This window comes from Loxodonta africana, chromosome 3, assembly GCF_030014295.1.
Source record: "Loxodonta africana isolate mLoxAfr1 chromosome 3, mLoxAfr1.hap2, whole genome shotgun sequence".
NCBI classification, from domain to species: domain Eukaryota; kingdom Metazoa; phylum Chordata; class Mammalia; order Proboscidea; family Elephantidae; genus Loxodonta; species Loxodonta africana.
The window spans coordinates 196,325,996-196,438,335 of NC_087344.1; the positions used below are offsets into that span (position 1 = coordinate 196,325,996).

At 48.4% G+C, this 112,340-nt stretch overlaps 10 protein-coding genes across 20 annotated transcripts; 6 read left to right on the forward strand and 4 right to left on the reverse strand.

Annotated features, from left to right (window-relative positions):
* Window positions 1-27,414: 27,414 nt before the first annotated feature.
* UFC1 (ubiquitin-fold modifier conjugating enzyme 1) lies at window positions 27,415-31,055 on the forward strand. Its single transcript, XM_003415195.4, has 6 exons — window positions 27,415-27,652; window positions 29,315-29,382; window positions 29,619-29,682; window positions 29,979-30,055; window positions 30,304-30,394; window positions 30,603-31,055. Exons 1-6 carry the CDS (start codon window positions 27,530-27,532, stop codon window positions 30,681-30,683), a joined length of 504 nt encoding a protein of 167 aa, XP_003415243.1. The 5' UTR covers window positions 27,415-27,529; the 3' UTR covers window positions 30,684-31,055.
* A 675-nt stretch (window positions 31,056-31,730) lies between these two features.
* Window positions 31,731-37,574, forward strand: USP21 (ubiquitin specific peptidase 21). Of its 2 annotated transcripts, XM_023554195.2 has the most exons (13): window positions 31,731-31,874; window positions 32,696-33,316; window positions 34,123-34,182; window positions 34,363-34,483; window positions 34,709-34,820; window positions 35,012-35,167; window positions 35,648-35,712; window positions 35,968-36,071; window positions 36,256-36,342; window positions 36,612-36,690; window positions 36,924-37,031; window positions 37,117-37,231; window positions 37,444-37,574. In XM_023554195.2, the coding sequence occupies exons 2-13, from the start codon at window positions 32,717-32,719 to the stop codon at window positions 37,532-37,534; spliced, it is 1,698 nt and encodes a 565-aa protein (XP_023409963.1). In that variant the 5' UTR covers window positions 31,731-31,874; window positions 32,696-32,716; the 3' UTR covers window positions 37,535-37,574. The 2 variants fall into 2 exon arrangements, with proteins under 2 accessions (XP_023409963.1, XP_010593196.1); XM_010594894.3 differs by lacking the exon at window positions 31,731-31,874 and having other exon boundaries at window positions 31,914-33,316.
* Window positions 37,575-37,653: 79 nt separating this feature from the next.
* Window positions 37,654-47,951, reverse strand: B4GALT3 (beta-1,4-galactosyltransferase 3). 4 transcript variants are annotated; one of them, XM_064282853.1, is made up of 8 exons: window positions 47,601-47,951; window positions 47,224-47,449; window positions 46,589-46,884; window positions 45,782-46,017; window positions 44,981-45,171; window positions 44,728-44,850; window positions 43,496-43,600; window positions 43,195-43,335 (listed from the first exon to the last, which is right to left on the reverse strand). In XM_064282853.1, exons 3-8 carry the CDS (start codon window positions 46,848-46,850, stop codon window positions 43,311-43,313), a joined length of 942 nt encoding a protein of 313 aa, XP_064138923.1. In that variant the 5' UTR covers window positions 46,851-46,884; window positions 47,224-47,449; window positions 47,601-47,951; the 3' UTR covers window positions 43,195-43,310. The 4 variants fall into 4 exon arrangements, 3 of the variants coding, with proteins under 3 accessions (XP_064138922.1, XP_003415059.1, XP_064138923.1); XR_010321581.1 differs by lacking the exons at window positions 43,195-43,335; window positions 47,224-47,449; window positions 47,601-47,951 and adding exons at window positions 37,654-39,462; window positions 40,214-41,760 and having other exon boundaries at window positions 46,589-46,850; XM_064282852.1 differs by lacking the exons at window positions 43,195-43,335; window positions 47,224-47,449; window positions 47,601-47,951 and adding an exon at window positions 37,654-41,760 and having other exon boundaries at window positions 46,589-46,850.
* Window positions 38,784-42,579, forward strand: PPOX (protoporphyrinogen oxidase). The gene is made up of 13 exons (XM_064282851.1): window positions 38,784-38,896; window positions 39,061-39,155; window positions 39,308-39,442; window positions 39,576-39,691; window positions 39,873-40,005; window positions 40,293-40,437; window positions 40,545-40,735; window positions 41,219-41,274; window positions 41,455-41,578; window positions 41,652-41,762; window positions 41,854-42,003; window positions 42,137-42,179; window positions 42,264-42,579. The coding sequence occupies exons 2-13, from the start codon at window positions 39,069-39,071 to the stop codon at window positions 42,404-42,406; spliced, it is 1,434 nt and encodes a 477-aa protein (XP_064138921.1). The 5' UTR covers window positions 38,784-38,896; window positions 39,061-39,068; the 3' UTR covers window positions 42,407-42,579.
* Window positions 47,952-50,005: 2,054 nt separating the features above from the next.
* Window positions 50,006-65,042, reverse strand: ADAMTS4 (ADAM metallopeptidase with thrombospondin type 1 motif 4). The gene is made up of 9 exons (XM_003415197.4): window positions 61,854-65,042; window positions 60,355-60,678; window positions 60,026-60,158; window positions 59,303-59,473; window positions 58,096-58,382; window positions 57,804-57,990; window positions 57,377-57,552; window positions 56,287-56,462; window positions 50,006-55,790 (listed from the first exon to the last, which is right to left on the reverse strand). Exons 1-9 carry the CDS (start codon window positions 62,487-62,489, stop codon window positions 55,364-55,366), a joined length of 2,517 nt encoding a protein of 838 aa, XP_003415245.1. The 5' UTR covers window positions 62,490-65,042; the 3' UTR covers window positions 50,006-55,363.
* A 1,837-nt stretch (window positions 65,043-66,879) lies between these two features.
* On the forward strand, window positions 66,880-76,558 carry NDUFS2 (NADH:ubiquinone oxidoreductase core subunit S2). 2 transcript variants are annotated; one of them, XM_003415198.4, is made up of 14 exons: window positions 66,880-67,011; window positions 67,693-67,799; window positions 71,175-71,365; window positions 73,007-73,127; window positions 73,362-73,474; window positions 73,762-73,836; window positions 74,026-74,103; window positions 74,221-74,306; window positions 74,583-74,702; window positions 75,162-75,291; window positions 75,571-75,666; window positions 75,843-75,926; window positions 76,065-76,122; window positions 76,312-76,558. In XM_003415198.4, exons 1-14 carry the CDS (start codon window positions 66,917-66,919, stop codon window positions 76,347-76,349), a joined length of 1,392 nt encoding a protein of 463 aa, XP_003415246.1. In that variant the 5' UTR covers window positions 66,880-66,916; the 3' UTR covers window positions 76,350-76,558. The 2 variants fall into 2 exon arrangements, with proteins under 2 accessions (XP_003415246.1, XP_023409970.1); XM_023554202.2 differs by lacking the exon at window positions 67,693-67,799 and having other exon boundaries at window positions 66,902-67,011.
* A 597-nt stretch (window positions 76,559-77,155) lies between these two features.
* Window positions 77,156-80,790, forward strand: FCER1G (Fc epsilon receptor Ig). 2 transcript variants are annotated; one of them, XM_003415012.3, is made up of 5 exons: window positions 77,156-77,315; window positions 79,308-79,399; window positions 79,743-79,775; window positions 80,245-80,265; window positions 80,428-80,790. In XM_003415012.3, the coding sequence occupies exons 1-5, from the start codon at window positions 77,267-77,269 to the stop codon at window positions 80,488-80,490; spliced, it is 258 nt and encodes an 85-aa protein (XP_003415060.1). In that variant the 5' UTR covers window positions 77,156-77,266; the 3' UTR covers window positions 80,491-80,790. The 2 variants fall into 2 exon arrangements, with proteins under 2 accessions (XP_003415060.1, XP_023409973.1); XM_023554205.2 differs by having other exon boundaries at window positions 77,194-77,315; window positions 79,230-79,399.
* Window positions 80,771-86,154, reverse strand: APOA2 (apolipoprotein A2). Its single transcript, XM_003415013.3, has 3 exons — window positions 84,124-86,154; window positions 83,663-83,795; window positions 80,771-83,302 (listed from the first exon to the last, which is right to left on the reverse strand). Exons 1-3 carry the CDS (start codon window positions 84,173-84,175, stop codon window positions 83,185-83,187), a joined length of 303 nt encoding a protein of 100 aa, XP_003415061.1. The 5' UTR covers window positions 84,176-86,154; the 3' UTR covers window positions 80,771-83,184.
* Window positions 83,320-92,190, forward strand: TOMM40L (translocase of outer mitochondrial membrane 40 like). 5 transcript variants are annotated; one of them, XM_010594898.3, is made up of 10 exons: window positions 83,320-86,357; window positions 86,571-86,820; window positions 87,126-87,193; window positions 87,484-87,576; window positions 87,838-87,939; window positions 88,080-88,185; window positions 88,366-88,488; window positions 88,605-88,681; window positions 88,898-89,000; window positions 89,140-92,190. In XM_010594898.3, the coding sequence occupies exons 2-10, from the start codon at window positions 86,706-86,708 to the stop codon at window positions 89,277-89,279; spliced, it is 927 nt and encodes a 308-aa protein (XP_010593200.1). In that variant the 5' UTR covers window positions 83,320-86,357; window positions 86,571-86,705; the 3' UTR covers window positions 89,280-92,190. The 5 variants fall into 5 exon arrangements, with proteins under 5 accessions (XP_010593200.1, XP_064138925.1, XP_023409971.1 ...); XM_064282855.1 differs by having other exon boundaries at window positions 83,320-86,820; XM_023554203.2 differs by lacking the exon at window positions 88,366-88,488 and having other exon boundaries at window positions 83,320-86,820.
* On the reverse strand, window positions 89,958-94,876 carry NR1I3 (nuclear receptor subfamily 1 group I member 3). The gene is made up of 8 exons (XM_003415203.4): window positions 94,505-94,876; window positions 93,925-94,055; window positions 92,176-92,345; window positions 91,829-91,968; window positions 91,466-91,611; window positions 91,259-91,382; window positions 90,961-91,086; window positions 89,958-90,087 (listed from the first exon to the last, which is right to left on the reverse strand). Exons 1-8 carry the CDS (start codon window positions 94,609-94,611, stop codon window positions 89,958-89,960), a joined length of 1,074 nt encoding a protein of 357 aa, XP_003415251.1. The 5' UTR covers window positions 94,612-94,876.
* Between the last annotated feature and the right edge of the window lie 17,464 nt (window positions 94,877-112,340).

The following is a 112,340-nucleotide window of genomic DNA, read 5'->3' on the forward strand; positions in this document are numbered from 1 at the left end:
CATTGAGACACTCCTAGACCTAGGGGAACACTGATGACAAGGACCTTCCCCAAGAGTAAGAGAGAAAAAAAGCTTTCCCCTGGAGCTGACTCCCTGAATTCAGACTTCTAGCCTCCTAAACTGTGAATGAATAAACTTTTGTTTGCTAAAGCCATCTACTTGTGGTATTTCTCTTATAGCATCACTACATAACTAAGACACCTATGAGTAGACAAATTGATGGAGCAGAATAGAAGGTCCAGAGATAGACCCAAATACATATGGAAATTTTGTATTGATAAAAGTGTCATCTTGAGAGCAGGGCCAAGATGGTGGAGTAGTCAGGCACTTCCAGTGATCCCTCCTACAACAAAGACCAAAAAAAACAAGAGAAACGATTTTTTTTATGACAAGCTAGGAGACCCGAACATCAAAGGCAAACTTAGAAAACGGACTGAGTGGCAGGGGGAGGGAGAGACGGTTCAGAATCGGAGAGGAGTTGCCAGACCTGAATTGCTGGGAACCCTCAGGCACCATTCCCGGGAGTGAATGTGGCAGGCTGGTAGTAGCATTTAGCTGCAGTTTCCTCAGGAAGGAACAGCCAGTCACACAGTCTACTCACACCTCCAGAACCAGAGAAGAACAGTGCTCTCAGCAAAAGCTAAGTGCTTACATACATATTTACCATGCCCCCAGCCCCCAAACTGGCTTCAGTGGCTCTTGATTTCCCTGGGCTTGAGATAGGTCCCACTGAGTGCTCTGAGCCATTCTCCTGGCCTTGGAGAAGGAATAAATGCACAATTGGGGGAAAAGATAATCTGCCAGCTCCGCTAACCTGGGGAGATCAGGACAGAAGCGGCTCCTGTCCAGGCATAAATGGTACATGAACTTTGAATACCTTTCCCCCCCTGCATGGACCTTTATGGGCCTGTTTCAGGAGAATAGGCCCTTGTTGGAAGACTGCAACTGTTTCAGCTGTGTGGTGGAGAGGTGAGTGTTTGATGTTTGACACCACCTTTCCTAATAAACAGGGTCCTCGCCTACCCACATCAGGGGCCTAAGGACTGGTGGCTCCACACAGGTCACCTAGCCACCTACAACAGGGGTCCAAGGATAACTGGTACCTCCCAGTCCTTACAGCCAAAAGCATTGGGTGCCCGTGGTCCATCTGCAGAACCCACCCACCTTTGCGCTCTAGGGAACAGGGATGCACTTTCCTCACAGATGCTCACAGGACGGTTGTCAGCCCCTGCCTTGTTCAGAGCATGACCACCTGGTGCAACCAGATACCAGTACCTACATCAATCACCCCTTCCACTCTAAGACTGTAGGACAGAGCCTGTACCACACACTTGATGACCAACTACCTGGACACCTGAGCTGCATCCATACAAGAAAACTGAATGGGCTCCTAGGCTCATATACCTGATAACAGCTCTAGCCACCTGGTGACAGGACGTTAGAGTTTCAAAGGTGAAAATAATCAAGCTAGCTCGCTCAAGCAACCTATTTGGGCACATCAAAACAAAACAAAGCAAGAAGCTAGGATACAGTAAGCAAACATAAGATGAACTGATGCAATAACTTATAGATGGCCTGGAGACAACAGTCAATATCAAATCATATAATGAAGCAGACTATGATCGCTTCAGGAAGCTCTCAGAACGAAGAATCAAGGGATCTTCTGGATGAAGGTGCCTTTCTGGAATTACCAGATGCAGAATACAAAAGATTAATGTACGGAACTCTTGAAGACATCAGGAAGGAGAGCAGGCAATACACAGAACAAGCCAAAGAACATACAGATAAAGCAGTTGAAGAAATTAAAAAGGTTATTCAAGAACATAATGAAAAATTTAATAAGCTGCAAGAATCCATAGAGAGACAGCAATCAGAAATTCAGAGGATTAACAATAAAATTACAGAATTAGACAACTCAATAGAAAGAGGAGGAGAATTGAGCAAGTGGAAGTCAGAACTGGTGAGACTGAAGACAAAGCACTTGGCAATACTGATATATTTGAAGAAAAATCAGATAAAAGAATATTAAAAAATGAAGAAACCTTAAGAATCATGAGGGACTCTATCAAGAGAAATAACCAACAAGTGATTGGAGTACCAGAAGAGGAGGGATAACAGAAAACACAGAGAGAGTTGCTGAAGATTTGTTAGCAGAAAAGTTCCCTGATATCGTAAAAGATGAGAAGATATATATTCAAGATGCTCATCAAACTCCACATAAGGTAGATCTTAAAAGAAAACCATCAAGACATAATCAACTTGCCAAAACCAAAGATAAAGACAGAATTTTAAGAGCAGCTAGGAATAAACGAAAAATCACCTACAAAGGAGAGTCAATAAGGATAAGCTCGGACTACTCAGCAGAAACCCTGCAGGCAAGAAGGCAATGGGATGACTTATATAAAGCATTGAAGGAAAAAGATTGCCAGCCAAGAATCATATATCCAGCAAAACTGTCTCTCAAATATGAAGGCGAAATTAGGACATTTCCAGATAAACGGAAGTTTAGGGAATTCATAAAAACCAAACCAAAACTACAAGAAATATGAACGAGAGTTCTCTGGTTAGAAAATCAATAATATCAGATAACAACCCAAAACTAGAACACTGGACAGAGCAATCAGATGTCAACCCAGATAGGGAAATCACAAAAATAAATCAAGATAAAAAAAGAGCTCATACCAGTGAAACAGCCATGTCATTATATAAAAGGAGACAACATTAAAACAATAAAAAGGGACTAAGAAATGTAGTCATAGATCTTTCATATGGAGAGGAAGATAAGGTGATATGAAGAAATAAAAGTTAAGTTTAAACTTAGAAAGATAGGGGTAAATATTAAGGTAACCACAAAGGAGACTAACAACTCTACTCATCAAAATAAAACACAAGAAAAAAATAGACTCAGCAGAAACAAAATCAACAACAAGGAATAAGAGGAAAAGACAATAGATAAACTACTCAGCACAAATAATTAAATGGGGAAAAGAAACTGTCAACAACACATAAAAAAAGACATCAAAATGACAGCACTAAACTCATACCTATCCATAATTACGGTGAATGTAAATGAACCAAATGCATCAATGAAGAGACAGAGAGTGGCAGAATGGATTAAAAAAACACGATCCCATCTATATGCTGTCTAAAAGAAACCTTAGACTTAAACAGACACAAATAAACTAAAACTCGAAGGATGGAAAAAAATATATCAAGCAAACAACAATCAAAAAGGAGCAGGAATGCAATATTAATTTCTGACAAAATAGATTTTAAAGTTAAATCTACCACAAAGGTGTCATCTTAGTTCAGTGAAAAGAATATGGATTATTTAATAAATAGCATTGAGACCAGGGCTTTGAGCCAGTTTGTTTCAGTTAAAACTCCTGCGGAGAATTTGCATTTCCACCTCATCTACTGAATCAGAATCTACATTTTAACAAGATCTTCAGGTGATTCTTATGTGTAATACATTTTGAGAACCACTGCTCTACTTGCAGTTCTCAGAATTAGTCCCTAACCAGCAGCATTAGCATTGCCTAGGAACTTGTTAGAAATGGAATGAACTGGTTTGAAGGCCTGATTGAGATGACTGTGTAGACCTCTGGGAAAAACATGTTGGATCCCTATACCACATATCAAAACTAATGGGATGTAACTGAAGCTGTGCTTAGAGGAAAATGTATAGTCTTAAATGCATATATTAGAGGGAAAAAAAGCTGAAAATTTATGAGTTTTGCATCCATCTTAAAAACCTAGAACAGTAAATTAAATCCAAAGAAAGCAGAAAAAAGGAAAACTGGAACAAACGATAAAGCCATTTTCATTTTGTGGGTGGGGGGAGGTGGAGGGAAGAACCAGAGGAAAACGAGGCATAATTTTAAAAAGCAATCTAGACTGTTGTGAGGACACAACACCACAACAGACTGATCCAAAAACCAAATCAGTTGCTGTCAAGTCAGGTCTGACTCATGGAAACCTGTATGCTACAGAGTAGAATCGGTCCATAAGGTTTTCTGTAGTCTCTTCAGAAGCAGATCACCAGGACTTTATTCCTCGACGCTGCTGGATGGGTTCAAACTACAAATCTTTCAGTTAGTAGTCCAGTACTTAACAATTTGCACCACTCAGGCACTTTCGAAATACTGATAAGCTCTACTTAATACGTGAAAATTTCCCACACGATTAAAAATACTGTGAACAAAAGCAAATATAAATGACAAACTGGGAAAAAATATTTACAACTCATCACAAATGCCCAAGGCCTTTAATATTAAAAGCAAGTAAAAAGTTTGTACATATCAGTAAGAAAATACAAATAATAATATAAAAGGGGCAAAGGACATAAGAATTTACAGAAAAGGAAATACAAACACTCAGCATAAGAACAGATACCCTTATTCATAATAACAGAAATGGACATTAAAATTGTCTTGAGATAGCATTGCAATCACAGAATTGCCAAAAATAAAAAATAACTCTGTTGTCAACACTTTGATGACAAGATTTTAGAGAGTCTCATCTTATACATTGCTTATGGTAATATAAATTGGTAAGTCTTCATGGAGGTAAATCGGACAATATTTAATACAACAGTAGACCAACCTCTTGAGACAGCGGTTCTGTATCTAAGTACTACACGTGTACGAAACAATGAGTGGGCAAGACTACCATATTCACTGAAGCATTGTTTGTAGTAGAAAGAAATTCAACACAATCTAAATATTCATTAGACTCTAGTTGAATAAATTATGATAGATCCACACAATGAGATGTATCTACTAAACAAGAAGGATGAGGGGGAGAAGGAGAAGAATGAGGTAGTTCTATATACAATAATATGGAACAATCCCCAAGATAGTGAAAAAAGAAAGGTACAGAAATGTGTGCAGTATGATTGTGAAATAGTAGTAATAGTAGTACTCATGAAGACCAAGACCACAGCCTTCAGTATGGATTACACCTCGACATAAAGAAAAAAAAATCCTCACAACTGGTCCAACAAGCAACATCATGATAAACAGAGAAAAGATTGAAGTTGTCAAGGATTCACTTTACTTACATCCACAATCAATGCCCAAGGAAGAAGCAGCCAAAAAATGAAATGATATATTGCATTGGGCAAACCTGCTGCAAAAATTTCTTTAATGTGTTGAGAAGCAAAAATGTCACTTTGAGGACAAAGGTGCACCTAACACAAACCATGATATTTTCAGTCACCTCACATGAATGCAAAAGCTGGACAGTGAATAAGGAAAACCAAAGACTGATGCTTTTAAATTATGGTGTTTATGAAGAATATTGAATATACTGCCAGAAGAAGGAACAAGTCTGTCTTGGAAGAAGTACAGCCAGAATGCTCCTTGGAAGTAAGGGTGGCGAGACTTCATCTCATGTACTTTGAACATCTTATCAGGAGGGACTAGTCCCTGGAGAAGGACAGCATGCTTGGTAAGGTAGAGGGTCAGCGAAAACTAGATGGGTTGACACAGTGGCTGCAACAATGGGCTCAAACTTAGCAACGACTGTGAGGATGGCACAGGACCAGGCCGTGTTTCATTCTGTTGTACATAAGGTTGCAAAGAGTTGGAACTGAATCAACAGTGCCTAACAACAACAACTGTAGTATTGTCAGAACCTATCTAACTTCAGGGGAGATAATGACCAGGATCAGCCCAAAGCTGATTCCCATGAGGTGGAGGTAAGGCATATTTTCACTCCAAACATTTTACCAATTCTGACATGAGTCATTCCTCCCACACCACCATCTACTTCTCTTCTGGGTTTGATAATATGTTGCAGATGCCACAGAGAACTCATAGACCATACTTACAGTTAAGTGGTTTATTAAGGAAATTGTTAATGTCATTAGGTGCTGTTATGGATTTAATTCCATCCCCCCAAAATGTGTGTCAACTTGGCTGGGCCATGATTCCCAGTATTGTGTGATTGTCCACCATTTTTTCAGCTAATTTGATTTTCCTATGTGTTGTAAATCCTACCTCTATGATGTTAATGAGGCAGGATTAGAGGTAGTTATGTTAATAAGGCAGGACTCAATCTACAAGATTAGGTTGTGTCTTAAATTAATTTCTTTTGAGGTGTAAAAGACAGGAGTGAGCAGAGAGACATGGGGGACCTCATTTTACCAAGAAATAAGAGCCAGGAAAATAAGGCATCCTTTGGACCTGGGACCTCAGCACCAAGAATCTCCTTGACTGGGAATATTGATGACAAGGACCTTCCCTCAGACCCGACAGAGACAGAAAGCCTTCCCCTGGAGCTGGCACCCTGAATTCAGAGTTGTAGCCTTCTAGGCTGTGAGAAAGTAAATTTTTCTTTGTTAAAGCTTCCACTTGTGGTATTTCTGTTACAGCAGCACTAGATAACTAAGATAGGTGCCACTGCGTCCTTTCAAACTAATAGCGACCCTATGCACAACACAACAAAACACTGCGTGGTTCTGCACCATCCTCACAATTGTTGCTATGCTTGAGGCCATTGTTGCAGCCACTGTGTCAGTCCATCTTGTTGAGGGTCTTCTTGTCTTTCACTGACCATCTACCTTACCACACGTGATGTCCTCCTCCAGGGACTGGTCCCTCCTGATCACATGTCCAAAGTACATGAGACAAAGTCTCACCATACTGACTTCTAAGGAGTACTCTGGCTGTACTGCCTCCAAGACAGATTTGTTCATTCTTCTGGCAGTCCACGGTATATTCAATATTCTTCAGCAATACCATAATTTAAAGGCATCAATTCTTCTTTGGTCTTCCTTCTTCATTGTCCAGCTTTTCCACATATATGAGGAAATTGAAAATGCTACTTTTTTTTTTTTTTTTTTTTTTACTGTTTGGGTCATGTTCACCTTAGTCCTTAAAGTGACATCTTCGCTTCTCAAAACTTTAAAGAGGTCTTTTGCAGCATATTTGCCCAGTGCGATACAGTGGCCGCAACAAGGGGCTCAGGCATACTAACACTGATGAGGATGACGTGGGACCAGGCAATGTTTTGTTCTTTTGTACAATAGGGTCCCTATGAGTTGGAACTGACTGGACAGCATGCGGTGCGATGGATTGCTTTTGTGTGGCTTTTTTTTTTTTTTTAATTTGCTTAATGTGTTTTAGGTGAAAGTTTACAGATCAATTCAGTCTCATACAAAAAGCCATACATACCCCGCTGGGCAGTCCCAGCCCTCTCCCCTTGATGAAACAACACATTCCTCCTTTCCACCCTGTATTTGCCGTGTCCATTCAACCAGCTCCTGTACCCTTCTTCTCGTCTTGCCACCAGACAGGAGTTGTCTGCATAGTCTCATGTGTCTACTTGAGCCACGAAGTTCACTCCTCACCAGCATCATTGTCTATCTTATAGTCCAAGCCAATCCCTGTCTATAGAGTAAAAAACATAGTGTCTACTTGAGCCACGAAGTTCACTCCTCACCAGCATCATTGTCTATCTTATAGTCCAAGCCAATCCCTGTCTATAGAGTAAAAAACATAGTGTCTACTTGAGCCACGAAGTTCACTCCTCACCAGCATCATTGTCTATCTTATAGTCCAAGCCAATCCCTGTCTATAGAGTAGGTTTCGAGAATGTTTCCAATCTCGGGCCATCAAAGGGTCCGGGGACCATGACTGTCAGGGTCTCTCCGGTCTCAGTCAGACCATTAAGCCTGGTCTTTTTACAAGAATTTAAGATCTGCATCCCACTGTTCTCCTGCTCCATCAGGGATTCGCTGTTGTGCTCCCTGTCAGGGCAGTCATCGGTGATAGCCAGGCACCATCTAGTTCTCAGGTCTCAGGCTGATGAGTCTCTGGTTTATGTGGCCCTTTCTGTCTCTTGGGCTCATATTTACCTTGTGTCCTTGGTGTTCTTCATTCTCCTTTGCTCCAGGTGGGTTGAGGCCAATTTATGCATCTTAGATGCCACTTGCTAGCATTAAAGACCCCAGCCGCCTCTCACCAAAGTGGAATGCAGACCATTTTCTTAATACATTTTGTTATGCCAATTGACCTAGATGTCCCCTGAAACCATGCTACCCAGCCGCTCGTCCCTAATACTCTTGCCTTTGAAGCTTTTGGTTGTATTGAGGAACTGTCTTTGCTTTTGGTTTAGTCCAGGCGTACAGACTATCCCTGTGTTATGTGTTGCCCTTCCCTTCACCTAAAAAAATTTTCATCTACTATCTAGTTTAGTGAATATCCCTCTCCCTCCCTCCCCACTCTTGTAACAATCAAAGAATATTTTCTTCTGTGTTTAAACTTTATCTGGAGTTCTTATAATAGTGGTCTCATACAGTATTTGTCCTTTTGCAATTGACTAATTTCACTCAGCACAATGCCTTCCAGGTTCCTCCATGTTATGAAATGTCCCACAGATTCATCGTTGTTCTTAATCATTGTGTAGTATACCATTGTGTGAATATTCATCTGTTGATGGGTGAATGGGCACCTTGGTTGCTTCCAACTTTTTGCTGTTGTAAACAGTGCTGCAATGAACATGGATGTGCATACTGTTCATGTGAGGGCTCTTATTTCTTTAGGGTATATTCCGAGGAGTGGGATTGCTGGATCGTATGGTAGTTCTATTTCTAGCTTTTTAAGGAAGCACCAGATTGGTTTCCAAAGTGGCTGTACCATTTTACATTCCCACCAGCAGTATTTAAGTGTTTCAGTCTCTCCACAACCTCTCCAGCATTTATTATTTTGTGTTTCTTGGATTAATGCCGGCCTTGCTGGAAAAAAAAAAAAAAAAAATTTTTTTTTTTTTTTTTGTTGGAGTAAGACGGAATCTCATTGTAGTTTTGATTTGCATTTCTCTAATAGCTAATGATTGTGAGCATTTCCTCATGTATCTGTTAGCAGCCTGAATTTATTCTTTGGTAAAGTGCCTGTTCATATCCTTTGCCCATTTTTTAATTGGGTTATTTCTCTTTTTGTTGTTGAGTTTTTGCAGTATCATGTAGATTTTAGAGATCAGACGCTGATTGGAAATGTCATAACTAAAAACATTTTCCCAATGTGTAGGTAATCTTTCTACTCTTTTGGTGAAGTCTTTGGATGAGCATAGGTGTTTGACTTTTAGGAGCTCCCAGTTATCTAATTTATCTTCTAGTGTTTGTACAATGCTAGTAATGTTTTGCGTACTGTTTATGCCATGTATTAGGGCTGCTAGCATTGTCCCTATTTTTTTCTTTCATAATCTTTATCATTTTAGATTTTATATTTAGGTCTTTGATCCATTTTGAGTTGGTTTTTGTGCATGGTGTGAGGTATGGGTCTCGTTTCATTTTTTTGCAGATGGATATCCAATTATGCCAGCACCATTTATTGAAGAGACTGTCTTTTCCCCATTTAACAGACTTTGGGCCTTTGTCAAATATCAGCTGCTCATATGTGGATGGATTTATATCTGGATTCTCAATTCTGTTCCATTGGTCTATTTATCTGTTGTTGTACCAGTACCAGGCTGTTTTAACTACTGTGGCGGTGTAATATGTTGTAAAATCAGGTGGTGTGAGGCCTCCCACTTTGTTCTTCTTTTTCAGTAATGCTTTATTTATCTGGGTCCTCTTTCCCTTCCATATGAGGTTGGTGATTTGTTGCTCCATCTCGTTAAAAAATGTTACTGGTATTTGGATTGGGATTGCATTGTATCTGTAGATCGCTTTGGGTAGAACTGACATTTTTACAACATTGAGTCTTCCTATCCATGGGCAAGGTATGTTTTTCCGCTTATGTAGGTCTCTTTTGACTTCTTGCAGTAGTGTCTTATAATTTTCTTTGTATAGGTCTTTTACGTCTCTGGTTAGATTTATTCCTAAGTATTTTATCTTCTTAGGGCTATTGTAAATGGTATTGATTTGGTGATTTCCTCTTCGATGTTCTCTCTGTTGGCACAGAGGAATCCAACTGATTTATGTATGTTTACCTTGTGTCCTGATACTCTGCTAAACTCTATTAGTTTTAGTAGTTTTCTTGAGGATTCTTTAGGTTTTTCTGTGTGTAAGGTCATGTCATCTGCAAACAGAGATACCTTTACTTCTTCTTTGCCGATTTGAATGCCCTTTATTTCATTATCTAGCCTAATTGCTCTGGCTAGTACCTCCAGCACAATGTTGAATAAGAGTGGTGATAAAGGGTATCCTTGTCTGGTTTCCATTCTCAAGGGGAGTGCTTTCAGTTTCCTCTGTTTAGGATGATGTTGGCTGTTGGCTTTGTATAAACGCCCTTTATAACGTTTAGGAATTTTCCTTCTATTCCTGTTTTGCTGAGAGTTTTTATCATGAATGGGTGTTGGACTTTGTCAAATGCCTTTTCTGCATCAATTGATCAGATCATGAGGTTCTTGTCTTTTGTTTTATGTGATGGATTACATTGATTGTTTTTCTAATGTTGAACCATCCCTGCATACTTGGTCATGGTAAATTATTTTTTTGATATGTTGAATTCATTGGCTAGAATTTTTTTGAGGATTTTTGCATCTAAATTCATGAGGGATATAGGTCTATAATTTTTTTTTTGTGGTGTCTTTACCTGGTTTTGGTATCAGGGCTATGCCGGTTTCATAGAATGAGTTTGGGAGTATTCCATCCTTTTCTATGCTCTGAAATTGTGTGGCCTTTCTTGCCATGGTCTTGTAACTTCCACTCAGATGATTGTGTGGGACTGTAAAGATAGGGTAATTGTGGCCTACCAAAGGGATTGGTCAATTTTGCCATCCTGCCGGGCTTGAAATGAGCCACGCCAGAGGCAGGAAGGAAAAGATCCCACCACCAATAAGGAATAAGAGCCAACATTTCCTTCAGACCCAGAATTCCTTCCCTGAGAAACTCCTGGAACCAGCAAACTGAGAGACACACTGATCTGTAACCCTGAAGATGGCAAGAAATCGTGGCAGGAGAGACAGGCAGAAGACCATGCAGTGGGCTTCCTGGCCCATGGAGCGGGAAAGCTGAGTGCCTGGGGTGTCTCTGGGGACTTACTGGCAGGGGCTGAAAGAGCTTTATAACACTTGCCTTAGCAGGGCACAGGTCTAGGGCCAGAGAGAGGTGTGCCTACGAGAACAGCTGATAAGAGGCCAACCTGATGGAAGAACTGTATCCTGAGTGTTCCTGAATCTGAATTGTAACCTGTTACTTCTTAATAAACTCCATTATTGTGAGTATTGTCTGTGAGTTCTGTGTGACTACTGCAATGAATTATCACCCAGCAGAGAAGTAGAGAGTGCAGTGGAAGGGATGGTTGGTGTCAGAGTTGGTGAAGATGGCAGAGAGAGGAGGCGTGTGTGATGTCCACCTGACAGGAATCAGCCTTGGGCTGTTGATCTTGATTCTCTTTCCCCCTTCTGAAGTTAGAGAAGGTCAAGCCCCGCCCCCATGCCATTTTTACATGGCACCTTGTGATAGCAACAACAATACTCACTTCATCATTGTCCAGATTTCACATGCATATGATGGGATTGAAAATACCTTGGCTTGGGTCAGGTGCGCCTTAGTCCTCAAGGTGATATCTTTGCTTTTAAAAATTTTAAAGAGGACTTTTGCAGCAGATTTGCCCAATGCAATATGTCATTTGATTTCTTCATTGCCGCTCCCATGGGCATTGACTGTGGATCCAAGTGAAATGAAATCCTTGACAACTTCAATCTTTTCTCTGTTTATTATATTGCTTATTGGTCCATTTCTAAGGATTTTTGTTTTCTTTGTGTTGAGGTGTAATCCATACTGAAGGCTGTGGTCTTTGATCTTCATCAGTAAGTGCTTCAAGTCCTTTTCACTTTCAGCAAGCAAGAAAGGTAGAAGTTTTAATTCAGGGTGTCACAATAGCAGCCGTGGGATGGCCACTGTTCTGGGCTGTTCTGTTCTGCTGGCCACTGAAGCCCAGGTATCTGCTGAAGCATTTGTAAGAGCTTTGCAAGAAGAGTCACAGTTAAAAAAGAGATGTGTGGCTGTTGTGTGTGGCCATGACTGATGTATTTGAACAGCCACATCCACAAACTGGATGAGAAACTAAAAACACTCACCTGCAGGTTTATAAAAATGGGAGATTCAAGGTCAAGGGGAACAATCCTCTAGCCATTGCTCAAAGCCCTCCAACAACAGGACTGGAGATAGTTGGAGAGACTAAGCAGGTCTCTGGCTCTGAAAAGACCCTGTAACACCACTGCAAAGCAAGAGTTAAAACAAGAAAAAAGAAAAAAAGAGTAAAACACCCTTTAAGATAGCTTATGTTAAGCAGCCTTAAAGAGACCTTAGAGGCCCTCTCTAAAATTCTCTGGTAGCTTCCCCCACCAAGATAATAGAGCAGCAACATAGTCACAGCTGCAATTTTAAGGGGAAAACTAAAAGAGGAGGGACCACTTCCATGTTACCAGGCAACTGGGCTGATATGGTGGAGGTATGGCTCCAAAACGACTGAGGGCTCTGCCAGCTTTACCCAGATCTTCTGACTTTCAAAAAGAATTAAGACAGAGTATTTATTACACCTAGGTCCCTCTCTCACCAGGGAGTGCCAGAGGCCTTATGTTACAATTAAAGTTCAATGAGGAAATGAGAAAAATTTTATGTCTTGGGTGTTTAGATACTATTGCACAGGTGACTGTGATCCCTATAACACTTGGCACCAAAATGAGGAAAACTTTTTGGTCTGAAGTCACCATCATTGAGACCCTTGTCCAAGCCCGACTAAGGGTAAGTTCCTTCTGGGCCCCTATAGGCCTTTATTATATGTATTGATGATGCTGATGTATTAATGTACACCTCTGTAAACTTTTGCTTCCAAGCCTTGATGGGAATTGCTGCAGTTAACGCCATTAAAGTGAGGCACACAGAAACTCTAACATGGGCTGTGGCTAATAGCCTGGCCTTTCACACTGGCCACTGACAACCCTCAGACTGACATTTAAAGCAAGCCTCTGTGAGGATGAGACATCTGAACAACAACAAAAAAATCAGTTCTGCTCATGGTAAGCTTTTATTACTTGTGTGGATGGTCACCAGAAAGGCCCCTATGCTGAGAGAGGAAAGCAACCAGGGAGCAGCCCGCTCTTGCCAACCGACTGCAGAGGCTGCAGTATCCTCTGCTCCAGAGCAAGGAGATGTACAACTGACCACCTCCTGGATTTAAGAGAGAACAGCCCATGGAGGTTTGCACACTGTCCTAGACTGGGCCTACATGCGTGGACTGCTACTGTCATCAGAAAATGCCAAACAGCGTAGAAAAGTGGACCTGCCTGTGTGAGACCTGGCCAAAGCTAAAACTTACCCAGGGACAGATTCCTGAGCAAACAGGCCAGGGTGTTCTTGGCAGGTAAGTCATATTGGGACCTCTTATCCTATAAAGAGGCTTCCACTGGATCCTGAATGAACTTTACACACTCTATATCACCCCCAAGCCATAGGGGCAATTGATTGCTTCAATGGATAGGCTTAAATGATGGAAGTGGACAAGACAACCCCAGCCTGAACTATACATCTCAGGCAAGCAGTATGGGGTCTCAATGCAGCAGTACCCTACAAGATTGTTTCTCAGTTGCACCATATGTTAGATCAAACTGTCTAGTCTATAAAATGTATTTCTTCTGTATATGACTGTTCCTGACGATAGATCTGGGTTCCCACAGAGGTCACTGTCTCAAGACTAGGACAGACAGACTGGGTGGCTATACCCAGGCAACCTTCACCTCAAGTTCCACAGGAGATAGGGGATGGGAGGGGAGAATTGTTAATGTCTGTTTTTCTTCCCAGATTATCCTGGACCAACTGAATGTGTAACCTGGTATACTGAGGAGATCATGTGGTAAATGAATGTGGTTGACTCCACAACTTGTGGAAAACATCTTTTGAAGTATGAAAGCTGCCTGTGGGGAGTGCTCCAACTTTAAAAGGGAATTTCTGTCTGTGTGTTAAAAATGTAAATGGCATGGGACTAAATGGTTCGACTCTAAGAATGGTACTTTTAAGACTGAGTTTTATGTTACTCTGGACATGGAGAACTTGCAGAATACGACCAGGTGGTCCAACATACATTGACTGAGTATGCTAAGTCTGAATTAGCCTGGCCTGGCAATGGTAATACCTTGTTCAATTGTGCTGAAAAGCAGGGCTTTTGTATTACTTGTACTGAAATGTGAATTATTCATATGAAATGCCATGTGGGGAGAAATAAGTTCTTTTTACATAAATTATTCAAGACATATATGTAAGATTGGACAAATGCTGCCCTTCAATCAACTGTTAGCTTGGATTAAGCCACAAATGGGGTGGCTGGTTGGGATCTCTCCTCCAACCAGGCCTAATCAATCTGCTGGCAACAATCCTACTAGTAACCCTCATTAAATGTGCCTCAGATGATGCACAGATATAATGGCCATGCCCTAAACTACGAACATGAAGCTCAACGTCCAAAATGGGTGATGGGCATATCAGGACTTGGTATTACTTCACTTCTTTCTCCAGAACCCTGATGGGAACTGGGGGGGTGGGGGAGAGGGTGGACAGCTGGGGAAAGGGTCTGCTCCTATGCCTCCCATCCAGGCTGCCTGAGGCCTTGGGCCCAGAACATTCACTGATAAGGAGGCTGGGAGATTTGGGTCACTTCCTCTCTCCCAGTTCCTTCTCCTTATTAGAGAAAGCTTCTGCCTGTCCTGGGCACACAGTAACTTTCTCTGTATTTTGCACATGTTCCAGCACCATACTTCCCCTGGCCAACTGCACTTCTATATCTGTTCCAGGCAGGGAGGGAACGGGGTTGCTTGTAACTGTGGCATAAGAGGGGGAGCGTGCCAGATTGTAAGAGCCAGCCTTAAGGGGTGGACTAAAGGGGAAACAGGCTTTGTGAGGCCAAAAATTAGCATGCTTATGTGGTCTGCTAATTCACTACAGTTTGCTAAGTCATCCTTATGTAAGTCCCTGGCATGCAGCCAATATTGTTCACCGCCACTATAAAACCTCTGCTCTCCCACTGCAGGGTGCAGAGATCTGCTTTGGTCCTGTGGCTGCTCAGGACTCTGCATCTGTAAGTCTCCCTAATAAACCTCCTTTCCACCACACTGAAGTTGTTCACCTCTTCCTTTGGGCTCTCATGCCCTCCATTTTTGGACACAAATTTCACATTGCTGGTCCATGCCTGGACACTCCAGGCATTTGGTAGAACTAGGATTGCTAACCACAGAGCCAGAGCTGAGTGCCTTCAGACCAAGGCTTAGTGGCAGAGTGGGGTGCCTCTGGGTACTTATCAGCAGAGTTAAAAGAGCTTTGTAGTGCTTGCCCAAGTAGGGCAGAGGCCAGGCCAAGGGGCCAAGAGGCTAAGAGGACAGAGAGAGGTGTGCTGTGGGGACAGCTGAGAAGAGGCTGTACTGATCAAAGAACTATATTCTGAGTGTTTCTGAACCTGAACTGTGTGTAACCTGTTACTTCCCTAATAAACCTCATAACTGTGAGTATGGCCTGTAAGTTCTGTGTGATCATTGCAATGAATTATTGAACCCAGCAGAAGAGTAGAAAGTGTGGTGGAGAGGACAGATGGTGTCAAAATTGGTAAAAAGGTTGGCAAAAGGAGGTATGTCTGACCTCAGCCTCATAGGAATCAGCCTTGGGCAGTTGATCCTGATTCTCCTTACCCCTTGTGAAGTTAGAGGAAATCAGATGCCTCCACCACACCATTTTTACAGTTGGCATCAGACGTGGGATTTGTTGCAATGGCTCCAGACTCATGGAAGCATGGGACATTATAAGAGAAAAAACAAAGGAGCTTGAGAAGTGAAAATTTTGATTCTTAGATGGTTACCTATAATGGCTGAAAGGAAAGTTATGCTACAGCTGAGGGGAGAAAAACCACATCAGAGTGGCCTGCGGCAAAAACCAAGCAAGATAAGCAAGATGATTGATAGGGGGCCAAGATCTACTGGTTCCACCCAACCAGAGGCCTGAAGCCATATCCATATGAATGGGAAGATAGTTAAGGGATGGAGAATATGAAACTGGAATGTTTTTTTTAAAGGGTTGCATGTTTATTTCAATGTACTATGGATACTGAATGTTTCTTCTAGCTGGTGTTGTAAAACAGACCTAAATGTATGATTAAAAAAAAAAAAAAAAACCCATTGCCCATTGACTCACAGTGACCCTATAGGACAGAGTAGAACTTTCCCATAGGGTTTCCAAGGAGCAGCTGGCTGGTGCATTTGAACTGACAACCTTTTGGTTAGCAATCAAGCTCTTAAGCACTGCACCACCAAGGCTCCAGATATATGAGAGAAATGAATATAGGGTATTACAGATAACAGAGGGCATGTAACTCCACCTTCAGCCAACACTTGATTGTATATACTAAAATAGGAACTAGAATTTTCCTAGAAGAAACACAGGCTGTTGGTATGGATGCCATAGCCCTGTGTGTAGCGTATCAGGGCATTAGGTCAAAAACCTGAGCCCCACCTAGGAACTTTGCATTTAAAAAGATACAGGCCAGTCCAGAACTACTGAAAAAGAGAATATTTGTATTTGAAGGAAGGACCTGCAGAAAAAAAAAAAAAAAAGACTGTTTTGCTTTTTTAATTTCCAGCAAGCACTTTTCCTTTGGATGCCTCAAGGCAGGAAAAGTCAGTGACTGTCAGAAGAACCCCCTTCCAGAACTGGAAGTTAAAGGGAGCCAGCAAGTGGACAGCTTGTTATGCTCACTTGTGGTGACCACCTGGGTCCACTCAATGAGTGGAGGTGGGGGAGGTACAGTAATGAACAGATGGGCTAAGTTTGGACATGTTTAGTTGGCGCCTGTTGACCTAGTCCACAGAGGCTAAGGATGTGAGAGAGAAAGGGCTGACTAGTCTGAAGAGCAGGGAGTTGTGTGGACTCTTGAGCCTATGGGTGGTGCCCGTAGACCTAGTCCATGGAGGATAGGGATGAGAGAGAGAGAAGGGCCTGGCTGATCTGAAGTGCAGAGAGGTGTGTGGGAACTCCCAAGCCTATGGCTGGTACTCATTGTGACCTAGCTGGAATGGCTAGGGATGAGCTAACCAGAACCCAACTGAATGAAAAGAAAGATGTTTAACACTGGGAGCTAGTGTAAATTCCCGCAGTTTGATGGCTTGCTCTGGACTGGACTTTGCTTGCGGATGTAGATGCTCAAAGTTTCAACTGGAACAGATTCCTCAGATCGAGGGACATGCTTGTCCCCTCACAGTACTGATTTGATAGGGATGGGCAACTTAAATATTGGCTATCTAAAATGGGGCAGGGGAGATAAAGGCATGAAGCAGCTGGCTTACACGCTTCTGCGAGTATGCTTACACAAAATGAGGGGGACAAGGGAGGATCCCCACTGAATAGACTCCCTCTTTTCCTGATGGCCCTGGGCAAGAGAGGGTAGAAGAAGATGTTGATAGGATTATATGATTCAGTTGTGAGTGTTGACTGTTAACAGGGTTAATGGTGATTGTAAAAATTCTAACTGTAGAAGCAGCAACTGTGAAAGAGTGGACTAAGGAGGAGGCACTGCTGGACTGGAGTACAATGGCTGAACCTAAAATCCCTTAAAGGTTTTGCTATGCTGATACAGGATTGACACATTGGCTGCACAGAGGGCTCAAATATAGCAATGCTTGTGAGGATGGCGAAGGACTGGGCAGTGTTTTGTTCTGTTGTACACAGGGCCACTATGAGTCGGAACTGACTTGATGGCATCTAACAAAAACAACATGCTGATACCTCAAGAGAGGCTCAGAGCAAGGGAATAATCTTCTCTCAGTTAAATTTATCAGAGGCCAGAAAGGGTGAAGCTGAGATAACTCATGGGAAACCTGATCAGATCAGATGGACACCTGCAGCAGACCTGAGTGGCTGGTACCCAGAGTAACCTCACCCCGAGGACTCTTTTCCCTACTGAAGGACTAATTTTCAATGATTGTTTTGGACTGGTAGAATGATTGGGAGGGAGAAGTTAATCCCTCAAGCATGAAAGGGCCAATGGCTATAAGAGCCAGTCGGTGGTCTGTGGTGCAGTGAATTCCTTAATACGGCCGTTCTAGCCATAGTCTTTGTAACTCCCACCAAAAGACTAGGTGGGACTATGCAAATGAGGTTCTTGTGGTCCACCAAGGGAATTGGATAGCTTGCTAACTGTCATGGATTTAATTGTGTTCCCCCAAAACATCAACTTGACGAGGCCATGATTCCCAGTATTGTGTGACTTGTCCATCATTTTGCCATCTGATGTGATTTTCCTATGTGTTATAAATCCTGTCTGTATGATGTTGATGAGATGGGATTATTAACAGTTATGTTAATAAAGCAGGACTCAATCTACAAGTTTGGATTGGGTCTTGAGTTAATCTCTCATGAGATATAAAACAGATAAGTGAGCAGAGAGACACGGGGATCCCATACCACCAAGAAACCAGTGCCAGGAGCAGAGCACATCCTTTGGACCCAAGGGCCCTGCACCTGAGAAGCTCCTAGACCAGGGGAAGATTGATGTCAAGGACCTTCCTACAGAGCTGACAGAGAGAAAGCCTTCCCTTGGAGCTGACACTCTGAATTTGAACTTCTAGCCTACTAGACTGTGAGGGAATAAACTTCTGTTTGTTGAAACCATCCACTTGTGGTATTTGTTATAGAGCACTAGATAACTAAGACACTATTAATGTAAATAAGGTGCATGGCACCCTTCTGAGGGTGGCGCCATGCAAATAAGTTGTATGGAACCTTAATGAGAGGATTGGCCAGTTTTGTCATCCTGCCAGGATTAAAATGAGTCAGCCAAGAAGCAGGAAGGAGGATATCACCACCACCAAGAAGAAGAGCCAGGAATGGAGCTCTTCCTTTGGATCACTGCACTAAGAAGCTCCTGGAACCAGAAGATGGGGGGGGGGGACGTGGAGAGAGAGAGAGGTGTAACACTGAAGACAGTGAGAAGTAGCAGCAGAGAAACAGCAGCAGCAGAGGCAGGAGACTGGCAGGAGATGGCGCATTGGGCTTCCTGGCCCATGGAGCAAGAAAGCTGAGTATCTTCTGGCAGGTGGCTTGCTGGCAGAGTAGGATGCCTCGAGGCACTTGCTGAAATTAGGTTTGCCAGCCATGGTGCTAGAGCTGAGGGCCTTCTGGCTACGACTTACTGGCAGAGTGGGGTGCCTCTGGGCACTTATCAGCAGAACTAAAGGAACTTTGTAACACTTGCCCAAGCAGGTCAGAGGCTGGGCCAGAGGCTGAGGGACCAGAGAGAGATGTGCCTGTGGTCGTGACTGAAAAGAGGCTGTCCTGATCAAAGAACTGTATCCTGAGCATTTCTGAACTTCAGCTGTAACCTGTTACATCCTTAATAAAACCCGGTGACTCTATGGTCTGCGAGTTCTGTGTGGCCATTGCAATGAATTATCGCACCCAGCAGAGAAGTAGAGAGTGTCCTGGGAAGGACAGATGGTGGCAGAATTGGCAAAGAAAGGCTGGTGAGAGGAGGTATGTCTGACCTCCACCTCATAGGAATCAGCCTTGGGCTGTTGATCTTGATTCTCCTTCCGCCTTGTGAAGTTAGAGGAGGTCAGACACCTCCGCCATGCCATTTTTAGAGTACTAATCATTTAAAAAGTTTTTAAGGCGTGTATATGTGTATACATATTGGTAGATGTACAGAATGTATCTGGAAGCATACATAAAGTAACTGGGAGTGGGGTGGGGTACTATGCAGCCAAGAAATGGTATGTTTCACTGCGTACCCTCTTATACTCTTTGAATTTTGAGCAGGTGTGTGTATTCCTCATCCAAAAATAAATATTTTTGAACCACGTGTATATAAAATTTTGTGTTCTGATTTTATAATTTATTTTAGAAATAGTTTTGTTTCTATATAGCATGATGCATAAATTAATATAGCATTAATGGCTCCCAGGAGCTTTTATGTCCTTCTGTTATAAACAATCATCTGCATTTTTGCTATTATTAAAAAATACAATATTCCCTCATGCCTTCCTGCCTTTACACACAGTCTTCTGTTTAGACGCCATCCTTCCCCTTCTCCTTTACTGCATGCCCGATGTACTCATCCTAGGAGTTCCAGTTCAAATGTTATCAGCCTTTCTAGACTTTCTCAGCCTTACTTATTCAAACCAGTACTTTGTATACCTTTAAAATAGAAATTTCTTATTATATGGCATAAAAATGGCATGGCGGAGGAGTCTGACCCCCTCTAACTTCACAAGAGGGAAAGAGAATCATTATCTGCATCAACAGCCCAAAGCTGATACCTGTGAGGTGGAGATTAGACACACCTCCTCTCTCCAACCTTTTCACCAGTTCTGACACCAAATTGTACCTCCCATACTACTCTCTACTTCTCTGCTGGGTCCGATAATTCATTGCAATGGCAAACACAGAACTCACAGACCATAGTCCCAGTTATGGGATTTATTAGGGAAGCAACAGGTTACAATTCAAGTTCAGGGAGGCTCAGGATACAGTTCCTTCATCAGGATAGCCTCTTCTTAGTCGTGCTACAGGCCCGCCTCTCTCTGGCACTTGGCTCCTCAGCCCAGCCTTTGCCCTGCTTGGGCAAGTGTTACAAAGCTCTTTTAGCTCTGTCAGTAAGTGCCCGGAGGCACCCCACTCTGACAGTAAGCTTCGGCCCAAAGGTGTTCAGCTCCCTCTTTCCATGGGGCGGTGAGCTAGCCCTGCTGCCAAGTGCCTGGAGGAACCCCACTCTGCCAAGAAGCCTCCTGCCTGAAGGCTTTCTTGCTTTGTCGGTCAGCACATCCACTGTAATCGCCTTGCTCCATGGGCCAGGAAGCCTACTGTGCCATCTTGTGCAGGTCTCCTGGTTCCTGCCATCTCGTGCCACTATTGCTTTTGCTACTGCTGTCCTGCTGTCTCTCACTGTCTTTTCTGTTACATCTCCTCTTTCTGTCTCCTGGATATAGGAAGTTCCCAGCACAGGGCACCCCAGTCCAAAGGACATGCTCTGCTCCCATCTCTTTTTCTTGCAGGGAGTCAATTCCCGCCCCACCCCCACCCCCATCCTCCTCTAGAATGGCCCATTTTAAGCCTAGTGGTATGGTAAATCTGACCAATCCCCTGGGCCATACACCTTATTCACATGGTCCTACCCCACAAGGGTGCCATGCACCTTATTTGCACTATTGGAAAGCTATTGAATCCCCTTGGTGGACCACAAGAACCTCATTTGCATAGTCCCATCTAGTCATTTGGTGAAAGTTACAAAGACTATGGCAAAAGGGCCATATTAAGTAATTCACTGCACCACAGGCCACCCCCTGGCTTTTCTAACCATTGGCCCTTTCATACTTGAAGGATTAACTTACCCCTCCCAATCATTTTACCAGTCCAAAACAGTCATTAACAAATAGTCCTTCGGTAAGGCAGAGAGTCAGTCCTCAGGGTGAGGTTACTCCAGGTACCAGCCACTCAGGTCTGCTGCAGATGTCCATCTGATCTGGTCAAGTTCTCCAGAAGTTACCTCAGCTTCACCCTTTCTAGTGTCTGATAAAATTTAACTGATAAAAGATTATTCCTTTGCTCTGAGCCTCTCTTAAGGTATCATCATAGCAAAACCTTTAGGGGCCTTTAGGTTTGGCCACTGTACTCCAGACCAGCAGTGCCTCCTCCTTAGTCCACTCTTTCACAGTTACTGCTTTTACAATCACCATTAACCCTGTTAACAATCAACACTCACAACTGAATCATATAATCCTGTCAGGATCTTCCCCACCCTCTCTTCCCCAGACCCATCAGGGAAGGAGGGATCTATTCAGTGGGGATCCTCCCTTGTCCCCCTCATTCTGAGTGTAAGCACACCCGTGAAAGTATATAAGCCAGCCACTTCATGTCTTTGTCTTCCCCCATCCCCATTTTAGATAAAAATATTTAAATTGCCCATCCCTATCAAACCAGTACTCTGAGGAGACAAGCATGTTCCTTGATCTGAGGAAGCTTCTGTTGCAACTGGAAATTTGAGCATCTACATCTGCAAGCAAAGTCCAGTCCAGAGCAAGCCATCAAACTGTAGCAATTTACACCAGCTCCCAGTGTCAAACATCTTTCTCTTCATTCAGTCAGGCTTCATTCAGTCAAGCTCATCCCTAGCCATCCCAGCTAGGTCACGATGGATACCAGCCATAGGCCAGGAGTTCACACACACCTCTCTGAAAGTCAGACCAGCCAGTCCCTTCCTCTCACCCCTAGCCTCCATGTGCCAAGTCAATGGGCACCACCCACAGGCTCAAGAGCCCACACAACTCCCTGCATTTCAGACCAGTCAGCTCTTTCTCACATCCCTAGCCTCTGTCGCCTAGGTCAACAGGTGCCAATGGAACATGTCCAAACTCAGCTAGTCTCTTCATTGCTGTACTTTCCCCACTTCCACTCATCAAGTAGACCCAGGTAGCCACCACAAGTGAGCATAACAAGCTGTCTACTTACTGGCTCTCTTTAACTTCCAGTCCTGGAAGGAGGGTTCTTCTGATACCCACTGACTTTTCCTGCCTTGAAGCATCCAAAGGAAAACAGCTTGTTGGAAATTCAAAAAGAAAGTCCCCCCCACCCCCGCCCCGCCCCCATGCAGGTCCTTCCTTCAAATGCAAATCTCTTGCTTTCTCAGCAGCTCTGGTTTTTTTTTTTCTGGTTAGGTCTGCAGGTCTTTTCATAAGTATATTTCCAGAGTGGGGCTCAGGTTTTCGACCTAACCTCCCGATACTCTATACATAGGGCTGCTGCATTCAAACCAACAGCCTGTCTTTCTTTCAGGGAAATCCTCCTCGTTCCCCTTTTAGCATATCCAGTCAAGTATTGGCTGAGGGGGACATTACACACTGTTAACTATAATACCCAATATTCATTTCTATCATACATTTAGGTCTATTTTACAACACTAGGTAGAAGAAACATTCGATACCTATAGTACATTCAGGTAAACACATAATCTTTTTTAAAACATTCCAGTTTTATCTTCTCTTCTCCACCCTTGAGTATTTTCCCATTCATACGCATATGGCCTTGGGCCCCTGGCTGAGAGGAACTAGAAGGCCCTGCTACCCTATCAATCATCTTGCTTATCTGGCCTGGCTTTTGTCTCAAAGCATTCTGGAAGCAGCTTTTCTCTACTCAGCTGCAGCATAACATCTCTTACTTTCCTTTCAGCCATTGCAGGTAACAAAGACCAAAGTAAACTATCTAAGAATGGAAACTTTCACTTCCCATGCACCTTCATTCTTTCTCTTACAAAGTGCTATGCTTCCGTGAGTCTGGAGGCGTTGCAAGGAATCCTGCTCATGAAACGAACTGCAAAAGTGGTGGGGTAGCAGCATCTGACCTCCTCTAACTTCACCAGGAGGACAGAATATTAGCACCAACAATCTGAGGCTGATTCCTATGAGGCAGAGATCAGACAGACGCCTCTTCTCTCCAACCTTTTTACCAATTCTGACACCAACCATCCCTCCCACAGTACTCTCTACTTCTCTGCTGCATTCGATAATTTATTTCGATGGCCACAGAGGACTCACAGACCATACTTACAGTTGTGGGGTTTATTAGGGAAATAACAGGTTACAATTCAGGTTTAGGAACACTCAGGATATAGTTCTTTGATCAAGGCAGCTTGTTATCAGCCGTACCACAAGCAGACCTCTCTCTGACCTTCGGCCCCTCAGCCCCTTAGGCATCTTGGTCTGGCCCAGCCTCTGCCTTGCTCAGGTAAGTGTTACAAAGCTCTTTTAGCTCATCCAATAATTGCCCAGAGGCACCCCGCTCCATCAGGAAGCCTCCTGCCTGAAAACAGCTCTTTTGCTCCAAGAGTTGGCACACCCACTGTAACAGCTTGGCTCCGTGGGCCAGAAAGCCACGGCATTTTCTTACACTGGTCTCCTGGTTCTTGCCGTCTTGAACTGCTATTGCTTTTGCTACTGCCGTACCACTGTCTCTTGCTGTCTTTTGTGTTACGGCTCCTCTCTCTGTCTCCTGGGTCTAGGAGGTTCCCAGCACAGAGATCCCGAGTCCAAAGGACAAGCTCTGCTCTCGTCTGTTCTTCTTGATGATAGTCAGGTCTCCCTGCCCACCTCTGGGATGGCTCGTTTTAAGCCTATCAGGACGATAAAACTGACCAATACCCTCATTAGGATTCCATACACCTTATTTACATGGTCCCATCCCCACAAGTGTGCCATGCACCTTATTTGCATCACTAGCAAGCTGTCCAATCCCCTTGGTGGGTCACAAGCAACTCATTTGCACAGTCCCAACCAGTCATTTCGTGGGAGTTAAAAAGACTATGGCTAGAAGAGTATATTAAGTAATTCACTGCACCACAAGCCTCTTCCCAGCCATGCCCACAGTCAGGCCTCTCTCTGGATGTCACTCCCTTGGCCCCTCAGCCCAGCCTCTGCTCTGCTTGAGCAAGTGTTACAAAGGTCTTTAATTCTGCCATTAAGTGCCCAGAGGCACCCCACTTCTCCAGTAAGCCTCAGACTGAAAGCACTCAACTCTCTCCCTCCATGGTCAGCAAACCTTGCTCCACCAACAAGTGCCCAAAGTACCCCACTCCACCAGTAAGCCTCGGCCTGAAGGCGCTCAGCTCTCCTGCTCTGTGGGTCAGTAAACCTAGCTCTGCCAACAAGTGTCCAGAAGCACCCCACTCTGCCAGGAAGCCTCCTGGCTGAAGGCACTCAGCTCTCTTGCTCTGTGGATTGACACACCCACTGGAATGCCTTGTTCTGTGGACCTGGAAGCCCACTGCACCGTCTCATGCCAGTCTCCTGATTCTATTGGTACTGTTTCTCTGCAGCTGCTTCTCGCCATCTTGCACCATCTCTGGTGTTACAACCCTGTCTTTCTGTTTCCTAGGTCTAGGAGGTTCTCAGTGCAGGGACCCTGGGTCCAAAGGATGCACTTCGCTCCTGTCTCTTCTTCTTGGTGGTAGTGAGGTCCCCCCTTTCTGCCTCTGGGATGGCTCATTTTAAGTCTAGCGGGATGGCAAAACTGACCAATCCCTTAGTTAGGGTTCCGTACATTTTATTTGCATGGTCTCACCTCCACAAGGGTGCCATGCACCTTACTTGCATTATTAGCAAGCTGTCCAATCCCCTAGGTGGGCCACAAGCACCTCATATGTATAGTCCCATCCAGTCATTTGGTGGAAGTTATAAGACTATGGAGAGAAAGGCCATATAAATGCCAATCATAGCACCCCATATGGTAATTGTTTGCAATTAGTTTCTCCTCCTCAAACACTGTTTTTTCATCTAAATATCTATCTATTAGGGTCTAGTTGAATAAATTATGACAGAACCACTCAATGAGATGCATCTACTAAACACTTTTGTTAACTAAATCTTCTGGTCTAATAAAGTGATTTTCTAAAACAAAGAAAAAAACAACATATAGCTTTAAGAAGACAGGTTTCTTTGTGATTACCTTAAAAAAATGAGTCGGAATGATTACCTTACCCATCAAGATATTCATTTTTTTTTTTAATATTAATTGAGCACTTACTTTGTGCCAGGCACTGTATTAGGTTTTAGAAATACTTTGGTGAACATGACAGACACACAGGCCCTACCTTGATTGAGCTTCCAGCGTATAAAGACAATTAAGCAAGTAATTTGTAAAGTGTGATGAGCAGTTACCCTAACGAAGTACACTCAGGGAAGTATTCTGCAGAGCAACTCTGCATTTTATTACTTTTGTATTTGAGATTCCAAGTAAGATTTTGTTTGTAAACCTGGCTCCACTACTACAGAAATGTTTGAAAACTACTGCCATATAATGATCCGAATTCTATCTTGAAAGCCTATTATGTGAACAATGAAGGGACATTAAATACATAGTTACAACAACCCTATAAGCTTTATTATTCTTTTGTAGGTGAGAAGATGTGGTTCACAGAGCTAAAGTAACTCTTCAAAGCCTTATGACAAAGCACAAAACCTCATTCCAAATCTCTGCTCTCTCTACCATACCAGTGTTTGCACTCAGAAGGGAGTACATTTTTATTCCCCCTAGGAGATGTCTAGTGAGGTATTACAAAGCCTTACCTTTGCTTTATTGTGTCCAATATTTTTATGAAAGAGATATAGCATGCTAATAAAGGACAAAAACCACACCATCATCTCAATGGATGCATGAGAAAAGCATTTGGCAAAATCCAACATCCATTCATGATTAAAAAAAAAAAAACTATTAACAAACTAGTAATAGAAAGGAACTTCTTCAACCTGATAAAGGACATTTATGAAAAATCTGGAGCCCTGGTGGTGTAGTAGTTAAAGAGCTTTACTGTGACCAAAGGGTCAGCAGTTCAAATCCACCAGCCGCTCCTTGAAATCTCTATGGGGCAAGTCTATTCTGTTCCATACTCTGTCCTATAGGGTCACTATGACTCGGAATTGACTCAACAGCAATGGGTTTATTACTTTTTTTTTTTTTTGGTTATGAAAAACTTACAGCAAACATACCTAATGGACAAAGACTGAATGGTTTTCCCCCTAAAATCAGGAAAACCCAAGGGTATCTGCTCTCACCACTTTTACTCAACATTGTACTGAAGGGTTCAGTCAAGGCATTAGACGAGATATAGCATGCTTATCAAATTTGTAGACAGACTATAGAATTTGATGATTGGTAGAATGTATCCAAAATTACACCCACAGGCTGTAATAATTAACTGAATCAAGACATGTAAATTAGGGCCAAAATTAATGTCTTTAGGCTGAAAAATTAACTGGAAGATAAAATTCTGCGAAAGGATTACTGGGTACCTATTGTGTGCTATGCACTAGGGATTATGATGTTGCTGTTAGTTGCTCTCCTGTCAGTTCTGACTCACTGTGACAGGCATCCCTTCCTAGAAGTGTTGAGTCTAGGTTGAAGTCTAGGATTCAGTCAATGAATGGCTTTTCTAGGCTACACTGAGGTAAGTCTTCTTGTGATCTCTAAACTCCTGTGGCACTTATTAAGAATTCCCTAATTAGATTGTGTTCATTCTTCAGGGCAGGGACTGTATACTCTATTTTGATTCTCCATGGTTTCTAATAATTACCGGGAGTTTAGTATCCTTTCATTAGATTAATGAATTTGGCTCCTGCTACCTCAGCCGGACTATACGGAAGCTAAAGACGTTCTCTGAGGCGGAGACAGGCGAATCGCCAGTTTTAGAAAGATGGTGCCCGGAACAGTGCCCACAGCAGCCAGAAATTCTAACACGCCGAGTTTGTGAAGGTGTCCGAAAAGATTTTCTAGGATTACTCTTCTGAGCATGAGCGGAAGTCATGCTTTGAGCAATCTGCGGTGCTTTTAATGACAGGTGCCATATTCGGGACAGAGGAATCCCCTTCCACTCTGTTCTTCCCGTTGCATCCCCAAGCGGGGTGACAAATTTGTCTTCGCTACAAGAAAATAAAGCTCGCATTCAGAGAGGTCTTCCGGAAGCCCAACGCCCCACCTTCCCATAGTAAAGATGGCAGCATCCTGAGCGGAAGCTGCGGGCAACACCACTTCCGCGTTTCTCTAGCGCCCTGGCCCAAGATGGCGGACGAGGCCACTCGGCGTGTGGTGTCAGAGATCCCAGTACTGAAGACTAACGCCGGACCTCGAGATCGGGAGTTGTGGGTGCAGCGACTCAAGGAGGAGTATCAGTCCCTTATCCGGGTTAGTTGTATTTCTGTGGTCGACCTCGTCTTAAAGCAGTTGCGGGTAATCAACCAGGTGTTCTCAGGAATAGGTTCCGTGTGAAGCCGCTTCCGGTTTTTTAGTTAACCCAAATTCGTGGTTACGGGGCGATTTCGGGGCTGGGTGGGGGGGGCTAAAGGAGGATGGTGGGGAAGAGGCAGAAGAGACTCGGGTTAGGAGCATAGTGGATTAGACTTTCTGGCTGAAAGCAACAATTCTTTTAGGGACACGCCTCCCCGAACGGTGACGTGTCTCTCCGGCTCCAAATGTTTGCTCCCTTGGAAAGGTAGGGGATATGGTCGAAAGAACTCCCCGGGGCCCTGTGTCCCAGTCCGCATCTCCCTGCTCCTTCCCTCTTCCTGAGGAGCACACGTTAGGGCTGAAAATCCTATTAGGTGTTAGTTGCAGAGAATTGGGGAGCCCAGCTCACAGGATGAGCAGTCTTCTCTTAGAGAAGAAACCTTGTCTTCCTTGCAGTGATCTCGTCTACTCCAAAGGCTAGCAGCTCTCCTACCGCATGTATTCATTCACGTAGAAAACATTTATTGTGCACCTAGTGCCTAGGGAAGGGATACAAAATACAAAGCCCTATAAGATGGAGCCTGTTGAGACAATCATTGAAGTAGTTACAGTGTTTAAGTGAAAAAAATCAAAAGAGAGAGAAATGGCTAGGATGTTTCGGAACCATGGAGGAGAGATACCTAATCTAGCTTGGGTTTGGTTTGGGAAGGGTTTTAAACCGAGACTTAAAGGGTAAACATAAATTTGCCTGATAAAACATGAGGATAGGAGTACATGCAGGGCAGAAGGGATAGCATGAACAAAGGCATAGAGGATTGAAACGGTGTGATGTACATGAAGAAACAAATAGTTCAGAGTTTCTAGAGCATCACATGTGAAGCAGGGAGTGGTAGATGAGGCTGGAGATAGGTTTGAGCACTTGGATTTTATCTGGGAAGCACTGGGATGCCTTTAAACGATTTTAAACAGGAATAACATGGTCAGATTTGGGTTTAGATCAATCACAGTAACAGTAGAAAGAAAAACAGAATTGAGAGGGATAGGACTGAAGGTAGAAGACAAGTTAAAATACTGTCATTAGTCTGAGTGAAAAAGATGATCTAAACTAGGCAGTTGTGGTGAAGATAGAGAGGAGGTAGGTTTGAAGAATACTCAGAAGTTAATATCAACGGGACATTGTGAAAGACTGGTTGAATACAGTAAAGGAGAAGGAGGGTCAAGGATGATTCTGAGGTTCTTGGTTTGGGTAACTAAATGAAGATAACACTGCCGATGGTTCAAACCCACCAGCTGCTCTGCTTGAGAAAGATGTGGCAGTCTGCCTCTGTAAAGATTTACATCCTTGGAAACCCTATGGGGCAGTTCTACTCTGTCCTTTAGGGTCACTATGAGTCTGTATTGACGTGATGGCAACGGGTAAAGTGAGTGGAACCCAAACATTCTTTTCTGTGCTGCAGGCTAATCCCTATTCGCCAGTATGGCTTTGTCTTCACCTTTGGTCATGTGAGAAAAGTTGGGTAAACATACTAACAGAGAAAGTAATTGCACACTTTTTTTTTCAGGGAAGGGAGACTGCTCTTGGCCTCAGCTCCCCTCAAATACCTCATTCTCTCCTTTTAGTACGTGGAGAACAACAAGAATGCGGACAATGATTGGTTCCGACTGGAGTCCAACAAGGAAGGGACTCGGTAGGCAGACCCTCCTGGGAGGTCTGGGGGTGGGAGTCTTACCTGACTTGAGTAATTTGGTTTCCCAAATCCCACTGCCAGGGCTGTCCTGGCTTATCTCTCTCTGTACCCCCCAGCTCCAGAGCTCCCCAATCTCCATCCTACAATGAGTCTCCCAGGCCAGTGGCCTGAAGCAAGATATCATTTGAGTATAGGAAGAATGGACAAATTGGACTGCGGTCTGGTCTTTGTTACAGGTGGTTTGGAAAATGCTGGTACATCCATGACCTCCTCAAATACGAGTTTGACATCGAGTTTGACGTGAGTGTGAAGGAGTGGGAAATGTGACAGCTAACAGGAGGGAAGGAATTAGGTGATTGTCAACAAGCTAACCTCACTTGGAGAGAACAAAGAAAACATTTAAAATGGGAGGGAAACGCTGAGGTTTGAAGCAGGCATAGGTTATAGTTATCTCCATGTCCAGAATTCTGGTTTGTACATGCAGTTTGGAAAGTTTCCTGAACATTCCAGTTTCACCAAGAAATATGTATGTCTGATTAGATTAGTTCCTTTCTATCCTGATTCTCTGTTTCATTAAGACTTTATAAATCCTCTAGATTCCTATCACATATCCCACTACTGCTCCAGAAATTGCAGTCCCTGAACTGGATGGAAAGACAGCAAAGATGTACAGGTAGGATTGAATAGGAGATGGGAAAGGGTCAGAGAAGACCTTAGGGAAGAATTCTGGGAGGCAGAAGATTTTCCCAGAGTCAGCTGGCCTAGAGGGGCTGCAGGCCTCCCTCTGCCAAGCCTGGACAAAGTACTTAGCTGGCCTTGTTCTCAATTCTGATCACTAGTAGTCTTCCTGTATTCCTAAGAGACTGCTGTGCTTTATGGTAAACCTTACGTGTCAACACCTTCCCCATATCCCTCTCACAGGGGTGGCAAAATATGCCTGACTGATCACTTCAAGCCTTTGTGGGCCAGGAACGTACCCAAGTTTGGACTGGCCCATCTCATGGCTCTGGGGGTAAGTTTGGTGTATTTGGTATATGAGGTGGTGGGAGGAATGAGAGGCCCTGAGAGGTACAAGAAAAGTAGCTGAGAGTCAACAAGGAATAGCACTTTTGTCCTTTGGACATGTTCCCCCTAGAACCTCTCTCCAGGAAGGAGCTTCTTGATGGGACAAGAGGTGTTGACTGGATGCTAGTAATCACAGGATCTCCCTTGTATTGCAGCTGGGTCCATGGCTGGCAGTGGAAATCCCGGATCTGATTCAGAAGGGCGTGATCCAGCATAAAGAGAAATGCAACCAATGAAGGATCAAGTCACTGAGGCAGGACAAGAGGGACCTTTGATAGGCTAGGTTTCTGTTTTCCTGTGCATCAGTTTTCTCACTCATCCATCCAACTGCTTCCCCAGACCCGCTCCATTCCTAGTCATTACCAAGTAGTTGCAGCAGGCATTGCTGGGGAAAAAAACAAGAGAAGACAGTATTACTGCTGAGCTTCTAAGTTAGTCTGGACGGAGAAGGGAAAGACTTGGGCCTTGGAAAACCAAGAGGCAATTTAGAGGCCCTCCCCAGGTGGAGCAGTGTTAGATCCTGGAGAGATAGGGGGCAATTGAAAGTGTGGGCATAGCCTTTTTGGTTTCTGGGGACAACTCATTAATAAAAGCTGCTTCCTCTGGTGGCCTGTGGTTCTCATTGGTGTCTGTTAATAGGGTGATCAGGCTAAGCCTCAGAGGCACATATACAGCTATACTAGGTTGAGACGGAGGGAGAAGTCAAGGATCTCTGGTCAGCAGCTGGAGAATGAAGGGAACTCTGACTTGCTCTCCCTGCTGCTGAGATCCACCTTTGTCGTTTCCTGTGAGCTATGCTTCTCCCTATTGCTTTGGCTTGCAAGGAGCCTGAGAAAGGGTTTTGCAGAGCCAGCACTCCCCGCCCTCCAGGGATCTTCCCAGCCCTCTGTGGAGCGCTGGATGCCTCTCCATTGGTCTGCAGGCTGGACCCAGGCTCTGCAGTTTCCCATAAGCACATCCCTGCAGTCTCGGCAGGCTCTGTGCTGCAAGCTTAGGGGCCATACTACGATTGTCATATCTGCGTCCCTACGGGACATGAGATGGGGCGAGAAGACCCTATATCTCAGGGACTTTGGAGCAGAGGTTTAAACTGCAGGTTTGGGAACTGCTGCTCTTAACGTTGGCTGCGTTTCCATGGTATCGGCCGTGGAGCCAAGGGGGCGGGCTCACGCAAGCGCCAAGGAAGTCGGTGGGTGGGGTCTGAACGTGGGTGCGCAGGCACTTTGAAAGACGGTGAAGCCGCTGGCCCCGCGCCGGGCGGGACCAACAAAGATGGCGGCGGCGCCTGCGGCGGGAGCAATCTGGGCGGCAGCTGCGGCTAAAGCTGCAGCCGGGCCCGCGGGGGGGCTGCACGGGGGTAGGAGAGGGTGGCCCTGAGCTGGGGCCTGGCCCCGGCTGGCCTCCCCCGCCGCCTCACCGGGGGACAGGTACGGGCTGGGGCGTTATGGCGTGGGGGGCTGAAGGGAAGGCTGCTGCAGACCCGAGCGGACGCTATCCACAAAGGCAGAGGCGCGGTGGGGCCCAGCAGGGCCTCGGAGAACTGGGCTGGCGGGACAGCATCCCTGGACCGTGGGGAATACGCCGCCGGACCCCGTAGCCAATCAGCGCCCTCGGCCTTTCTGCCCTCGAGGGGGGCGGACCCGGCTAAATACCTGCTGGGGTGGGAGAGGTGCAGCAGATGTTAGGGGTCAAGGAGTTGGGCGTTCTCCATCCCCGACCACTACCCCCTCACCCCCGATACCGTGTCGGAACTCGGCAGTGGGGGAGGGAGTGGATGGCAAGTCCCTTGTTTAGTCGGCTTCCTTTGCAGCGGGGAGGGGCGGGTTTCTGAGGGTGGAATGCTTGCTGTCGTTTGGGCTGTTATCCTTGCATCCACACCCCCATTTGACTAGAGGTCCTAAGTGACCAGGGGCACACCCCACTTGACTAGGCAGGTATGGGGGCCCTTGTCGTGAGTTTATAAAGGCGGGAGATAGGGGCTATCACTGGTTTTTCAGAAAAGCTGTATTCTTCAGGGAGGGGGTGGGAAATAGAAAGGGTCAAAGTCGTGGGCTGCTATCATTCATTCATGTGTTTACTCAATAGATACTAAGTATTACTCTGGGTGAAACACTAACCTAGATACTGGGAATACACTGACTGATAAGATAGACATGGTTCCTGCACTCAGAGCCTGTAGAGGTTAGCATGGGAGCCTAGTTCCCACCTCCCTCCATACTCAAATGCTGACCATCTCTTCTCCTCCCAGGTCCAGCCTGTGGTGTCCACAATGCCCCAGGCCTCTGAGCACCGCCTGGGCCGAACCCGAGAGCCACCTGTTAATGTCCAGCCCCGGGTGGGATCCAAGCTACCACTTGCCCCCCGGGCCCGCAGCAAGGAGCACCGAAACCCAGCCCCTGGGCCAAACCCTATGTTACGACCTCTGCCTCCCCGGCCAGGTCCCCCTGAAGAACGGCTCAAGAAATTGGAGCTGGGACAGGGACGGACCTCAGGCCCTCGTCCCAGAGGCCCCCTTCGTGCAGATCATGGGGTTCCCCTGCCTGGCTCACCACCCTCAACTGTAGCTGTGCCTCTCCCATCCAGGACCAACCTAGCTCGTTCCAAGTCTGTGAGCAGTGGGGACTTGCGCCCAATGGGGATTGCATTGGGAGGGCACCGTGGTGCCGGAGAGCTGGGGGCTGCACTGAGCCGCTTGGCGCTCCGGCCTGAGCCACCTGCTTTGAGACGCAGCACCTCTCTCCGCCGCCTTGGAGGCTTTTCTGGGACTCCTGCCCTGCTCAGCATAAGGACGGAGCCCCCTACCTCTCGTGGCTCCTTCCACGTGGTATCTACCCGGTCCTCTGAGCCTTTCTACTCCAAAGACAAGATGGTGAGGACTTGTCAGCACCAGTGGTCTTCCATGCCCATGTTCCTTCATGCCCCCAGCTTTCTTGCCAGAATATGGCTTCCCTGACCTTCTTTTCTGCAGTTTCCTTTCTCAACCCATCATTGCAGCAGTTTGGACTTTCTCCTCTCCCTTACTTATCATTGAGCCTCATAGACCCATTTCTGGGTTGTCCATGACTTCTCAGCACGGTGTGCTGTTTGTTAATTCCCTAGGGAATTAACCCAACTATTTGGAATTCTTTCTTGAGTCCCTGGGCTCTTCCTTTCCCTTGCTGCACCCTCTCCCCTAGGACTCTGCGGAGGCCTAATTAATCTCTGGAGCTGAAGAGGGGCGGTCTCAGAACATCTGAGCTAGTGTGGTTGCCTGTTTCCTGAGCTAAGTGAGCTAGGCTGATCGAAGTTGGAGCCAGCAGGAACGGGTGCAGGAAGGGGCCACGGGGGCAGGAGGGGGCCTTGGGGGCAGCAAGGTGGGAGTTGGGAGCAGCTGGACAGCCATGCCAGTGCTTGGGGAATTGCCCCAGGAGCTGCAGCGCAGGCTAGCTGGGCAGAGGAGTAAGTGGGGAGCAGGTGGGACAGCCATGGCTGAGTCCGTGGTACACTCAGCTGTGATGGGCTTACTGCTCATGGCCAGTGAGGTAGGGAGACCAGAATATTAAGTGAGGGAAAGAGGGTAGAATTTGGGGGAGAAGCACGGAAAGGGTGGGGGAGGCAGTGGGCAGCATGTTGTGGAAAGGTTAAAGTGCCACGTAAGATATGTGGGAACCTGTTGACTGTACTCTGACCTTCCAGGCTCATCACACACTGCTTCTAGGATCCGGTCATGTCGGCCTCCGAAACCTGGGAAACACGGTGAGAGCCATTCTCCTCTTCTTCCTATCCAAAAGGAATGTGCAATGGTGCTGGGAGTAGGGAGCTTGTGGGGGGACCTGCTGACTTGGGGAAGGGATGTGGAAAGAGCACTGAAGCTTTTCTGATTCTCCTGGGGCACTGGTCTGGAGAGATAATGGCAGTGTCCCTACCGTTCCCCAGTGCTTCCTGAATGCCGTGCTCCAGTGTCTGAGCAGCACTCGGCCTCTGCGGGACTTCTGTCTGCGAAGGGACTTTCGGCAAGAGGTGCCTGGAGGGGGCCGAGCCCAAGAGCTCACGGAAGGTGGGACAGCCCACTCCTGCTCCCTCCTTTCAAGTCCCCTTTTTCCCTTTCCCCTGCAGGTTGATCTGTCAGTACTGGGGGCCCCCAACCCTTTAATCTGGCAGTTGTATCCATTTTTCCCAGTGCCTACTTTCCTAGAGGTTTCTTTCACCCTCTGAATCTCCTCTTGCTTGCCTCTTCTAGTCATTAACTTTAGTTTCCTTTCCCCCGTCCCCACCCCAACAGCCTTTGCAGATGTGATTGGTGCCCTGTGGCACCCTGACTCCTGCGAAGCTGTGAATCCTACTCGATTCCGAGCTGTTTTCCAGAAATATGTTCCCTCCTTCTCTGGATACAGGTGGGAGAGCTGGAGGGTATGGGATTTCTCTTCTGCCATTTCTGGGGGTTAGGGCCAAGGAGGGGTCTTGGCAGCATTGTTCTCAGCCTTGAGATGTCCTTCATCCAGGAAGTAGGGTTGATGTTTGGGCAGGGGATAGTGTCTCCGGACTAGAAGGGGCTCAGTTGTCCATATTCTCTGTCTGGCTGTAGCCAGCAGGATGCCCAAGAATTCTTGAAGCTCCTCATGGAGCGGCTGCATCTGGAAATCAACCGACGAGGCCGCCGGGCTCCCCCAATCCTGGCCAACAATCCAGCTCCCTCGCCACCCCGTCGAGGAGGGGCTCTGCTAGAAGAACCTGAGCTAAGGTACAGGTTGCTTCCCTTCTTCCTCTCCCCAGTGGTTTATTAGCAGCATTGATCTTGAGCTAGTCAAGATCGAGGATGCAGGGTCCAGGGAAATCCTTTAGCCTAGGAAATGGTTTGAGAAGCAGCTCAGAGGAGGAGAAGGGAGGCTGAGGGGCGTAGATTGAGGCAGAGGATGCTGTTAAGGATGCCACCGTATTGACGGAGGAGGGATAATTAATTTACAGCAAGGGACATAAAGGGCTTGAAGCCAGGTGGGGGAAGATAACATGTTCTTCCATGTCTGCATTTCTTCTCCTCTCGCCTTGGTTTTCCCCAGAAAGTTCTCTGAAGCATTACTCCTTTTGACTCTTCCTTGTAAATTAGGGAAGGAGCTGGGGTTGGCAGGGGTACAGAGCTCTGTGAATCATTTAAGTGGTGTTGGGAGCTCTCAGTGTTCCTGCTATCTCATAGCTGCTCCCCACTTCCCTTGATCTGTGTTAGTGATGATGACCGAGCCAACCTAATGTGGAAGCGTTACCTGGAGCGTGAGGACAGCAAGATTGTGGGTATGGAGCGGGGCAAAGCAATGGGGGACAATTAATGTGTGGGCCATGCAGACTTAGGAGAAAACATTGATACCATCCAGGGGTGTGGGAACAAGACTGGGTGATGAAAATGCAGAAATGGTATGAACAGTTCGTCAGGAGTGTTAGTAGCGGGAAAGGGAGGCTCAGGCCAAGGGCAGGAAGAGATGGGAATCCAAGAAAGCATCTCAGACAGCCAACAGTGACTTTTTCTCCTGTCCCTTTGCTTCTGTCTAGACCTGTTTGTGGGCCAGTTGAAAAGTTGCCTCAAGTGCCAGGCCTGTGGGTATCGCTCCACCACCTTCGAGGTTTTTTGTGACCTGTCCCTGCCCATCCCCAAGGTGGGATTCCAGAGGATTCCAGGGGTGGATGGGCCATGGGTTCTGTGACCCAGTCCTACCCACCCCCAAAGTATGGGAGGGAACCCTGAGGGTGACTGGAGCAGCATGGAAGCCCAGATGACTGAGAAGAGTTGGTGAAGGAAACTGCGGACTTCCTGATCCTTCCTTTCCCTTTTCACCCTAGAGAGGATTTGCTGGGGGCAAAGTGTCTTTGCGGGATTGTTTCAGCCTTTTCACCAAGGAGGAAGAGCTGGAGTCGGAGAATGCCCCAGTATGTAGGGGTTCACAAGGGATATAGTAAGGGTGGGAAACCTGGGACTCCGTGTGGGTAAAAGGGGTTGCATGATGCCTTGGTATGGGGAATAATACTTATGTGTCTGGGTTTGTGTTGAACTCTCAGAAATGTCCTAGTACTCCCGGGGCAAAGGGGAGTGGCCCAGAGGATACAGACATTAATGGGGAGCACAGAGGATTTGTGTGTCAGAAAAGGCAACTGCGGTGAGGAGGACATTAATCTAATGCTATTTGACATTTATTCAGGTGTGTGACCGATGCCGGCAGAAAACACGGAGTACCAAAAAGTTGACAGTACAAAGATTCCCCCGAATCCTCGTGCTCCATATCCTAATAATCAAATTTTTCTTTCTCCTAGGATACCTCCCATCTAGTCTCTGCCCTCTTTCTTCCTGTTTGCAGAGGCTGGCCACTTGAGAATCGAGTTTTCTTTAGGAAAAACCTGCCATCCCACCTTTCTCCACCAAGCTCCCAGTGTGTGGGGGGGAGGGGAGAGGATAGCATTCAGGACTATAGTCCCCATCAGAGGCTTCCCAAATGCTCCTTAACACAGCTTAGATCTGAATCGATTTTCTGCCTCCCGTGGCTCCATCAAGAAAAGTTCAGTAGGTGTAGACTTCCCGCTGCAGCGACTGAGCCTAGGGGATTTTGCCAGTGACAAAGCAGGTGAGTCTGGTGGGGAAGGTCCTAAGAAGCCCAAGGAGGGGGGCACAGCTCTGAGAGTAGAACCTGACCATCTCTAACTCCACAGGAAGCCCCATATACCAGCTATATGCCCTTTGCAACCATTCGGGCAGCGTCCACTACGGCCACTACACAGCCCTGTGCCGGTGCCAGACTGGTTGGCATGTCTACAATGACTCTCGGTGAGAACAGCCTCTTATTCAACTCCTGCCCCATTCCCACTGCAGCCCTGACTCCCTCCACTTCTGTGAAGCCCCAGGAGAGCAGGGTGTCTGGTAAAAGGAGAGGTCAGACCTCTCCTGATCTCTTCCTGGGTGTTCTGGGGCTGAGTCTTGTGGAAGGAGGGGATGCACAGAAATAATCAGAACCTCCTCCCCATCTCTCTTCTTCCTAGTGTCTCCCCTGTCAGTGAAAACCAGGTGGCATCCAGTGAGGGCTACGTGCTGTTCTACCAACTGATGCAGGAGCCACCCCGGTGCCTGTGACACTCCCTTTAAGCCCCAGCACCTGTGAATCCCTTGACACCCTTAAGCCCTAGACTCCCCATTTACCTCAGAGACGTCTATTTTTGTGTCTTTTTAATCGGGGAGGGGGGAGGGGGTGGTTGTAGCTCCCATATTTTTTTTATTAAAAAGATACCCTTCCACCTGGAGGCTCCCTTGCCTCCTAGCCCCGTGTACAGAACTCACCAGGCCCCTGCCCATGTACAGACCCCAGACCCTCTGCAGTCTCACTTTTTGTGAATAAATTTATTAAGAAAAGATGATGTCCTTATTTGTATTCATGCTTTGCGGGATAAAAAAAAAAAACCCGTTGCTGTCAATTTTGCGGGGTAGGTTGGGAATATAGAACCGGGCTGACCTGGAGTCCTGGCCCCCAGTTCCCTCTCTAAACAGATGAGGCGCTCTCGGCCATGTATGTGTTGGGGGGTGGGGGTGGTAATAAACATGTTGATACCCACGTGTGCCCAAGCAGTGAAGGTTTAGTTTGGGAGGAAAACAGGAAGGTAAACTTGAGACTCGGGAAGCTGCGGGGAGGCCTGGAACAAAAATGCAGGCACTGGACGACGGGTATTGCCCGCGATGGGGGGTGCCCCTTGAGAGCGAGGCACCCAAGGACCCCTGTTGACAAACACTGAGTACGTTGCCGGGTGGCCCTAGCTCCCGTAGGCCCGGCCTGTTGCTAACACCAAGGAGCTGTTTATGGAGCCGCCTCCCCAAGGACCGGCTCCAGTGTCCCTACCTCCTCTCTTTACAGCCAAAGCTCATGGGGCCCTCCCTCCAGGGTTCTCACCCTAGCTGGGCCTGGGAAGCTTGGACTGCGGAATGCCAACTGCAGGACTCGGCTTTCGTCGCTGTGGTCCGGGGCGTGGCCTTGCCGCTTACGGCCGCTCACTCCAACTGGGCACCGAACCGGTTAATTTCCGCTAACTCTACAAAGCTGACTTGTACAGCGGCCGCCGTTCTGCCGGGGGCAGAGTCGCTGCCAGTTCAGTGTTTTCATTGGTGGATGTGATCCGGGGCCTTCAAGGCCCCACCAATCCAGAAGCAGGAAAAATAGAGTTAGGAGCGTGCGCGAGAATAGCGTGGACGGAGAGTCGGAGAGGCCGAAAGGGTTGGGGGCGGGAGTAGTGGATTTGAAGCGATTGTTGGCCAAGGGAGGCGTGGGAAGGAGAGCGCCTCAGGACTTAGGAAGGCGGCCGCCCCCCTGGAGCTCTGCGAGCACAGATAGTGTGGGTGTGGCCCTAATCTGCCTCCCGGCGGAGCGCCGGCGGGGTGAGGTCTTGGGGCTGAGACCACTGCCTCCTCCTTTCCCCGCATTTTCCGGGCCTTCCAGACCTCTCTAGGGTGAGTCCTGGCCCCTGGGCAGGGGTCTCACTGTTCCGCCAGCCCTTCTGCGCGCGCTGCCTTAGTTTCCCCTAAAGCAGTGAGGGAGCGGGAGTGGAACGTGGAGCCGGCGAGGCTTCTTGGGAGCAGAGTCCCCCTGTCCATATCACCCCGTCTTTCCCCAGACTGCCCAATGGGCCGCACCGTGGTCGTGCTGGGCGGAGGCATCAGCGGCTTGGCTGCCAGTTACCACCTGAGCCGGGCCCCCGATCCCCCCAAAGTAAGTGTCCCACCCACGGGCACTCCTTTAAAGGGATTCCCGCTTGTTCCCCCATTTCCACCAAAAGCAGGATCCTGGCTACCTCCTTCGCCTCCCGACCTCTTGGTCCACGGCTATAGGCGGTGCTGTAGTGTCCCCCCCCTTCTCCCCAGGTGGTCGTTGTGGAGGGCAGTAAGCGTCTGGGAGGATGGATCCGCTCAGTTCGAGGGCCGGATGGTGCTATCTTTGAACTTGGACCTCGAGGAATTCGGCCGGCTGGAGTCCTGGGGGCCCGGACCCTGCTCCTGGTGAGAGGCTCGTGGAGTGCCTAGGAGAGGTTGCGAAAGCGGTTTTCACGGGGGAATGGAGTTGAGGGGAGGTTGTATACTTGGTGGGTCGGTCCTTCCCTTAATTTGCCCTCTTCCTGAGTGCGGAGAATAGGTTTCTGAGCTTGGCTTGGACTCAGAAGTGTTGCCTGTCCGGGGAGACCATCCAGCCGCCCAGAACAGGTTCCTGTATGTAGGAGGCGCCCTGCACCCCCTGCCCACTGGCCTCAGGTAACATCACCATTTCCTTACAGCACTTTTGTCTAATTTAGTCCCCATGGTCAGATCCCTTACATTTCATCATCTCCGTATCAGCCCTCACAGCATAAGCAGATCAAATGAATGGAAATCATCCCCTGGTGCTGTGGAGGTAGATCAGAACCTCCCCCTCACTATGTCTTCCTCCATGCAGGGGGCTATTCCGCCCTTCACCTCCCTTCTCCAAACCTCTGTTCTGGGCTGGGCTGAGGGAATTGACCAAGCCCCGGGGCAAAGAGCCTGATGAGAGTGTGCACAGTTTTGCCCAGCGCCGCCTTGGACCTGAGGTGACACTGCCCAAGCCCCTTGCCTCCTAAATTAGCTGCAGAACTTTCTCCTCAAACCTACCACCTAGGGGCTCTTCTGCATCATTTGAGAATGCCCTCTTCTTATCTCCAGAATCCCCCCAAACTCAGTGTTGGAGATGAATACCTTTACTCCCTTCCCATTCTTCTGTTATGGTGGGAATGCACCCCAGCTCAAACCCCATCCCACCTTACACCCTTCCAAGCAAGGCCAGTGGAAGTCAGTGCAGCTTATTTCTTGGCGTCTCAGTCCCAGTCTCACCCTTCAGGTGGCATCTCTAGCTATGGACAGTCTCTGCCGTGGAGTGTTTGCCGGGAACAGTCGTGAGCTCAGCATCAGGTCCTGCTTTCCCAGTCTCTTCCAAGCTGAACAAACACACCGTTCCATATTACTGGGGCTGCTGCTGGGGGCAGGTGAGGTGGGATTGGTTCAAGGGTTGATGACACTAAGGACCACCAGAGCGAGGTGGGGGGCAACAGGGGGTGCTGTCTTGATGATTCTACTGTTTCCTCCTCTGCAGGGCGGAGCCCACAGCCAGACTCAGCACTTGTTCGCCAGGCCCGGGCGGAGCGCTGGAGCCAGTGGTCCCTCCGTGGAGGGCTGGAGATGTTGCCTCAGGCCCTTGACACGCACCTAACTAGCAGGGGGGTCAGTGTTCTCAGAGGCCAACCAGTCTGTGGGCTCAGCCTTCAGGCAGAAGGGCGCTGGAAGGTAGGGGAGCCCCCTGGAGAGTAACAAACCTGTGTGTCAATGTTTCCAGCTGTCTGTGTGGTTTCGCCAGACCAGGGCTGGCAGAACAGGAGTTACTCATCGTTTTCCTGCCTCAGAAGCTAGTCCACAAATATGGACCACCCGGGTACCAAGGCCTAATTTGTGGTCCTTCCATCAGGACCCTTTTGATCTAAGCCTGTTGACAGAAGTAATGCTTATAAATGGCTTGGGGAGAGAGGAACAACCTAGCTTCACTAAACATTTTAAGAATGGCCACACTGGCCTCCGTCTGCCCCACTTCCCGGATTGTATAGGAGAGTGATTTTTGTGCAGACCACAGTCACTCAGTCTCTTCACATTGGGTCAGCACCCAGTCTCTCCTGCCACTTGGGTGCCTGGGAAACTGAGGGTGAGGCGGAAAGAGTCTTGCTTCAACCATAAGATTCGTTATTTTCTTTGTCTCAAATGTTTCCATCCTCTCAGGTGTCTCTAGGGGACAGCAGTCTGGAGGCTGACCATGTTATTAGTGCAGTGCCAGCCTCAGGTAATGGGATAGCTGCCCTCCCCTTCCTCAAGCGGGGTGATGCAACAACTGTGCCTTCCTGGGCCAGCAGGACCCCACCACACCTCTGAACCGGCCAGCTCTGTGGGATTCTAATGCTAGAGGGTTGATGACTCCTGAAAAGTATGAATGCCTCCTAACCCAGCCTCTTCCTGACCTCAGTGCTAAGTGAGCTGCTCCCTGCTGAGGCTGCACCGCTGGCTCGTGCCCTGCGTACCATCACTGCTGTGTCTGTTGCTGTGGTGAACCTACAGTACCAAGGAGCTCGCCTGCCTGTCCAGGTGTGACACAGAGGGAAGGGGAGACGGGGCTCAGCTGGAGCCCTTCCCTGCTCACCCAGTGTCTTCTCTCCAGGGATTTGGACATTTGGTGCCGTCCTCCGAAGACCCAGGCGTTCTGGGAATCGTGTATGACTCAGTTGCTTTCCCTGAGCAGGATGGGAGATCCCCTGGCCTCAGAGTGACTGTGAGAAAAGGAAGCTTTGCTTAGTGGGGGGCTTCCAGAGGGCTCCTCTGTGCCCCAGTGGAGGCAAGGCCAGAGCCGTATCCCTCCCTAGGTGATGCTGGGAGGTTCCTGGCTACAGATGCAGGAGGCCAGCGGCTGTGTCTTATCTCAGGAGCTGTTCCAACAGGAGGCAGAGAAAGCAGCCGCCATACAGTTAGGATTAAAGGAGCCACCGAGTCACTGCTTAGTCCATCTACATAAGGTGAGTTGGGGTAAACTCCTCTAGCTCCCGTTGGAGTCCCTGAAGGTAGAGACGGGCACATTTGTCACTGTTTGCCCACCAAAGGCCTGGATATCTAATAAACTTGTCCTTGCATCCCCTGCTGTCTCCCCAGAACTGTATCCCCCAGTATACACTAGGCCACTGGCAAAAACTGGGTAAGTTGGGGAAGCAGCTGGGCTGAGGGGGGCCAAGGAAATAAGACCCCAAGTTTTAACATTCCTCTCACCCTTTCCTTCCAGAGTCAGCTACCCAATTCCTGGCAACTCACAGGCTGCCCCTAACACTGGCCGGAGCCTCCTATGAGGGGATTGCTGTCAATGACTGCATAGAAAGTGGGCGCCAGGCAGCAGCCCGGGCCCTGGGCATAGAACCTGACAGGTAATCCCCGACATCCACCTACTCCTGCCCCTGCTGGCAGGGACCCTCCCACCTGTGGAAATAAAAGTTGCTGGAGCATGGCTTTGTCTGGCTCTTCTGTCACCTGTGGGCATAAGGAGGGCAAAGGCAAAGGCAGGCAAAGGGTGCCTGGGATGCAGAAAGCAAGAGCAGAGGCAAGACAAAGTCCTTTATTAGAAAATATATCAAAATCCCAGCCCCCTGAGCCAGGTTCAGGAGAGGGAGTTACTCCAGCACTGGCAGAAACTGCCCAGGGAGGGGCTTCCTTCACCAAATGTACTTCCCAGGAACCATAAATAGAATAAATATTCACAGGAGGCCCCAGGAGAAGCCAGGTCACTCTTCTCTCCGTGGAAGAGGAAGGGGCTTGGGATCCAGCCCTGCTCCTACCCCAGGGGCAGGGGACTCCCAGGAGGCGTCACATAAAATCATGACATCAAGGATTCACAGTCATAAGCCCTGGTAGGTGACCCTAGAAAGAGGGACCTCCAGGTCTAGAGGAGCCCAGCTCCAGTCCAGCAGTGAGGGGAGGCCCCTGCCCCCCAGCATAGCACTAGAGTTCAGGTCCCCCACATCCCTCTAAAGAACAGTGAGGGGCTGAGGGTGGGGAGAATACAACCCCTCTGATTCAGTCTCATGATGAAGGTGGGTAGGAAGGAGGAGGTTTCAGCGTGAACCAGCGGGGGCCGTGTGGTTGGCAGTAGGTGGAGGGCCAGGCCTGGCCGGGGGCCGGCGCTGCAGCATCTCTTGACGGAAGGCCTGGGAGGAACCAGGTGGGTAACGGGGACCAGAGGGGGCCCGGAGACCCCGAGGGTCAGTCCCAATGTCTGCTGTGATGTTGGTATAGAGAGGGCCCAGCTCTCGAGCCAGCAATCGGTATGTCAGTGAGTTCATCCCATCTTGGGTCCAGGAATTCTGGGTACGGACCAGGAGGTCAAATCTGAGGGTTACAGGTTGGAAACTTAAGACCCAGAAAGGGACAGCTAGCAATCTAGAGACCTTTAGGAGTTTCCTGCCTAGGGGTGCAGAATCCTGAGGATCCAGTAACAATTCCCAGACAGTCCTCCCTTCCTACCTGTGAGGATTTTCCTCGTTGCCCTTATCTGCTCGGTGCTTCACCATCTTATAGTGTCCCACAGATGTGGGAGGTCGAGAGATCTTCATCCCGGCCAGGCGCACCCTACAGGAGAGCAAGGAGACCTTGGAGGACCCAGAGTGGAGGCAAGCTGCTGACAGGTGAAGGAGAACCATGGCCAGCAAGGAAGGGAATGCATGTTTCTGTGCACGAAGAACAACTACAACTAGTTAGGCAGGCAAAAAAGTGCTAGGTCCTGGTGTGGGGAGAGAGCCAAACAGAGAGAAGGAAATGGCTGAAGAGAATGTCAAAGCTGGGTGTACCCAAATCCTCAGGGCCCAGTGCCAGGCCCCCTGGGGCCTTTAAACACTAGACAGAGGTAGGTATGCACCTCCCACCTTTGTTTCCCAAGTGGCTCCCAGGAGCTGCCCTTGTCATCTGGGAAGGACAGAGAGAGGCCGTTTTGTCAAAAGGATAGGACAAAATGAAGTTGCAGACCCAAGCTCAGCAACTTTCAGAATAGCTCAGCTGCCCCAACTAACCCCCTCCCTCACCCTCATGTTAAAATAAGGGTAGAATCAGGTCGTCAGGACCTGGAGAGAAACAAACCCCAGCTCTGCCACAAAGAAGCAGGAAGTGAAGATGGCCTGGGAAGGTACTGAAGAAGACATACATTTAGAATTTGCCGGGTGTTTTACAGAAGACAAGAATTCACAGAGATGTCATCCCAGAGGATATAAGGGGAGGGGAAGCAATGGGCCTGGCATACTAAGCGCAAATATCCACACCACAGGTATGACATCAGGCCAGCTGAGGCTGAAGACCAGAGTAGTTTATATACTGAAAAACGAGTTGGCATCATGCCAATGGCACTTTTTTTTTTTTTTAAGTGATTCTGGGAGTAGAGCCCCTCTTCCCACATCTCCACAGGAAGTAGTTTGGATGCGACCCTAGCAGAAGGTGGGACTAAACTGTCTCTAGGTGCCTTCCTGGCTCTGGAACCCCATGATACTGTGTCCTGTTGATCTTATCTCCTCCCCCAGGAACATAATTAAATAGTATGCAAAGCCTGACTTGGATGGACTAAAAAGGCTTATGGGGAATGACTGAGCTCCATGCCGGACCAGCAGAGCTAAAGGTGGTGATGAAGGATTATGGCCCCCCACGGAGGATGTTAGAGGACAGGGATCTGGACTGGGGCGGGGGAAGCAGGTGGTAGCAGGAAGTCTGACCTGGTAGCGATGTCGTCATCCTCACCACCCCAGCCCCAATATTCGTTGGGAAAGCCATTCATCTTCAGGTACTGGTCAGGAGTGAGTGCTGAGACCCCCCCAAAATACTGGGGGTATGGGAGGCTGAGGAGAGAAAGATCCTTAGATTCCACACAAGCCTTCTGGGGAGACGGCCCTACCCACCATCTCCTCATCTCTCCTCCCACTGGACGGAGGCTTTCCCTGCTTCCCAGCACCCTCCCATGCCCTCTACCTGTATCCAAACTTGTTCATGGCAACGGCGACATGCCGGGGCCCCCGGGGGTCACACACATACAGATTGTGGTCATTCTCAGGCAGGAGGTCCACGTCATGCAGAAACAGGCAGTCCCACTCCTCATCACGCAGGGCCTCCCGCACCCCAACATTCAACAGCTTTGCCCTGTTAAATGTTCCGTTTCCAGCCTGAAAGATAAGGGAGGGAACCAGCCTACGTCTGTAGGTAGGCAGCACGAGGAAGAGAGGGGTAAAGTGTAGAAGAGAAAGGAGACAAAGTAGGCTACAGAAGAACAGAAGGAAGAGAAGGCAAACTATCTTTTTCATTTAATCATTCAACAAATTTTTCTTGCATTGTCAGCGTGTGCCTGATACTTAGGATGCTGTCATTCAGCATTTAATCCTGACAACGACCATGTGAAACAGGTGGCATATTAGTACTCTACCGCTATGCATCTCTTTGTAGGGGGTTACGGAACTTGCTCAAGGTCCCACATGTAACAAATGGCAGAACTATAATCAGAACCCAGATTTGCCCAACTCCCAAGTTGTGCTTTCTACTACACAAGCCACTGAACAAAGGAAAAGTCATGGAAAAGCACGGGAGGGCAAGAGAATCCTGAAGAGAATAGGAAGGATGGGGCCAACAAGCCTGGCAGAGCAATGCCAAGTGCTTTCTACATTGAACAGTCTGGTCTTCTCAGAAATGATCCCAGGGGCCAGTTAGATGACAGTGGAGTGGTATCTGCCTGCGGCTTTCTTATAGGAAAGAGTCAAGGCGAGGCGAGGGTTGGGGTACCTGGTGGATGACATAGATGCCATAAGCGAGCTGCTGGCGCTGCAGGAAGGGATGCAGGTGGTAGAGCAGCAGACGCAGGTGGTGCTCCCGGGCGCGGTGAGGCACAATGACGGCTGTTCGGGAGCGGGGCTCACACCCTGCCGGGCGGTACCGGCCTCCCAGTTCCACCCGGGGATTCCTCTCCACAATCTCTGCCAGTGATGGTATTGGGCTAAAGGACACCGACACAGGACCCACTGTCGGGAGGGGATGGCAAGGTGAGGGATCAGAGGGGTAAGGAGAAAAGAAAGAACACCAGGGCCTGCGAGTACCTCTGGCCCCGGCAGCCTGGCTCTCAGGCTCATCTCCCTCCAGGGCTCACTGAGAAATCTGACAAGCGTTGGGTTCACCGTCACTCAGACAGCTCTGCAAAGCCTGGAAGGTGTAGGCTCCTGACCCTCCAGTCTCCTTTCTTATTTTAGGGTGCTCTAACTTTCTCCTTCCTCACAGGGTTGGAAGCTACAGTTAGGGGATGGAAAGAACAGAAGGACTTCCAACCAACTAAACCACGGTTCATCCACTAGGGAAACAATTGCTGGCCTGGGGCAGGAAGAGTCCATGAGTGGGTGGGCAGTGGAAAGTTTATGGTCCAAATCAAGAGCCCAATTTAACTCCAAATTCAGAGTCCACTCTAGCCCAATCCCAGCCCACCTTCCGTTTACATTAACCTCCTGTTCTAAGTCCTACTCTTACCACCCCATGCCTACCCAAGCCTCCTGCCCCCACACCTTGCCCTTCCCTTCACCATCCCCTTCCTTCTGTACTCACCTAAGAGAGGAGACCGTTCTGGACAGTAGGGCAGACCTTGAGGAGCTGGAGGGGCTCCTGGGGCAACAGCAGCCCCAGGCAGGTGACTGAGGTTACTGTAGACATCATGGGGGTGAGAATAGTCAAAGGTGGGCCCCTGATCTCGGCCAAACAGGGCACTGAGGCTTCGGAAACCTCCCAGTGACAGGTACATCATGACGGCCAGCTGGGAGCCCACAAGTAGGGCCAGTGTGCAGGGCCGTTCCAGTAGCCTCCGCAACATCCTGGGAAGGGTCTGGGGAGGGAGGAGGAGAGTTCTGGGGGCAGGCAGGGAAAGCAAGCCAGCAGAGAGATCAGCAGGTAGGGATGAAGGTGGTGGGTGTGGGGGCAAAGAGGAGAAAAAGGCAGACAACAAAGTTATAGAAGGGAGCACACAGATGTGCTGTCATGTGAGGAAAGGAAACAATGTAACCATCAATAGCCCTACCACCTGTTACTTCCAGCCCAAGTATGACTGTCCTCCAACTTCCCCCAAACCACTCCGGGTATCTACTCTCAGTTCCCACCCCCAATAATGCTTACGTCATTCAGGTCTCCTGTCCATTTCAGAAGAGTGTCTAGAGAGCCCCCTTTCCAAACTTAAAAAATAGTCTCACCTAGGTTCAAGCTGTGTTCTTAGGGGGCAGGGGGACTTCACGGGGTCCGTGGGGAGCAGAGATGTGAGGCATTATCTAAAATTGGAAATGTCCCAGAGGACGGAGAAAGGCTCCATCCGGCACTCCGACAGCGATCCTCGGATGCAGCTGGACCAGAAGTGGTCATGGAGAACCAGCCACCCACAGAGCGGCAGAGTTCGGGAACTGGGTGAAGCCGGTTTCTCAGCTGGAGAAGTGAGGGAAAGTGGTAGGAAGATAAAGGGATGCTCGGTCCTGGATCTTCCCCCCCCCCCACCCTCCACCCCTGGGCTACACTGGAGCGATAGTGCCAAGTTCGGACTTAACCACCACCCCGCCCCTACCCCAACAGGACGGACCTGTTTAGGGGGTGGGACAGGGCAGCTAATGGAGACTTTGTTTTTCCCCAGACCAAGAACCCGCTCAGGGGGCGAGGCAGTCATGACAGGACAGTGCAGTGACCTCAGGAGAGCCCAGGGCAGGGTAGGAAACAGGCTCCTTTCCGTTCTTCAAGTGTCTCAGAGCTAGCTCCGCAGGTACAGGGAGCGTGACCACCTGGGAGCAGCAAGCAAACAGCCCTAGAGCACGCGGGGAGTAGGGTGGGGGTGGCGTTCTCCACCTCTTCTACCTTTTTCTAGTCCGAGCAGGGGAGGGCAGGAGGCAGGGGGAGGTTTGCAGCTGAGAAGGGTAGGGTGGGCTGGGGTTAGAGACTGGCGGGGGGGTACCTGGGCGGACTCACCTGGAGGGGCGTGGCCAGCGCTCCGCAGGGAGTTACAACCCAGCCACCGGAGACCCCATCCGCACCCCAATCGCCTCTGGCGTTTGCCCTACCCTGCAATGTGAGCTCGCCCAGCCCCCGTCCATACTTCCACCTGGGATCCCTCCTCCTCCCTGCTCAAGCTTTTCTCCTTCCTTTGCCTAAAACGTCTCACCCTCTGCATTGCCCGAATCTTCCTCCGGGGCCTCTGTCACCATCGTCACTAGTCCACATACCTGGGCTCTGCCTCCCGTCGTCACCGCCACCCCGACAGCCGGGCAAGCCTCGCTGCCGCCATCTTGGAAGCGGGCGCTGCGGGGGCGGAGCCTCGCGTCACGGGGCGGAGCTTCGTGTGGAGCCGCCCAGGCCCGCGAAGCGTTGGGTACGATCCCTGCGCAGCGGCGGGACCCGGCAACTGAGCCGCCACGCCCTGCTCGGACGCCGCGTAGGCGGGAGGCGGGATGGGGCCTGACCCCTCCCGGAGCCGGGGCGGGGGCTCATCCCAACCCCGCCGACTTCTAGCCCGATTCCTAGTTCTCACCCCTGAGGCCTCGCCGACGCTGACCCAGAGAGCAGTGGAACCGTTTTTGCGCTTCTCATGATCTCACTATCCACTGATCCTCTCCTAGCTGCGACCCTCTCCAGGCGTGCCAAGGGCTCCACCTGCAGCCCAGTGCCACTTAGTATCCAAATTGTTTCTCGCGAAGGCTACAACGTTGCAGGCTGCTCTGCAGCATTTTTGTATCCCCTTGGTATCCGGTGGAGGAGTCCTGGTGGCGCAGTGGTTAAGTGCTCGGCTGCTAACCAAAGGGTTGGTTTGAGCCCACATGTGGCATTCTGCTTCTGTAAAGACTACAGCGTTGAAAACCCTATGGGGCAGTTCTGCTCTGCCCTGTAGTGTCACCCTACAGCAATGGGTTTGGGTTTGGTTTGGTTTGGTTTGGTATGTGGTAGGAGTCGCTGGGTGGAGCTAAGGGTTGAGTACGCAACTGCTAAGGGGAAGGTTGGCTGTTGGAAACCACCCAGAGGTGCCTCGGAAGAAAGGCCCGGTGACCATCTAAGATGTATCATTTGGTCCCAACCCACCTGGAGCAAAGGAGAATGAAGAACACCGAAGACACAAGGAAAATACTAGCCCAAGAGACAAAAAGGGCCACATAAACCAGAGACTCCATCAGCCGAGGCTGGAAGAACTAGATGGTGCCGGCTACAACCAGGCCAATGACTGCCCTGACAGGAAACAGAACAGGGAGTCCCTGATGGAGCAGGAGAAAAGTGGGGTGTAAAATTCAAATTCTAGTAAAAAACCAGACTTAATGGTCTGACTGAGACTGGAGGAACCCCAGAAGACATGCCCCCGGACTCACTGTTAACCCAGGACTAAAACCGTTCCCAAAGCCAAATCTTCAGACAAAGATTAGATGGGACTATAAGACATAAAATGATACTCATGAAGAGTGTGCTTCTTAGTTCACGGAGATACACGAGACTAAATGGGCAGTTCTTGTCTGGAGGCAGGATGAGAAGGCAGAAAGGGATAGGAACTGGTTGAATGGACACGGAAAATCCAGGGGTGGAAAGGGGGAGTGTGCTGTCACATTATAGGCATAGCAACTAGGGTCACATAACAATGTGTGTATAAATTTTTGCGTGAGAAACTGGAGCTATAAACTTTCACCTAAAGCACAATTTTTAAAAAATGCCTGGTGATCTGCTTAAGGTCGCAATTTTGAAAACCCTATCGAGTGCCGTTCTGCTGTGCACACATGGAATCACCATGAGCCATAATCCATTGGTGGACAAAGGGTTTGGTTTCTTTATATTCCATAGGCCAGGAGAATGAACAAATCAGTCTTGGAGGAAGTACAGCAAGAATACTCTTTAGAAATACTCCTTAGTAGTAAGGATGGTGAGACTTTGTCTCCCTTACTTTGGACATGTCATCAGGAGGGACCAGAGGCTGGAGAAGGACATCATCCTTGGTAAATCAGAGGGTATGTGAAAAAGAGGGAGACTGTCAATGACATGGATTGATACAGTGGTTACAACAGTAGGCTCAAACATTTTCCATGTAGATGTCAAGTTCTCTCCAAAACACTCTTTCCCAGCCCCCCTCAGCCCACATAGCTTTTCCAGGTCTCTCCCCTGCTCAGTTCTTTACAGTATTACCCTCCAGTTTCAGATTTGTTCTCTTTACTTCACCTTGATTTTGCATAACCATATGTACAAAAATAACAGGAGAGCCCTGGAGCTGACCTAAAACAAAAACAAATGGAAACCCTGGTTGCATAGTGGTTAAGTGCTATGGCTGCTAACCAAGAGGTCGGGGGTTCAAATCCGCCAGGCGCTCCTTGGAAACTCTATGGGGTAGTTCTACTCTGTCCTGTAGGGTCACTATACGAGCTGACCTAGCGAACAGAAACCCTTTTTCCCGTTCCTGCCACTCTACTCTCTCCATAGGGTCCCTGCAGTTTCACAGATTCCTTCCAGAAGGGGAGGCAGACACCTTCTCCAAGGCCTCTTCCATGATTATATTCATGGCATCTATCATACAGGCCTGGAATTTTTGTCCTGCGTGACCTTCTCAGCACCAGATTGTAAACTCTTTGGGGACAGGGACCATGTCTTTCCTTTTATCACCCCTGAGTGTAACCTAGACCTTTTGGCACAAACTCTACAAAATACTTCACCTGAGATCTGTAGACAGTTCCTGGTATATTTTTCTTCTAATGCTAATAAGGGAACCCTGGTGGTGTAATGGTTAAGTGCTATGGCTGCTAACCAAAGGGTCAGCAGTTTGAATCTGCCAGACGCTCCTTGGAAACTGTATGGGGCACTTCTACTCTGTCCTATAGGGTCGCTATGAGTCGGAATTGACTCAACGGCACTGGTGTAAATGCTAATAATACGGGGGTGAGAAGTGAGGGCAGGCAAAGGAAGAGATGCAAGGAGAAGAGAATCAGCAAGTGTTGACCACTTTCTATAATGCAGACAGAGTGCCAAGCGTGAATCCTGACAACCACTCCATAAGGCAGAAGATAGCAAACCCCGTTTACAGTTAAGGAAACTGAGGCTTACAAAGATCAAGTAATTTAAGGTCACATCTTCACATGTAATAGGTAGCAAAGCCTGGGTTCCATCTGACCCCAAAACTCCATTCCTTTCTTCTCTACCAGATGCTGTTGAGAGCATGATTTGATTCCAGTGTATAACCCAATGGCTTATTTATTGAACATATAAAATGAGACCAACAGTCAGTTCTCGACAGGAGATTAGGACAATTAACATATTTTACTCTTTTTGGCAGATCCGTTTTCAGGTCAAAATTCTCAAAAAGTATTTTCAGCTCCCCAACGGTCATTTGCATCTACATTATCAAGAGAGCGTGCTAAAATATTTCTATGAAGTTGGACGTGTGTGTCAATGTGTCACTGTGTTCTTCTATGTTACAGGGCTTGAGGGGCCTGCTACTGATTGCCTAAAGGCTGTAAAGGATGCTTTCAATCTAGTTCCTCCCCTCCGTTTTCTTCCTAAGGCTACTTAAATCCTCTGGGCCTGTCGCCATATAAGGTCCTGTCTGGGGAAGTTGTTCAGTATTGTTCCTCTTCCACCTTCCCTAACTCCCCCTCTTTCAGAACATTTTTAGAAATGGTGGTTTCCCCCAGCTGTCAGCTGGCTAGTCTTGCTGCCAATGATTTTGGCTTCCCCCCTCAGCAACAAGTCAACAGGGAAGGGATTCAATTGGTTCTGAAGCATCCTCTTAGCCAATAAAATGCAAATACATTGAATTCCACTTTCTTCCTCCTCCTCCCCTGTAAGCCCAGACCAGTGAGACGCTAGTTTTGTCACTTAATGGTCAATATGATATTTTAGGGGAAAAATACTGTAATACTGTATAGAGATTAAAGAAGTAGGGGTAAAAATGGAGATGTATAAATGAATAGTAGCCCATTCCACAGGACCCCCTAGAAATTGTGGCTCTCCCATCCCTACCACAAAAATAGGGGTTGGAATAATGCCCAGATTTCCTGTGCTCTAACCACAGAAGCGGAGAATCTCAGAGGCAGAAGCTTAAAGAAATTGGCCCAACTCGGTTATTGCTTCAACCTTCCCCCCCCACCGCAAACACACTCACACACAACACTTGCCCTCCCATAAAATGGTTGTCCAAAATCTGCTGAACCTCTCCAGGACAGGGCGCTCCCTCCTTCAGCAGTCACTGACACTTCTCTTTCCAGCTCCTCATGGTTCTTCCTCTCACTCTCAGACCAGATACTTGGGCTGTCTCAGTCAGTGCCTCCTCCTTCCTTCCTCTTATTCCTGTTTCTGCTCCCATCTCAGGTCTAGGAAGGCATATTGAGGAGACAGAGCTCCTCTTGGCCTTGCAGGGGGATATGCACCCCTACATCCCCAGCAAGAAGTTGTTGGGCTCCTGGCTTCAAGACATCGGGTAGAGTCTGTAGCCTGGGTCTGGGAGGGGTGGTTTGGGGAGACCACTCCAGAAAGAGGTCATGTCTTGCCTGGGATTGAGGGCCAGGATGTCCATCACTTCTCCTTGAGGATCTAGCAATCTCTACCCCCTTTCTCCTATATGCCCCCCACATGCCCAATCACAGAGGTGACTTATAAGCTCAGTCTCTTTTTGGAAAAAACTCCTTTATGCCAGTTAGAACCTTACTCAGTAAGCAAAGGGCTTCCTCTTAAAATAATACATGTGAAAGAGACTTGAAAAGTGTCAATCACCTTAAGCACTAAAGAAGGGCTATTATGACTACCTGTTCCTCGTGTCCCAGCCCAAGACTCATCCCCCTTAACCCTCACAGTCCATTAAGTCTGGAACTCAGCCTCTGCACAGTTCATTTTGTCCTTGTCTCACAGTTCCTTGTATCGCCCATTGTTTCTCTTTGTGGAGGTGTAGTACATAACCTTCCCCTGGAATGCACTGTGAGCTCTTTTAGGATGTGGTCATATATTGTTTGCGTTTGCACCTCATGTCTACTTAGCACAGGCTTTGCTCATTGTGCCATTAGCCCACAGTATTATGGTCCATAAACATGTTATTGGTGGTCTAATTTTGCTAAGTAGGTGAAACAGTTGAAGAACACTCTGGCCTTGTCTCACTCTCCTGCCTCTACCTCCTCTAGCCTGGCTGGTAGGAGTCCCGAGGAAGGGCCAGAGCACAGTGTTGGAAGTCGTGTTTGCTAGAGAGAAGAGAGGGTGGGCGGCCTCTGTCCCTTTGCTGCAGGAGTCGGCGCTGTGCCAGGCAGTATAAAGCACAGGCCATTGTGTAAGGCACTGACTACTACAGAACTTGATCAGCAAAGCCCAGCTGTAGTGAGTGGAGGACCCACAATACCACAACCACCACAGCCTCAACCCCATAGTCCCAATCCAGATCCCAAGCAATGTTTGGCAGCCCATCTATGGTTTCTTATGGCAGAGTAAAGACCTTTAGTTCCCCAATCTTCCCTCTTCCAATTCCAGCCCAGAGTCTTCTCTACCTATAGTTTCTCTCTCACCCCCATATTTAGTTTCTTCTCCAATTCTTAACAGTCCCATTATTGCCACTTGAAACTTCAAATTCTTGCAGCATCATCTTGCCAACGCTTCCCCATCCCTGCTCCCTCCGTGACATACACGGGACTACCCAAGCCCTTTCTCAGGCAGTCACCTGTTCAGAAGGAAAAGTTGAGCTCTTTCTGGTATCCCTCTGCCTCTCAGGTGTTCCACCACCCCTGAACACCTGGCTCCCACTCGCTCACTGCTGATGCTTCTCCATGCCATTCTTTCTGCCTTCCTTCCTGTCCCCTACCAAACCATGTTCTGTTCCTCTTATTAAATTGCATTTTAACTTCACTTTTTCTAAGAAGTCTACTGGGTTTACATCGGATGATTCTGGGAACCTTGTCCCAGTCATTCGGTTGTTGTAAGGGTATCCTCTGACATGGGTACAACCTTTACTATTTAAGTATTCTATTCTCAATCAGATATTTTATTAGCCCCATTCCACGTACGAGCAATCTAAGGCTTGGCATCAGTAATTTACCCAACACTGCCCAGCTAACAAGATGGTGAGCCCCAACTCAAATTCAGACCCATAGGTTCCTGCTCTGGTGCTCTTTCTACCACAGTTCCCTACCTCCTCCCACTACCACTCTCATGACTAAGCGCTTGTTTTGTGCTAATACAGTCGTTCTTGTTATTTTTGCACCCTCATGTTCTTGTGAGTTGTGCTTGTAGCCAAGTGCTTACTAAGTCTCCTCCACGTGACTGGGAACTTCCGGAGGTGAGGGGCAGAATCATCCTTTCTCTGGTCCAAAAAACCAAACCAAATCCATTGCCATTGAGTCAATTCTGACTCTGATAGCTCCTAAGAATTCAGGATAAGGTTCAGCCAACCTGACGTGGGAGCAGACACCATTGATATGGATCTTTGTCACCTTCAAGTGCATTGGAGGGCGGAGATGGACAGAAAGACAATACCAAAAACTAACAGCAGCTGCCATTTATTGAGCACTTACCTAGTGCTAGGCATTGTGCTAGTTCTTTATTTACAGTATTCAATCCTCCTCACAAATTTCCAAGGGAGGTTTTCTTATCTACAAATGAGGAAACTAATTCTCAGAGATGTGGAGCCAGGGTGCAGCCCACATCTGTCTGGCACCAAAGGAGCACATAAATAATTGAATTCCATGTATATTTTAAAGATATGCACTCATATCCCTTACTCCCTGAAGGCCCATCCTACCCTGGACTCTTCCTTTCCCAGAAAAGAAAATTCAAGGAGAGGAAAGCAGGGCAGGATGTACCTCATACATAAGCACACATGCTCGTGCACACACACACACACTGTCACGCACACACACTGTCACACACACACACTGTCACGCACACACTCTGTCGCATACACACACTGTCACACACACACACACATAGACACTTAACGCCTATCACCACCACCCTGGATTTCCTAGCCAGGGTGAGAGCTATGAGGGGTGTGGTCAGTTTCCCTAGGACCCTAATCCTCATCCCCTTCCCTGCTACTAAATAAAAGTGAATAAATACTAAATAAATACAGCTGGGGTCCACCCTGCCTCTGCCCCCTCCTGTGACCAGCAGGGCAGAGGGGGCAGTTTAGATGGGGGACTGTCTCCCAGCCCCCTTAGATCCACCAACCTATCGCTGCCTCCCAGGGCAGGACACCAGGGCAGGGCCAGCCTGCACATTAGGGCAGAGAGGACGGGTGGCTGTCATTCCACAGCCCCTCCCCACTGTGTCTTCACATGAGGCAGCTGTTGGAGCCCCTCTTTCACCCAGCTGAGTCCGAGGGCCCGGTGCCCAGAAAGGGCAACCGGGATGGTGAGGTTATTTCCTGCCCACCCAGGGGCGTCTTCGGAGGATCTCCAGGATCTGGGCCTTGCGGTGCACCCAGTCCTGGGGAGGGGAGCGCACCGTCGGAGGGGCCGGCCTGGGCACGAAGAAGCTGTATCGGAGGCGTGCGTTCTGGGGGTTGCCGGCCACCAGGGCCTGCAGCGTCAAGGGTTGGGTCAGCGGCCCATGGCCTGACAGTGTCTCCGAGGCTGCTGTGGCCCCACTGTAGCGCAGGCTGACTGCCCCAGGCAGCACCACGTCTGTGGCGGAGGGCATCAGCGTGTATTCACCATTGAGGGCATAGGAGCCATCTGGGAGCTTCAGGGCCAGGTAGATGCTCCGGAGGCCAGGGGTCCCCTGCTGCCGGACAAGGATGTGGGTGGCTCCCGCGGGGATAGTGACCACGTCGTTGTAGCCATACCTGTGTGGAAGGAGGATGTGGGGAACTCAGAATCTTCCTGAATCCCCTCAGCCTTTCTGAGCTGTGTTTATATGAGTGTATGTGTGTATATGCGTGTGTTGAGGGTTGTCTTCCCAAACCTATGTGAGTCATGCAGGCCAGATCTGAGCTCTGTGCAAATGTGCCCCTCCTTCTTATCTCTGGACTTTTATACCTGCTGCCTTCCCTTTCTGAGGTACCCTTCTACACCCCACCCCCTTGGTGCCTGTGCAGTTCCTAGTCTCCCTCCAGGACTCAGTTCAACTCCTGGGGACACCTTCCCTGATGGCCCTGGCAGCACCCTGAGCTGACACCCATTGAATGCATATAACACTGTGCTGTGACAGCTAACTTGTCTGAATCCCGCACTAGACTATAAGCTCTTTGAAAGTCAAAACAGTGTTGAGTTTATCTCTGTACTCCCAGGGCCCAGAATAGTGTCCAGGGAGGTGGGGGAGGAAATAAATGAGAAATGAACCTGAATTTTCTGAAGGAGCCAGATTGCTTGCTGCAGCCTGAGCCGTCCCCACCGCACACCATGCACTTGTCAAACTTCTTTTTGGAGCCAATGACGCGGTCACAGCCGGCATGGATGCAGCGGCCCTGGACACAGACTGAGGAGCTCTCCGGGGAACAGGGGGTCCCATCTACCACCTGAAGAGAGAAGAACTGATGCTAAGGGCTCTTCCTAAGTCAGGGGGTTGGTGAGCCAAACAAGACCCATGCCCATCAGGGAAGGGGTGTCAGAGAAACTGGGTGAGATAGGAGATGTGGATGGTATGTAGGGAGAGCCCCAGCCACCAATCACATGGGATAATAATCATAATGATGACACTAATTATAAAAGCCACTATTTTCAGAGTACTGGCTTTGTAAACATGAATATTAAATCTCTCAACAGCCATTGGAGGTTTCTAGAGGTGGAACACTGGGGTTAGAAAGGTTGAGGAACTTGTCCAAAGGTAACACACTGGGCAAGTCAAAGTGGGAACTGAAAGCCCTAAATCTTGATCGTACTGCTCTCAGATGGACACTAGAGGGCAGCCAGCCTGCAGGAATTCTCCCCAGAGTAGGGGAGAAAGGAGCAAAACTCTGTAAAGAGATTGTTGTTCTCCAGCCCTCAACCTGCCGCCTAATCACAGACAGGGCAGTGACATCACCCATCTTCTAGAGGCCTTTCCATTGAGGGACTAGCCTTCAATGAGCTGAATGAGGCCACCACTGTAATTTGACAAAGGAGCCCACAGAAAGGGAGGCAAGGATTTGCCCAAAAGGCCACACACTCCCATTCTAACCAAATGAAGCACTGGGAGATAGGGAGAGAGAAGAGAAGAAACTGAGAGAAATGGGACAGGCTAGAGCTGCCTTGCTGGTAACTTAGCCAGGGTCTGGGGTTGTTTTCCCAATACCTATGGACAGGTAAGTCTGAGTGGGCCTCTGGGCTGGACTGGCATGGCTGTGGGAATGCCAGGAATGGTGTGGTTTTAGAGAACCTTTGCCATCAGAAAATAGAGGATTGTTGGGAAGTGTGTGAGCACAGACAGGGCCCGGGGCATCCTGGCCCTCACCCGTGGCTCCAGCACATAGTAGTAGCCCAGTGCCCGGGCCTGGCAGGTGAGTTTGCACTGGTCCCGGGCAGCCACCCCTGTGTAGCGAGGGACCCAGTCCATGGGCCCTGGGAAGCTCTTGAAGAGGTCAGTGCGGTGGTTGTAGGCAGCACACTGCTCCTCACGGAAGGTCAATGCTGTAGAGATAAAATTGACAGTCAGGGCCCTCCCTCCTCACACGGCTCCAGCAGCCCCTCCACCAAGCCCCTTGGACCTCCAGACAGCACTGCTTCTCTCTTCCCCATGGACAGTCAGAACAGGTGCTGAAGTGTAAAGTCACCCCCCTACAGCAAGGCCAGTGAACACTCCCTTGGTCCCAGTACCCAATGGGCTGTCCTTCCTGCCCTACCAGCCCCTCCCAAGGGTTCCCGCCCCTCCTGCCCCTCACCTGAACCAGCTGGGCAGTCCTGGGTGTTGCAGGAACGGAAGCGGGTGCGGCGACCCTCACAGTACTTGCCACCATTGCGAGGGATGGGTCGTGTGCAGTCGCGGGAGGAGAACTGGACACCACCTCCACAGCTCCGAGAACAGTCACCCCATGGCCCCCAGGGACCCCAGCCACCAGCCTGAGGGATCTGCAGAGAAACAGAACAGGAAGGTGGGATAAGTGCACTCTCTCCTGGGCTCAGGGACAGTACCCTAGGCCCCCTCCTCTGTCCCTCCCTGCCCTGGGATCTCACATTGAAGTCCTGGAGCTGGTCCACATGGAGGCAGCGGCCACCCATGCAGGCCTGAGCCGGACCGCAGGGGGTGCCATCAGCCCAGGGTGAATGCTTGGTCTGGCACATGGCGTGACCATTGAGATGGCCAGAGCACCAGAGGGCAGCACAGGGTGGTGGCAGCTGTGGACAATGGCGTGAGTCGGGCCCAAAGGTCAGCTGGCACTGGCGGTCAGCATCATAGTCCTTGCCAGGGAAAGTCGCAGGCAGATGCAGGGGAGCTTCTGGCTTGTCTAAGAGACAGTGCCCTGGGAAGGGATTTGGGGTAGGAAGTCAGCAAGGGCCTAGGAGAGCATCCTAGAATGCCAACAAAACAAAACAAAACAAGCAAACAAAAAAAAAACCCTAGGGCTCCCTGGGGCCTAATGAATCCTAGAATCTAAATCCTAGGGCTGGAAGGGACTTTCAATAACAGCTACAAACTATTAGATGCTTGTTATATGATGTTGCTGTTAGGCGCTATCGAGTCGATTCCAACTCACAGTAACCCTACAGAAGAGAGTGGAACTGCCCCCATAGAATTTCCAAGGAGCAACTGGTGGATTCAAACTGCCGACCTTTTGGTTAGCAGCCATAGCTCTTAACCACTGTGCCACCAGGGCTCCATTGAGCATTGGCTAAATGCTTGATCAACATTCTCTCATTTAATCATGGCAAACATCTATGAGGTAGTTATTATTGTTATGCCTATTTTACCGACCAGCTACAAACACAGAGAGGTTAAGTAACTTAGTCATACATCTACACACATCTAAAGAACAAAATCTGGATAGGAACCGAAACCATTAAGTCTTCCTATCTATTTTAAGCAACTGCAGAATTCTTGAATCGGCTTCTCAGCAACAGCCCTGCCCAGGAGTAGTTCTCCTGTGCTGCGTGTGCCCCTCAAGCTCCTTTGCAGCCAGCCCATTCCAGTCTTGGGCAGTTCTGGCCCTTATAAGATCAGCTCTAATTCTCTTGAACTAAGATTGGCCTCCCCTAGGCTTTGCTATTTATTCTGGGAGGAAGTGGGGACCACAGGGACAGGAGCATTTCTCCCCCATCCCACACCACTGAGGAAGCACACTCGGGGGAGTCAGTTTGGCATATGTGGATGCAGCAGAAGTGAGATCGTAGTGGGGGTGAGGAATTGAGCCTGACACACAGAAGGTGAGTGCCATCCGCTTACCATAGCCATTGTCCAGGAAGTCAGTGATGAAGCGGGCACTGCAGGGGGACCAGGGCTCCTCAGGGTCCACGTGAGCCATCACAGGAGCCATCACATGGCGCGAGGTGCTCCCAGGCCCATTCAGACCAACACACGGCTTCGAGTTGTCATGCAGCATGTTGAAGACGTGGCCTGTAAGAGCAGAAGCCATGCTGGGCTCCAAGGGTTCCATCCTGTGCCCTCAGGAGGCTGCAGGCTCATCACAAACCTGGCTGTGGCTGGGGGTACTCAGGCCCCTTCTTACCCCAACCCACCCCAAACCCCTTCTGGTGCCCTGAAGGCTCCCCAGAATGTAGCCATCACGACTCTGTCTCCCCAGAATACACTCAGGGCCCCTCCCTACTTTTTCTTGGAGCCAACATTCCCAGCCTTGTCCTCACCAGCTCCCTCACCAATTCTTGTGAATAATATCTCTCCATACTGTGCCAGCTCCTGCCCCCAAACACACACACACACACGCAGAGCACAATAGGTTTCCACACTCAATCTCACTCAATAGGAAAATAAAAAGATTCGCTTACACCCAGAGAAGAGGATAATAGTCCTCAGGCGTAGGCCTGGAGAGGAGGAAGCTATACTTTGGGAGCCCCACGTGCACCCTGGCAAGCTCACTATTCCATCACCCCATCCCTGAAACATCTCTTATCCACCCTGAGTTCCCCCATGCCCCCATGCCCTCTTTACCCAGTTCATGGGCAGCAGTGAAGGCCGACTGGAGCCCGTCATCCTCCACAATGGCACAGCTCCGAGCTGGGTCACACACAGTGCCCACATCAGCCATGCCCAGAGTGTCACAAGTGGAGACTCCACACAGGTCCTGTTGAGAGAAATCACAGAAGATGCATGGGGCTGAGATGTAGATTAATGGGAACCTGGGCAATAAGCACAGCTTTGGCAGTGTGGGTGGGGCCAGGGGACTATGTTGTACCCCTCCGAAGGCGCCGTTTACATCCTAATCTATGCAATGGTACTTTCTGGAGTTGTGCGGTGTGTGGTGCTGATCAGGGCCTCACCTGACGGGTAAACAGAATGGCTGTGTCAAAGTGCTCAGGGTCTGAGTCTTCAGGGGTGTTGAGGCCCCGCTGCCAGGCACAGAAGCTGCGCAGGGTCTGGGCGGCGTTGGGTCCCACCTGGGGCCCCTCCTCGCCTGGCCCCAGTATCACTAACCGAGTCACCACCAAGCTGACAGGGTTGCGGATACTCGGGTGCTTGAAGGCCTTGGCAGCTGCCGCCATAACCGTCAGCAGGTAGCGTTTCAGCCCTGCCCCGTGAAATGCTGCCATCTTGTCGTCTGCCACAACCAGGGTCTCCACGAATCTACTCAGTGAAGCGAAGCGCTGGAGAGAAAAAAAAGGAGAGGGAGATCCTGAAATAGCTTCCCAAACTTGTGGCTCACTCCTCCCCTCCCTTACTTCCTGGGTCTGGAACTCAGCAGAGCCAGCTGGGCCCTGCATACCCCATGGGATCCCTGATTGGCCTTGATTGGGCCCTTCCTCCACCTCCAAATCCCAGGGCTTTTGCGGTAACTCTGAAGAATCAGCTGTTGGTTCTGAGAGTGGGGAGGAGAAGGGGATGCCACGTCCGTCCCAGGGCTGTGTGGGACCCAGAGGTGAAGAGCAGCTGGGACTGCCTCAGGGAGGGGCTTTGGGGTCCCCCAGGCCTGAGTGTGGCAGGGGCCTGTGGGACTGGGGCTAGAGGGCTGGGCTGCAACGTGTCTGCCCTGTGTGGTCGCAGGAACAATTCAGTCAGCAGCTAGGGCCAGGGCCAGATCTCAGCGTGGCGGGTGTGGAGGGAGCCCAGGGAGCAGCGTCTGGTCTGGATTAAAGCTAGAGAAGGGGGGAGGGAGGAAGAAGGGGAGGAAAGGGGGAGAGCAGGAGTGGGTGGGAGGAAAGGATGGAGCCTCAGGCAGCCTGGAAGTCAGTACACAGTGTGGGAAGGCCATTGACCAGAGGAGGCATGGTCTGTCTTCCTCCCCTGCCTACTCCTGCCCTAGTTTTTAGTTTGCCGGGACAATTCTGAAGGCAGTGTCAGCAGCCAGAGGCCAATCCCCCAGGGCTACAAACCTCACTCTTTTAGCTGTGGGGGATGGGATGGGTGAAAACCAAATTAGGGGTAGAGGAAAGAGCCAAGGCCAAGGGGCTGTGAATTGCGCCTTACTGCTGGGGACTGTGCCAGTAGGGGAAGCCACGGCCAGGCGGGGGTGGGAAGCGGTCACTCCCAATCCAGAGTCTCTGACCCACTTCTGGGAACCCTCAGTGAGGATCAGTCTGGCCAGAGGAAAGGCTGGGGATGGGTTGGGGAGAGGACAGAGCCTTTGTGTTCCCCAGCTGTCCCTGACTTTCCTGCCAGGCGGATCCCCAAGAAAGGGTGCGAGTGGAAAGAAGAAAGGCAGGCAGGAGGAAGGAAAGCAGAATGGCCAGAAACACAAGTGGGTGGGGAGAGGGTAAATAAGGGTCAGTAGGGCAGACATGGCGGGAGGACACTGCAGGACACGGACTCGAGGGCTGCCTACCTTGGCTCTTCGGGGGCTGGGGCTGGGGCTCCCTGGAGGAGCCTTGACGTTGCACATGGGGCCCTGGCCACTGGCAGGATGCTTCCGTCGTAGGACATGAGCCCCAGGCCCCCCAGCAGAGTTAGGGGTGCCCCCCTCCAGGGGCTGGAGGTGGAGTTCAGATCCCCGGTACTGCAACACCCCTAACAGGGCTCCCCCATCCCAGTGCAGAGATGCCACTGACTCCGGGTCTCCGTTGATAGTGCCAGTCAGGTAGGTGCCCGGCTCAGCTCCGCCCAGCAGCTCAGGCGCTTGGCCCAAGTATTGCACCGTCAACCCCTCCACCCGCACACCAGGGTCCTGCTCCAGCTCTAGTAGCAGCATCTCCCCAAAGGCCGGCAAGCGGTACACCAGCCTGGCAGGGGCGCCCGAGCCAGGGAGGATGCTGCTGTTGAGCTTCTCTGGAAACACAATCTCCTCCTCCCGGGGAAGGGGGCTGACTGGCCAGGCTGAGGGCAGGAGGGAGGCCAGCAGCAGCAGCGGCAGCAGCGTCTGTCCCAGCCCGGAGAGGGGCACCGTGGGGAGCAGCAAGCTGGGTTGGACTGTCCATGACCAGCGCCCCTCCAAGCCCCTCCTGGGAAGCCCCATCCAGGACATGGCACTGGTACTGCAGCTGGGAGGGAGTGAGGTGTCTGGGGCACCCAGCCCTCCACACCCTGGCTTTGGAAAGCTCCTTTCTGCAGCCTGGGGGGCTTGGACTCCTGCTCAGGTCAGAGGCAAAGTTTTCAGAGGGGCTGGGGACCTTCAGAAGAGATGGAGAAGACTTGGCTGCTAGGCTGAGGGGAGGTCTCCAGTGGTCTGGCTTCTCCAAACTCCAGGATCTTTGTCTGCCTGCCTGTGTCTTCTGCAGCTTCTCTGGCCTCTCCCTCTGTAAGACTCTGTCTGGCTTCGTCTCTGTGCCTGCCCTTTCTGTCTCTGCCTCCTTCCGCCGTGCCTTTGCTTCTGTCTCTCTCCTCCTCTGTCTCTCCCGTGTCTATGTGTCTGTGGGTCTCCCCGTGGGTTCTCCCCAGCCTCTCTCCGCGCCAGCTCCTTTAAGCACCTTGAGCCTCTGCGATTGGCTGAGCTGTAAGCCACTCAGCCGGGAGCTTTATGGTGGGACTCAGATGGGTGTCTCATTGCTTCCCAAAATCCTAGTTTTTGTTTTCCTTAAAAAAAAAAGAAAAAAAGGGACTTGCCTAGGGAGGTGGGAGGGGGGAATCTCTAGCAACCGGATGGGTCATAGGCAGTGGGCCAGCTGATGACATAGCCTTTTCCCAAACCCTACAAACGGCTCTCAGCTGTCTCTTTCCCTTTTTGGTGGGACAGATTCCCAGGAGGGTTAGAAGTTGGGGAAAGGGCCTGGCTAACACGCACAGAAAGGACTATGGTCCTGGGGGAATTCTGCTCCCGCTGTCTAACCTGGTGTGACCTTCCCTTTCTCAGGGCTTCCTCATGCTACCCTCTGCCCCTAGAAGCTGGTTTCCTGGGCTGATGGGGCTCAGCAAGCCACTGGGGAAGGAGGGTGGGGAATAGGTAAGGAAGTCATAGAAGGGAGACAAAGAATGGAGGTGGGGGAGCCTTGGCAAGGTTCAGAATGGGACTGAACAGGGAGGACGGGGGAGTCAGGGAGACAAAGATCAGGGAGTTTATTGCCCGAAGGTGGGATGAGTCTGGACAAGGAGGGGGCAGATGACAAGGCAGGAGGGGCTAATGACTTTTCCTTCCATAGGAGGAGGATCCAGGGTGGCACCTCCTAGTCTCTAACATCCCTGCTCTCCCTCAGGCTCCCCTTCCTGAGTTACCACTACCCGCCCTCCTTCAAATCTCCAAACAGTCAGCCATTCCGCCTCCAGTTCCCCCATGGCCCCCCACTTCCTGACTCCCCTTTCCCTGGCCCAGCTCCCAGTAGCTTCCCCTAGACTCTTGGCCCAGCTCCTACCTACTCTCAACTGCCCTAAATCTGCCTCCGGCCTCCAGTCAGCCAGCCCCAGGCCCCCAGCACAGGGAGGACTTGGTCTCAGGAACCCAGGTGCAGCCAGTGTCAACCTGAGGACATCTCTACCTGGCTCCCTCCCCTGGCCCTGCCTTGCCATAAGAACCCAGTCTCTCTGGAAATATCTAGTAATCTTTATTTCTCATTCCCCACGGACAGAGAGAGGATGGAGGCAGCGTTATTGTATATACAGGGAAATCAGAGTCCTGGGAGAAACGGGAACCCAATGCCTGTGGAAGTGTTAGAGAAAGGGAGCCAAATTATTCCCTTGGTTCTCGGCTGAAGGGACTCAGAAAAGAGGTCTTGCAGCTGACCCTCAAGACAAGCCAGTAAAAGGCTTCAGAAAAACCAAAAAAAAAAAAAAAAAAAACCCAGTGCCATGGAGTCGACTCCGACTCATAGCGACCCTATAGGACAGAGTAGAACTGCCCCATAGAGTTTCCAAGGAGAACCTGGTGGATTTGAACTGCTGACCCTTTGGTTTGCAGCCTAGCACTTAACTACTGTGCCACCAGGGTTTCCAAGGCTTCAGAAGTAGGGGCAATTTCTGCTCACCCCACCCCATGGCCACTCATTTCCCCAGGAAATCCCCAGGAAGGAGAGTGCAGTCAGCAGTCTCTTCCCCTGACAGAGGTGGACCAGCTCCCCCTATCCCCCTATTCACTCTCTGCCTTGTCACCTCCTGTCCCCTACCTCATATCCGCCTAATACATCCTCTCCCCTCCCTTCCTGCTCAGGTCACTAACACCTGCCCTGGTGCCTATCACTTCCTGTGCCACCCCCCTCTCCAAAGCTCTCAGACCCATCACATGCCCTGATCCTAAGTTGAGGGTGCTAGGACTGGAGGAGTCAGACAAGGGATGGGAGACAAGCAGAGGCAGGGGCAAGAGGAGCTATCCCCAGAGGGCTCTTACTGCCCCTTTCCACCCCATCTGAGATGAAGACAAAGGGGGTGAGTAAGTGACTAAGCAGTGAGAGACAAAGGGCCTTAGAGTCACAGCAGCAATGTGTGTGGGGGTATTGGCAGCAGGGAGAAGGCACAAAAGACGCAGTGTCTCAGGAAGCCCCCAGGAGCCCTCACCCCAGTCCCAGCTCAAGCTGTCCCCAGGGCTAAGCAGCCCAGAATCTATTCTGATTTCTCCCAGGCTGGACTAGGGCAAAAGAATGCAATCCCTCCACTCCACCCCACCCCAACCCCACCATCACATTTACTATGTCCCTACCATGGATAAAAAAAAAAAAAAAAGACATAGTAAATGGTAGGGACATAGTAAATGTGATGGTGGGGGTGGGGTGGCGTGGGGTGGGAGGACTGCATTCTTTTGCCCTAGTCCAGCCTGGATGGGGAAACCCTGGTAGTGTAGTGGTTAAATGCTGTGGCTCCTAACCAAAGGGTGGGCAGTTCAAATCTGCCAGGCGCTCCTTGGAAACTCTATGGGGCCAGTTCTACTCTGTCCTATAGGGTCGCTATGAGTCGGAATCGACTCGACGACACTGGGTTTGGTTTTACCATGGAGGAAGAGAAAGCCCGTGGGAAGGGTGGGGAATAAGTGGGCTAAGGGGGCTGAATCTCCACCTTGGCTCTGCAGAGGCTGCCCTGTCTACCCTGGGTCCTGGTCAGTTCCCAAAGCCAGTGCCCTGGCCCCACCCTTTGGTATGGTTCGCATTTCCAGGCAAGAAGCCTGACTTTCCCCTCTTTCTTTGCAGCTAAGAATTCCGTTTCTGCCACTCCCCTGGCCTATGTGTCCCACCCTTCTGTGCTGCTGGTGGGCTGTGTCCCAGAAATCCTGTCTGAGGGAGATCTAGGGAAGGCCTCTTTCCAGGCTCAGGGTGGGAAGAGATGTAAAAACTCAACGGGTGGCCCAGCTGGAGCTGGGCTTGGAGGGCAGAGGGAAAGAAAAGGAACTGGCCTCCAAGGTTGGAAAGCTCTTTGTCTCTCCCATACAAAATTGGTATCAGATTCCTGGTGCTACTACATTTCTATGCTGTTGGCCACTGCCCAGGACAGAGGCAGGGTCAAAAAGAAGTCAGGGAAAAGAGTCTGACCCAATATGGAAGTTGCGTGTGAGGCATCTCTAAGCGTGCTTCCTGGGTCTGTGATTCTGTAAGTTCAGGGAGCCTGACAGATATCAGGGTCACCCATAGGGGACCTCCCCTCCTCCTTCTGGGGAGAGGTGGCTCCTCCACAGCCTGGCAGGCAGTCCCATCCACCAATGCTCGTGGCCTTGGTGCTCTATTCTTATTCCTTTTTGTTTGGCGGGAGCGCTAAGAACCGCCTAGCCCCACTTGGGCCCCCTTTCCCTGACCTGATTCAGGACATCCGGAAATTCAAAGGGTGTGGCTTTCCCGGATTGGGATCTTCTGGATTCAGGGGTGGGGAGGTAATTGGGAAAGCCTGGGGTTACCCTAGAAGGGCAGGAACCTGGGTTGCTAACCCGAAGGTTGGCGGTTTGAACCCATTCAGCGTGCCACGAAAGAAAAGCCTGGCGAACTGCCTCCGTAAAGATTACAGCCAAGAAAACCCTATGTGGCAGTTCTACTCTGTAACACATGTGGTCGCCGTAAGTCGGACGGAGTCCACAGCAGCTAACAACAACTACAGAAGGGCAGAGTTTAGACACTGCTGGAGAGCACAACACCAGCAAGAGACCGCCAAGGCAGAAGACATCAGGGAAGGGACCCCCGATCGACTGTGAGTCGGGGAAGCTGCATGAAGGCAGCTTCTAAGGTACACACAGGAGGGCTCGGCAATAAGAGGCCGAAGCGCGTCGTTGTCCCTGGCAGGAGTGGCAAGTTTCGCTGGCTCATGCCTTGACAAGCCAGCCAGGAGCGACGGGAAGAACTGTCCTCAGTAAAGATGACGGCAGTCACAGCTATTTGAGCTAAAGTGAAGCAGAGGCACAGATCCCGGAAGTTGTCAGGTCGCGGTCGGCGACACCGCCAGCTTTCAAGAGGGCGGCTCCATTGTACCAATAGGAGGGAAGCCTGCAAGGAGGCGCGCAGGAGCCACTTCCGCCCGGTTCTCCTTCGCGCTGTCTGCAGCGGGAGTAAGATGGCGGCGTTGAGGGCTCTCTGCAGCCTCCGGGGCGTCGCGGCCCAGGTGCTGCGGCCCGGGGCAGGGATTCGACTGCTGATTCAGCCCAGCAGGTGAGACAGAAGACAACGATCGTCGCGGTTTCCCCAAGGCTAAGGTCTCTAATCTGGGACATTCTATAGGCCCCGTGACCCCCCAGGAAAAAATGACCCAGATCTGTGACCCCGCGCTCAGGCTTCAAGTCTCGGAATTCAGGATGCAGTGGCGCCCAGTCTGGCTGAGGGAGGAAAGAGGGTCTTGAGCTGGTTCTGCCAGGGATGAAATCAGTGGTAGTGTTCCCTCCTTAAGCCCTGCTGTCGCTCCCAACCCCCATCACGAGGGGGCGGGGTGCTAGTGGTGGAAAGTCTCCTTAGAGACTGGAACACTGTGGGAGAAGGGGAAAGCGTGCATGAAGGAGTATAAGGGAGGAACACAAACTAGGGTCCCTGGTTGGCCCCGGTGCACCTCGCTGGTCATGCCACACACACACTCCCGCTTCTCAGTCGTCGGTTGACCTTGAATAAGCACCTTTCTAGCATTCAGGTTCTCCACGTTGGGAATATGAATATGAAAGAGCTAGGATCCCCAATCTTGCATGCACAAGGGTGATGGGTTAGGTGATTCCAGAAATAAGTTGCTAGTTGAAATGAAGCCCCTAGGGTTCCAGCTTGTTTACCAGTAGGCATAGGAGAGTGAATGAGAGCAGAGAAACTATTCTTTAGGCTGTTTATCTGGGTCTGTCTTTAACTCTCCAGGGGTGCTCGGCAGTGGCAGCCAGATGTGGAATGGGCAGAGCAGTTTGGGGGAGCTGTCATGTACCCCACCAAGGAAACAGCCCACTGGGCGCCTCCACCTTGGAATGGTGAGTGCCTAGAGCTGCCGCCTCAACCCACACCCATCCCTGCCCTAGGCAGATTTTTAAGTGCTTTGGGGCTCTTGTCGTTTTTAGTTGCTGCTGTCTGTTTTAGGCAAGCTTTAGCCCCCATCCTTTGCTTCTTTCGCCACCCAATTCAACATATACAGTAGTACTGATAGGTATATACCAGGTAGAGAAGGAAAGGAAGGGCAGTCTGAGCAGAAAAGAAAGGTTAAGTTCCAGCCAATACCAGCAAGTCTCTACCAAATTTGAATCTTCAGCTTCATTTTTTTCCCCAGAGGTTCAATACCACACTTCCAACTCCCTCTCTGGACACGGTGGTTTCCCACTGCCACCCAAATGAAACCTGCTTAAATATAAACCATTTTCCCTTATCGAAACTAGCTCTTCATTTTGACTTTTTGATTTTGATAATCAGCACCATCATTCTCCTTATCCCTCAGGACTGAAACTTTTTAGTCATCCATGGCTCTTTTCTCTCTCTTGTCCTCTATGTCCATGTCCAATAAGTTACCAAGCCATCCATGCAGATTCTTTCATAAAGTTTCACATCTGGTCATCTCTCCCTTTTATGCACATTGCCATCACTCTAGTTCAGATTCATTGTTGATTATTTTAGGAGCCTCTTCACTGGGTTCCTGCCACTAATCTGCACCTCTCCAACTATTCTATACAATATCATTGCCTTCATCTTCCCCAAACAGCCTTTTACCCTGCCATTTATTCTCTTTCTCAAAAACCTTCAAAGGCGTTTCTAGTTACCTTTTGTCTTAGGCATCTAGTGCTGCTATAACAGAAGTACCACAAGTGGATGGCTTCAACAAACAGAAGTTTATTCTCTCACAGTCTAGTAGGCTAGAAGTCCAAATTCAGGACGCCAGCTCCAGGGGAGGGCTTTCTTCTCTCTGTTGACTCTGGCGGAAGGTCCTTATCATCAATCTTCCTGTGGTCTAGGAGATTCTCTGCTCAGAAATGTCAGGTCCAGAGGACATGTCCTGCTCCCCATGCTGCTTGCTTGGTGGTATGAGGTCCCCAAGTCTCTGCTTGCTTCTCCCTTTTATATCTCAAGAGATTGGCTTAAGACACTGTCTGATCTAGTAGATCTCATCAGTGTAACTGATCCATCTCTTTAACATCGTAGTGATAGGCTTTACAACACATAGGGAAATCACGTCAGATGACAGCATGGTAGACAGTCACACAAGACTGGGAATCATGACATAGCCAAGTTGACACATTTTTGGGGAACACGATTCAATCCATGACACCTTTCAATAACTTAACGGTAACGATAGTTTAGTACTTACCACTGTGTGCTGAGTGTCGATGTGTGCATTATTTCACGTCATCATTCCTACAACCCAGTGAAAGTGGTTCTAATTTTGAAGAAATTATAGTACAAGGAGGAGTCCCTGGGTGGCTCAAACAGTGAAGTGCTCGACTACTAGCCAAAAGGTTGGCAATTCAAACCCACCCAGGGGCACCTCAGAAGATAGGCCTGGCCATCTGCTTGCAAAATGTCACAGCGTTAAAAACCCTATGGAGCAGTTCTGCTCTGCACATGTTATTGCTGTGAGTCAGAATCTACTAGATGACAACTAACAACAGCAACAATGTGGTGCAAGAAGATTTAAGCTTGCTCAAGGACACACAGGCAGTTCTGAACTCAGATCTGTCTGACTCTGAAACCCATGGTGAAGAATTTTGGCAGAGAAGATGGGCTCTGGTTTCAAATCTCATGTGAAATTCATTTACCAGCGCTCGAAGTACCTTCTTCCCAGCATTGTTGTCAGGATTAAATGAGATGAAGTGTAAACCATTTAGCGTAGTGCCTGCCTGGCACATGATAAGTTCTTTGTAAATATTAACTGTTGTTAATGATATAGATAATGTAACCACTGCTTCCTCCCATCTCCCAACACCAATCTTTTGCCCCTTGGGATGCCCTGATGTGAGTTCCACAGGTACTTACTTCCTTGTTTCTAAGACATGGTATATGCTGATCCCGTAGCTTGGAATACCTTTTCTTCCCTCATCCTATCTGAGTCATTCTCTGTACTCAGAACCAGCTCAGATCCTACCTCCATGAGTCCTCACAATATTCATTCTTTCCTTTAAACACTTAATGGCTAAGCCACTTGCTTAAAACAAACAAAAAATATCGCCGTCGAGTTGATTCCAACCCTATAGGACGGAGTAGAACTGCTCCATATGGTTTCCAGGGATCACCTGGTGCAATCAAACTGCTGACGTTTTGGTTAGCAGCTGTAGCTCTTAACCATTACACCACCAGAGTTTCCGGGCCGCTTACCTGGTAGCTTATAAATTTGACCTGGATTGCTAGTTTTTCACATATACTTATTTCCCCCAATTAAATTGTAAGCTTCTTGAGGGTAAGTTTTTACTATCACTTTGTAGTAGTAAGCATTAAGTGTACATTTCCTGATTAATTGGACATTCATCAGATACGTTGGAGGGCAGTATATCTTAGTGGTTAGGAGTATGGGCCGTGGTGCCGAACTGTTGAATTCACATCCTGGCTCTCTTATTGGATCTCTGATCCTGTGCAAGTCATTTAGCCTCTCTGGCCTCAGTATCTCCAATAAAATGGGAAAATAATAATACCTACTACTTGTATAAGAAGTCCTGGCGGTACAGTGGCTAAGTGCTCGGCTGCTTACCGAAAAGTTGGCTGTTCGGGTCCATCAGTTGCTCTGTAGGAGAGAGATGTGGCAGTCAGTTTCCATAAAGATTTCAGCCCTGGAAACCCTATGGAGCAGTTCTGCCCTATTCTGTAGGGTTGCTGTGAGCTGGAATCTACTTGATGGCAACAGTTTTTTTTTTTTTTTTTTTTCTATTAAACACATGGATGTTGTGAGAATTACTTTAAGTAAAGTGCTTGGCACATAATAAGGGCTATATAAACCAAAAAACCAAACCCAATGCCGTCGAGTTGATTCTGATTCATAGCGACCCTATAGCACAGAGTAGAACTGCCCCATAGAGTTTCCAAGGAGTGCCTGGTGGATTTGAACTGCCAACCTTTTCGTTAGCAGCCGTAGCTCTTAACCTCTACGCCAGAAGGGCTACGTAAGTGTTACCTATTACTGTTATTAAAAAGGTATTCTGGGAGACACGGAAAGAGAGATTTATGGTCCCTTTCATCAGAAAGCTTAGCTTTCCCTTCCCTTTGTCCCATCTAATGATCTTCTTTGTGGTTATTTTGGAGAGTATGAAAATAGAATTAAGATACTAAATCGTTAAATGGAAGATCTGTAGGGAGAGTCTAACTCCGTACTGTCTCTTGGGGGATTTCCAAGGAAATGACCATTTAGCTCCGGACTATTTCCCACTTCTTAGATATGGACCCTCCGAAGGACACAATGGTGTCGAACCTGACCCTGAACTTCGGGCCTCAGCACCCAGCAGCCCACGGAGTCCTGCGACTAGTGATGGAATTGAGTGGGGAGATGGTGCGGAAATGTGACCCGCACATCGGGCTGCTGCACCGAGGCACTGAGAAGCTCATTGAATACAAGACCTATCTGCAGGTGTGGGGGTGAACAGGGGCCTGGTGACAGGATCCAGGCATGCTTTATCCTGAGACTTTGCCCGGTTGCTGTTCCCAGAACCCCAGGGGAGGGGGATGTTGAGGGGAGCAGCCTGTTGAGGTCACTGGGACAGTCTTTTTGGGAGGATGCTAGGGAAGGGGTGGCAGGGGGCGCTTAGTCATCTGGATTTGGTTTATCCAATGGCATTGCTTTGGAGCTGGAGCTACACTCCCAGCTTTTCTCAGGCTGACTTTTGGCTGATCCCTTTATCCTTACCCTACTGCCTCAGTTTCTCTGCTCTTATACTAGTGCGTCAAATTTGGTGTCCCTGGAGGAGGAGAAGGAGGAGAGAGACGTCAGTGCTGTAGGATTAACGGCTGATTGTTGTATCTTTTAACTGTCCAAGTTTGTTTTTGAAGCACCGAATGAGTCAGAGTGACTGGGAAAGGTTCATGACTGAGTTTGCTGAGTTCAGAACTGTGTGACCCAAATGGTGTGGGTCAGATTTGAAGGAGTTGGGTCCGGGATAAGAATCTGAAGTTTTTTCTTTCTTTTGTGAAGAAAGAAGTCCTGATACAGAGGACGGTGGGGTTAGAATTTAGTCACTAGACTAGGATTTCGTCACAGTGACGAGAGTGTGATTCCCCTACAGAGTCCAGGCGATGATGGTTTCTTGTCCCAGAGTCCATGGAGTTAAGCACTGTAGCATTATCCCACGTCATAATGACATCAGGACAAGAACAGGCTGTCCCAAAGAGGAGCATCTTAGCTCCACCTCCTTCCTGGAAGCCGAAGCTGGTTTAGCAGAGAGCTAGGACTTTTTTTTTTTTGGTATTCTGGGGGATAAGCAGTCATTCCCAATCACTGCTACCAGAAACACACTCCATCCCTCTCAGTGCTCTGTCTTCCCTAAATCCCTTCCTCCGCAAGATTCCTAAGTCTGATACCCTTTCCCTTTGTTGTTCAATATCTCAGTTTTAAGAGACATAAGAGAAAAGAAGGAGACTTGGAAGTCCGAGGTCCTCTTCTTTGGCAGAGGAGTCAACTGGGTCAGAGAATTATTGGCAGTGCTGTCCTAGAGCCAGCTCATAGTGGCTTGCAAGAGCCGATTGTTACATTTCGGGAATTTTGTGAGTGAGTTGTTAAACACAGCCGTTATTAAAATTTAAATTATGTAAATTTATAATTTAATACATTATATTAAAAACAAAGGTATGAAGTAGTTGAAATGCATCGCTTTTTAATTGTACTGTATTTTACTGTGCTGTGCTCTTTTTTCTGTATGGTAAAAATACTGTATAATGCTGTGCTACTGCACATCTTGTCCCAACTCTTCCCAACATTCAGTTATGTAAGGTTGGTAGCTTAAAATCAGTCATGGTGGGAGCGTTTTCACCATGGGAAATGGCAAACATGACAAATCAGGAGTTTTCCTCCTCCTTTGGGGAGCTGGTTGTTAAACATTGACCTGCTTAATACTACTGGTTTGGGGATGTTTCGCCTTATCTTGCTATGGCTTCTGAAGTTGGCAAGGCTTCCACAGCACCAACCCCTGATGCCCACTGAGAGCGAGGCTTTCAGCAGCCAGGCTGGAGCCTCCTGGGTCTGTTAGGTGTGACCCAGATTCCTCCCTCTTCCCAGGCCCTTCCGTACTTTGATCGGCTAGACTATGTGTCCATGATGTGTAATGAACAGGCCTATTCACTGGCTGTGGAGAAGTTGCTTAATATCCAGCCTCCACCACGGGCACAGTGGATCCGAGGTACGCCTTGTCCCCTTCTTCCTGCAGCCCATTGTGAGCCCAGCACAGTGCTCACCCCATCTTAGGAGCATTGAATCCAAGTATAGTAGAATCTCTGCTGAACTCACAGTCACCCTCCATTTAGCTTCTAGGACCAACCCCTTGGAATTAATGGATGACGTCTCTGAGTTTTCTAAGAACGTCTCTGTCAGCTCCTCTACCCTTTTGTTCACTTTTGCTTTCCCTTCTCCTCAGTGCTGTTTGGGGAGATCACACGGATTTTGAATCACATCATGGCTGTGACCACACATGCCCTGGACATTGGGGCCATGACTCCTTTCTTCTGGATGTTTGAAGAAAGGGAGAAGGTACGAGAGAGAGGAACTGATAGGAATGGGGAAGGAAGTACAGGAGGTAGAGAAGGTATGAAGGAGACAACAGATTAAAAGAGAGGAAGAGAGAGAACACAGGGAGGACATTTGTGGGGAGAAGGTGTAGAATATAACCCGGGTCATATTCTTCGGAACTCTGTGTCAGGAGGGGTTGGTCGGACACAGGAAAGTAGGGGGTGGGAGAGTGGACTACCGTGTTGTTGAAATACTGTATAATTAGGGGCCTAGGACTTTGTCACTAATTCCCAGTGTGTCCTATCAAGATGTTTGAGTTCTACGAGCGAGTGTCTGGAGCTCGAATGCATGCTGCTTACATCCGGCCTGGAGGAGTACACCAGGTGAGCAGGTTCCCAGGCTCCCTCAACTTTCAGCCCATGCCTGTATTCTCTGTGGCCACTGGAGGGCAGCACTGGTTGGTGGAATCTCAAAGGCTGGTTTTTCCCTGTGGCTCTGGGAGGGGAGACTCAGCTGAAGCTCCCTAGTGGCATCTCTGCTGTACTCACAGTTATCTTCCATTTGACTTGTAGGACCTACCCCTGGGGCTTATGGATGACATCTATGAGTTTTCTAAGAACTTCTCTCTTCGGATTGATGAAGTGGAGGAGGTAAGATAGGAGTTGGTGGGAAGAAGTTCTCTTTTTGTTTTTAGTCCGCACTTGTAAAGAAATAAGGAAGTACCCTGATACGAAGGGCATTACCACACCAATTTTCTCCACCCGCAGATGCTGACCAACAATAGGATCTGGAAAAATCGGACAGTGGACATTGGGGTTATAACATCAGAGCACGCACTTAACTATGGTTTCAGGTGTGGGGAATGACACTCCTCTCTTGGGGTCCTGTCGCCCAGGATATCTAGCTCTGGCCCCCTCTTTAGGGTTGGGACTGTAGTTGAGGGGAGGGGTGGGGGAGTTCTAGACTAATATTTTGGCTTCAGGAATGTGTGCCACCCAGCTTCTCATGCTCTTTGTTTTTATCCCACACCCTGAATGTGGGAGAGGGAAAAGGCGGGACTGAAGAGGAGAGTGTGTCTCCTTTCTTGGTTGGTGGAATGTGGCCCTTGTTCCCATTATACTCTCTACAGTGGGGTGATGCTCCGGGGCTCAGGTATCCAGTGGGACTTGCGGAAGACTCAGCCCTATGATGTTTATGACCAGGTGGAGTTTGATGTTCCTATTGGGTCTCGAGGGGACTGCTATGATAGGTAAGGCCCAGGTGATTCTCCAGCTCACTGTCAAGCTATGTTCCCCTGCCTGGCTTTTCTCTTTGCCCACTTTCTTCTCTACTCTACCTCCCAGTATCTATGGGCGTGCTTGTGTATATTAAACTGGGTTGCTTTTCAAAACACCTCCACATACATGACATCTTTATTTTGCCCTTACATTATCCCTGTTTTTTTTTGTTTAAGAGGGTATTTACAGAGGGAAATACCACAGGGCATGGTCTGAGAAAATGCGAGGATTTGGGGTAGGACTCAAGAGTAGAATCAGAAGACTGTAGGACTTACCTCGGTGGCCAAGCCAAGCAGATACGCTGTACTAAGGAGAAAAGGATGAGAAAAGTTTACCTAACTTTTTTTCAGCTTGGCCAAAGGGCATCCTTCCCTGCCCTGCATCTGAGTCTCTGACCCTCTCTTGTCCTGAGTCTGTCTCATCTATTTCAGGTACCTGTGTCGGGTGGAGGAGATGCGTCAGTCCCTTCGAATCATCTTACAATGTCTGAACAAGATGCCTCCCGGGGAGATCAAGGTTGACGATGCCAAGGTGTCTCCTCCTAAGCGAGCAGAGATGAAGGTTGGCTGTGGGGAGAGGGAAAGTGGGGTCTCAGAAGGGGGCCCACAGCCAGGGAGGCATATCCTTGGATTAGGCCTGGCTGTTCAGTTTTACTTTTACAAAGAATTAACTGTGTATGATTCTTAACCTCCCCTAGCTTCCCTCTCTTACTCTGTATCTTTTCTACTCACTGACTCATGTGTATGTTTTCAGCCTCCCTAGATATTATTCTCTGTGCTGGGGAAGGCTCAGGAGGTAGTATGTATCTGCCTTATTGATGCCCCCTTGTTCTCCTTCCAGACTTCTATGGAATCACTGATTCATCACTTTAAGCTGTATACCGAGGGCTACCAAGTTCCTCCAGGTGCCACATACACTGCCATCGAGGCTCCTAAGGTGAGGAGAGAAGAAGGAAAAAGACAGTATGTGGAGTGGGTGACTGGAAATAGGCGTTCAGATGAATGCTTGTCTGTCAGTGGGAAAGAGGACATGAGGGTGAAGGGAGAGGTTTCGTAGAAGGAGAAGAATGTTCTTCCTGTTAATGAGGGCAGCCAATCTTGTTTCTCGGACAGGGTGAGTTCGGCGTGTATCTGGTATCCGATGGCAGCAGCCGCCCTTATCGATGCAAAATCAAGGCTCCTGGTTTTGCCCATTTGGTAAGAATCAATCCCAGTGATTCCAGCTCCAATAATTGAATCTAGTCATTTATTGACCTTGGTTAAATTTTTCTGAGCTCGCCTTCCTCTCCTACCCTGCAAATCTTGCCTAACACTGTTGCTATTTCAATTCCCCAGGCTGGTTTGGACAAGATGTCTAAGGGACACATGTTGGCGGATGTCGTTGCCATCATAGGTACAAGGCCCATTGTGTAGGAGAGGTGTCCTAGACAAGGGGGTTGGGGACTTCCGTTGGGGACAGAAATGAAACCTCCCTGTTTGGCATACACTATGGGCATGGGCTCAAGTCCTCAGTCTCCTAGGCACAGGTATGGGTTCTGAATCCTTGGTAAGCCTGCTTTTTCTCCAACCCTTGACCTCCTAGGTACCCAAGATATCGTGTTTGGAGAAGTAGATCGGTGAGCAGGGAAACAACATTTGATCTTCGCCGCCTGTCCGCTCCCTATCAACTTCCTCAGCAGTGTTTGTCATAGTTGGAAATGGGTGTGTGTGTGTGTATGTGTGTGTGCGTGTACACGTACCTGTACACTTAGCTGTCAGGCTTTCTGTGTGTGTACTAGAAAAGGAAAAAGTGATAATAAATTAGCCGCCTTGCGGCCCCTATGCTCAAACTTCTGGTATGTCTTTCTTAGAACCTTATTATCTTTCATTTTGATGGGAAATTTCAGAGTGTCTATCAACCCTCTGTTTCTCTATTAGACTTAGTTCTTTCCAATTTTTCCTGCATATACCCACCCCCTTCTCTGACTTGTATGCTTTCCACTTCTCCATTCCGCATTTCTGCTTTTCTCCTCAGTCTTCCTCTGTCCAAACCCTCTGGTTGTGTACACAGATTGGTAAAGTATTTAAATCAAGATGGGCTAAAGTTCCAGGTGGGAGGGAAAGGGCTGTAGTGGGGTCTTAGACAGTCTTGAGGGGCAATTCATCACAGATACATCTCTGAACAGGGGTGGAATGAAAGATGGCAGATGTAGACAGCCTTCCCCAAGCACGAGAGTCACCTCTTTTCACCGATTAAGGCCCTTGATGAATGAAGGGCTGAGGCTTAAGCAACCAGACCTTCCAGCTCCCCTAGTTGGCCCTTCCGGGAGCCGCCCGTCTCTTAGTGCAGGAAGGGGAAGGGGCCAGAGCGAGGGGGAAGGCGTGGCAGGAAGGGGGGAACTGTGTGGTCAGGGAACTGCTCGCTGAGCCTGTACAGCTGCACCCTGCTGTCAGAGCGTTCGGTCCGCCGCAGCTCGGTCCCCAGACCCCTGCCCAGCTGCACCCTGCTGTCAGAGCGTTCGGTCCGCCGCAGCTCGGTCCCCAGACCCCTGCCCAAGATGATTTCAGCAGTGCTCTTGCTCTTATTCCTTTTGTTTGGACAAGCAGGTGAGAAGGTTTGGTGAGGGACAGTGAGCTGGGCCCCTGGGTGGGAGTCCAGGGCATGTGTTGAAGGGCTGAGGGAGGGACAGGCACGAAGACTGGTAGTGGGCAGATAGGCACAGGGCTGAGGTGGGTGCCGAGACCCAGAGGCTAGTCCTATCCAGCCCATCCAGGGCACTAGAGTCTCGTAGTTCCCTCCTATCATAGCTCTTCTTGTCCTCTTCTTACCCGATCCCAGCCTTACTTTACTCTCTTAAGGATTGATAGACTTCTGAGACTTCGGTTTTAGCAGGGAAGGGGGATAGTTGTGTGACATGAAGGTCTGCTCTGGGGCAATGCTCCATTCCCCATGATCAGCATTTTCACATAGGATACCTATGGCCTTGTCCATTGGGAGCTGATTGCTAGCTGGTTAAGTAGTACAGAGTCCCCTTTAAGAAGTCAAGGGCCTGTCCTTGTGCTTGGGAGTGAGGCAAGGATGGTCAAGAAAAGCAAGTCACGATCGGGGTCGGTCGTTGCTTCTGCGGGTCATCACAACACCATTCTGTCAATATGCTCATATAAGAGTGGGGCAGCACAAAATGCCCTCTAGAGACCTTGGCATCAGCTGAGAAAGGCAGAAATGGGAAAGCCCCAGCGGCTTTAAGGCTCCGGTCACTCTGTTTAAGAACCCTCGCTCTTTGCTGTTGGGGTTGTCTGTGCTGGAAGTGTGTGTGTGTGCATGTGTGTCATTGTGTTTTGAAGGGGGTGGTGGCAGCTGGGGCCTGGAGGGGAGAGTTCTTAAACTTCGGGCAAACTGGGGAAATTGAAAGAGGGCGGTGGAGGGGGGGGGAGCTCCACCAGCCAAGCTATGAAGGCAGAAGGCTTCAGTTAGCCACCAGTTTGCTGCAATGAGATGAGGAGGGAGCAAGGGCAATGAGGCATAACGGAAAAAACACATGCTTTGGAGACAGAAAACCTGGATTTGAGTTCCAGCTCTGCCACTTAATTCTGTGACCCTGAATGAGTTACTTAACTTTTCCGAGCCTTGGTTTCGTCATCCATAAAATGGTGATGATCTTTTCCTCAGGGTAGTTTTGAGATTTATGCAATATCGTGTGTGAAAGAGTGTCATAGACTAAAAAGTCCTCTACAGACACCAGTTACACACCCATGAAGCTTTCTGATAGGGGCCAGGAGCAACCTCTGGAGTCCAAACCCTACTTGATTTTTTTAATTACACAAAACTTCCCCTCTCAGACCCAGAATGAGTAAGTGAGTGACAGAGCAGGGTAGCGGGAGATGGAATCCACAGAACTTGTGGTCATTTCCTTGAGCTGGGCTAAGACAGTCCCCCAGCCTTGTGTCCCAAAACTTTGGTATCTCTTAAGACCTAGGAAAGCAGACCCCTCATTTTTACATATTTAAGTGTCTTGTGAGGAGACAGAAAAGATGAAGCTTGGGCTACAAGATGACCACCAATAACAAATTGCCCTCTCTCCCTTCCCCAGCACACATCCTTCCTGTCCAGCCCTCAGCCACAGGTCACAGGACTTAGCAGAGACACTCCTGTGGTTTCTGTGCTGAAGTTTGTCACTGCCTCCCTCACACTCTACCCCTCTGGGCTGAGGTTTTGGATCTCAGCCCAGTGAGTGCAGATGGGTCCCTTGAGGGGGGCGAAGTACTCAATGGTGCCTGAGGAACCCACAGTACTAGAAAGTGAAGATTCGGGGTTCAGGGGGAAGTCCTTGACTCTTGGTACATATAAGTTCCATAGCAACAGAACCTTTCACACTTCTGAGACTGCCCCAAAGTGGGGAGAAGGGGGCTGGAGGGACCGTGGGGGATGGGGGTGGGAGGGGCAAGAGAAATAGGAGTCCAAAGGGGAAGGCAGTTTCTTCCCCCAGAGGACTCCCCTCCAGACCTTGTCCTACCTCCCAGAGCCCTTTCCCGTCTCTCCTCTGAGTGCCAGATCCTCCCTGATGCCCTGATACCCCATGGCCACCTCTATCCCCTCAGCCGCTTTGGGAGAGCCTCAGCTCTGCTATATCCTGGATGCAATCCTATTTTTGTATGGTATTGTTCTCACTCTGCTCTACTGTCGGCTCAAGGTAAGGCTGGGCCAGACTGGGATGAGGGCTGGAAGGGGAAGTGGGAGGATGGTGGTAGCATGGATTTGAGGAGCAGGAATAAGAGTTTCCCCACAGCGCAGTGGTTAAGAGATTGGCTGCTAACCAAAAGGTTGGCTGTTTGAATCCACTAGCTGCTCCTTGGAAACCCTGTGGGGCAGTCCTACTCTGTCCTATAGGGTCGCTATAGGACAGAGTGTCAAAATTGACTCAATGGCATCAGGTTTGGTGCTTTTGGTTTCCCTTTGCATTTGGAGGGCAGGAGGATGGGCCACTAACTTCCCCTTTACTGATTTCCTTTCCTTCCCCCCCGCCCCCCGCCCAGATCCAGATGCGAAAGGCAATAGTCAGCCATGAGGTATGGACTCTCCCACCCCGGGGTGTCAGTTGTTTTTCAGACTTTCAGCCCTCGTGTACTCTAGCCTCAGGGTCTGAGGCCTCTTAACCTCCGAGAGGGCATATATGTCAGGTGCTGATCTGTTACCCTTCAGAGGCTCCCCTCACACCTCACCCTTGCCCACCCTACCTCCTAACGGAGTCATAGGGAAGAATCAAGAGCAGGGTGACAATAAGTATATGAGAGAATTGAATGTTGTTGTCTATGTGTCCTTGTAGCCATATAAAAAAAACCCTAGCCATATAAAAAAAAAAAAAGCCATATAGGCAAGTGTATATTCATTTATGTCCCAGGGCATCCGCGTGTGCACCCTGTAGCTCAAGGGGGATAGCCATCTCTGGCCAGATACCTCCCTGGGTGGGGAAGAATGTGCTGGAGGGCCCTGAAGGAGGTGTGGGTCTCTAATGCCTTGTCCCCTTTTTCTCCACAGAAGACAGATGGCATTTACACGGTGAGTGAATCTGCCTCCCAACACCACTACCTCCAGTTCCAGGAAGTCAGCAGAAAAGGGTGGAAAATTGAGTGATCTTTGGAAGGGGTGGAGTCTGTGGGGGTAGGTGGGGGCTCTAGGATGGGCTCAAACTTCTGACCATCCTCTGACCCCCATCTCTAGGGCCTGAGCACCCGGACCCAGGAGACTTATGAGACCTTGAAGCATGAGAAACCGCAACAGTAGCTTTAGAATGGATACCATCGGGGACATCCTTCTGTCCCTAGGCCACCTCCCAGAGTATGTGGTTGGCATCCACACAGTTAATGCCACCTGACTCCACTCCCGTAATGACGCTTGCCCCTCATTAATGTTCACCAGTGGACCTCCTCCCTTTCAAAGACTTATGCCCAAATGCTGTTCATTAACATTCTAGTCTTGCCCCCTTGTCCTACTCTTCTCTTCTTCCCCATCTTCAACTTCTACTAAGCAATGCCATGACAGTTCCTCCAATAAAGCCAACATGGTCTGGGTTCTATTCATTTATTCATTTCCCATATATTCATTCATCCTCTACCAAGCCGTAGGCTGGACACTGAAGATACAGATTTGTTTCTTACTACACGCATCTACTTTTTTTTTTTTTTTTTTTTAATGTGGGAAAATACGTATCATGAAAAATTTGCTGTTTCAATCCGAAGATACAATTCTGAGTAGAGCAGACTCAGTTCCTGACTTCACAGAGCTCATAGGCTAATGGACTTCTGGGCTATTTTGTTTGAATGAGGGATGAATGTTGACTGTGGCTGGGGGAGGGGCAAGACTCTCAACTCCCCAGGTGACCTGGGATGGAGCTGGCACAGGCAGTGATGTGTTGAGAGTCTAGGCACATTTGGAGATATTAAAACCCAGTTGATTCTGACTCACAGAGACCCCATGTGTGTCAGAGTAGGGCTGTGCTCCACAGGGTTTTCAAAGGCTGATTTTTTTGGAAGTAGATCTATAGTTCTTTCTTCCAAGGAGCCTCTGGGTGGACTTGGACCTCCAACCTTTTAGTCAACAGTTAGCTGAGTGTGTTAATCATTTGCACCACCTAGGTTTTTTTGAAGACATTAGATAACTTAAAAAATGATTTCTATGCCCAGGTTGGCCTTCTGTGTTTGGCAATTAAACCAAGGTTGGGCTGTGAGGGAGTCTGGCTGCGTTCCCTAAGTAGTCACCAACCCAGGTTAGAATGGACTTCGGGGAGCAGTGTGAGGACAGCTCACAATGTACATGCATACGGGAATTAGCATAGATGAAAAAGCGAACATGCAGGATAGATGGTGTGACGAGGGATGTGTGAAGCTCCTAATAAAAGTTTTTATGGGAACAGTGATTTTTCAGCAGACCCTGGGGCAAGAGGGGCCTTAGAAGGCCAGACAGGGATGGGGCTGGGTGAGGTAAAGGGGAACAAGTCCGATCCAGATGGGATGTCAATTCTGAGCACCTGGGCAGGTGGCCAGGGAACCCCTCTGGTCAGTGCCTGTCCTGTTCCCAGCTCTGCTAGGAGGCAGGATGGCCTAGAAGTATCTGAACCCCATCAGATGCTGCCAGTCCTGCCTCTGACCCAGGAGCCCTGTCAGAATGAGTCTAGCATCTACAAGCTTACCCCTGCCAACCCCCAGTGCTGGCCAATACCTTGTACTGCCTAGTGACTTAAACTTTTCAAAGTATTTTCCAGCTCATTGTACTATTTGATCATCCCACTAACCCTGTGAGGAAATTCAGGCTCTTTGAAGTTAATTAAGCTGCCCAAGGTCACCTTGCAAGTGACAAAGCTGGGATTCAGACTAGTATCTCTTTGTTCCCAGACATTTTGCCACACACACACACAAAAAAAGGTATTAGGAAAGAGAAGAGGAGGGAAGTAATCATGACTGTTGACAGTCTTGAAGACCAGATTGAGGAGGTTGGTCAGTATAGGGAAGTAATTGGAGCTGTCTCCAGTGGGTGGAGGAATAGTGATTTCAGATCAGATATGAGAAATGAGCCAAAGCAGGGAAGCAGCTGTCTTAAAGGTAAAGTGGGAGCAAGCTTTAATCAGAAAATGCTTCACTTCCCTTGCCCTACATTTTGAGATTGTGACCCTTCTCACATCAATCTAGCCTGGTTTCCATTCCATTTGGATTTAATTGAGCTCCCAGAGTTTCTGTAGTCCCACCTATCTACCAAGTTGGATACACGTCAGGCCTCTAAATGACCACTGATAACTAATAGTTCCAGGCCAGTTCTAGCAGGGGAGGGATTTGGAATGGGTCTTCATCAGGCAGGGAGTCTAGCTGAGAGGTTTTAAGTGGAGGAATGAGGGCACCTTTTGGGAGAAGAGTAAACCCAGGCCTTTCCTTTTACTGTGGGAAGGGGAAGCGCAGAAGAGTTCAGAAGGGGAGGGAGGATCTTGGGTGATATCTGTGGGTTCACTTCTTGGAAGCTTTCTCTTCATAAAATGGCAAAGAGGAACTTCTGAGGGGTATCTTCATTTCCTGTGACCCCTAGGAGTCTAGGGATTCGGTTTGTGAGCCCTTCATTCCTTTCGTGGTTCCATGTTCAATGCAAAACTCTTTAGACTCCATGACAGAAGCCGTTCCCAGGCCTGTAGAGAGACTTCGTGGGTTTGGAAAAGAATGAAGGATCACAGGCATCCTCACTCTGTCGTTTCTACCATTAGTCTCTTTAACCCTTTCTCCACCACCCCCACACCAAAGTCCCTCTTCTTTTAGAATCAGAATCATATTTCTCTTTGTCCTTCCTCCTGCTCCTCCCCCACTTCTCCTACCTCCCCCAGTCCTTAAAACACACCAGGCTCACAGCTTGATTCTTCAGTATTTATTATAGAAAAGAGGGGTGAGTAGAGAGACGGGCTCTAGGCCTGGCTGGTGAGTGTTATAGGGTCTGGACACCTCACTTGGCGGCAGGCTGTGTTTTGAGATCCATGAACTTGTTCAAGAAGTTAAGCAGGTCTGTTCCAGCCTTCTTGACCAGGGGTGTCAGCTGCTCCTGCGTCTTCTCGAAGTAAGCCCTGGAAATGTGAGGGACTAGAGGTCAGTGTGGGGGACCCTAGGTACGGGAAGGGCCTTGTTGGAGGGAGGTCAGAGCAGACTGACCCAGGTCCCCAAACTCTAGTGCCTGGTCCATTTTGGCATGGCAAAACCTTCAATAGGGCAGAGGAATAGATGCTGAAATAGAAATTCAAGGCCCCATTTCTGCTGCTCCCAACTGTCCATGATGCTAGTGGGATCTATCGGGTCATGAAAGGAGTTTTCTCTTCTATTTATGCCTAATCTCCCCTAACCCCCACACTTGAGCTCAATCCTCCCTGAGACCTCCCATCTTCCCATTTTTCTCTCTATAGCCCCTGAACCCTTTCCCTGGAACTCACTTGGCCTGGGCCTGAAGCTCTGGGGCCTTGGTCTTCTCCACCAGGTCCTTGCCGTACTCGCTCATGGTCTGGAGGTACTGAGAAAATAGGCTCTGCAGAGTTGGCTCCTCCGTCTGTCTCCGAACCAAGGCTCCTGTATGCGCGCAGGCACACACACACACACACACACACACACACACACACACACACACACACACATTCTTCTAAGTTGAGTTCACAGCTACCGAGTCCTGGTCTCCTGCCATACCCTCTGCCAATACCCAGTCTTAGCTCTCAGCTCCTTCCCCCAAACAGATGTCCAGCTCTAGGTCTTTGGGTGGGCTTTCTGGGCTTTAGAGAGGGAATAATCTTCCCTTTGAGCCTGAAGTTGCCAGACTTGGCCATAGGAGAACAGACAAACAGGTAGCTAGGACCATCAGCACCGTCTCCTCTGCAGGCCCCCCTCTCCATATCGTACCCACCTTCAAGGCTACAGATGGTGAGGAGCAGCACGGTCATTGCAAGCAGCTTCATGGTGGTAGCGGTAGGGAAGGTGGCCTGGGAACAGGATGGGAGGCATTGAAGACCAGTGGTCTTCAACACCTCTCCAGGGATCTCCTTACCTAGGTCTCCACTCCAACCTGGTTCCTTCCCTTTCCACAGTTAAAACCCCGCCCTCTTTGGATACTGCCCACACCTCCTGCTAACTTACCCTACCTAGTCAGTGTCTCTGTTCTTGATGTCTGTGCCTGGCCTGGCCGCAGAGGCAGTGGATATATACCTGTCTGCTTCCCCACCCCCTGTCAGGTGACAGGGATTATGGAGGGGCCCAGTGGGGCAGGGGCGAATGTTGGAGTAAACAAGTTGGAGAAGTGGGGGAGGAGAGAACAAACACACATGGGGACTCATGGTGGTGGGGTGAGAGGTAGGGGTGTGGGCCTTAGTGGAGGCCAAGAGGGTGAACTTCAGGCCTAGCTAGCATTCATTTTTGGGGGGAGGGGGGTTCTTGGTTAGCACTCCTTGGCTTTGAATGCAGCAGGAAACAAGAAAGCCTAAACATATAAGCCCTCGGCCCTTGGTATCTTTATTCCATCATGGGTAGATTTCATCTCTCCCACCCTAGCCGTCTTCATTACAACTTGGCAGATGGGTATTGGGGAAAGAGGAGAAAGAAAAAGGGAGTTCTAATTAGGGGTAGAGGTGAGGAGAATGGGGCTTAGAGGTATGGGGGCTAGGGTCAGAGGGCAGGTATGATTGACTCTGTCCCCTTTCTGAGTTAATGTGTAATGAGACAGGGGGAGAAAATATGGGAGCTCAGAATGATCCTCCTGGGTGCTGATCAGTGAGCACACCCTACCCCCAATAAAACAAATTCAGAAAGCAGCTCCTGTCTGGCTCTGGCAGGAGGAAAAAAAAAAAAAAAAAGTTGAATGATAGATTTCTGCCAGGTTAAAGGTTGAAGGTCCCTGGCTGTTTGATCACCTTATCATTTCTAGGTAGTGGTCAGCCAATATTGAGTCAGCAGGGGCAACAGCATCTCTCTGGCCAAGGCCCTGGCCCTTGTTCCAGTTCTCATTGTGAGGGAGAGCAGAGGTACACTCCCCAGGCCCAGAGCATTTGGGCAAAATCAGCTAAATAGATAGAAAAGCATTCATATCTCTCACCCTCTTGCCCCAAAGCCTACTCCTTGAGAGATGGGGGTGGAGATGTGGGGGCTAGTGAGGAAGGAAGTGACCAAAGTCCAAGGAATCTTCTTCCATTCTCAATTATTCTCCTGTGCAGTGCTTAGTGAGAGTCATCCCGTCGATTTTCCCCTGGCCCTGGGGTGGAGGCATTTGGGGACCTGAGTCTGTATTCCTGGATTTTATTTGCTAACTTTGCCTGGGGGTTCATCAGGGAAAGAACAGTTAACTACCGGGGCAGCTGTTTCAGGGAATTGTTCTCTTAGATTTAAGGATGTAGCTTGCACCCGCTCCTCTCACACCCGTCCTCATTCCACCAAGAGGGCAAGATGGCCAACTGAGAGATCACACCTCCAGGAGGGATGTGTGTGTCTACATCTTGGGGAGAGCTGTTTGTGTGAGTAGTACTCATTTGGAGGTGTACTGTGGAGAGCTGTCTGGAGGACTCTCCAGGGATTCTCTATGGGGAAGAGAGGGAGGTATGAACCAGGGTTCGAAAGAAGTCTTCACAGTCATTCCCACCACCACCCTTCCCAAGACGCTAGACTCCAGGCTTCTGTTTCAGTTTTCTCAGGGTTCAAGAGGGAGCTTCAGTGGCCCAAGCTATGTGATGCTCCCCCTAGTGTATAGTACATTCACAGGTTTTGCCCGACCTTGGAGTGGCCGGGCAATCTAAGGCCTTCTACCAGAGTAAGTCTAAGGATCCACCAATCAAGTCTCGCTTGCTGTTGCGGTGCCGGGGTTGGAGCTCTCCAGTTTTGAGGCCTGTCACTCCTTTGCTTCCTCCTCTTCCATTGGCTCCTGGGAGAACAAGGCGGCTTTTTTACATCAACTGGGCGGGGCCCAATCGGGGGGTGGGGGAAGGGGGTAGGTTGGGTCTTTAGTTCTTTTTTTGCCCGGTTCCAAGATGGCGTTCGCGACCACGTTAAGAATGCAGTGTGAAGCCTCAAGTCTGCCATCACTCAAAATGGCCGCCCCCATCAAGATGACCGGGGTGTGCCGGGGGGAAAGGGGCAGCAAGATGGTCTGAGACGGTAAGGGCTACTGCTCCATTGCTAGCCTGGCCTGGGGATCTGGGAATGAAGAGTAGAAAAACTGGGAAGCTGGGTGAGGTCTGTGGTAGGGGCTAGGATTAGAGAGTGGAGGAGGGGACGGGGTGACAGGTGGGGGTAAGGGATCAAAGATGGGACTGTAGTGTGTATGGGGTTTAATCTCTCCATCGGTGCCCTCTCCTCCTACTATTCCAGGTCTAGCGTCGGACCATGTGGAAGTTTCTGGGACTGGGGAGCCTGATGATGGGGGGTGGGGCCCTTGGGGGATAGAGGGAGCAATAGCGTTCTTTCCCAGGGTAACCCCGGCTCCTCCCCCTCCTCTGAGTTGAAATGGGGAACACATTGGGCCTGGCACCCATAGGGGCTTTGCCTCGCCGAAGCCCCCGCCGAGAGGAGCCTTTGCCCAACCCTGGGAGCTTCGATGAGCTGCACCGGCTATGCAAAGGTGGGAACCTGGCGTTAGGGTGTCTCAAGTTGGAAGGGGCAGAGGAGGGGAGGATCCTGAAGGCTGAGGATCTTAAAGATTCCCAGTGATGGGAACAGGAAAGGGGTGATCACACCTGGGCATCCAGCCTCAGGGAGGATCAGGTGCCAGAATAAAGTGGAGCATTTCCTTGCAGGACTTGAAAGGAGGTCAATTCCTCTAAAGTACTTCCTATGGGATTGAAAGGGGAGACTACCTCATGGGGTAGGGGTTCCTTGTCTGCACATCTGTACTTATGCTTTTCCTTCCCCTCATGGCCCCTTCAGATGTATTTCCAGCCCAGATGGAGGGAGTGAAGCTCATTGTCAACAAGGTTCTAAGCAGCCATTTCCAGGTGCTCCCACTTCTCTGACTCCTCCTTATTAGTTCTCCTTGCCTGTCCCTGGGTCCTCTTCTCCTTTCCTTTGTATTCCAGACTTAGCCATGCTATATGAGTCAAATGAGGGAGGATGTGGAGCTCTCTTTACATCTCTTGCTTGGACTTGTTGCTTTTAATTTGATGACCCTCAATGTATGTTAGGGTGTTTGGGATTCTTAAGAGGTCCTCTGGGTGGGGAAAAGATGGGATGGAGGATTGCAATGGTGCAGGGGTACTCTCTCTTCCAATGATTCCTCTTTCCTTAGGTGGCTCACACTGTGCATATGAGCGCCCTGGGCTTGCCAGGCTATCACCTCCATGCGGTCTATGCAGGGGACTGTCAGCTTAGCCCCACTGAGGTGAGGCCTTCACACACCTGGGGCATCTCCTTAAAGGCCCACCTGGGAGCCAGGTCTAGAGGAGGAGGAAATGTGTGTGTTATGGGGGAGAATGGGCAAGGCACCTGAATTCTATGTCTTATGAATGGCAGGTAAGGGAAACTTGTGCGAAGAGCCCAGAGTTTGTCTTTGTGGCTCCACCAGGGGGCGCCTGGGACTGTTAAGTCTTGGGGTTTAGGCTCACAAGTGCGGCCCAGCTCAGCCTATCTACCCTCGCAACAGGTGTTCCCCACTGTGGTAGGGGATATGGACAGCAGTGGCAGCCTCAATGCCCAGGTCCTGCTTCTCTTGGCAGAGCGGCTCCGAGCCAAGGCTGTCTTCCAGGTGATCCTGCCTCCATCCACTGAGGCATTTCCTCTTTCTTCCCAGTGAATGACCTGCACGGGGGACTTCGGTGGGAGGGGCAGAGGCAATAGTGATCTTACTGAGAGAGAGAGATTTTACTTCTTGTTCTCCCCACCCAGACGCAGCAGGCCAAGTTCCTGACTTGGCAGTTTGATGGCGAGTATCGGGGGGATGACTACACAGCCACTCTGACCCTAGGGAATCCTGACCTGATTGGAGAATCGGGTGAGGCATTGGGACAGGGTCCTTTTTACCTTGGCTGCCTGCTTGCAAATGTTGGCTTGTTCATCTGAACAGTTCAGGGAGTAGGAAAGGACTTCCTTGCGGGGCAGGGTTCCTAGGGAACAGGTCTGGATTTATCTCTATGACTGCCCCCTGACTCCATATCTCCGCACTCCTCCACAGTGATCATGGTCGCTCACTTCCTGCAGAGCCTCACCCATCGGCTGGTGCTGGGGGGAGAGCTAGTTTACCACCGGCGGCCAGGCGAAGAGGGGGCCATCTTGACACTGGCCGGGAAGTACAAGGGTATGGGGTGAGGTGGTGTAGTGACAGGGAGGGGCAATTCTGGACTTTGCTGGGGTTTCTGACCTGTGTCCTACTACAATAATGTTCCTTTCCCCCCTCTATTTTGGTTTTTACAGCCGTACATTGGGAAGCTACATTGAATGTGGGGTCAGGCGGGGCCCATGCAAGTTATTACCACAGAGCAAATGAACAGGTGAGACTACTGATCTCATCCTCTACCCCAGGAAGACAGCTCTGCCCTTTGCCCCTCTGGACCTCCACAGGCCTTGCTGACTTACTGTTCTCCCTACCTACACTTCAGATACATTTTCATGAATGCCTTCATTCTGGGTGCTACTGATCCTCTGTCAGGACCTGTCTACTCTTCACCGACCCTGATCCCTCTCTCATCCTTGTCCATGATTCTCAGGTTCAGGTTGGAGTGGAATTTGAGGCAAACACAAGGCTACAGGACACGACCTTCTCCTTTGGTTACCACCTTACTCTGCCCCAGGCCAACATGGTGTTTAGAGGTGAGGATTATTGCAGTGACGTTTGGATATGTTGAGGGATTTGAGCGGTGGAAAGGGCAAGGAAGCCCTACCTTATTTCTGCTGACCCTTTTCTTCAAGTCTTGTTAACTAACCTATTTGGTGCTCTCTTCCCCAACAGGCTTGGTGGATAGTAACTGGTGCGTGGGTGCTGTGCTGGAGAAGAAAATGCCCCCCTTGCCCGTCACCCTAGCCCTTGGAGCCTTCCTCAATCACTGGCGCAACAGATTCCATTGTGGCTTCAGCATCACTGTGGGCTGAGGTTGTCCCCAAGCCCCCACAGCAGCTGGAACCTCTGAGTCAGGTGCCCTAGGGCCAGAGACTAGGCCCCCTTCCAGAGCCCACCTTGCCGGGTGACCTCTAGATCCCAGGAGCAGAGTGGGGACAGGACCATTCCCTCCTCAGAACTGAAGCTGTCACATGGACAGCTGATGGGGCAGTGGTTTAGGGCTCCCACCTCTACCACCAGCTCCACTATCATCTATCTCATGCTCTTAGGGCTTTGGACTAAGAGGGAAATATTAAGGGTATGTCGGGCTGATTATTCCCCTTTACTTCATTTCCCTTTGGATTAAAGCTGCTAGCCTCTTCCTCTCTGGAGCAGAAAATTATGCATGGGATTAGCTTCCCATCCTGTTTTCTAGCCTAGAGTTTCCCAAAGCTGGGAAAGAAGGGCTAAAGGGCTAAATCTTTGGCCTCAGAAAGCAGGGCCCATCCATTCCCAGAAGGAGGTTTACTTCGAAGCCCTGAGGCTACCTCCTTCCCCATCTCCTGTGCTTTCAGAGAACAACTTTGTCCCCACGGTCACTCCCCACTCCGCTGTGACAGCATGAAGAGGCAGTTATTGCTTTAGTCTTTCATTGTGACCACTTGCCAGTATTTTCCCCTTCCCAATCCAGTGTGTCCCAGGTGGGTTGGGGAAAAAGGTGACCCAGGGCCTCAACTACAGATCTCCTGGAGCAGTGGCATCATGGCAAACAGCCCCTGGATGTGTTGGATTTGGTACCCATATGCGTCGTTAATGCTCCGGAGTTCAGCCAATAGGCCCAGCAGCTTCGCATACAGAAACCTTTGGAAGAAGTGGTGGGGTCGCCAGGTAAAGAGGAGAGTCATAAAGGCAGCTGGTAGTCTTGTCCTGAGGCCCCGGTCCCTCCGTGGAGCTAGTGACCACTAGAGAAAATCATGCTCTGGTATGACAAATTAATCAAAGCTTCCAAAGGTGCCCAAGGAAGCCTCTGTCTGACATTGTCTTCTGTCACCACGCTCATTTCCCCCTGAATCCAGAGCTCTGAGGGCCAAGTGTGAAGAGAGCCCCGGACTTCAGCCCCAGCCCCAGAACTTCAGCTCTGTAGAACCTGAGGGTCTGGCCTTCTAGAGCAGGATCTAGAAGGTGGGTGTGTTCTATGGTATAAAGAGTCCCTCTTCTGGCCAAACTGGCTCATTGAGGAATGAACAAGAACAAGAGTGGAGCAAACCTCAGAGCCTGGATAGATCATAGACTGTTGAGCCAGTGACTGGCTTTGGCCATGAAACTGTGAATGACTGTAGCTTGAAGGGGAATGAAAAATGAAAGGAATTGGCCCAACAGAGAGGAGGGCTAAGGAAAGAGAGGGAACAAGACTCTTGAAAGGCTGCTTTAATCTGGAGAAGTTGATGAATGTCATCAATCTCAGGAATGCTATTATACAGGGCCTGCGAGTTACTACTTTGCATCTCTACTGAATAAAAAAAAAAAAAAAACCTGGAAAACGTGAGGTGAAACAGCTTCAGGAACAATTTGGATGGCGGAGCTATGTGAGACGGGGATGGCCAGAGGGAAGGACTAGACCCCCAAGGGACGTGGTTTCCCAAAGGAAGGGACAGAAAGAGATTCATCCTTAGCTTAATGCTCCCCTAGCTCCTACCCCTGTGTGACCTCCAAGCCCCCAGTCTCCCATCATACCGATTCCGGGGCATTGGCTGCTGGCCCTTGATGTAGCTTTGCAGAGTCAGCGCCATCTCCTCCTGCAGCTGGTCGATCTCTTCTCTCTGGGTAACCCCGGGTCGGTCTATGGAATAGGGAGCCGGGATGGACAAAATAGGGGACGGGGTGGGTCTGCACGGTGCCCAAGGGGGCTGAGGCTGGGATAGACCCACTCTGCAGGTTTAAAGGCTAGAAAGCTGGGGATGGATGAATTCAAGGAGCTGGGAGTTTGGGTAGTGGTCCTGGAGCTTCTAGGCCTTGGGGATGCTCACCAGGAGAGAAGAGGGCCATAGCAGCCATGAGCACATACTCGGGCTCCTGGAGCTGTAGTCGCCGCAGTGTCCCGTGGAAGCGGAAGAATGAGTCCAAAAACTCTACCTGGAACCCCACTGTGGGAGATACTAGGCTTAGTATCCTCCAAGTCACCTGGCCGCCTACGATACCATGAGGACACATGCCCTCTGCTGCTCCTGGACCATCTCACCTTGGGCTCCATCTTCCATTGTGTAGCGAAGAGGTCCACAGAGGAAATTTTGTGTTTGGAGACAGAAAGTGGTATTGAGTGCAATGTGACAGATTTCCAAAGCTGCTCCCTTGAGAAGGGAGATCTGGTCCTCCATGGGCAGGGACCTTTGGGGAGCAGGAACCAAGGGCACTTGAGATTCTAGCCTGAACCTCAGGGAGGAGAGGAACTCCCACTCCTGGTTGAGACATTTACAAACAAAGCTGGGAATTCAAGGTCTGGTGCTTGGGAAGGCTGAAGGATGGGTTATTTTGGTCAATAACTTTTAGGGGGGTGTAATTTACCGGAGTATTTACTTCCTGAAGGTGATGGGAGGTCACTCACCGGAAGAGTGGCAGATCCTTGGTGAATTTGATGACTTGCTGTACCATGAAAGTGCTGATGTCTGCGAAATGCCTGAGCAGAGGCAGCTCAGGGGCCAGGGTGGGCAAGGGCTGGTGATGGATGAACAAGTGAGCTGGAGGCTGCAGAGATCAGAGCATGAGGCCTTGGCCCTAGGGCCTCCCTGGCCTTATCTTGGAAGGATTCTGGGCTGAGAAGCCTGCCCAGGCTGGGGTTCTGGAGAAGTCCTGTACTCAAATTGGTGCCTGGCACATGGCCCTTTTCCCTCTGGCTAGCTTCCTTGGAACCCTTTTTGGTCACACTCCAGCCCCAATCCTGCAAATGCTTACTCTGAATCGCACAAACTGGTCAAACACAGTGCCAATGTGGCGAGTGTGGGCACCCAGGAGTATCTGGACCAGCTTCTTCTGTTCCTTACTCAGGTGCACAGGTGTTCGTTCTGCCCGCCTCTGGGCCTGTTTTGCTCGCCGCAATGCCAGGGCTTCTGTCGACAGGATCACTGTGCCGGGTAAGAAACATGACAAAGCTGTGCAGAGCAGCAGAGAGCACTTCTCTTTACTAGCTCTGGGCCTGGGGTCCCTTGGTCACCCTGCACAATGGAGAGAGGAGGGAGGAGGGTTCCTAGGGCTTCCTTGGCCTCTACTGAAGCCCTAGAGGCTCCTGGTGGCAGGAGATTCCTGTATACTGGACCAACCTGTGAGGCACTGCAGCAGAAAACAATGCCCTGTGGGAGAGAAGGGAAGGGTAGAGAGCAAAGCAGGAAAGTTGAAAAGGAGATGGTTGGCCTGTGAGTGGACGTGGAAGGCGGAAGGATCTTGATACCTAAAACATAGCATATAGCATAGCACTGTAATTTCAGTGGTTCCTAGGTTAAATATCACTGGATGAAACAACCTAGTGGGTAGCTAACTAAACCGAAATCTATGGCCCATCAAGTTGATTCCAACTCATGGTTGATTCCCACTGAGTGAACTGCCTCATGGGGTTTCCAAGGAGCAGCTGGTGAATTTGAACTGCTGACCTTTTGGTTAGCAGCTGCAGCTGTTAACCACTGTGCCATCAGGGCTCCGTGGGTAGAAAGGGCAGGTATTATCCATATTTTTCAGAGAAGTAATTAGGCTTAGAAAGAGTCCAGAACAGATCCCAGGTCACAAAATAAATGATGTAGATTGAATTCTAACCAAGATCTTTTGACTTCAATCATTTCCTTTCGACTGCTCCGTATGAAAAGATAGTGTGATGTCATGGTAAAAACAAGAGCTTGGGAGTCAAGTGTGATGTCATGGAAAAATAAGAGCTTGGGAGTCAGACTTGACTTTGAATACTGGCTCATAACTTTTTAGCTGAGTGAACTTGGGTAAATTAACTTCTGTGAGTCCCAGTTACATCATATTTTGGGAGCATAGCATGGTTACCTGGCACAGAGAAAGCATTAAATAAATTAATTCAACAACTATTGAGTACCTACTAGGTGATAGGAGCCCTGGTGGTACAAGTGGTTAAGTGTTTGGCTGCTAACCAAAAAGTCAGCAGTTCGAATCCACCAGCCACTCCTTGGAAACCCACTGGGGCAGCTCTACTCTGTCCTATAGAGTTGCTATCAGTTGGAATCAACTCAATGGCAAATGGGTTTGGGTTTTTTTTTTTTTTTTTTTTGGTACTAGACGACAGGCCCTATGCTCAGAGGACAGAAGAGGAAAAGCAAGCCATATGAATAGCTATGGGAAGAGCCTTCCAGATAAAGGAAATAAAAGAGCAAGTGCAAAAGCCCTGGGGAGAGTGTGCTTGGTGTGTTTGAGGATGTCAAGGAAGTCAGTGTAGCTAGAATGAATCCAGCAAGGGGGAAGAGTAGGAAATAAATTTTGAGAGGTGGCGTGGGGGAGGTAGGTCATGTAGGCCCTGAGATCATGTACCCTAAGAGAGATGGAGAGCCATTTGAGGTTTTGAGCAGAATAGTGACATATCTGACTTGTTTCAAAAAACTTACTTCTGCTGCTACGTGGTGAATATGCCAGGACGATGAAGGACAAAGTAGAGACAGAGTCAGTGGATTCATGGGATGGTAGGAGGCCACTTACTGTCCTTCCTCATGCCAGCATTTAGGCACTTCTGCAACCTACAGGCTGGGCAGTGGCGCCTCTGGGCCTTGCTGACCTCACAGCTTCCATCAAAGGAGCAGGCGAGACCAGTGCTTTTGCTGGCTGTTCGTCTGTGAGAGACAGACATTGTTAGGGATGGGGATGGCAGTGAATAAGCAGGTAGATATGTGAGGGCCTGACATGATCTAAAAGGCCTGGGAATCTGGTGACGTGGGCTAGTCTGGGCTGTGCACAAGGGTCCCCAAGGGTGATTCAAGCATTTCTGTGGGGGCACAGTAGACATAGTTCTTAGCTCGGTGCTTTGTAGGCAGTGGGTGCATGATAAATACTATTGACTAATGAGGTGTGTCCGTAGGACAAATGTTTGGCCTCCTCTCTGTTATCATGCCACCTGTTTATACAGTATTGGGGTTGGCAAGATGTGGCACGCAAGCCAAAGGGTAACTGGGCTCTAGGATGCAGGAGAAATGTAGCTGGATAAGCTCAGGCATGTTTCAGGGCTCAAAGGCTGATTGACATGCAGTTCAGGGGTTATTTCTTTTGGGGAGGAGGCTCTCACCTGAAGAAACCTTTGCAGCCTTCACAGGTCAAGGCATGGAAGTGATAGCCTGTGGCTCGGTCCCCACATACCACACAGTTCCTTGGGTCATCATCTCCCCTGACCATGGTCTCAGGTGTTGGGGTGGCCTCACAGACTCCTGAATGTGGGTAGGGGGGCTAGCAGTCAGTTCTGGGTGACCCTTGGCCCTCTTCTCCCTTCTGCAGACCCTCTTCCCAAACCTGCCCTGGGTCTGACCCCCAGCATTACCGCTCCTTTATCATTTTTAGTTTCTGGGCCCCAACGGATTTCCTACCTGCTCTTCTTAGGCAGCACATCACCTTCAGGTCAAGGACCTGGAATGGGATGTCTCTCCTCTACCTCTCACCCCGGCTCTGCTCTCCCTCTGATCTTAGGAGCTGCCAGCGTTGGAGTTAGTGATTAGGGCCCTCAGTACCTGAAAAGCAAGGGACGTCCGTTGTCTGTGGCTTCCAGTCGCTCTCAGTGAGTGCCTGGGCTGGGCACAGACTCTGGACCCAGGGCAAAGGCCTGGGTGGCGGGGGGCGGGGGGGAGGTTTTCCCAGCGTGCACATGGTGCTGGTTGCTGGTGCATGGGGAGGAAATTTGGTGGGTGAGGCCTTCATGACTCATTAGAAGCTGCTCCTTATCAGACCCATTGAGGTTTTCCCTACTATTGAGCTTCAAGCCTATATCTGCAGCTTCCTCCATATGAAGATACTGGACAAGCTGGAAAGAGAGAGGGAGAGACGGCAAGCTTGTTCACTTGTAGTATGTCAAGAGTAAAATCATAGCAGTAACTATTGCACCAGGATCCCCAAAGGAAAGCTTTAAAAAAGAGACTGGGGTCTAATTAAGAGCCTATGTAAAGAGCTAGAAGGGGTCCCAATTCCTAACTAGGGAGGGCTGAGAACTAAATCAGAGTAGCCTCTAATAAATTAGAGGTAGTTGGGGTTGTTTTGGAACCCTTCAACCAAAGCTGGTTTCATGGGCTTGTGACCTCAAAAGTGTTCCATAGTTGTTTTAATGCTCTGCTGTTGCCATCTTGAAATTCTTAAGTTTTGAACAAGGGGTCCTGTACTTTCACTTTTCACTGAGGCCCACAAATTATATAGCTAGTCCTGTCTTGGACCCAAGGTGAAGGAATCAGGAACGTCTAACATGTTTAAGAATCAAAAGCAGGAGTCTTTATTGGGGTCGTAGTGCTCCATTGACACACACACACACACACACACACACACACACACACACACAGGCACGTGCACGCATGTTTTTTCTCTCCTAACATCTATAAATACAAAAAAGCAATTTTAAAAGCCCTTTGATGTTTGGGGGGCAGATAACGTGTTCCAGAAATCTATGTTGGATAAAGCAGGTCAAGGAAGCAGCGCTTTTTTTTTTATTATTGCGCTTTAAGTGAAAGTTTACAGATTAAGTCAGCCTCTCATAAAAAAATTTATATACACCTTATAAAAAATTTTTTTATGTACACCTTTCTGTATCCTCCTAGTTCCCATCCCCTGATGAGACAGCACACTCCTTTTCTCCACCCTGTCTCCCCGTGTCCATTCAGCCAGCTTCTGTCCCCCTTTTATCTCCCTTCCAGACAGGAGCTGCCCACATAGTCTCATGTGCCTACTTGAGCCAGGTAGCTCACTCCTCACAAGTATCATTTTCTATCTTATAGTTCAGTCCAATCCCTGTCTGAAGAGTTGGCTTTGGGAATGGTTCTAGTCTCGGGCTGAGAGAAGGTCTGGGGACCAGGACCTCCAGGGTCCTTCTAGTCTCAGTCAGACCATTTAATCTGTTCTTTTTACAAGAATTTGAGGTCTGCATCCCACTGCTCTCCTGCTCCATCAGGGATTCTCTGTTGTGTTCCCTGTCAGGGCAGTCATCGGTTGCAGCTGGGCACCATCTAGTTCTCCTGGTCTCAGGCTGATGTAGTATCTGATTAATGTGGCCCTTTCTGTCTCTTGGGCTCCTAATTACCTTGTGTCTTTGGTATTCTTCGTTCTCCTTTGCTCCAGGTGGGTTGAGGCCAATTGACACATCTTGGATGGCCACTTGCTAGCTTTAAAGACCCCAGACACCACTCACCAAAGTGGGATGCAGAATGTTTCCTTAATAGATTTTATTATGCCAGTTGACCTAGATGTCCCCTGAAACCATGGCCCTCAAGCCCACGCTCCTGCTACACTGGCCTTCAAAGCATTCAGTTTATTCAGGAAACTTCTTTGCTTTTGGTTTAGTCCAGTTGGGAAGCGGCACTCATTCATCACCAAATCTGATCCCACACACACTGAAATCAAGCTCTAAGCCTCAGTCTTCCCATTTGAAAGACCCTTCTCACTGCAGACCTCCCTAGGTGTTTACTGTTTCTGCATGAACAGTCTTCTACCACCAGAAATAAGCATCTTTCCTAGTTTTCTTTTTATCATGTCCCCTGCTTCTTGGGTTAAGAATTAAGTTAATGTCGCTCTAAAGATGAGTTAAAACCCCAAATACAGGATAGAGTTACACACACACACACTTATAGACAGAAGGAGAGAAGAGAAAAGAAGAGATGAGACAAGGCTGAGTTAAAAAGACCCTTCTTCAGATTCCCAGAATGAGTTCGTTGAACTCTTAACCCCAGTAATACAGCATCCAACTATGCCTTACTTTGTATTTTGAAACAAGGTGAATTCCAGAGAGCATGAAGCTTGGGTCTAATGATTGGGAAATGATGAGTGTGTACATATCTGTCGGTATTTTTTGAGTGCAACTCTGTGAGAGTTAACACAAACTCATTCAATCAATAAATATTGACCGAAAACCTACTGTCTGTTAGATATTAGGAATTAAAAGGTGAATAAGATATTCTCCTGCCCTCGTGAAGTTTAAATTCTAGTGGGGAGACAGGCCTTTAAATAGATAGAAAGAAATATAGTCAGGCCAATGGTAGTGCTATGCACTGAGCGTTACGGGACAACAGAGGAGGGGCAACTAGTCCTGCTTTGGCAAAGGGGTGTCGAGCAGGAGACAGTTGAAAGGCTTAATAGAGGAGTGGCAATTGAGCTGATTTTTAAAGGTTAATGAGGAGTTAGCCAGGTGAAGGTAAAAGGTAGGGTAGAACCACGAACAGGCCTCTCTTGCTGGAGCATAACATTTTATGCTGGGAGTGGGAGGAGAGAAGGCTAGAGGAGATGGACTATGACACTGAGCTTTGGGCCAGGCCAGATCATGGGAGATCTTACCTGCCATACTGAGAGCTTGAGTCCAGCAGGAAGCTTTTACAGGATTTTCAGGTTGGAAGCAACATGGTCCAATATGTTTCTAGATAGCTCATTCTGCTGCCTGGTGGCAAGATGTATTTGAGGGGTCAGGGCTGGAGGCAGAGACTAGTAAGAAAGTTATTGCCATAATGTAGGTGAGAGAAAATTAAGCCTGAGCCAGGGCAGTGGTAGGATATAGGGGAGGAGAGGGTTTTGAGAAATACAAGGGAGGTGGACTCACTGGCACTTGATGATACTAGAACGTTTGGGTTGAGAAATATGGGGGAGGGGTTATTAAGTGCCAACTCTGCTGTTAGGCTCTCTGGAAAGAGATAAAAGAAAGGTCCCTATTGCAGAGGAATTTACAGTATGATTATGGAGAATGCACAAATAAACTACTAGATTTTGCAAGGAAGTGTATAATCAAAATATATAGTACATAAGTATATAATCAAGTTGTATAGTAAAAGTTATGTATATTATAGGTATTAACTGGTTCATTAATTTATTCTTATTGAGTGCCCAGCGTGAGCAGAGTTCTATGTAAGAATCCTTACCTGTGTTAAACCTATAAGATAGGTAATATCACTATTTTACAGAGGAGAAAACTCAGGTCCAGGTTAAGTAACTTCTACAAGGATCAATATATCCAATGGTTTATTAGCTGAATCCACTTAAATGTCACATAAAAACAACCAAACCCATTGCTGTTGAGTTGATTCCGACTCTTGGCGACCCTATAGGACAGAGTAGAGCTGCCCCATAGGGTTTCCAAGGAGGGACTGCTGAATTTGAACTATAAACTGTTTGGTTAGCAGCTGAGCTCTTAACCACTGTGCCACCAGGGCTCCAGAATGTCACATAAAAAAAAACAAATCAAACCCACTGCTGTTGAGTTGATTCTGACTCATAGTGACCCTATAGGACAGAGAATTGTCCCATGTGGTTTCCAAGGAGCATCTGGTGGATTTGAACTGCCAACCTTTTGGTTAGTAGCCATAGCTCTTAACCACTACATCACCAGGGTTTCCCAGAATGTCACATTAAAAAAAAAAACAAAACCAGAAAAGCTGACCTGTTGCTGTCCAGTCACTTGTGACTCACAGCAACCCTACAGGACAGAGTAGAACTGCCCCATAGAGTTTCTAAGGAGTGCCTGGTGGAGATTGTCACATAGGCATCTCAAATTCAATATGTCCAAAATGGAACATATTGTCAAACCCCCACGCACTAACTTCTCCCTTATTACCTAACTTGGTGTCATGGATTGAATTGTGCCCCCCAAAATTTGTGTCAACCTGGCTAGGCCATGATTCCCAGTATTGTGTGGTTGTCCTCCATTTTGTGATTTCCTATGCATGTGAATCCTAATCTCTGCCTGTGGTTAATGAGGCAAGATTAAAAAAAAAAAAAAGATTAGATTATGTTAAAGTGGATTAGGGTGGGATTGTAACACTTTTACTCAGGTCACATCCCTGATCCAGTATAAAGGAAGTTTCCCTGGGGTGTGGACTGCATCAGCTTTTATCTTACCAGAGATAAAAGGAAAGGAAATCGAGCAGAGAGTTGGGGACCTCATACCACCAAGAAACAAGAGCCAGGAGAGTGCTGCGTCCTTTGGACCCAGGGTCCCTGCGCTGAGAAGCCCCTAGTCCAGGGGAAGATTGATGACAAAGACCTTCCTCTAGAGCCAACAGAGAGAGAAAGCCTTCCTCTGGAGCTGACGCCCTGGATTTGCACTTCTGGCCTGTTAAATTGTAAGAGAATAAACTTCTGTTTGTTGAAGTCATTCACTTGTGGCATTTCTGTTATAGCAGCGCTAGATGACTAAGACACTTGGTGACTATCTCAGCATGAAGAAATGGAGTCATACAGACTCAGGTTCAAATTCTGGCTAGGACTCTTACTAGCCGAATTCCTTTTCTTTTTTTCCTTCTTCCCTACTTATTTGAAATGACTGAGACGCAGCTTTATGGGGCCCTGGGAATCAGATATTATCAAGTTAGCCTAGCCCCAGATTGGGAAAGGAAGACAGACTTCTTTTTTCTACATCAGCATTGAATGTTTAGGGAAGGGTCCAGGTGGGAGAAGAGATGCTCTGGCCCAGGGCCGCCTCTTCACCTGGGGTCCAAGGATTACCCTGAGCCTTGCTCTCCTTAGAAAAATCCACTTTGTAGTTCTCTGAGATGTGTTGGCTTTAGGGACATAAGTCTCTGAGCTTGCTCTTCTATGGACAGAAATGCTTTCCCAGCCTCAGGGTCTGCAGAGACTGGAATCTGCTGCAGGATCCTCCCGGCATCCATGATGAACAGGCTTTCAGGGTTGACTGATGTGTTCACCCTCTTCCAATATGCCTACTCTGGGCCAAGGTCTTAGAAACGTCTGTGTTGGTTGAGGTCTGGTGGGTTAAGCTCTCTGAAATTCAGTTTTCTTATTTGAAAATAAAAGGTTAGTAACACCCACTACCCAGGTTTGTTGTGAAGATTAAATAAAGTAATATATGTAAAATTCCTTACACTGTGCTTGGAACATGGAAGGAAATTGAGACGTGTTCACTCCGTTACCCTCTTCCTTTCCCTCCCCTCCACTGCCACCCTCTGCCAGATACCAAGCCAGAAGCTGGGAATCACCTAGCCTCCTTTCTGTCTCTCACTGCCTAAAAAAGAGAAACCATCAGATGTCTGACCTGTCATTCCTGTCTCCTGACCTCTGCATACCCACTACCTCTCAGCTTAGTTCAGACGCCTGTCATTTTCCTCTTATTACTGCCTTAGCTGATTAAATTATTTTCCGTATTCCTAGCCTGATCGCCTTCCAAATCATCCTCCATTCTGTTGCTATTTCTAAAATGCAAATTTGATCATGTCTCTCCCCTGCTTAAAATTCTTCATTTGCTTCCCATCACCCTCAGGACAAAAGCCAATCTCTTTAGCACGTCACACAGTGTACTTTGTGATCTAGCTCCTATTTATCACTCTGGCCTCATCTATTCCCACCCCATTCCCTTTCCCTGACCTAACACATCACACTGTAGCCCTCAAAAACTGTGGCCCTAGATGTGCTTAAATAGTTGGAGCTCCCTGAACAAGCTGTGCTCACTCACCTCTGAACAATGGCTCTTATTGTTCTGTTTGGTTGGAATCACCATGCCCCACTGCCAACCCCGTCTCCTCTGGTCCTCCTGATCCTCTTGGCTCTTCAGGCCTGAGTGTGGCAGATCAACTTTGGGAGCCTGTGAGTTGGAGCTACATCTCTGTGCACACCTTTGTCATAGCACTTATCACACTGAAAAGCACTTGTCTGTTTCTTTCTGACTCTGTCAATCCACTGTGAAAGGTTAAAGCCAAGAGTTGCATCTTTTATTTTTGGATCCTTGGGGTCTTGTATATACACTCCAGGCACATATAACAAATATTTATTGAATGAATATGGTGCAATAGTTATTTAATATGGCCCTTCTAGCCATAGTCTTTGTGATTCTCACAAAATGACTGGGTGGGACTATGAAAATAAGGTGCTTGTGGCCCACCAAGGGGATTAGACAGCTTGGCTAATAATGCAAATAATGTTCATGGTACCCTTGTAGGGGTGGGACCATGCAAATAAGGTATATGGATCCTAATGATGGGATTGGTGAGTTTTGACATCATGCTAGGCTTAAAATGAGCCTCTGCAGCGGGTGGGGTGGGGGGTCTTCACTACCACCAAGAAGAAGAGATGGGAGTGGAGTGAGTCTTTCTGACTCAGTATTCCTCTGTGCAGAACCTCCTAGACGCAGGAGACAGAGAGAGCTGTAACACTGGCGATGGTGAAAGTCGGTGAGAAGTAGTGGCAGAGAACCGGCGGCAGCAGAGCTGGGAGACATTTGAAAGACAGTGCAGTAAGCTTCTTGGCTCACAGAGTAAGGTGGTTACCGTGGGTGTGTTAATCCACAGAGTGAGAAAGCTGAGTCCCTTCAGGCCAAGCTTTGCAGGTGGGGTGGGTGCCCCTGGGCACTTATAGGCAGAGCTAAACAGCTTTGTAACCCTTGCCCGAGCGGGGCAGAGGCCTGGCAGAGGGGCTGAGGGCCAGAGAGAGACCTGCACGTGGGCACGGCTGAGAAGAGGTTGTCCTGATGGAAGAACTCTATCCTGAGTCATCCCTGATCCTGAACTGTAACCCATAATAAACCCCATAACTCTGAGTATGGTCTGTGAGTTCTGTGTGGCCATTCCAACAAATTATCAGTCTAGCAGAGAAGTAGAGAGTGCCATGGGAGGGATGGCTGGTAAAAATATTGGAGGGTGGAGGTATGTCTGACTTCCGCCTTATAGGAATCAGCCTGGGGCTGCTGATGCTGATGGTGATTCTTTCTCCCCCTCATGAAGTTAGAGGAGGCCAGATGCCCCCACCACACCGCCATGCCACCGTTTTTTACAATGAATAAATGGGTTTAGGATATCAACTAAGGTCTGAGTCCAAATGCGTTGTGTTCTTTTTAAAGCACCAGATGCTATTTATTAAGTATGAATGCATTCATTCATTCATTCAACAGATATTTGATGGGCATCTACTTTGTGCCAGGCATTTTGCTAGCACTGGAGGTTCTATATCATCTGGACACATTCCAATTTCCCCTTTAGCTGCTGTCTTTCATAGGTGACTGCCCTTCGCTGTCCTGACTCTCTGGCAGGATTCCTTTTAGTTTTCTATCTAGCCTGATTTCTGACTCATTTCTGACTTCTGAGCCATTGCAACCTGCTGTTTCTATTTGCATTTGACATCTGGCTGACCTCAGTCAGGTATCTAGTGAGCCAAATTTCCAGTCTGGGCCTGCACTATCCTGTTTGGTCCCCCAGGTCCGGGCACAAATACCTCTTTGAACAGGAAGGCTTCAGGCTACCTCTTTTGTTCGTGCCTTATAATCTGGTTTTTATTTTCTTTCTCTGGATTCGCCAGTGATCTCCTGTGGGCTAATCAATGACTGTTCTCTTATGTTTCTCCCAGTTAAACTTCTTACTGCTTTTGGCCCCCTGACAATCACATTCTCGTCTTTGTAACTGTTTCTCCCTAGCCTGTATGATCTTATGCACTCCTGGTTTTCCACCTGTATTTCTAATGGCTCTTTTTTTCCTTTTCTTTTGTGGGATTCTCCTTTTTCCTAAGCCTATGGGCCTCTAGGGTCACTGTGAGTAAGAATCGACTTGACAACAGTAGGTTTTTTTTTTTTTGATTTGGTTTATGGGTTAAGAAAAACCATGGGTTTCCCTCAAAGACTCAATCTCAACTGTCCAACTTTTTTTCTACTATGTTCTTCCCTAATAGTTCATCTATTCACAAGGCCCTGGTAAAAATAAAAATAGCTAACATTTTAACATCATAGTTTACAGAGAACCTTTATATACCTTATTTCATTTATCCTCATCCCGGTATGTGAATGTCTCTAAAATCTAAAACTTCAGTTCCGCAGGATCCTGTTATTCTTAGTAGTCCATTCTGATGCCTGTTCAGGTTGAATCTCCTTCTGTTTCTTTCTTTGCACTCCCACTTCACCTGCCCAGATTTCTGTCACAGCACCTATGTCAATACCGCACCTTTACATTCACGTGACTGTCTTTCTCCTACAGGACTGTAAGCTCTATGCTGCATGGTTCTTTCTGTCCCAACACCCAGTACAGGTCCTGGCCATAAGGTGAGCTTAATAGTCAACGAATGTAAATGGAATGTAAAATGGCGCAGCTGCTGTGGAAAGCAGTTTAGTGGTTGCTTAAAAAGTTAAACGTAAAATTACCATATGACCCAGTAACTCCACTTCTAGTTATATACCCAAAAGAATTGAAACCATGGACTCAAACAGATACTTGTATATCGATGTTCATAGCTGTGTTATTTACAATAGCCAAAAGGTGAAAACGACCCAAGTGTCCGTCAACAGATGAATGGATAAGCAAAATGTGACAATACACACAATGAAATATTATTCAGTTATAAAGAGAAATGAAGTTCTGATACATGCTATTACCTGGATAAGCCTTGCAAACATTACGGTAGGGGAAATAAGCCAGACTAAAGGCCTCATGTTATATAATTCCACTTATATTTATATGAAATATCTAGAATAGGCAAACTCATAGGGAAAGAAAGTAGATTAGAGGTGACCGGGGGCTAGCAGGAGAGGAGCATGGGGAGTTATTGCTTAATGGGTGCAGAGTTTCTGTTTGGGATGGCAAAAGGTGCTGGAAGTAGAAGTAGATAGTGGTAAAGGGTATACAACACTGCGAATGTGATCAATCCCATTGAATTGTGCATTAAAAACGGTTAAAAAGGCAAGTTTCATATTCTATGTATTTTGCAACAGTAAAATAACATTTTAAAAAATCCAGTGAATGGTTGAATAATTTTTTCAATTTCCCAGTCCTAAATTCCAAGTCACTTTGAATCCTCCCTTAAATCTTTTTAGTCACCAAGGCTTATTGATTCCTTATGTCTCATGTTTCTTTGTGTATATATATATATAATTTATTTTATTTTTGTTGTTGTTGTTGAGAATACACAGAGCAGAACATGCACCAATTCAACAATTTCTGCATGTACAATTCAGTGACATTGATTATATTCTTAAAGTCGTGCAACCATTCTCACCTTCCTTTTCCGAATTGTTCCTCCTCCCATTAAAATAAATTCACTGCCTCTTATGTTTCCTATCTAATCCTTCAAGTTGCTTTTGTCAGTTTGATCCCATATAGGTAGGTCTTAAACGAGCACAATGCTCAAGGCAGACATTCCTTACTATTTACCCTAAACTATTGTTTTTTGTGAGAATGGTGTGGGGGTGCTGTCTGACCTCCTCTAACTTCACAAGGGGGAAGGAGAATCAAGATCAACAGCCCAAGGCTGATTCCTATGTGAGGCAGAGGTCCAACATGCCTCCTCTTGCCACCATTTTCACCAATTCTGACACCAACCACCCCTCCCATCCCTCCCTTGGCACACTCTGCATCTCTGCTGAGTTCTATAATTCTTTACAGTGGCCACACAGAACTCACAGACAATACTCATGATTATTTGGCTTATTAAAGAAGTAGCCAAAACCAAACCCACTACCATCAAGTCGATTCTGACTCATAGCAACCTCATAGAGTTTCCAAGGCTATAAATCTCTACAGAAGCTCCTATGAAGCCACTGGTGGTTTCAAACCACCAACCTTTTGGTTAGCAGTCGATTGCTTTAACCAGTGTGCCACCAGGGCTTCTTAGGGAATTAGCAGTTTACAATTCAGGTTCAGGAACACTCAGGATGCAGTTCTTTCATCAGGACAGCCACTTTACAGCTGCGCATGCAGGCACATCTCTCTCTGGTCCCTCGGTCTCTGCCCCTGCGTGGGTAAGTGTTTCAAAGCTCTTTTATCTCTGCAGTAAGTGCCCAGAAACACCCAATTCCACCAGTTAGCCTCCTGCCCAAAGGCACTCAGCTGTCTCACTTCGTGGCCTGAGAAGCCCATTGTACCATCTCTCGCTGCTGTTTCTCTGCCACCGCTTCTCGCCATCTTCAGTGTTACAGCTCTCTCTGTCTCTGTCTCTTTCTTGGTCTCCTGGTTCCAGGAGCTTCTCAGTTCAGGGATACCAGGTCCAAAGGACATGTTCTGCTCTTGGCTCTTCTTTCTTGGTGGTGGTGAGATCCTTTTACTGCTCTGGAATTGGCTCTTTTAAGCCTAGTGGAGTGGAAAAGCTGACCAACCACTTGGTGGGCCACAACTACCTTACATGCACAGTCCCACCCAATCACTTTGGTGGGAGCTGTAGACCATGGCAAGAAAGGGCATATAAAAGCAATCCATTTCACTGCAATTTTAAGAAGACTTCAGGGGATATTTTTGATTTAAGGTTTAAAGATCTCAGAGTAATAGTTTCAGGGGTTCATCTAGCTTCCATGGCTCCAGAAATGCTGGATTCTATGAGAATTAGAAATCCTGTTTTGCTTTTTCCCCCCTTTGATCAGGATTCTTCTATAAAATCTCTGATTAAAATGTTCAATGATAGTAGCCAGCATTATCGAGTTCTGGTCTCATGGCAAAGGAAGCAGGAGTTTATGGAGGCTATGGCTTTTTATTAGCCATACATTCCATTTTCTCCTTTTTTTTTTTCTGATTCTCTTGCTCCAGGCAAATAGAGACCAATTGTTGTACCTTGGACAGCCACTTGCAAACTTTTAAGACCAGTACGCAATGAGCCAGGAAGTAGAACTACACATGTTATTAGGCCAATTAACTGGTCTACCCCACGAAATCATGACCCTAAAGCTCCAAACCAAGGAATCAAATTCTATGAGGTGTGTGGCTGTATATAAGCAGCCTCAACAACTAGTACTTTTTTTTTCTTTCTGTCTTTCTAACTATATCTATCACACAATTTTTTCCAATTCAACTTTTTACAGGTGTACAACTTACTGACGCTGTCTTAGTTATCTAAAAAAAAATTATCTAGTGCTGCTATAATAGGAATATCACAAGTAAATGGCTTTAACTAACAGAAGTTGATTCTCTCACAGTTTGGGATGCTAGAAGTCCGAATTCAGGGTGCCAGCTCCAGAGGAAGCCTTTCTTTCTCTGTCACCTCTGGGGGAAGGTCCTTTTCCTCAATCTTCCCCTGGTCTAGGAGTTTCTCAGCACAGGGGCCCTGGGTCAAAAGGATGCACTCCCTTCCAGCTCTTTTTTTTTTCTGGTGGTAGGAGGTCCCTATTCTCTCTGCTCTGCTCCCTTCTTCTCTCCTTTTATCTCTTGTAAGATAAAAGGTGATACAGGCCACACTCCAGGGAAACTCCCCTTTCATTGGATCAGGGTTGTGACCTGAGTAAGGGTGTTGCATTCCACGCTAATCCTCTTTAACATAACCTAGCCTTGACTCATTAACCACAGGCAGAGATTAGGATTTACAACAGTTAGGAAAATTCAACAGATCACAAAAGGGAGGACAACCACACTGTACTGGGAATGACGGCCTAGACAAGTTGACACATATTTTTCGGGGACACTATTCAATCTGTGATTACATTAATTGGGTATGAAACCCTACCTTTAATGAATGCAATTTTTTCATCACTGTAAAACAAAACTCAGTACTCCTTAAGCAATAATCCCCCCTCTCCTCTTCCCTCCCACCCCTGATAACCACTAATAAATTTTGGTCCCTACACATTTGTCTATTCTTGTCTTTTTATTTAAGTGAAGTCGTACAATATGTCCTTCTGTGATTGATTTATTCACTCAGCATAATGTCTTCACACTCCATCCATACTGTAGCATCCATCAAGATTTAATTCCACTTACTGGCTAAGTAGTATTCCATCGTATGTACATGCCACAATTTGTTTATCCATTCACCCATTGATGGAGCCTTATGTTTTTTGACGCTGTCCCTTCATCCCTGTCACAGTTGTAACACTGCCTGGACTCTTACACTTTGTATAACTGCAATACCTCCATCTTGGTTTCCCTGTTCTTAGTCTTTCTCTTGTCAAATCAGCTGTAAAAATGGTATGGCAGGGGCATCTGACGTCCTCTAACTTTACAAAGTGGAAGAAGAATCAAGATGAACAGCCCAAGGCTGGTTCCTATGAGGCAGAGGTCAGACATACTTCCTCTCTCCAAACTTTTTACCAATTCTGACACCAGCTGTCCCTCCCATGTCACTCTCTTCTTCACTGCTGGGTTCGATAACTCATTGCAATGTCGACACAGAACTTACAGACCATACTCATAGTAATGGAGTTTACTGGGCAAGTTGTTGTTTGGTTGGTACCAACTTATAGTGACCCCATGTACAACAGAATGATATTCTGCCCAGTCCTGCATCATCTTCACAATTGTTGCTATGTCTGAGCCCGTTTTTGCAGTCACTGTGTCAGTCCCTCTCTTTGAGGTCTTCCTCTTTTTTGCTGACCTTCTACTTTACCAAGCATGATGTCCTTCTGCAGGGACTGGTCCCTCCTGATCATATCTCCAAAGTACATGAGATGAAGTCTCACCATCCTTGATTCTAAGGAGCATTCTGGCTGTACTTCTTCCAAGACAGATTTGTTCCTTCTTTAGGCATTCCATGGTATATTTAAAATTCTTCATTTAATGCCATAATTCAAAGGCATCCATTCTTCTTAGGTCTTTCTTATTCATTGCGCAGCTTTTGCATGCACATGAGGTGATTTGAAAATACTATGGCTTGGGTCAGGTGCACCTTAGACCTCAAAGTGGCATTTTTGCTTTTGACTTTAAAGAGGTCTTTTGCAGCAGATTTGCCCAATGCAATATATCATTTGATTTCTTGACTGCTGCTTCCTTGGGCATTGACTGTGGTAGAGAAGCAACAGGGTACAACTTGGGATCAGAAACTCTCAGGATACAGTTCTTCAATAAGCACAGCTTCTTTTCAGCCATGCCTGCAGGCAGGCTTCTCTGGCCCTTGGCCTCACCTCTGTCCTGCTCAAGCAAGTATTATAAAGTTCCTAGCTCCAGGGGATGACAAGCCCCACTGCAGACATCTCCCTCCAGTATGTCTGCTGGTTCCTGCCATCTCCCACTGCTATTGCTCTTGCTACCACAACACCACCATCTCTCACTGTCTTCTGTGTTACAGCTCCTCCCTCTTTCTTTCTGTGTCTCCTTTTAGGCCTAGCAGGATGGCAAAATTGACTGATCACTTTGTTAGTTTCCATACACATTATTTACGTGGTCCCACCTACACAAGGGTTCCGTGCACCTTATTTGCATTATCAGCTAGCTGTCCAATCCCCTTGGTGGGCCACCGGCACCTTATTTGCATAGTCCCACCCTTTCATTTGGTGGGAGTTACAAAGTCATGGGGAGAAAGGCCATATAAAAGTGATCCACCACACCACAGGCCAAACCCTGTCTTTTCTAGCCATGGTTCTTTCACACTTGGAGGATAACTTTCCCCTCCCAATCATTTTACCACTCCAAAACAGTCACTAACAATTAGTTCTTCAGTAGAGCAGAGTCATCAGGGTGAGGTTACTCAGATACCTGCCATTCAGGTCTACTGCAGGTATCCCCATGATCTGATCAGGTACTCTGAAAGTAATCTCCCTTCGTGGTGTCTGATAAAATTTAACCGAGAGATTATTCCCTTGCTCTGAGCCTCACAAGGTGTCAGCATAGCAAACCTTTAACGGACATTAGTTCTGCCACTGTACTGCACTCCAGCAGTGCCTCCACCCTCAGTCCACTCTTTCACATTTACAGCCTCTACAATTAAATGTTTACAATCACAATTAACTCTGGTAACATTCAACACTCACAGCTGAATCAGATAATCCTATTGGCATCCTCCCCGACTCTCTCTTCCACAGACCCGTCAAGAAAAAACAATTCAGTGGGGATCCTCCTTTGTCTCCCTCATTTTGAGTGTCAACACACCCATGAAAGTGTGTAAGCCAGCCACTTCATGTCTTTATCTGCCCCTATTTTACATAGCTAATGTTTAAATTGCCTGTCCCTATCAAACCATATTCTGAAGAGACAAGCATGTTCCTTGGTTTGAAGAATCTTCTGTTCCAGTTGGAACTTTGAGTATCTGCATCTATGAGCAAAGTCCAGTCCAGAAAAACCATCGAATCACAGCAATTTACACCAGCCTGTGGTGTCAAACATCTCTCTTACTCTTCATTCAGTTGGGTTCTGGTCAGCTCATCCTTAGACCCCACAGGCTAGGCCAGTGGATGTCAGCCATAGGCTTGGGAGTCCACACACCTCCCGGCACTTCAGGCCAGCCAGCTCCTTCTCTCTCTCATTCCTAGCCCCCATGGGCTAAGCCAATATGTGCCCCAATGGAACATGTCCAAACTCAGCCCATCTGTTCATTACTGCCCTTCCCCCACTTCTACCCAAGGCGAGCATAGCAGGCTAACAACTCTCCTGCTCCCTTTAACTTCCAGTTCTGGAAGGGGGGGTTCTTCTGATGGGCACTGACTTTTCCTGCCTCATTGCATCCAGTGGAAAAACCCTTGCTGGTAATTCAAAAAGCAAAACAGTTGGTTATTATTTTTTTTTTTTCCTGGAAGTCCTTCCTCCAAATGCAAATTTCTTGGTCTCTCAGTAGTTCTAAGTAGGTTTTATGTCTTTACAAATGCAAATTTTCTGGCTCAGAAGGTTCTGGGTGGGGCTCAGGTTTTCAACCTAAGCCAATACTGTATACATAGGACCACTGCACTCAAACCAATGGCCTGTGTTTCTTTTGGGAAATCTTAGTTCCCCTTTTAGCATATTGAATCAAGTATTGCTTGAAGGCTGAGTTACATGCTATCTGTAATCTGTAATACCCAATATGCATTTCCATCATACATGTAGGTCTTTTTTACAACACTAGGTAGGAGAAACATTCAATATCCATAGTATAGTCAAATAAATACATAACTCTTTTGAAAACATTCCAGTTTCATCTTTTCTTCTCCATATCTTGACTATCTTCCCATTCATATGCATATGGCCTTGGGTCTCTGGCTGGGTGGAAACAGAAGACCCTGGCCCCCTGTCAATCATCTTGCTTAACTGGCCTGGCTTTTGCCCCAAGCCACTCCAGATGTGACTTTTCTATTCTCCATTTCCCTATCTGCTGCTCCAGCATAACATCCCTTACTTTCAGCCATTACAGGTAACAACAACCAAAGTAGCCATCTAAGAATTAAAAGTTTCACTTCCCATGCCCTTCATTCTTTCTTATAAAGTTCCATGCTTCCATGAGTATCGAGCCATTGTAATGAATCCCGCTGCTGACACCAACTTGAAAAATGGTGTAGTGGCAGTGTCTGACCTCTTCATGTGACTTTACAAGAGGGGAGGAGAATCAAGTTCAACAGCTCAACGCTGATTCTTATGAGGCAGAAGTCAGATATACCGCCTCTCTCCAACATTTTTTTTTTTTTTTTTACCAATTCTGACACCAGCTGTCCCTCCCACAGCACTCTCTACTTCTCTGCTGGCTTTAGGAGATTCTCAGGGCAAGGACCTGCACTCCGCTCTGGCTCTTCTTTCTTGGTGGTAAAGAAGTCTCCTCTCTGCTTTGGGATTGGCTCTCTTTCAAGGCTATCAGGATAGCAAAACTGACCAATCCCCTTGTTGGTGTTCCATACACCTTATTTGCATGGTCCCACCCCCTCCCTGAGGGGTTCCGTTCAACTTATTTGCTTTATTAGCAGGCTGTCCAATCTCCTTGGTGGCCCACAAACACTCAGTTATCCTGTAGGAGTCACAAGACCATGGCAGAAAGGCCATACAAAAGCGATTCATTGCACTATGCTTGTGAAAGTTATATGGAATTCAAACATCAGTGTCCACAAATATTTATTGGAACATAGTCACACCTATAAAAGCTCAGGCTATAATGTCAGATTTGAGTAGTTGTGACAGAGGCCATAAGCCCTGCAATGCCTGAAATATTTATTATCTGGTTGTTATAGAAGAAGTTTGCTGACCCCTAATCTATGATCTTGAATTCTCTTTGATACAATCTTTGCATAGCTCTTTAAAAACTTTGGCAAGGTGTGCTTTACTAAAGAAAATATTTTCAGTGCTAATTAGCTGTTCATTAGAAAGGTGGGGGAAGCCAGAGGTGTAGGCTGCATAGAGTGAGTAGGAGCTAGCCTAGTTAGACATTTAGTCACTTAGGCAACCAGATTCCCACAGGAAAGTGAGAGTCAGGGGATCTCAGGTGAGTGGGGGAAAAATAGGTAATCTTTTTTTCCTTTTTCTCTCTTTCTGGCCTGGCAGAGAAAAGGTAAAAGCACAGAGGGTCTAGCTAAAAGGTAAAAGCACTGAGGCTGTTTGAGATCTTACCGGAATCCAGCTTTCGAGAAGAGATCAGTGGTTGCTGACTGAGAGAAGCTCGGCTATTAATAACTGAGTTACAATAGACTATGAAAGAAATCATCAAAAGAGTATAAAAGCTGAAGTTGAAAGTGTTTGGCCTTGGCTGACTGAAGCTCTAAATAGTCTGAGAGGTTTTACAATGCCTAGGGCTATCATAGGGAAGAGAATTTAAAGGATTTCCTTAAAGTAGAAATGAAAGCTAGGTATTTAGATAAGCAGAAATAACAATTGAAGTTATCAAAAAGTTCATCACTTTTACCTAGATGTTCTATTTCTTTACATCTTGTTCTGATCATAATTTTTCAAAATATATATATATAACACAGTAATTATTTAGTAAAGTTTCATCTTATTGAAAAATAATCTCTTTTATACCTGCTCCCTACACCCTGGCAAAATCTGCTTGGCTAGTTTGGTACTGAAACATGGACCACCACATTCTGGGTTACTACCTGAACTGCAGGAAAAAACAAGCTAGATTCTGGGAGATAGGTTGCATATTGAAACCTATTTTAGTGGTGACAATAGATGCAAGGTCACATTAAGTGTGTCTTTTTTCAATAGCTTCACAGTCATGCCTCACACAGTGGAGGGCACACTTGCAGACTGATGTTGAATGAATAAGCAGTTGAAAATTAACTTTAGGAGCCCTGGAGGCACAGTGGCTAGACCACTCCGCTGCTAACTGAAAATCTGGCAGTTGGAGCCCATCAACCATTCTGCTTCAGT

Excerpts from the sequence above, each read along its gene's own strand:
- UFC1 (XM_003415195.4), top strand. The coding sequence starts at position 27,530 with ATGGCGGACGAGGCCACTCGGCGTGTGGTGTCAGAGATCCCAGTACTG. Across the intron at positions 27,653-29,314 it reads AGTATCAGTCCCTTATCCGG|TACGTGGAGAACAACAAGAA; the intron begins GTTAGTTGTATT and ends CTCTCCTTTTAG. Across the intron at positions 30,395-30,602 it reads CCCATCTCATGGCTCTGGGG|CTGGGTCCATGGCTGGCAGT; the intron begins GTAAGTTTGGTG and ends CTTGTATTGCAG.
- FCER1G (XM_003415012.3), top strand. The coding sequence starts at position 77,267 with ATGATTTCAGCAGTGCTCTTGCTCTTATTCCTTTTGTTTGGACAAGCA. Across the intron at positions 77,316-79,307 it reads CCTTTTGTTTGGACAAGCAG|CCGCTTTGGGAGAGCCTCAG; the intron begins GTGAGAAGGTTT and ends CTATCCCCTCAG. Across the intron at positions 79,400-79,742 it reads TGCTCTACTGTCGGCTCAAG|ATCCAGATGCGAAAGGCAAT; the intron begins GTAAGGCTGGGC and ends CCCCCCGCCCAG.
- NR1I3 (XM_003415203.4), bottom strand. The coding sequence starts at position 94,611 with ATGGTCAGGGGAGATGATGACCCAAGGAACTGTGTGGTATGTGGGGAC. Across the intron at positions 91,383-91,465 it reads AATGGAAGATGGAGCCCAAG|TATCTCCCACAGTGGGGTTC; the intron begins GTGAGATGGTCC and ends TACTAAGCCTAG. Across the intron at positions 90,088-90,960 it reads CAGCCAATGCCCCGGAATCG|GTTTCTGTATGCGAAGCTGC; the intron begins GTATGATGGGAG and ends CTTCTTCCAAAG.
- TOMM40L (XM_064282855.1), top strand. The coding sequence starts at position 86,706 with ATGGGGAACACATTGGGCCTGGCACCCATAGGGGCTTTGCCTCGCCGA. Across the intron at positions 86,821-87,125 it reads GCTGCACCGGCTATGCAAAG|ATGTATTTCCAGCCCAGATG; the intron begins GTGGGAACCTGG and ends TGGCCCCTTCAG. Across the intron at positions 88,489-88,604 it reads ACTGGCCGGGAAGTACAAGG|CCGTACATTGGGAAGCTACA; the intron begins GTATGGGGTGAG and ends TGGTTTTTACAG.
- USP21 (XM_023554195.2), top strand. The coding sequence starts at position 32,717 with ATGCCCCAGGCCTCTGAGCACCGCCTGGGCCGAACCCGAGAGCCACCT. Across the intron at positions 35,168-35,647 it reads CTAGAAGAACCTGAGCTAAG|TGATGATGACCGAGCCAACC; the intron begins GTACAGGTTGCT and ends GATCTGTGTTAG. Across the intron at positions 37,232-37,443 it reads CATGTCTACAATGACTCTCG|TGTCTCCCCTGTCAGTGAAA; the intron begins GTGAGAACAGCC and ends TCTTCTTCCTAG.
- NDUFS2 (XM_003415198.4), top strand. The coding sequence starts at position 66,917 with ATGGCGGCGTTGAGGGCTCTCTGCAGCCTCCGGGGCGTCGCGGCCCAG. Across the intron at positions 75,667-75,842 it reads CTGCCATCGAGGCTCCTAAG|GGTGAGTTCGGCGTGTATCT; the intron begins GTGAGGAGAGAA and ends TTTCTCGGACAG. Across the intron at positions 75,927-76,064 it reads CTCCTGGTTTTGCCCATTTG|GCTGGTTTGGACAAGATGTC; the intron begins GTAAGAATCAAT and ends TCAATTCCCCAG.
- APOA2 (XM_003415013.3), bottom strand. The coding sequence starts at position 84,175 with ATGAAGCTGCTTGCAATGACCGTGCTGCTCCTCACCATCTGTAGCCTT. Across the intron at positions 83,796-84,123 it reads CACCATCTGTAGCCTTGAAG|GAGCCTTGGTTCGGAGACAG; the intron begins GTGGGTACGATA and ends GCGCGCATACAG. Across the intron at positions 83,303-83,662 it reads GAGCTTCAGGCCCAGGCCAA|GGCTTACTTCGAGAAGACGC; the intron begins GTGAGTTCCAGG and ends TCACATTTCCAG.
- B4GALT3 (XM_003415011.4), bottom strand. The coding sequence starts at position 46,850 with ATGTTGCGGAGGCTACTGGAACGGCCCTGCACACTGGCCCTACTTGTG. Across the intron at positions 44,851-44,980 it reads ATGAACAAGTTTGGATACAG|CCTCCCATACCCCCAGTATT; the intron begins GTAGAGGGCATG and ends TTCTCTCCTCAG. Across the intron at positions 43,361-43,495 it reads AACGAGGAAAATCCTCACAG|ATTTGACCTCCTGGTCCGTA; the intron begins GTAGGAAGGGAG and ends TGTAACCCTCAG.
- PPOX (XM_064282851.1), top strand. The coding sequence starts at position 39,069 with ATGGGCCGCACCGTGGTCGTGCTGGGCGGAGGCATCAGCGGCTTGGCT. Across the intron at positions 40,006-40,292 it reads AGCGCCGCCTTGGACCTGAG|GTGGCATCTCTAGCTATGGA; the intron begins GTGACACTGCCC and ends CTCACCCTTCAG. Across the intron at positions 40,438-40,544 it reads GGGGCTGCTGCTGGGGGCAG|GGCGGAGCCCACAGCCAGAC; the intron begins GTGAGGTGGGAT and ends CCTCCTCTGCAG.
- ADAMTS4 (XM_003415197.4), bottom strand. The coding sequence starts at position 62,489 with ATGTCCTGGATGGGGCTTCCCAGGAGGGGCTTGGAGGGGCGCTGGTCA. Across the intron at positions 57,991-58,095 it reads ACCAGCTCCAGGACTTCAAT|ATCCCTCAGGCTGGTGGCTG; the intron begins GTGAGATCCCAG and ends GTTTCTCTGCAG. Across the intron at positions 55,791-56,286 it reads GGCTCCTTCAGAAAATTCAG|GTATGGCTACAACGACGTGG; the intron begins GTTCATTTCTCA and ends CCTTCCACACAG.